Source organism: Cupressus sempervirens, chromosome 3 (genome assembly GCF_028749045.1).
Source record: "Cupressus sempervirens isolate cs-2001-9-10 chromosome 3, ASM2874904v1, whole genome shotgun sequence".
NCBI lineage: Eukaryota > Viridiplantae > Streptophyta > Pinopsida > Cupressales > Cupressaceae > Cupressus > Cupressus sempervirens.
The window spans coordinates 524,296,374-524,440,552 of NC_143120.1; the positions used below are offsets into that span (position 1 = coordinate 524,296,374).

At 35.4% G+C, this 144,179-nt stretch overlaps 1 protein-coding gene across 1 annotated transcript; it reads right to left on the reverse strand.

The window, feature by feature from the left end:
* Window positions 1-22,366: 22,366 nt before the first annotated feature.
* Window positions 22,367-82,573, reverse strand: LOC149567482 (uncharacterized). Its single transcript, XM_089820670.1, has 5 exons — window positions 80,992-82,573; window positions 69,859-69,923; window positions 66,132-66,263; window positions 23,144-23,285; window positions 22,367-22,831 (listed from the first exon to the last, which is right to left on the reverse strand). The coding sequence occupies exons 1-5, from the start codon at window positions 81,709-81,711 to the stop codon at window positions 22,685-22,687; spliced, it is 1,206 nt and encodes a 401-aa protein (XP_089676796.1). The 5' UTR covers window positions 81,712-82,573; the 3' UTR covers window positions 22,367-22,684.
* Between the last annotated feature and the right edge of the window lie 61,606 nt (window positions 82,574-144,179).

The following is a 144,179-nucleotide window of genomic DNA, read 5'->3' on the forward strand; positions in this document are numbered from 1 at the left end:
TGGGGCTTTTCTAACCTATCTAACCTAATCTTAGGACCAAGTTGATCCTCTTATTACTCTAGTGATGTGGCTAACATCACTACAAGCCACAAGCAACAAGAAGCCCTAGGTCTACCCTTAGCCTACCTAGGTGCTCTTGCACCAATTATGTTAGAATTTATTAAAGAAACTAGAATTTATGAAAATCTCAACATGTCTAAAAACTAGAATCAATGAAAATCTCAACATTTGTAAAAACTTGAATCAATGAAAATCTCAACATGTATAAAAAATAGAATTAATGAAAATCTCAACATGTATAAAAACTAGAATCAATAAAAATCTCAACATGTCTAGACTCTAAAAACTAGTTTCAATGAAAATCTCAACATGTAACATGTTTAAAAAAAATATTAAGCATCTATAATAGCACAGTTAAGGGTATAAATTTACTACTACAAACATAATTAATTAATAGATAGTGTTAAATTTTTATTTACAGTCAGATTGATATGATCATGAGATTCACTATTGATGGTAAATCATCATTGGATAGATATTATTCTTATATCTATACATATACTAGGTATATATTATATTATGTATATAATAATAATTTATATATTATACATATGGTTATTTATATTATTAATATACTAACCAGTGATGATTAACTACAAAGACATGTCTCCTCCTCTCATATTTATTTTTCCTCAAATCTACATTTGAAAAATATCTATAACAATGACAATATAATTACATTTACAAAAACAATCCATATTACTTAACATGGTATCAGAGAAAGGCTGCAAATATAAAGCAAGTGATGAAGAAGAAAGTAAATACATTTCATAAAGAGAAGCAACAAATATATTAGGAATTTATGCAGTGATAGTTGGATGTGTTATTTTAATATGGAATGATTGGCGAGCGATAATTTAAACCTATAATGACATCTGATTACATACCTATCATTGTGAGTGTTTAACATTTACTATTCTAAATATTTTAGATTGGATCACACAATATCATAAAGAAATGAGTGTGTTTATATCATAATAAATCTTGAACATTATATTATGATAGTAGAGGCACTTATGTATTTTATTGGTGTTTGCAAAATATTTATTGGGTTTTTGAGTATCATGTTAGTTTGGTATGAATAACATTAAGGAGACTTGGAGAGCTTGTTGAAACAAAAATTTCTCTTCAGCCTTTTTGTGTTCAAAGTCTCTTTTTTTAAACATGTAGTTTACTGAATATATACTCTGACTTCATCGATATTACACATAGCACCAAAACATATTCATACAATATTATTTTGGAAGTGTCAAATAAATTTAATATAGTTTGAATTTTGTGAATAATGGAATCTATGGATATGCGATTGTTATAGATTCTATCTTGCATCCTCAAGAAAAGACAAAAATTATCCCAATCATAGCCAAAGTCAAATTATTGCGTCAAAGATGGTAAGAAAACATTTAGAAAGAATCAAGCTACTGAATTGGCCAGAATTATCAAAATATTGCTGTGAATTGAGATCCAAATAATGTGTCGTGGTGTGATCACAAACTATGAGCTATTATTAATTCTAGTTACATATTAAATATTCCATGCCATGGAGATAAGGGGTTGAACATGGACAAATTAGCAATCAAATTGAAGAAATGATATCCAGTCAACAAACATAGCAGTTACACTATTCGTAATACCTTCAACAATTACTATAACAAGATTAAAGCTACACAAGAGTATGAAGCATATGTAGCACCATGATAAATTGCAAAAGAAAATAGTAGTTCAACATCAGAAAGGATATTGCGCATGGATGTACATAATATAGGGAATTATATATACTATCATTAATTGATTGAGAAGGAAGAATAAAGAACCTTACTGTACACAAAAAACCTATAAGGATAGAAAGATTAATCATGGGAAAGAATCGTATGAAGAAGAGATTACGTGACATTTGCATTCAATCTAAATAGGGTGAGTATAATCTATTTAGCATTTAAAAACCACATGTAGCAGGCCAAACCAATGAATAAGTGAGAGCTCAATAAATAAATTGTGTAAAGTGAGTTTAGGCAAGATCACCATCAATCATGAAACCTTCAAAGATATTAAAACAAGGGTTTACAGTGATATCGAGATAAGCTTTCACGTACCAATCCAATCAAGTTCAATATAAAGGATTGAGGAGATCAATATGATATCTTGTAAGAGGGTGGAAGATATATACATTAAAAGCAATGGTATATGTAATGGTGCAAATTGGTGACCCGATAATCAAAGGGTGTGCCAAGGTGACAAATAAGTCACCATACAAATTCTTACCTAACATGACATGTGGAAAGGTGACCCACTATGAACTAGGCTATAATGTGAAATAAAGAAAGGTAAAGATGATATGTAAGGATGGGTGGAACCATTGAAAAGTAAAGATGTCCCACGAAGTGCATGCATATGAGCATCGATGTAGGTAACAACTTATTCAATGCATCTTTAATTTAAATTCAAGAGGTATGTTCATAAATGTTTTTTCTTATTTAAATTGAACATAATTATGATATGTTAAATAAGGTAATTATATATATTTTAATTCCTTGCATTATTAACATATTATGGTAGATATTTGATAGTGTAAGAAAATGATGAAAATTTATAATTTTGATAATTGTAAAGAGATTCATTATGGGAGTATGAAAGGTAAAGATTGAGTATTATGTTTTCTTATTTCCTTTATTGGAAATATAAACTAAAGAGTTATGTTAAAATTATTTATGTTATTGTAAGAAATGAGAATGAGTTAAATTACTAACATTCTAATTAATGTTAACATTCTTATTTATATTTATATTATAAGACCTGTGTGCTTTGATCCTTTCCTCTGAGAATGTTATTGCACGATGAGGGAGATTTAGATTCAAAGGGAGCTTGACACTTCATTAGAGGCAACCTTGAAAGAGAGTGATAAAATAGAGGATATGATTCAATGAACCTTCGGTGATCTCGATCATATTGATTGAGAGGGAGTAAACCATGTTGAGATGGATTCTTCAGCAATCAATTAATTGTAGCAGTCAAGATGATTGTGATCCATGAATATACCTTGGGACTCTAATTTTAATGGGCCTTCCCTGGATATATGATGACGATCTTATGTGTTGCATAATATAGGCTTAATCAAAAGATCTAACAAATACCTTTGCATGAACAAAGGAAATTTAAGTCATTGTGAGACATTAATGAAGTTTTAAGAATTCATTTGAACCATCTACAAGTCTCTCCTTGATAAATGAAACTTGACGTATGAGTTGTAGAGTCATTCATGTGGCACAATTATATTCAATAAAGATATTGGCATATTGTGGACGAGTTTGAGAAAATGGAAGGACATGTTCGCTACTACTGTTAAGCTAAATGAATGTTTGGACCTTCAATGGATAAAAAGAGAAAAATGGAACTTAGAGACGAGTTGTCATATTTGATACAAAATTGTTCAAAAATATAATTAGTGAAAATTTATATTGTGGGGGGAATAATAGTCAATGTTCCATTCCCACTTGAACCATATTTAGAGGGGAGATGTTCCATTCTCAAATAATCTAAAAAGACAATTTTTGAATCTTCATGTGCAAAAGAGTATTTTTATCTTTTATATTAATTTGTAATTCTATACATATAATAAGGGCCATTTTCCTTGATCTTTTCTTTATGTTTGAGGATATTCTTACAGGAAAAAAGTTTGGTACTTACATATGCTACCTAATATTGTGTAGACTCAATCTAATGATAATAGCTCCAAAGATCCTGATGATCAAGATGGATAAAAAGAGGCTCTTGAAGCAAACATCTTTCATGATTGAGATTATGAGATTATTCTACATTAAGAGGGAGTATAGCACTTCTTCTAAAGCAATGCAGGAGCTTAGAAGATTGATACTCGGAGGGAGTCTATAAATACATGTGTGTGACTGCATGATTTTGATGGCCCTACTCCTATGTATATTATGAGGAAGTATTGACTTATCACCAGAAAATCAAAAGATTGATATTAGATTCAGAGTGAGTTCAACAGGCACCCTCAGGTGAAGAGAGTTTTGAGGAAGTAACTAGAGGACCTAACTTCCTAGGATCGATGTTCAGAGGGAGAATATTTGAGATGCAATCCTTTGTAGATCATATCTTCTCTATGAAGACAAGTTCTAAGAGAAATTATTTGTGATGCACTCTCCTCTATGAGAGATAAGTTTGAGGTGAAAATGCTTGTTCCACCCTCTAGTAGCAGCTATGGTGGGTCCACCCTTTGACTTGGTTCATGGTGGATATCATGTGAGTCATTACATGATGTTGTTGTGATTATGTCATGAAAGGTGACGATATTTCATTGATGTTTATATTTAGAGGGGAGCTATTGAAAAGTGGCGATCTTATCAATAGCTGGATCTGTTATTATAATAGACTACACTAAGTTGTTGTCGCGGAGTGTTGAAAGTTATGATAACGAACATAATGTAACTATCGAAAGGTGATGATCTTGTCAATAATAGACCTATCTCCTAACACAAAAATATGTTGGAGCAAGTGTTATCATGGTTCTTTTGGTTAGATTTTGTCGAACACCTTGATAACCAACTCATCATGGTTCTTCAGGTCAAATTTTGTCGGCCACCATGAAAATAAATTGTTATGGTTCTTTGGGCCAGATCTTGTTAGACACCATAACATAAATTTACCATAGACCACACTTAAGGTGGTATTTAAACTTATATTAAAGTTCTAGAATTTCCTTCAATTCCCTCTTTGCTAAAGAAGTGTTGAGAAATTTAGCCTCATTGTGAATCAAAGCCAATTCCATATGTAATATGTGTGTGTGTTTGTGTTGATAGATTTATGTTGATATCCTTAAATCTATCATTCTAGAAATATCATACTAAGATAATATGTCTTCATATACTCAAGAACATAATATGTTCTATATCAATTCTTCCTAACTAAGAGGGAGTGTTAAGTTTGTAGTTACAATCAGATTGATATGATCATAAGATTCATTAGTGATATTAAATCATCATTAGATAAATACTCTTATATATATATATATATATATATATATATATATATATATATATATATATATATATATATATATATATATATATATATATATATATATATATATATATATATATATGGTTATTTATATTATTAATAAACTAATTAAAGATCATTAACTATAGAGACATGTCTCCTCCTCTCATATTTATGAGTCCTCAAATCTCCATTTGGAAAATATCTATAACAATGGCAATATAATTACATTTGCAAAAATGATCCATGCTACTTAATAGATAGTCTTAGACATTGGTAAGACCGAAGCACATAAATTAATTTGAATTGAAATTGGTAAGACCAGAGCTACTAGCCTACTACTTGACTCAGAGAGAAGCTATTATAGTTTCCATTTGGGCTGGATTGGCTCAGCATCACTATCATCAGAATCCTTGTCATTTATTTCATTTAACATTTGATTGTTCATTGTGTTTTATTTATATTCACTATCAGTATGCATGCCAAAGTCAACTTCATTATCATTGCTTCCAATATCAGGACATGAACCACTGACACCACCACTACCAGTACCACTTGGGTTTGAAATGTTGGTCATCCCTCTTCTTTGACATTGGTTTCTCCAAATGTTGGGAGCCTTGTGATAAGGGAAACTATCTACCTCATACCTAGAATTACAGAGCCTCACACAATTATCCAAATTTATGTCTAATTTTTTTTCTAAACTTTGACTTCAAAAGCCCAAAGTATCGAAAACTCTCTCATCCTCCACTAAACCCAATATCATTGTCAAACATAAATTGGTAAGCTTGAAATATTCTAGTAATAACTCTCTCAACTGATTGCTCTGATCAAGTTTTTTTTCAAAGCTTTGTTACCACTCCCTCTTCATTTGGATTCTCTATAAGATCATATTGTTCCCTCATTATGTTTTTAAAACAATATGATTGATCTCTTAATTGAGATTCATCTAAAATTCTATTTATAGTTACTCCATTGATTACTTTAGTTTTGTAAAATGCTTAATCAAAGTTGTCATCCTTTTTCAAAAATCATTGGGATAGTTTAGAAATCAATATTGAAGAAAAATAATAGACATTCCCTCGAATAGTTCCTTTGGAGGGAATCTATATCTCATTTATGATGAAAGATTGTAGCAAACTTGCTTGATAGAGTCAAACACAGAGTCAATGATCTTGTTGAAGTCTTCAGTCTTAAAATGTGAAAGTACCTTCTCTTGTTCAGATTCTACTTCACTTCCTGATTTGTTGGGTTTGGACTTGGGTTGATGCGGGCATAGTACTGCATTAGTATGTGTTGCCCAAGTTTCAATTCATATCTTTTTACTCTAGGGTTTTGAGTCAAGTGTCAATATCTTCGAGTCTGTGTCGAGATTACCCTTAAGGAACTTATCCTCTCATCTATCCCTTTATGTGTACTTAGGTGGTCATTCAAAGAAATATAATGCATTTTTTCATATGAGGTGATTAGGAAAGGAAGGGTAAGTTTATGCATTTTTCAGATAAGATGGAAGTTGTTCAGAAACTCTACCTCTATGATCAAGTGTTTCATTGAAGGCATAATACAGGGAGAATAGAGAGATTAGGGGAATATTCAGAGAAAATGGTAACAAATATTATGAGAACCAAAGCTAAAAGAGGATATGTAGATCACATGAACATCATGGAAACTAGAAAAATTGGATCAAATGTAGGAGAAGCAGATAAATCCATAGAAATTGTGAAAGAACTTGGTCAAAGGTGGAATAACTTTCTTTGAAATTAAATCGATGGCTCATATTTGATCTGACTGTCTACATTGCAAAATTGACAAGTAAAATGGCTCAGATATTAAGTCCAGATCATCAGATAAAGACTAGATTGATAGATAGTATTTTAAGATGGAATTATAACTAACCATGGAGATGTATCTTCCTAACTGTCAGATGAAAAACAAATCTAAACTAGTCATTATGTTGCTTTCCAAAGTTACATGATGAATAGTCATGTCGAGATAGCGACAAGCTAACACCTCTCCGCGAGATGCAACTGAGGTGGGACCTTCTTTGAGTCAAACACAGTAATCAAAGAACATAATGAAGATCGTCGATCTTAGGAAAGATCTACAGTTGTTATGTCACCATGTAAAGTTGCTCGATCATTAATCATGATGACATAGAGACAGAGCAACACGTGTCCTGTTGGGCCCATCACATTTGACGAGACACAATGAGAACCTAGTCAAGAAGTGCCATGAAGCAAAAAAGGTCAATGCAGGATTCTCCAAGCAATGAAATTGTACCACCTACTTTTCACGACATGCATAGCTGGAAAGTGGACCCACAGTGTAGAGAAAAGCAAAGACTTAACATCTTTTATCACCAACATCAGATCAAAAAGGGATCTACGCTTGTCGTTATGTCACTATGGAAAGTTGCTTGAATGTTAATTACAGTGACATAACGATGATTCTATGCGTGTACAAAAGGGACCCACAAAAGAAAGTGCAAAGGAAGAAGTCAAAGGGGTTATAATGATTTAATCTAGACTGTTGATTTGAGATCAATGATGGAAATTCAAAATAATAGTGACCATTATAATATGAATTATACAAACTTGGCACCGAACAATTGAATATGAAGAATCAAATATTTTTAGAGGATTTTTTGAAGTTGCAAGAAGATAAATAGTCATCGTATGTTTTTAGAAGTACCATGGATCCAAAATATCAATAAAAAAGATGCCACATGGATAATTTCACATTTTATTTCCTTTTCTCTTTTGTGGTTGTTTCTTTACTAAACTGAGGAGTGACAAAAAACTATAAATTTAATCTCATTTGACGATATAGAGGTCAACAAACTTGATGGTGAATTGGTCTATAATTCCATTTACCCTATTTGCTTTTCATGTTTTATGGCCCATGCATTAACTAGTTTTCCATTAAGAGTTGAAAGACAATCATGTATGATTCTGTGAATAATCAGATGAATTCCATTTCACTTTGATGTTTGCAATATAATGATTCCATTTACTTTCTTCATATATGGTTTTGTTTCTTCTCTTATTAGTTTCATGACATGTTAGATAGTTTCTTTGGGAAATAAAGGCTAAATGTGTATGAATCTATTAGTTATTGGTTGGATTCCATTTCATTCAAGGATGATAGTGAAAGCAATTCCATTTTTCCTCATGTGCATATCTTCTTCATTCCTCTTCTGCATTTAGATGATTCATACGCATTTAGAATAGAAGTAAGGGTTAGAAATATCAATATAATCTACTACAATCATTCCATTGAGTGTAATAGGTTATTCAAATCCATATTGCCTGAATTGTTTGTGCCTACAAACAATTTGGTTATCCTTTACTACTCTCAAGATAAGAGCTTATAATGTCAAAACTTCTGATCTCATAAAAAAAGATTCATTGCAAATCTTAGGGAGTTGTACCTAATAATTCAGAGGGCAGTGATAGAATACATACATTGACCCATTTTTTGGTAAACATCCTCTTGTCTCTCCAAATAGTGGGCATCAAAGAGTTAGATTATAAAATCTAATAGGAGGACAAATTGTTAACCAACAATTTTTGGTGACTCTACTAGGAAGATTCAAATGAAAGCTCTGAATTTTCTTTCATATTAATTTTCAATCTAATTCCATATATTTGAGTTGCAAGAAAGGACTTGTGGTAGTGAGATGTTTTCCACAAGAACTTGATACTAGTTTTATAGCCTCAACTTGCTCAAGAAAAGAAGCAAATTCAAAGTTGAATATTGGTAAGGTAAATTTAAAACACCATTTTTTCTAAATATTTGATACACCCTGGAGTCCAAACATACCAAGTGTGCCAAGGAGAAAGGAAAGATAGATCCAATATATGAAGAGCTCAAGAAGGCCAATTTTCCTATCCTAGAAGACCTTTATAGAAGAGGAAGAGCACATGCAAGGGAATCTATGACCAAGCAACTCAAAGATACTCAATTGTCTGCAATTGTTCCTCCCAATAGAACATAGAGAAGTCAATCTTCTTCTCCTCGTGTTGTTAGGATCTCTATTCCTACTACTTTTGATGCTTTGTTGTTGATTGGTGCAACACTTCCACTATTTGTTACTTCTCAGGCTAGAATATTATACCAATAGCTGTGACACTTCCTTGGGGAAATGCTATTGGTCCACTTTCCCTTGGAGCTAATAATGATTTTCCAAGAGCATCAAGGAAGAATTTTCCAAAATTTAATGGTGATGGTACCATCTCTACAGAACAACACTTTAGTTCTTTCCATAAAGCCTATGGTGTAGTAAATCCTCAACATGAGGATGTGGCTATCAGAATGTTTGTAGATACACTTGTAGACAATGCTGCTAATTGGTTTCAAGACCTGCCTATAGGATGCATGACAAATTGGGATACCATGAAACAAAGGTTTGAAGAACATTACAAAAATATAGAAGAGGCACAAGTATTGTTGTTGCAATTGGCACAGATAAAGAAAGAACCATCAATTTCTATGAGAGATTTTAATGCAAGATTCAATAAACTTATCAAAATAATACATGCTACACATACAACCCACAAATGATAATAAGAAGATTCTCTACATTAGCTCTATGCCTCGTGATTTGGGATATCAACCTAGAAGAGCAAATGTAGCAAACTTATAAGCTGCTCAAACACTAGCTATGGAGATGGAGGATTGTATGATGGCATCTGGTAAGTGGAAAATATAATGAGTAATACAACTAGTACTTCAAACAATATAGAAGCCATGCTTCAAAAATTGTCTAATGAGATCATTTCTTTGAAGAAACAAACTAATAGGCCTACTCATTCTTTTCATCAACCTTATCAAGAAGGTTATAGAAACCCAAATGGAGGTAAAACATTGTAAATACCACCTATTCAATAGAGATCAGCAATTGATCCTACTCTAAAAAGACAAAATATTTGTACTTTTCATCTAAGAGCATATCATAATGAAGATACATGTGCTGATATGATCAGATATAGGCAAATGGTGGATAACAAAGAACAAACAATTGAATGTACTGAAAGTGAGGATGATCATGCTCCTTGTGGTGACTCTCACAATTATTTCTTGGAGTATGAATCAAATTCAGAAGCAGGAGGTGAATAGTTTTCAACTATAGAAGGACCTCAGTTAATAGTAATGACTAGAGGTCAGAAGAATAGAAATCTAACTAACAATTCAATTCCTATCAAGACTAATGCACCATCAAACAAAATTGATAAAGATAGTGTCATAGTAACTTCATCTTCACAAAAGGGGCACAATTATCTAATTCTTTTCACATCATACAATACTATGAAGAGGTAAGAAGCCAAATATCTCCATTGGATTACCTAAAGTCTAATACTGATCAATTGCAAAGATTAGTTGAGCATTGTAATAATAAGGATATGGGTCATGTTAATATTAATGCTAATGTTGATCATCACAATAAAGCTAGCACTAATAGAACTTCTTTGACTAATGAATATTTTTCACTCCCTAAGTTGTTTAAAGAAGAAGAACCTCTTGTCTGAGCCGCATACTCAAATGAAAAACTAGATCCCTTCTACATTTCCTTTTTTATCAATGGAAATAGATTGAGTAACTACATCATAGATTCAAGAGCCTTCGATAATGTAATCCCTGCTTTTGTAGCAAAAGCTTTAGGACTTTTGGTAGATGTTACTCAATGGATGCAAAACAAGTGCCTTTTCTTGGATAGATAAAAGATGCTCAAGTTTCCCTTGCTTCCTATCCTTTCAAAAGGCTAAAACTTACTATTCTAGTACTAGACATCCTTGCAAGCCATGACATACTCCTAAGTAGAAGTTTCTACAAAGACATAGGGGGAGAAATAGAACTAAATTGGTCATGTGCCACTATCCAAGTTGGAGATAAAAAGGTGAAGTTAGAGCTAGAAGAAAAGGCAAAATTCACTGTCTTGAAATCAGATGATCCTAGGTCTCAAATCTTGTATCATGAAATGCAATTTGGTAATTATATGTTGTTCTCTGACACCCCTGATATTTCAAAAGAATCAAAACAAAATAAAGGTGATCAATTGTGGACTTTGGAATTTGATGGTAGTTGTGCTAATGCTGGTTCAGGTGAAGTAGTAGTGTTGACATCACCTAGTGGGGAAATCACTTGCTTGGCTTCTAAGTTAGGTTTCAAAAATACTAACAATACAATAGAATATGAAGCTTTTCTCCTTGGCATAATTGCAACAAAACAAAAAGGAATCAAGATCATACTCAAAGCTCAAGGAGATGCAGAATTGGTGGCAAGACAAATCAAAAACTAATATGCAATAAAGAACTCAAGATTGAGGAACTATCTTAATAAGGTGTAGGATGAAATTGAGGGTTTAGATGCTTTTCCAATTATATCAGTACCAAGGGAATTCAATTCAAGAGTTGATTCTTTGGAAATCTTTGCATCATTTCTCTTACAACATCTTGATTTCAAAGATAATATCTATAAAGTGGAAATTCTATTCAAACCCAACATCCCTAATAATGAAGATTCATGGTAGGTGTTCGAAGATGATAAACACATATTAAAACTCATTGAAGGGTAAAATCCCTTTGAATGCTTGTATTTTGAAGGAAGCAGTAATAAAAATGGTGGTGATTCAGTGATCGGTGATAAAAAGAAAATAGAGCCTGATATGATTCAATTGAAAGGTAATAAGATTCCACCCCATCTAATCTCTTTAGAAAAACTTTTTGATAGTCATGATGCATATATAAAGAGGGAAATAGATAAGAAAGGAAAAACCTATGGTGAATATGATGAATCAATATAGGGACACAAATTAGTCCAAAGATGATAAACATAGGAAAGTGTTGCAGATTAGAGGAGAGAGTAGAGATCAAGAAATTACTTATTGAATTTCAAGATGTATTTTCTTGGAGTTATGAAGACCTAAATAACTTCATGGGTGGGAAGTTCAAGCATCAAATCCCTCTTAAACCAGAAGCAACACCATTCAAGTAGAAACAAATAAACTATAACCCTACAGTTGAAGGAGAAATCTTCAAGGAGATTGACAAAATGTTGTAGGCTAAGATTATATACCCTATTCATCATTCCACTTGGGTTGCTAATATTGTGCCAGTGAGGAAGAAGAATGGACAGATAAGGATTTGTGTAGATTTTAGAAATCTAAATCAAGCCTCCCTCAAGGATAATTTTTCTCTCCGTAAAATGGATCATATTTTACAAACTGTTGCAGGATAAAAAATGATGTCCATGTTAAATGGATTTTTAGGATATAATCAAATTTAGGTAAATGAAGCAGATCAGTTCAAAACTGCATTTACCAAACCATAGGGTACTTTTTCCTACAATAGAATGTCTTTTGGCCTAATTAATATAGGTGCAACCTTTTAGTTTGGCATGAATTTGGACTTTGGTGATTTGAAAGATAGAATAATTGTAATATATCTTGATGATCTAAGAGTCTTTTCTAAGAAGAAAAAAGATCATATCAAAGATCTAGAAAAAGTGTTACAAAGATGTAGAGATCGTGGCATCTCACTAAATCCAAAGAAGTCGGTGTTTTGTGTGAAAAAAGGCAAGTTGCTTGGCCATATTGTATCCCAAGAAGGAGTGAAGATTGATCCAGATAGAGTTAAAGCTATCTAGCAATTAAGTCTGCCATTGAGTAAAACTGGAGTGAAGTCTTTCTTTGGATAGGTAAATTTCTTGAGGAGATTTGTTGCTAACTTCTCTAAAATAGTTAAATGTATAGTTGATATGATGAAAGGAAATAAAACTTTCGAATGGAGTGATGTTGGGAAAAAGGCTTTTAAAGATATCAAGGGTGCCATTGACAAAGCCCATGTGCTTGTTCATCTTGACTACACTAAAGACTTCATCATTTAATGTTATGCCTCAAAACATATTATGTCAGCTATATTGATTGAAGAGAATAAATAAAGAATACAAGCTCCAATTGCTTTCATGAGTATACCATTTAGGAATCAAGAACTAAGATACTCATAGATGGAAAAATATGCATATGCAGTGGTGAAAGCCCTTAAAAATTTCAAGTTTTATGTGCTACATTCTCATTCAGTGATATATGTGTCAGATCCTCCAGTAAAAAGTATTCTGACACAACAAGAGGTTGGTTGTAATAATAGAGGAGTGTGGATAGAAAAAGTCCAATAATATGATATAGAAATAAAGCCAAGCAAACTTGGAAGAGGTGATGCACTCTGTAAAGCCTTGGTAGAGGATCAACAATGCAAAGGAGTTGATACTCCAAAAGTCCGTATGGTAAGTCTTTAGGATCCTTGGTTCTCAAACATTGCTTATTTTTCGACATATGATGAATGTCCTGATGGATTGACTACTAAGAAAACAAGAGATCTAAAAAAAAAGCGTTGAAGTATGTGATTCATGATGATGTCTTGTACAAGAGAGCAATTGATGGAACATTTTTTAGATGTGTGGATAAAGAACAAGAGGTAAAATTGTTGACATCTTTTCATAATGAAGCATGTGGAGGACACTTTTCTTCTACTGCCACTACATTTAAAATTTTGAGGCAATGCTATTATTGGCCTAGCACGTTCAAAGATGCATATAAGTGGGTTGCTAATTGTGAGAAATTCAAGATATTTACTGGTAAACCTCAGCTTGTTGCCCTACCTCTTAGGCCAGTGATAATTGAAGCCCCTTTTCTTCAATGAGCTTTAGATTTTATAGGCCCAATCAATCCTCCTTCCAAACAAGGATATTGATTGCCACATACTATTTCAGTAAATGGGTTGAAGCAAAGCTAATGAATAAGACTTCATCATAAGTAGTATGTGAATTTCTCAAAGAGCATATATTGATCAGGTTTGGAGTTCCTGTGAAATTGATAATGGATAATGCATCTTATTTTTCTTCCTCAAGAAATCATTTAGTTTTGCTATGATAATGGTATTCAAGTTGGGCATTCCTTTGACTATTTCCCTCAATGAAATGGATAGGGTGAGTCTAGTAATAAGAATCTGATTAATATTTTGAAAAAGTTGGTCTCAGATAATCAGAAAAGTTGGCATGAGAAGATTCATGATGCTTTATGGGCTGAAAAAACCACACCTAAAAGAGCTATAGGTATCTCACCTTTTGAATTAGTCTATGGAGTGGAAACTAATTTGCCCTTGCCTTTGGAGCTTGTTGCCTATAAACTAAAGACTATGATTGAAGAAGATGTTTTCAAAGATGGATTAGAGAAGAGGATCTTGTATCTTACCAAACTGTAAGAAGAAAGAGAAGAGATGGTTGATAAAATCACTAAACATCAAGGAAGGGTAAAGAAGTTGTTTGATAGAAGAGCAAGGCCTAGAAAATTCATGGAAGGTGATTTGGTGTTGCAATGGGATAAGAGACATGAGCCAAGAGGCATGCATTCCAAATTTCAATCTTTATTGAAACGACCATTTCAGATCATACAAGTGAATCTGAATAATTCTTTCAAGTTGACATATCCCACTGGAGAAACCCTACCATATTCTAATGGGTAGGATTTGAAGTTGTATCAAATGCAAAATTGAAAGCAGGTAACCCCTGCATAGTAGTACATAGGTAGGTTTTCCTTTCATGCAGTTTGTTTTAGCTTAGTTGCTTGCTTTCCTAGGTGGTTTGTTGTTATTTTCTTAGCTTAGTCTATTCTTTTTGTTTCCAAGTTGTCACCTTTTGTGCGGAACTAGAGATTGCTAGAGTTCTTTCAAGCATTATCATGCTTAAATTGTCAAACAGAGCCAGTTCTTGCCCAAGTTTCAGTTCATATCATTTTGCTCTAAGATTTTGAGTCAAGTCAAGTGTCAATGTCTTGAGTTTGTGTCTAGATTACCCTTAAGGAACTTCTCCTCTCATCTATCCCTTTGTGTGTACTTAGGTAGGAATTCAAAGAAATATAATGCATTTGTTCATATGAGGTGATTAGGAAAGGGAGGGTAAGTTTATGCATTTTCCAGATGAGAGCGAAGTTTTTCAAAAACCCTAATTCTATGATCAACTGTTTCATTGAAGGCATAATACAGGTAGAATGGAGAGATCAGAGGCATATTCAAAGCAATGGTAACAAAGAATACAAGAACCAAAGCTAAAAGATGATATGCAGATCATGGGATCATCATGGAAACTAGAGAAATTGGATTGAATACAAGAGAAGCAGATAAATCCATAGAAATGGTGAAAGAACCTAGTCAAAGGTGGTATGACTTTCTTTGAATTAAATTGATAGCTCATATTTGATCTAACTGTCTACATTGCAAAGTTGACAAGTCAAATGGCTTAGAGATTAAGTCCAAAGTGTCAGATGAAGACTAGATCGACAGATAGTATTTTAAGATGGAATTATCATTGACCTTAGAGATGTGTCTACCTAACAGTTAGATCAAAAGCAGATCTACACTTGTTGTTACGTCACTTTCCAAAGTTGCACGAGGAATAGTCATGGCAAGATAGTGACAAGTTGACACTTGTCCACGAGACCCAACTGAGGTGGGACCTTCTTTTAGTATACACAATAATCAAAGAACACAATGAAGATCGTCGATCTTAGGAAAGATCTACGGCTGTCGTTATGTCACCATGTAAAGTTTCTCAATCTTTAATCATGGCGGCATAGCGACAGAGCAACACGTGTCCTACTGGGCCCATCACATTCCACGAGACACAGTTAGAACCTAGTCACGAAGTGCCACAAAGAAAAGAAGGTCAATGTCGGATTCTCCAAGCAATGAAATTGTGCCACCTATTTGCCACGTTGTGCATAGTTGGAAAGTGGACCCATAGTGTAGAGAAAAATAGAGACTTAACATCTTTATCCCCACTATTAGATCAAAAGGGGATCTACGCTTGTCGTTATGTCGCTATGGAAAGTTTTCTGAATGTTAATTATAGCAACATAACAATGATTCGACGTGTGTACAAAAGGGACCCATGGAAGAAAGTGCAAAAGGATGAAGTAAAAGGGGTTATAATGATTTAATCTAAACCATTGATTTGAGATCAATGATAAAAATTCAAAAATATAGAGGCCATTATAATATGAATTATATGGGCGGGGGCCCTAGCTCAGTTGGCTAAATCTTCCTTGTTGCAGGGGGTTGGTCATGGGTTCTAGTCTCCCCTGTCCCCGTGGGCGTCTTGCGCCAGCGCTATCGATCACGTTAAAAAGTTTACCTGGTGCATTAAATGAGTGTATATATATATATATATATATATATATATGAATTATACAGACTTGGGGCCAAACAACAGAATATGAAGAATCAAATATTTTTACGAGATTTTTTGAAGTTGTAAGAAGATAAATAGTCATCATATGTTTTAGTACCATGGATCCAAAATCATCGATAGAAAAGATACCACGTGGATAATTTCACATTTTCTTTTCTTTTCTATTTTGTGATTGTTGCTCTGCTAAACTGAGGAATGACAGAAAACTATAAATTTAATCTTATTTGACAATATAAAGGTCAGCAAACTTGATGGTGAATTGGTCTATAATTCTATTTACCTTATTTGCTTGTCATGTTTTGTGGCCCATGCGTAGAGTAGTTTTGCATTAAGAGTTGAAAGACAATCATGTATGATTTTGTGAATAAGCAGATGAATTCCATTTCACTTTGATGTTTGCAGTATAGTGATTCTATTTACTTTTTTCGTATATGGTTTAGTTTCTTCTCTTATCAGTTTCATGACATGTTAGATAGTTTCGTTGGGAAATGAAGGCTAAATGTGTATGAATCTATTAGTTATTGGTTGGATTCCATTTCATTCAAGGTTGATAGTGAAAGCAATTCCATTTTCCCTCATGTGCATGTCTTCTTCATTCATCTTCTGCATTTCGATGATTAATCTACATTTAGAATAGAAGTAAGGGTTAATATATCAAGATAATCTACTACTATCATTCCATTGAGTGTGATAGGTTATTCAAATCCATATTGCCTGAATTTTTTGTGCCTACAAACAATTTGATTATCCTCTACTGCTCTTAGGTTAAGAGCTTATAATGTCGAGACAAATTCATTGCAAATCATAGGGAGTTGTACCTAATAATTCAGAGGGTAGTGATAGAATACATACACTAACCTATTTGTTAGTAAACATCCTTTTGTCTCTCCAAACATTGGGTATCAAAGAGTCAAGTTATAAAATCTAATAGGAGGACAAACTGTTAAACAACATAATGTTAACTCCACGTACCCTACCACATACCTAATTATTTGCACCAATATATTAAATGTTCCCAGGATTGTTCAAATCTATGATTTCTATCCACTTTGAAAAATTTGATTCATCTAATAGTTGTAATTGATACAAAGTATCGAGGCTATTACATGTCATTTTACGTAGCTTATTATATTCTGCAATGTACATAGCTCTTTGTTGGACCTTTTTCATAATATTTCTCATGTCATGTAACATGGGGAGAATAATGGCTAAAGTTAAGAGTAACTTAACATTAGTTAGACTTGAATAGAGCTGAGGGAATATGTCTCACATTGAGTGGATTGACCAAGCAATGACTAATATTTAGAGAATACTCAATGTGTTGGTCCATCCAAAGAGATCCATCTAGTATCATTGTCTTTAAGAAGCTTCCTCCCATCAATAAGTCCTTGAGAAAAGTGTTGAAATTTTTAGACTTATTTTGGACTTCGACAAAAATATTGGTAAATCTCTTTGATTAAGATTTCACTTTACAAATAGAACCAAAATTGATGCAAGGAGCTCCCATTAATACCATAAACTCATAACAGAAACATAGAAACAACAGAAAATGGAAGAACAAAATATGGACTTCTTATTTGCACCACAAATGTGGAATTACAAAATTCATAAGTACAATATGCTAACCCACATGGGTGCCTTCAATACAATAATTTGCAAGACAGGCTGTTAACTATCACCCAGAGCTGTCTTAGACAATGTTCAGGCCTTTCTTAAATAGGTAGTTTTATGCCACTCGGGAAGGTTCTAGCTGCTCAAACTTAATACCTAGCGCTGACAGATTCTAACAATACACATCGAGTCGGCCAAATACATCTTTGACAAATTATTTTAGAAATTTCGGTAGCCCAACTTCCAAAGGCCATAACTCACGAACCGTTGCTCCGATTGGCTATTATAGCCACTTTTCGAAAACACCAGCTCCTAATCTACACACTTAAAATTGCGCTAGCACCCTTCTATCGAGTTTTCAAACCTCATCCGGGCACTGTAAGGCCTCCAACGGTGAGCCTGAAGATTTTTCTGCAAATTTTTCCACTAAAAATCCATAATAACTTCTCTGATACTTAAGCTGGAGCAATGAGATTTTTATGGTAGGCTTATATCTCTAAGATGAACCTTCCTCTAAAAAATGAGAACATTTCGAGCTCATATGAAGAACTTACTAAAAATAGTAAGTTTTCATAAATAGTAACCACCATGTCTACTAGCCCTTATTAAAATAGAAAAGACTAAAAATAAAATATTTATGGGTGATGAAAGATTGCCCTTACACCCAGGATGCTTCTGCATCAAAAATCACTAACAATTCCAAAAGCTAGATTCATTCGATCGGTCATGCAGTGAATGGGAATACGGTAGGGTGACAAATCATTCTAGATCTTTTTGCAAAGACCTCCTTTATGAGCTTGCATAACTGAAGCTCCATCCACTCCAACACACACCAACTTTTTGGAGATATCCATGTTATCCATAACTCCACAATCAATTAGAGTAATCTTTAATAAATCATATAAATTTTCCACTGTCACACTACAATTCAATTTAGCAATAGATAGTAGAAAGGGTTGATGACAAAGATCGTTTACAATATAAACATGCATGCACACCCATGAAGTGTTATCAATTGTTGTAACTTCATCTAGAGACAATGCAATGAAATGTGACTATTTTATTTTTGCCTTCACATCTTCTTTTTCAACCTATGCAAGACAACTAGCCCATTCTCATCCGATGTTTACTAACTAGTGACTATTCGAATAGTTTCAAACTTTCAAAAAGTCCAATAAACCAGTAATTGAAGGGTAATTTGTCATAGGACGCCCTCTACTCAAAATATAAAAGGCGACGCTTAACTGAACAAATTTTCCCATATTTTCCACTTTCATTGCTTTCCCAAGGAAATCTTCAATAGAATCTTTTACTGTGGAATGCTTCTCTCGTAATTGCTCATGTAACTCATACAATTTGGCATTTATGATATGCAGACAATTGTCTTTCGTTTTCCAAGTTAGCACAATTTTTTCAACTCCATCTATAGTTTCCTTTTTGTAAACTTTACCGATGTGCTTTTCTATGGTATCAAGTTTAAGTTGCAACCTATTTTCCTTCTTTGATATCTCTATGAAAATCTTACGTTTGCATTTTACAGGAGGCTCACCATCAATTGGATTGGGCATTGGTTCAATGAACTATAAATTTTCGGCCCAATTAAAAATTTCTTTTGGACAGATGGACAGATCCTAGCGAGATCGATCTTTTTTTTATTCCAATTTTCTTTTCTCCTTCTATGCATGAACAACATTTATGGCATCACTTTTGGTTTTCTCGCCAAATTTTCTAATATCATTTTTGGCATCACTTTTTCTTTTCTCACCCAAGTCTATAATATCATTTTGTGACTCCCTACTTAGGGGAACTGCCTCAAAATCATCTTCAAGTTCGTCCTCAACTGAGATATTAGGTTCACCAACTTGAACTTCAAAATGGTCTCCAACTTTTGATGAATCTCCTTTTTCAATATGCATTGGAGATGTAGGTTGTGAATCTTGTAGGTTGCTTTCGGGGATCCTGTCGGAAGCCCTCTTGTTTGACATTGCAAACCAATAAAGGCTACAAAAAAAAATCAACTTGTTGAACAAAAGAGTGTGATAGTAGACCTACTTAGACTACATATAATAATAATAATATGATTCATTCACATAAAAGGGGTATACCTACTACAGTCTATAGTACTACCCAATAAAATCTACAAACCTATCTAAGCATGTGAGATGTCCAAAGGGTATCTACTACCCACTCCCAGTGGACAGTAAAAAATAATCACATAAAAAATAAATTGAAAATCACTTACCTTTCAAGAAAACCATGAGGCATGACTACTCAATGGGCAATGCACTCAACATTCTAGAACTTTAACAGCAACAAGAACTGCCAAACCAAAAAAGACTAACTTGTGTAGAATAATAGTATCTTATGAATGTATATATACAAAACTAGGTTGGCAAATTGAGTGGGATTAACAAGCGGGAATGTCAAAAGTAGGCGAAACACCGCTTCCTATGGAAGCCTAAAATATAAAATAGTTGGCTAAGTGGGGTTGGTAAGCGACATGCGTCGATAAAATGGTAGGCGACACCCAACCCAAGGGAAAATTAATTTGTTATACTAATGGTGAAATATCGTTGTCCAATAAGAAAACAATAGGTAAAGGATGGTGAAATTTTTAAAATAATTGTATCCTAAAGGAATATTACACTGGCGATTGGACCAAGATTTTTGACCAATTATGTGAAAACTAATGGGCGACTAGCACGAGCTTTAGACCCAAATTTTGTAAATTTTTGGTGATGTAATTGTCCAAATTTATATGCTTTATTCACCAAATGACGATTGACCAATGAGACAGAATTGCCAAATGGTGAAGATTCACCACTAAAAAAACCTTTGGTTCTCATAACCAATGAATAGTGCTTTGCTTGAACCCCAATCAGAGGTTTGGAATGTGCTAAAAAGTTTGATAGAAGAAGAGAACTTTAGCATTCTTGTATGAAGGAAAGAAATAAGATTTTTTTAGTGTTTTTGTTCAAACGACAACCTTCTTTGAACTCTATTGTGTTATCATTGATTGTCATGGCCTCTTTAATTTCTGAATATTTAAATTCTATTAAAAAATCTTTATGAGATATATCATTAAAATCTTTTATAATTTCAATACATTCCCACTTTAAATTTTGAATAGTGGAATTCTATAATCAGAAATAAATAATAGATTACCTCAAAATATTGGTCATCAAAAAAGACCACCAATTTGAGAAACCTTTACAATGTAATAATGAAGTGCAACAATGAATCCAAATATGATTCTTCTCCAATAAATGAATTTGAATTTCATGTAACCCACCAATAAATCTTAAGAATGCATGTTCTCAAACTTTAGAATTCGAAACCAAATCCTCTCATGGTCTTCAAAGAACTAATTCAAAACAAAGTATGTTCTAAAAGAACCTCTCAATGTTCTTTTATAGTCTTTTTAGTGACTATTGACTTTCACTTGCTTTGATCTTCATTTGAACTTGAGAGGAGATAATAATAAAGTGTCTTAATTTCGTTGAACGCAATATTAAAGTTATTTTATTACATTAATTAAGTAATATCATTCAAGGTTACATTAGAAGAGGACATTACAACTTGGCAGCTCCAATTCATTTCATCCGCATGTGCTCTCCTTCGCATATATTATTAGTATGCTTAGAATCTTTTAGAATGTCTTTATGTATTATAAAAAATAAAAATTCTCAATCAATATTTATCATTTTACTAATAAATTTTATTATATACATGTGTAAGATTTGTTTAATAGAAACAAAAATTATACACAATATATTTTAAAAACAATATAATAATAAGTTTTTATTTTACTAGTATATGAAGCATTCAAACTCATCTTATGGGGCAATGTACATTGAATCACAGGAATACTTATTTCGATGAATTGGAGACTATATCACAGAGAACATGATGAAGATTGCTACCACATTTTATCAAATGCTTTTGTAAAGATTCTCGACCTAAAGATGAGGGGTCAAAACGCATCTAAGGGGAAACCGGGGTTGCTAGAGTGGGCTGTTTAATCAAGAATCAAAAGGTCGCCTTTAAAGTGGTTGCCCTCATTTTTCATTCCTCAACACACTAATAATTAAGCTGAAATCGTAACCTTATTTGATGGACTGTAACTTGCTTATTCGCCGGTTTTCGTTCTCATTGTGGAAGTAAAAGCATCCAGATGAAATCATGAAAGCAATATCAAGTGAATGGTCGTGTAATTCAATAAAAGTAATTCTCTGGTTCGAATTCTACGAAAGCAAGTTTGCGTTAATTTGATCAGCTCATTGGAAATATTTATTAAAAAGGTTGTATTCATTAATAAACTTTCACTGCTTGGCTGTTTTTAGATTTAATGGACAACCAGCCTGGCTTATGTTTGTAGACAAGGAATCTGATAATTCATTTTACCAATAAAAGAATTAGTTATTCAAGATTGATTCCCTTGGGTTATTGACCATGATGATCAATGTAACTTTTTTATTCATTATAAGAAAAAGAATACAATGTAGAAACATCAAGTTTCCCTTTTTGACCTCGGTTCTTTCTATCTGATATTTCGAATAAGCATGGTACATAATAGGAAGCATATATTCTTTAACTGATGAATGCCAATTGAGATGGGCTTTCAGCTCAGATCCATTACTTTCAGATCGACCCATTGGACTGGTTAGTAGACAGTAGCACATATTGAGCCATTTTTCTTTGTAGGCCGACCAAGATAAGACTTGAGAATTGTTTGCTTTGATCCAAGTTAAACCCATCAGCTTCCTTCTGAAGTCCGTTTAAGTACTACAGTCGCATATGTTTTGTTGGGATTCTCACGCTCTAAGTCAGAAACAATATGCAAAGAGTTCAAGCGCTTCATTCTCTGAGGTTTTGGAGCTTCCAGTTGAATTTCTTCATGTTCCTGTCTCAGAAACATAAACTTTCTCAGCTCAGCCAGAAACATTAGTGAAGAATCAAATTATATATATAAGTAAAATTCTCTTAAAGATATATTTCCAAATTACAATTGAAATATAAACAGTGGAAGTCAAAAGCTTCATTTGAGCAGGAGCACGGGTATATAAGTGGAAGAATATTTGGAATCTTTCGGATAAAAAGTAAAAGTTTCCAGGGGAATGTCTGCCCAACTTCGAGTAGGCTCCTATCACGTTGGTTAAATGTAACATTTTTCCGACATTTATATCACAAAACATGCATGTTGGACGTTTCGTACCTTTACAGCCTTGTTCGAAAAGTCTATATAATTAAGAATATGGTGGTCTCGAGTCACTGTTGACGAAATAACGAGCCTTTCAAATCGACCCTCCACTGGTATTGCAGTTTTGATGCTGCATGGCCTTAGAAGACTACACCAACTGTACAAACATGGTCATCATACCAAAATATCAGGAGCTGGCAACGACAATTCCGTCCAATAAGTAAAGAGAAGAAATTTGAAACTAATCATGTTTGGGATAATGCTGCCTTAAATGACAAAGTGGGCCAACAAATCATTAACTACCAAAAAGCAGACATAAACCAAAGCTCCACGAGCATAAAGCATATGGAAAATTGACCTAGAACTTCTGCTTTCTAGATCAGCTATAGGTACCTCTACACTGATGTAATATAAAAGGATAAATTTGAGTAAGCGAAGCACCTATCCCTGACAATCTTGATGAATATGAGAAATTTGGATGAATTTATATGCATCAATTTTTACAAGGCACATCATGGAATATCGATTCCCAATCTTATCCCTAAATAACTTTACATGAATAGTCTAAGAAAAGTAGGGGCCCTGCTTTTAAGTTAAAAGAAATTTTAAGTTAATCAAATTGATCTCAGCGCTCGAATGATTTCAAGACATTTAGCACCTATACAAACAAACAAACTATATATATATAAAAGCATGTACCTTCAAATTTGTCAATGGAATTTATTTAAAAGAGAGAGCTCAGCTTTTCCACAACTAATTTTCCGGGTACACTTCAAGAGGAGTCGTCGATAATTATGAGCTACAATATAATATAATAATATAATATAAAAATCCTCGATGAAATTAATTCTCAAATAAAATATAATATATTCATCTGATGCTTTAAAATCAAACAAAAAATATATAGGCTAACAATTTTCAACTAATTAAATTAATAGCGATGGCTTATCATGAAAATTGATTTGTGCTTATCAACTATTTTCTGCAGTACAATGTTTAGATAATCACTCTTTTATGTTTTTGTCCCTCCATTAAGTCCTCTTCTATTGCACTGCTGATTCCTCTCTTGTATTGCACTGCTGATTCCTCTCTTGATCATTGCTACTAGGTGACCCTTTTCCCCATCTTTGGTTCTACAAAGGTTTTTAGCATTTTCTTTCACAAATTCATCCCAACCCTAAATATTTTTGTCCAACTTCTTAGAAATCGTGTTTTAGATATTTTTTTTCTCTCTACCTCAACTTTCTTCCAACTCCTGTATCAAGGGATTTCATGATGTGCTCAGCCTCCCAATCATGTGGTTTTTTTTCAAATGATAGGTTATTTTATGTTTGGGGTTCTTTCAATTTACCTAGAGAATTGTTTAATAATATCAGATTTCCACAATCCATTACTAATGATGATTATGCTTCTGGATTTGATTGTGTATGTTTTTTTATCATCAATGTTTCGGATCACACTCTATGAGCCATCATCAGGATGAGAGAAGGATGTAAGATGTATGAATCACAGAGTGTGATCCGAAACGTTGATGATAAAAAAGCATACACAATCAAATCCAGAAGCATAATCATCACTAGAGAATTGTTGTCATTGGACAATTGAAAGAGTCGTGTAGTATTTTCATACAACCCACACTAGTCTATTCTAGCATTAGTCATACACTTCCTTGCATATGTCTAAGTTTTATCCTAAAATAAATAAGTCCTTTTGCACATCTACCCCTCTTGACCCTAAAATCCACCTCTAATCCCATCATAGTACCCTCCTTTACTCCCAACACTATAATTTCCCCTAGTGCCTAACCTTTGTGTTTGTACCTATTGTTTTGGCAGGCTTGCAACAAGGAATATGCTCTACTGGCTATGGAGCTAGCATCTAAGATGCCGCAATGGCTCTCACTCTCATCTCCTTGAATTCCTACATGGGATCATAATGCAGGAGCATGCTTGGGTTCATGGCAATCTTGCATCACAAAAACATATTTCCTTTTTCAGTTTGTTCTTGTTTGTTAGTTTCTATGTTTCTTGTGGTGTTTCTTCAATTTGGCTTAGTTGCTGCTACGAATCATATGACATGTTTTGGACATCATTTTTACCTGTCTAGGTTCACACCTCAATCTGATACTTTGTGGTGGACATATTGTGGATTCTTGCTGAGGCTTGTGTGCTCTTCATGTTTAACAGCTAAGTTGGAGTTTTTTAATCATGCAAAGTATTACTATGATTTGCAAAGCATCTTGGCTCATCATTTGATGTTCCTATGCTTGTGGCCAGCTTACCTATGGGTTCATGCTTCATTCCATAGCGTGTGGGTTAAGTTCATCCAGATTTAGGTCCTCGCCTATATCTGGAATACATTTTCTTTACCTGGGAAAATGCGATTGATCTTGGCCAACATGTTTATCATGAAGGCTCTATATATTGAGGCATTTGATCTTTGTTAAGCAAGTCAGCTTGAAGGATAACCTCTGGAAGGTTAGCCTTTGGATTAGATCTAGATTTCTATTGTAAAACAAGCATGTATACCTAGAATGTAAGCCTGCATGTTGCTGGCCAATTGTATATGAAGATCCGATATCACATGTTTCCAGTTTCTTGTTATGCTTTTGGTTGTTGTTTCTACAGTGTGACTTGGGTTGCATGGTTTGGACATATCTCATTGAGTTCCCTCTATTTGTGATTACATCAAATGGTCACAGAACACGATCTAGTTCTTGAGCTTGTGACACACTAAAAATCCTTCTTGTGGGGTGGGGGAGTGTGGATCTTACCCACAACTGCAAAGGATCTGCATAAGATGAATATGAGAGTAGATCTTGATGATTGTGAACCTTGAATAAGTGTTGACACATCCAGTGGTTGAATAGAACATCAAGTCGAGATAGGCTGAAAGTGTGTTTAACAGATCACCAAGTGATAGGCAATTGAAACCTTGGAGTCAAATCGCTGACATGAGGCAATTGCACCAAAGGGAAGGAAGAGATGCTGGCAAGAAGGATAAACCCTAGGAGATTAGAGCAAATGATGGAGGATTTCCAAAATGAGATGAGAATGAAATTCATAATGCACTAGTTGGTTTGAAAAGGAAATCCAGAACCAGATGAAGAATATGAAGAGGTTGCAGAAGATCTAGAGACTGAGGTACCAACAGATGAAGAGATATTGTTGAGGGTAGTGGCACAAGTCAGTAAGAGTCATAGAATGGAGTTTCTAACTTTTCTAGCTCTTTACATCCAGAGGATTTGATAGATTGGATAGGAGAGTTGGAAGACTGTTTTTATCTTGAAGATATCAGAGATCCACAAGAGGGTAAGGTCAGCACAAACCAAGTTTGAAAGGGCATGATGCCTTGTGGTGGAAAGAATTTCAGAAGAATAGAGAGGAAAATGGTGAAATGAAAATCACTAGGTGGAGGCAAATGGTTGCAAAGATGAAGGCTAAGTTCAGTTCAGAAGACTATGAGTTGGAATTGTTCAAGAAGTTGCAGAACTTGAAGCAGGACATGAGTGTGAAGGATTACATTGAGGGGTTTTACAAGATGACAATCAGATCTAGACACCAAGAGATATCTAAGAGAAGGTGGCTTGATTATAAATGGTCTGAGATTTAACGTCCAAGATGAGATGAGTATGCTGAGAGTTTCTACAGTGGAGGATGCTTACCAATATGCTCTTAAGGTAGAAGAGAAGGTAAAAAGAAGACAACAGAGTAATCTAGAGGAAAGGAGAAGTTGATAAATAGCAGCAAGGAGAAGCAGACAAGTGAAGAGGAGTTTAAACCTAAGTGAAGAAAAAAATTAGATCAGAAGGCACCAAGAAGAGGAAGTAGTAGCGAGGAATTCTTGTGCAAATGTTTCAAGTGTGGCAAAATTGGACATAGATCCGATCTCAAGGGATCTAGTAAAGGTAATGGTAAAAAGAACTTCATGGCACATGAGGAGCAGGTGACTGAAGTACTAGAGGAGAATATGGTGGAACCTGAAATGGGAGAATCCCTTATGCTTAAGAGAGCTTTGGTGGAGCAAAGCAAAGTGAAGATTGGACCAAGGAAGAATCTTTTCAGAATCGTATGCAAATCAGGGGTGAAGTGTTGTAAGGTTATTGGAGATAGTGGAAGTACTGATAATTTGGTAATAAAAGAGATGGTAAATAAGCTTGGTAGATAACCTTAGACATTCTTATAGGATAAGCTGGTTGCAACATGATCATTTGGTAAAGGTGAAAGAGAAATGTCTTGTGAACTTTACTATTGGCTCTTTCAAAGATGATTCCTTGTTTGATGTCTTGTCTACGAGTGCTTATCATGTTACTTTGGGTAGACCTTGGCATTTTGATAGAGGAGATATCTATGATTGCAAAAGAAACTTGGTTACCATTGAAAAGGACGGGCAGAAGTTTACTTTGGCTTCCTTGAAGGAGGAAGAGAATGGAGCAAGAAACTTGATCTTGTGAAGAGTAGCTGTGTAGAGAAGCAAAAGGCAGAGGATGACATGGATTTGAAGAAAGATTTTGTGATTAGATCTGAGAACAAATTGACACCAAATGGTATGAGAGAAAGAGCTGTTTATTAAAATGCTTTGGCAGTGGATGGGATGAAGTCTTACAAAAGACATAAATCAGAGTTGCAGAAGAAAGAAAATGGTGGTGAAAGTCCCTTACTACCAAATGTAGATGCGAGGCAAAGAAGAGAAGATGAAAAGAAAGAAAAGTTGGGAGGAAGAGAAATAGTGGTACAAATAAGGACAATGTTTGGATCAAGAATGAGCATAGGATTTTGCATCCTAAATCCTGTAAGATGTTCATGAGTTCCTCTCATGGAACATCTTCTTCTCATTAGAGGTGTCTGATGTAGGAGCATCCTTGGGTTCATGACAGTCTTGCATCACCCAAAAATATGCACTTTTCAGTTTGTTCTTGTTTGTTAGTTTTTGTGTTTCCTGTGGCTTTTCTTTGATTTGACTCAATTGCTGTTGTGAATCATATGGCATGTTATAGACATCATGTTTTAATTATGTCTAGGTTTGTACCTTGATATAATACTTCACAGTGGAGATATTGTGGACTCTTTCTTGGGCCTACATGTTCTTAATGTTTAACAGCTAAGTTGGAGTTTTCTGATTATGCCAAGTATTTCCGTGATTTGCGAAGCTTTATGGCTCATCATTCGATGTTCCTATGCATGTGGCTGACTTGCCAATGGGTTCGCACTTCATTTCAAGGCATGTGGGTTATGTTCATCCAGAATTAGATCTTGCCTATATTTGGTATTATGTTTCCTTCACCTGGGAAAAATGTGATTGGACTTCGCCAACATGTTTCTCACTAACTCTTTAATCTAATTCATCAAACCCTATTTCTTGGGCTTGTTCCTCTATAGGCCAACAAGTCCCAAGTGGTGCTATTACAACATTCTCTTCTACTTTTGTGTTTTCGAAAGTACATTTTTTTTTGTTATTTATTTTCATTATTTTGTGCATTTTTCTCTACCGGACCCACTTCTCTAATTTATCTTTTTTTTCTCTTTCCATTCTTAATTATGTTTTGATCTTATTTCAATCTCCTAATCTCTCTCTCCACAACTAATCTTCTTTCCTCATAACACTGTAGCTCTTCCCATTTTCCTCTTACTTTTCTATCTACATGGCCTTTGTTTCATTGTTTTATCTTTGGATCCCTAATTATTGTATCTCTTTCCCATACATTCTATTTTCTCTTAGGATTCCCTCCCACTTCTCATGGTCATTGGTTCTTGTTCTCCTTAGATAAATTTCTCATTGTCTAGAGATGTTTCCTTTTCTAGAGACAAGATCTTTCTTTTGGATGCAACCTTCATGAAGAGCCTTTCTTTGATTCCCTCTAGAAAATCAACTTTCTTGGCATCAAAGTTCTTCTAACCATGGATTCCCAAGTTGTTATAACAGAATCTAGGTAATGTCCCCATTTTTCATGAGCATCATAGTTTGTGTGATTAGTCTATTATTTAAGCCTCAAAGGCTAATCAAATGGATAAAGGGTCTTTGTTGTCCCACTCTAGAGGTCAAGGATGTTCAGGTTTGCTCTTTGTTTGGGTTAGTTTGGTACACTTAGTATTTATAGTAAGTCATTTATTCGACATTCCTCCATTTGGCAGAGGCAGTGGATCCGCTTCAATTGCAGTAATGACCCTTAGCATCCTTGTTGATTAGGTATTTGAGGATTTACTAAGTACAGCTGGTCAGGGGTTGATTGAGATGGATGCTTACTAGTTTTACTAAGGCAGTTCGATGCACAATGGATACAATAGTTAACTCTAAAGTTCAGTCAGAATTGAAACACAATGATTGATGGAGTTATAACATTATAATCATTATTAAGGTATAAGTTTTACTTTCATAATAATTAATTATTAAGTGCATAGCATTGATAAATTAAGTGTGGCTTTATTTAAAAAGGTGTTTAAATATTTTAAAAGTACACTTTATAATAAGTGATAAAGAGTGGAATTTGAGCTACAGGAGTTTGTGGTGAATGATTTTGGCGAGTGCTCTGCAAGTGGTTGTATTGTGAGGGTGCCACATTGTCTCCTCGATACATGTGCCTACACTTGTTGGCACTTGCCCGGGGCTTCATTTATTTCTTGATTTTATTTTTTAATTGTGTTTCCTTTGCTCGTTTGGTGTTGGTTGTGCATCGTACTAATCTTGTCATTCCTTAAACTTATCTAGCTTCTCATATGTCTACAGTCTTGTCTTTGTATCTATGCCAACTAGGGCTCGACCTTTCCAGACTCAAGTTGGGTTTTAAATTCTTTATGGAATCAGTAAATGAGGGGATTAATCTGGAGAAGAATGAGGACGGTATTAAAAAGGAATTCTGGAGAAGAGTCGAACATTGGAGAAAAACCTTCCTACAAATCAGTTCTCATTGAGCACTCTTCTCCCGTCTGCCCTTCTTTTGCATTGTTCAATGGAAGAATCACCAGAAGTGAAAATTTGGAATCAAATGGGGATGTGGAGGGGGAGACAGTTGCAACATCCAAACTCCAAACACTATAGGGAAAGAAGAGGGTAAGATTCCTTATACTGTGTTGAAAACCTTGTCTCTTTCTCCCAACAAAGATATGTCTAGGGCCATTAGATCAGAACAATCAAGGTCAAAAAGTATTGCCATTTTTTTTGTTTCTATGGATAACAAGTTTTTACCTGCTAGAAATTTCCTGGACGATTGGCTAAGTAATGTCTGGGGAAAAAAACTTGGAATTCATATAAGTTTTAGCAGGATGATTCAAAAAGGAATCTGAAAAATCACAAGATGCAGGAGCATGCATTAAAGAAAGGCTTCCAAAATGTTGGCCAGGCATTGTTTAGGATTTTCCAATGGTCTCCTACGAGAGATTTAGACAAGGTCATTACCGGATCTTCTCCTAACTAGACGGAGATCAAGAACTTACAATCAAACTCTAGCCCTTCCTACCCTAGATCCTCAAACCCTTGCATTCGGTCCTTCAAGTGGAAGAATTCAGGATTATTTTTCCCCATCTTAATGCAAGAGTCTCGATAGCCCTAGAATCAAAAGTGGATATACCCAACCAAATTTCTGTTGAATTAGAGGGGGAATTCTTCTCATGGGCGTTGGCTCTCCTTGGTTATCTTGGACCTTGCTTTCACTGTAAATTAATGGACATACGAAGGATTGCCCCTCTTTGAAGAATATTAAAAAAAATCAATGTTAATTATGTAATTATTAATGGGAAAACTCCTCTATGGATAAAAATTAATGGCCATGTAAACATTGATAAATGTAAAAACATTGTAAATAATGGACGAGACAAAGATAATAATAAGATGCAAGTTGATGAGAGCAATAAATCTGGTTTCCTTACCCTAGCCAATCCTCTATATGAGGTTGACTATGAGGTAATCCCTACAGAGCATGTAGAGAACATTAACCCTAACTCCTTCAATCAGTTGTCAATCTGAATGCAGTCCTACCAAGTTGAACCCTCCAAATGAAATCCCCTCCCAAAAAGAATGGTCTACAGATAGCCCTAGAAACCATTAATTCGAGGGAAAATAAGATTAGGAGTGCCAAAATGACATATTTGGCCCAAAAGCCTTCCTCGTGCTTAGTCCCACTTTGGTAGATGCTGCTTCTCAAAGATTATCTACTAACCCAACAAGAGATGAGGTAATTCAAAATGGAGAACAAGTTAAGGAGGTTGTTACCAAAGGTATGGAAAAGAAAAAGAAGAGCTCAAACAAACCATCATTGTCTAACTCTGATGGAGGTGCCTCTAAACATGAGAATCCTAGTGTCTGAATGTTTTAACATGTTGTATAAGAATCAAACCAGTGGACTTCTATAAATAAAACTTGGAATGGACTGGTGTGGAACTTTTGGAACTTTATGAAGATACCTTTGACCGAGATTTTTTGGGGGAGAACATTAACAGGGGAGTGGTTAAACTTCTCCCTAAAGAAGGGAACAATACTCAAGTTAAAAAATGGATAACTAAATCATTATTGAATTTGTCATATAAAATTGTGGCTAAGTTGTTGGCCAGGAGATTAATCAATATTCTTAATAAGATTGCCTCAGTGACTCAGACTGGGTTTATTCGGGGGAGAAACATCTTAGAAACTTTGATCACCAGCTGGGAAGGCATGAATTAGGCAAAAGCTAATGGTCAGATGTTGGGTATGATTATGTTTGACTTTGAAAATGCGTATGATAGAGTAGAATGGCCTTTTGTTATTGGTAGTTGAAAGCTTTTGGCTTCCCTTAGTATTTTTGCAAATGGATTTCCATTCTCTTCAAAGATTCCTTTACAGTTATTGAGGTCAATGGTGAATTGTCTAAGCCCATTACGTTAAAAAGGTCTATTAGGCAAGGATGCCTATTGCTCCCACGTTATTTGTAATTGTTGTTGATGCTCTCAATTACATTCTGAGAGCCTCAGAGCTAGGTCCCCCAATTAAGGGTCTCAGGTTACCCAATAAGAACTTATCAATATGCAATTTGCAGATGATACAACACTCTTTGTGGAATTGTCTAAGGAGAATTTAGATAATGCTATCAACAGATTGCAATTCTTTTGTTTGGCATCAGAATCAAAAATCACTCATCACAAATCTACTATTATGGGGTGGTCTGAAAGTAGTCCTAAGCGGACTTCTGACAAATATGGCCAGGGGCTGGTCTAAACACAATAACAAGATACCTTGGCATACCCTTTGTGGTAGGGTCCTCTACTAGAGATATGTGGGAATGGCTCTTTTCTAAAATTGAAAAGAAGCATATTAAATGGCAAACACACTTGTTATCATTGTCTAGTAGAGTGCAAGTAGTTCAAAATGTGGTGCCTTCACATGCTATCTATTTTTCCTCTGCACCTTTTTTTCTCCAATAATCAAACAAATAAACTTGAAAAAATCCTAAGGGAATTCTTATGGTCTGATGGTATGGGCAGTAAAAAAAGACATTGTGTTAAGTGGGATTGGTGTTGAACACCAAGACAGGATGGTGGACTTGGCCTGAAGGATCTTAAGGTACATGGTTTTGCTCTGGCATCCAAGTGGCTATTCAATGCAATGCAAGGAAATGAACCCTTGAAAGTACTGGTGAAGAATAATATAAACAAAGCCTCTATTTGTAAAGCTAAAAGATGGAAAGACATCCCTATTTATAATATTGTTCTTGGAGAGTATAATGTTAAAGTCTTTGGTTTTAAATTGCTTGTTTCAATTTGGAAAGCCTGGTCTAAGGTGAGGAAACGAATTTGCTCCAAATATGCTATTGGGGGATCCCCATCTTATTCTGTCCTTGACCGCCTCACATGATGGGATGTCTATTTTAATAACCGTTAGCCTTAATCCCGTTCTGCAAAATGCTGGTTTGGTAAGGGGATCTCTTTTGTTAGGGACATTTGATTGACAACTGGTTGGGGTCTTGGAGGAGATTAACAATAAGTTTAATATTCCTCAGACTCAGAAAAAAACTTACACTATGATTATTAAAGCAGTCAGTAAAAGGTTCCCTGGCAAGATTTGTAATAGTGATAAATTTCTTCTGCAGGTGAAATAGATTGATGGTAATCTCTATAATGATACGTCTACTAAGCAGATTTATAATATGCTTAAAAGGGATTCTCTGACTCTTGATAGGATTAATCTCAACTGGAGTCTTGACTGGCCAAGTTCTAGGTGGCATTTTTACTTTGATTTTTTCTGGCATTCTCATGTGGAACCAAAGTTGTGTTCCAGATGGGCGCTCCTTAAAAAGCTTGCTAATGAAATTGTTTTATCTTCTATTGTTCTTGAACCTATGGATATCCTGAAACATATGAACATTTAGTTTTTGATTGCATCCCAACAAAAAGAGTCTGGTCTCTTTTTCTTGGTAGTCCTATTTTATGGAACAGCAAACCAGGAATGTCTAGGCATGAAATTCTTACTGGTTTTGTGGAGGCCTATAATATGAAGCTTAATAATTTTTGGTTTTCTTTATCTAATGAGGTTCTTTGCTATCTTTGGAAGTGGATGAATGAGGAAATATTTCAAGATAGCAGAAGGAATGTTACTGAGTTTAGCTTCAAATGCAACACATTTTTACATCATGACCCAGGTATGTATTGTGCTGGATATCTCCAAAGAGAGATTTATGACTCTAGTACATGAAGGAGCAATGATTGTATATAAAGAGGGCATCCAATCTGCTCATTATTTTGATGCATACAATGAGACGCTGAATCACAAGGAACTAGCTGCCCTGAAACAGTTCACCAAAGACAAAGGCATTGATATTGCTCAAGAAAACAAGAAAATCCAGCAGGAAAGAGAGAACACTCCCAGTTGGGCAGACAGGAGCAGTACCAAACATGCAGTTGAGCCCCTCATTGGAGCTTTTGATTGTGATAAAGCTGATGTCAGTAATAATATCATTGGAGCATGGGTTTAACGCAAGGTCACCGGGAGACGGGGAGACTTGGAGGTCTTCGGTACTGGTATTGGTACCGGTACGACAATATCTCAAAAATAGGAGACAGGGGTACTTGGAGACGGCAATTTTTTTTCTAAAGTTTAAAGAGTTTAATACTAAATACAAAATTTGAAAATAGTAATACTGTAAAACTAAAAGACTAAAGTAAATAATAATAGTAATGTCACGTTAATATAGAGTCAAATATTTCAAACCTCACATAACCACAATATTGTATCTCATTGGTCTTAATTTTTGCATTAAAAAAAAATTAAATGAGGGCTAAAATTATTTAATATTATATTTTACATTTATATTTTATCAGGAGACTTCACTTTTTGGATCAGGAGACTAGGAGACTTCAGGAGACTTCATCGTGAAGTCTCCAACCTTTTTTGAGGTCTTTGGAGATGCGAAAAGTCTAGGGGGAGATGGGTCTCCCCGTAACCATGGTCTAACGAGTTTGTGGCCAGTATCTAGTTGTTTTTCAGTTTACATTTTGTAACGATCTATCCAAAAGCATCCTATATGTATATATAAAGGCAGGTTGATGACGTTGTATAGATACCTATATGGTATGCCTCGGTAGGTTTTTTTACTAGTAATACTATCTCGACCAGAGATTTAATGGTTTTTTGATGTGTAATCCATTTTACTTACTATATTCATAGAAAAAAAAAGTGATAAAGTGTTATTTAAAAGGAAAATATTAGTGTTCAATACAGCTAAATTTATATTTTAATGTGTGCACCAAAAGGAGGGAAATATAATTAAATGTTATATTTCAAATGCAACAAAAGCACAAATAGTTATGAAAAGTGTATTCATGAAACCTAATGATTGATTTATAACGTAGGAATTATATAAGGCAAAAGGAAATAGATTCATTCTTGATGGTTTTCTTTATTGTGTTCTCGTGAAGGCTTTGGAGTTTCCAAGGGTTTTAGCATTCGCCTAGAGAGTTGTGAATTCTTCTGGTTATCAGCACTTTGAATTGGTGAGAGATCCAATGAATTGTGCAATTGAGTGATGGCTTCAACTTGGAGTAATCATTGAATTTGGTGGATAATAGTTTCAGCTTTTGTGAAGGTTATCAGCAGAAATAATTCAATTGATATCAGTGTTGGGGACATGGCTCAAAGGGCAGAAATTATACATCTTTAGTGGTGGTAGTACCTGAATAACACTAGCCATAGCCTTCCTTGGTCTACATGTGTGGTATTTAGAAGTTGTGTTAGGGTTTATTTAAAAGGGAAAAAATCACCATTTGGGGTCTTACCAATCATCCAGCTTGGGCATTGGAGATATATATGCAATTCGCAGAGGTTAATTGTTGAAAAGGGTTGAAAATGGACTGTTGTGTTGAATTATCAGGTAAACTTTCATTCTGTAATAATTTTTCAATACATTAGAATTGGCATTTGTATGCATTTTGAATACTTCAATTAAATAAAGTTTTGCATGCCAAATTGTTTGGTTTAATGCCTATTAGTCTATTCAACTATTTCAGACTTTATATCTGTTGCCAGTATGTTCCTATGACAGCATGATAAAGTAATGTTCTTAATTTTGAATGTCAAGTGTTTAACGGAATTGCTTTGCAAAGTCTTTAAGTTCTATAACAAAATTTGGCACAAGAATGATCAGAAAATTCAGTTCAAACTTTGCACACCAATTATTTGACGAAATGCATTTGATACAAAACTTAAAATATAAAAATTGAAACACAAGGGATATTACAGTGGTGAAGTTAGAACCTATTGGGGTTCTTACAATCCAAGATTCTTTCAACTCAATAATCTACATCTCTAGTCCAAGCTTTGTCTATATTCTTAATCACTTTCAAAAAAAATTCCATTCACTAGATTGATCTATCAATCTTACATCAGCAACTCCTCTGATTCTTCTCAACAGCCAAAGCTACAATACTTGAAAAAATATATAATAAAATTCAAAAAGGACAAAATTACTAGTTAGCATAGTTCTATAGTTTCTTTCTTCAATTTTTTTTAAGTTTCACTTCCTACCATTTCTATTTGCGCCAACATAAGCTTCCAAAATATAATTCTTAATCCCCTTAGGCATTAGTTAACCAGGTCTTGACAGTGAGCTAGCTTGCAACCTCTTATTACCCTTGTTAAAGCTAACACTAATCGAGAAGAATAAAACTACAATGATGACTTAAATAAGAACAAAGATAATACAACTTCTTAAAGAAGAGGTTGCATACATTCATTTACACTAAGTTCATTCATATTGCCCAATCCTAAATCCCTTTACTCGTATAATGATGATATAATCTTATTATTATAGTTGCAATGTTTGTTGTCTCACTAAGCCTTTCTTCTCTTTGCCTATTCCCTATCTCTTACAAGCTCTTGGTATAGTTACCAGCAAGATACAATACAATGTGATAGAAGTCGAAATTTAATTGTGATATTTTTTTCCATTTTCAACATTAGGTTTCATCACAAACTCTCTTGCAACGTTACACAGCTCTAGATCTCCTATTCCCCTTGTTTTCGCTCTTAGTGAATCACCAAGAAAGTGTTGTGGAAGCTTTAGGGCATTTATGGTGTCTGATATGTTGAATATGTACAATGAAGATGGCAATAGGAAGATAACTTGTTTTCTACCCTTCAAATCTTCATGTGCAGCACACCCTATGAGAGTACAAATTCGTGTCTATTGATGATGTGGGCAGCATAAACTAGAGAATCTCCTAGAACATAAGGTCCATCCTCTTGACATGTAACATAGTCATCTCCATGTTGGTGAGATTCTTTCTTTTGGCAGCTTTATTTTGATATGGAGTTGATGGACGATGTGCTACCATGTGATGTCATGATATATGAGACATTGTTTAATTTTTCTGCTAATATGTTCTTTAGGTCCCCTCTAATGAGAGACATTTGATCCTTCTCTTATGCCTTCTCTCCAAAAAGGCTCTAATGCTTCATCCTTGATTTGAATGCAGCAAATCCAAAAAAATGGAGTAGCCATCAATGGCATAAGAAAGTATTTGGCTCCTAAAGGAGATGTTCTAAGTGGCCCACAAATCTCATTATTAATATCCTCCAAGGGCCTTGGTGCTCTATAATTTCATTCTTTGGAGAGACTTCTTGACTACGCTTTCCTCATGTGCTTCCTTTGCAAACTCACATGGGGGATTATTTAAAGGCTATCCCCAGACAATGTTATCAGCTCTCATGCAATGTGGCTTCATAGTTGATGAGACCCAACTCGTGATGCCAAAACCCACTTTTTGGTGTTAACCTTTCTTACCAAAACCACAAACTATAATTATTTGGATGGTGGACCAAATTTATCAAGCCTAGACATCTTTTTTTCTCATTGCAATACCTTAATCCAAGGATCTTCAATATATAGCATTCATGTCCTCCAAAACCTACTTAGCAAGAAAATTTTGATTTTATTGACATGAACGATGTGTTTGACTTACAAAATTGGGGCTCATGTAGGTTTGAGTACATGTGGGTTTCTATATATACACAAAAAACATATTCAATAGTATAACTAAATCATTTGATAGGTATGGTACTTCATCATTGATCAATGCAAATGCCAAAGACAAATATTAAATGTGAATTGAATACACCTTAAAGACACAATAACATCATCAAATACTCATATTGTGCAAACTCAAAGTTGTACTGTACTTCCAAAATCAAATGGGAATTTGGGGGAAACACCCCAATGGGATCAAATTGCAATGCTCCTTGCACGAGGCTGGAAGCAGAACCATAATGTACATCATTCCATTGCCTCATAAAGGGCCTTTCTAGATTTTTCTCAAAGAAAACCCTAAGTTACCGGTTTGAGTTCGGGTACGAAGAACCAGTTCACCAGTACAGGAAAATTTTGAGAAGGGATTTGGGTTCGTTTGGGTTCATTGGTACAAAAACATGTAAAATTAATTTTATATATGTGTATGTGTATTTACGTATGTATGCAATCCAGAAGCATGAATTAAGATTAGAATGCCACTTAGTATCATAAAAACAACAAAAATACCATAAACCTGTAATCATAGCATCATAGCATCATATCAACATTAAAATACTAAAATAAAAATATTGAGTTCAAGTATCATTGTTTTGACTTTCAACAATTGGAACTTTATACTAAGCTTCAATCGCCTAGTGGATTATCTAATTCTTCTTCTTCTTTTTCTTCTTCATCAAAGGCATTAGTTGGTTCAGAAATAGTGCCAAACCAATGGGATCAGCTTCATCAATAACATTCTCGCTTCCAAGACCTCAAATGCTTATTATTTTTTAACTATACAAAGAGCCTTTTTGTTTGTAATTAACATCCTACTTGTTGCAACTCCCTTCACCTATTGAAGATATTGTTTAATGTTTAAAACATGATTTATCACTATAGAGATCTTTCAATGAATCGGATAGGGGTTACTATTAGCAATTGGATATAAAAATTTCATTGGAAGAAGTCTTGAGGGTTAGTTTAATTTGACGTAATAAATATTTGAACTTCAACAAATTTTTTTTTATAATGTTAAAGGTCTTATTCAAATTCTATAATAATTGTTTTCCACATTAAATTATAGAATATTTGTCAATGCAAGTGTACTTGGTTCACACTTCATCTACCTAGTTTTGCCCTAGTTCGACCCTGATTCAACCTTGGCTCAACCTGAACAGACCAGTCTGCTTGAGTTCGAACTTTGGGCAAACTGGACCAAAACCAAATAACCAACCCCAATCCGGCCCTAAAACAGGCGAACTAGGTAACTAAGAGAAAAAATAATAAAAATTGAGACTTGTGATTGGGCGTATCTAGATGTGCTTTGGATGTGTCAAGGATGAGCATTCTAGACACATCCAAATAGCATCTACACGACACATCTGAACTAGTATGCATCTAGACTAGGTGTACAGTCCCAAGGTGCACATTGAATAACTAAGTCTAGAGCAAAAGAAACAAGGAGATCCCCAGAAAGAGATGGTACATGCTTAGAATTTTGAGCAGACCACATTAGGGCAAAAATCATGCCCTAAACATGAAAAATCAGAAACATCGGATAGAAGGAAGAAACAAAGTAGGGACAAGCTTAAGAATAAAAATTCAAGCCACTTTGAGACAAAGGGGATGAAAATTTCAAAAAACCAATCAAAATCAAAAGACAAAAAATTCTACTTACCTAAAAGGAGGATGCATAAGCATGGAGGTAAGTGCAATTGGGAATGGAAGTAACATAAAATAAGGAAATGGTTTTGTTACCAAATGGTGCGAAGATTGTGTGGGGAGTGATAGATCTAGGTTTTATCCATCTTCATTGTGAACAATCCCTTTGCTAAATTCTAGCATTCTATAATATGCTCTGGCTTCTTTCAACATGTTTTGTAAGCCTTTTTCAGGGCATGTTTTCATTATATAAGGCAATAATACATTGCTTTTGCTTTTTTCAAGCATATGAATTTGTTGGTGAGTTTTCAAGGTGTTGGGACAAGGTGGTTGTTAACCCCCCTATGTGGAGTACATCAAATGCCCTTCCCTATATTTTCCCATGACACTTTCTTTATAAAGTTTGACCCCAACTTACTATAATATTACCCACGTGAATAGTTTATCAAGAAAATAAAGTAGGGCCTTTAATCCCCTAGAGGAAATCATTGGATGGAACTGTAAAGCTATTGATGGTGCTTCTAGGGGTAATCTAGGCCCCATTGTTGGTAGCATCCTTCTAAGGGATGATGTTGGTCAGTTTAGCCATGATGATTCATATTTATTGGAATTGTTGACACAAAACTCTGCACCAATACCCAACGTGTTATCCTCGAGCAACCTTATGTAACATGGAAACAAACTCCAAGTGTGAGACTTGTGCTTTGAGGTTGAATCTCTAGAGAAGGTCAGCTTTCTTACAATTAGGATGCACTTAAACTAAACTTTTGAGGAAAAAGAGAAGGAATGCATAAAAGTAAATGTTGGAAGGGAAATGGGGTGATGCACCAGATTGAAGATTGGATACTTTCTCTATCTAGAGTTGCACAAAACATGAATAAAGAACCTAAATACATAGATCTTGACTACAATCTATCTTCCAAGGAATTACATGTAGGCTAAAACTAATGAGATGTTGCAAGGAAACATGTTCACAATACAACATTCATTAGCAGGCTAAACACGACATATGAACTTGGAAAATAGAAAAGAAATAAACCATACAAGGCAAGAAAATGCACAATATATCAAACTAACAAGATAAGATAAAAACTAAGATTTATATTCATGAATGGAAAAAAGAAAAGTTACATTTGTAGAGCATAATGTACAATAAACTAAAGAAGAACCCAAAAATTATTTACAAACTTTGCCTTTATAGGCCAGACATAACTCAGATAAAACTTGAAATTCAAACTCCAACAATGGTGGAGTTAGATTATAGAGGAGAGCAATAAGAAATATCAGAACAAAATCTGATCTCTGTATGCAACTTGACTCTCAGAAGTGACAAGAAATAGCCAAATGAATATACCCAGCAAATGGAAAGAAAAATCTAACAGAAGAAAATCCTTGCAGAACATAAAGCAGCATGGGGATGCACTGACATCGTGATATAACCAAAACAGTCATTTCAAATTAATGAACCAACCCTAGAAACGTGTCATGGATACAAACAATCAAATCATGTCGCTGTCAAAAACTATCAGGATGGGATAATATAAAGTGTTAACCCGCCTGTACTGTTGACACATTGACCATCACCATTTTGCAAGGGCCCCTCAAAAGCACTTGCGAAAATGCGAAAGAAACCTGGGTCATTGATCATTGAAGAGATGCACGACATAAAACATGATAAAATATGGCACTAGGAAGGGCCCACAACCCCCGTTGGTAGAAAAAAAGCTTTAAATTAGACTATTGGCACAATTTTCCATAACAAATAGAAAAAGAAACGGAAGGGATAACATGAAATGTTAACACCCTGCCACGTGGCACAATCTCGTTATCCTACAATCCACAATGCAACTCCCTGAAGTTGATCATGGGATGGCGGAGAAAATCACAACCATTGATGAAGAATGAAGATGCACGTGCCTTAAAACTTAAGAAAATGCAGCACTAGCACCATTGAACAAAATGGAAACACATGGTAGAGCCTAATAATTTCGCCAAGAGGCAAAAAGGGAACTCTGCAAAAGAGCGAAACAGGCATGACGTGAAGGTTAGCTGCAGGCATGTCGTGTTAACCCATGTGATAGATTTCAGCTTATTGAAAATATTTTAGATCAGTTATCTATGATGGGCTGAATGGGGGCAAAATAGCCAACATTTATGGCAACTTAGGGGATACTTGTCTACTAAGCATGAGACTAGTGTTCATAAGCAATCCATTGGGAACAAAGAATGACGTGTTATCCACCTATAACTTTACAAAATCTGCAACCTACGCAAAAAAGAAAAATCTTCTATTTCCAAGAGGGAAATAGTTGTGTTTGTGCACTTCTTGGAAAGCCAAAAGACCTACTCCACTATGTACAAGTATTTACAAACAAAAGAACTCAAACAAAGCCATTAACTAGCTTGTTGAAATAGCTTCCCTTTCTTATCAATATTTTGCTCCTTTCATGCATGTGGGCAACTAGACAAGGCAGCAAGCATGACAAAAATACTACTACATTTTGGAGTACCTTCCTAATGGTGAGAACAAAGAAACTCTCCAGCACTAGGACATTGTCTTTTTGAGCAAGAAACACTTGCTCCTCTTTTTGATACTCATCTTCATACTCTGAAATAAGCATGACCAAGGGGAACATGTTGATTTGTTGCAGAACTAGATGCCTTATGGGGCATCCTCTTGATGGCTCCAGGTCTAAGGAATCAGCCTTGACTACGTTGTTGTGCTCTGCAACACTTGTATCCTACTAGCTCAAAAGTGGCTCGAAAGGTAAAGCTGGTAGTGTGTGTTCTTCCACTTGTTGCTTCTACAATACATGTTCTTCAGACGTAGGAGATGATGGCTTGTTAGATAAATATGAGGCTTCAAGTTCATAAAAATATATGCCCCCCATGCATTGTGATATCTCCATGTCACAATAGTCCATATGATCGATTAAAGAAGAAACAAACTCTTCTTCTTGGACCGTCTACGTTGTTTGATATTGTGAATTGGCTGAGGAGCGACCTAATGCACACCAACATATTCCTCCTCAAGGACAAGGATGTCCTTCCTACTTGACCTCCCGCCACAACACGTGCTTCTTCTTGCAGTTCTGGAACTATCTCTGATGTGGACAAATATATATCCTCCTCAAGAATGATCAAGAAGGGGCAGTAATCAAATAAAGGTTCACATACATCAAGATAAGGAGGTGCTTGAAGTGAAGGCTAAGGATTTGGGCAGCTTGAAATGGTAATTTGGGGAGGCTCACACTATCTGAAGGCTCTCTTGCTTCAACGACTTGCATTTGAGCAAGCTTAAGCCTTGTCTCTTCTTCTACAATAGCATTCTTTCTTGCAAGGTTTTCCGCAAATTGCCTCCATTTTATTTCAGGCTGCTTCTGCAACTTGAGATAGGCTTAATGAGCCTCATTAAAAATATTATATACCTTAGATACCATCTCACAGACCTGTGAATCACGTTTCCATTGCTCCTTCTATTCATCTAATTGCTTGAACCAACTAGTCATAAAGAGTTCAATAAAAGAATAATCGCCACCATCTATACCTAGATATGGATTATGAACATAATCAAAATGTTTACTAGGTTTGCAAACCCAAGGCCCAAATTGTCTACATAGTCAAAGAGATCTCTTACTCTAGGGTTGGCAAAATTATTTTGGGGTTGTTCAAAAGATTGAGTAGTGAAACATGGGGCAACACTAGGTTGCAACCTTGATTGAGATTGAAAAGATGAGGGTGAAGGGGGGGAAACCTCATGATACGGGGGAAAATGAGAGGCATCTCTATGAAGGGGATCCATGTTAAAACATTTAAACTTCATAAAAAGTCTAGGAAAACATAAAAGATTAGAGATGATCTTTACACATACCAACACTATTTCTACTTCAAACTAGTAGATTTTGTACTTAGAGTTGCCATGGTGTTTGATAAAATGCTTCCAAAGCTTGATGGCACTGAGAATAACAACTAAATTTTCAATGGATGGAACTTAATTGGCTAACTGGCAAACTTATATAGTTGAAATAATGTCCCATCGGGCATGCCAAAAATTGTTGACATAAAAGTTTGCACTCGTGCCCAACGTATTATCCTCGAGTGACCTTGTGTAACATTGAAACAACCTCCAAGTGTGGGACTTGCACTTTGAGGTCGAATCTTTAGAGAAGGCCAACTTCCTTACAATCAGAACGCACCTAAACTAAACTTTTGAGAAAAAAGGAGAAGGAATGCACAAAAGTAAATGCTTAAAGGGAAATGGGGTGACACACCAAATTGAAACATGGTTACTTTCTCTTCCTAGAGCTACATAAAACATGAATAGAGAACCTACATACATAGATCTTGACTCCAATCTATATTCCAAGGAATCAAATGCAAGCTAAAACTAATGAGATGTTGTAAGGAAACATGTTCACATACAACATTGATAAGTAGGTTAAACACAACATATGAACTTGGAAAATAGAAAAGAGATACTCCCTACAAGGTAAAAAAAATGCACAATTTATTAGACTAACAAGATAAGGTAAAAACTAAGATTTCTATTCATGAAAGGCAAAAAGGAAAGTTACATTTGCAGAGTGCAATGTTGCTCCAATAAACCAGAGAAGAACCCAAAAATCATTTACGAACTTTGACTTTATAGATCAGGCATAACTCAGATAAAACTTGAAGTTCAAACTCCAACCATGGTAGACTTAGATTACAAAGGAGAGCAATAAATAAATATCAGAAGAAAATCTGATCTTTGTATAAAACATGATTCTCAGAAGTGACAAGAAAGAGCCAAATAAGTACACCAAGCAAATGGAAAGATAAATCTGATAGAAGAAAACCCTTGTAGATCATGAAGAAGCATGGGGATGCACTGGCATCGTGATATCAAAACCAAAAAAGTCATTTTGCATTAAAGAACTAGCCCTAGTAACATGTCGTGGCCACAAACAAACAGATCATGCCGCTATCAAAACTGTCAGGATGGGATAACATGAAGTGTTAACCTACTTGTAATGTTGACCCGTAGACTATCCTCATTTTGCAAGGGTCCCTAAAAAGCAGTTGTGAAAACGTGAAAGAAACTTGGGTCGTTGATCATTGAAGAGACACTTAACATAAAACGTGGCACTTACAAGGGTCCACAACACCTGTTGGTAGAAAAAATCCTTTAAATCAGATGGTTGGTACAATTTCCCATAACAAATAGCAAAAGAAATGCGGAAAGAAATAACATGAAATGTCAACACCTTGCCACGTGTTGGTGTCAGTTTTTGTACCACTACATAACATATAGCAATTAAACAATTGATATGGAATATCAAGTCCTCAATTCCTCTCTTGAAAAGTTAATACTTATGAAGACATAAGCAAGAACTCCAATGTTCCTTACATCTATGGATACTAACTCAATATATCGATGTGATTTGTTGGTAATCACATAGGCAGGCTTACGTTATTCATTTGAAGATAACTTGGTGGTACTTCGCTTGCTTGACTTTTTTTTTTCTCTCCTTGATCACTTTCACTTTCAACTACTCCTACCACTAAATTCTTATTGCTCTACTACTACTCCTATGGATGGAGAAATTAGGAAATGGATGGTGATCTAACCAAATGAAAGCTTGTCAGCGGCGCTACCTCCATTGATGCAATGATTCTAAGGGATACTCTTAGGATTTTCACACTAACACCTTTCTTCCAACCCAACTTGAAGTACAAGTGGAAAGATGATATGCAAGTAGAACTTAGGAGCGATTGGACTAGATTACCACACAAGACTTCCTAACGAGCTACTAGGATGCTAGTGGCCTAGTATATAGGTCACTATCAAACATTCACTAACATCACCATACAATTAGCCATCTACTTCTACCCTAACAACATGAAATGAAATCCTACTTTAATTTGAGAGATAAGAAGAACCATGCAATACACCAAAATGATCATGTATATTCACCATGCAAGCCACAACAATGAATAAAGAACACTTTTGATAGTATTTTGGCAACAATTATCCAACATAACTCTCTCACAAATGAGAGCAAAATGGCCTTATATAGAGGCTCCAAATTACAATGAATGCCCGAGATTAAGAGGCAAAATCAAGGGCCAAGATTATATTTTACAAACCCTAATTAGGGTTAGCATTATTCAACCAATTACATGAGGGCACCAACTTTGTGGGCCAATGAGAAAATTACAATAATTTGTCAACCAGTGAGAACATAGGACACTTGGCATGATTTGATTGCATGCACATGAAAGTGCCACCTCATCAACCTTATCTTATAAATTTATTCAATCCTTGAGATAAGGTGAAGCCTTGGATGCTTGAGCTTGTCCTTAGAAACTTTCTCATCACCACTTGAACTTGCTCATACTTGATGTCTAGACCCTGAAAGGATGAGGTCTTCATGCACTTGGGGTAATCTTGCCTTAGCTTTGATGGCTTCCCTGGATGTGAACTTCTTTGCAACTTGAGAGCCTTGCTCTTGGCCACTACCTTGAAATCGAACTTTACCTCCCCCATTATCCTTGCCTTCCTTAACCTTCCTAGTCTTCCAACCTTCCCATTTGAATCCAACCAAGCTAGCTTGCATGAATAGCCAAGCCTTGCCTAGCCTCAAATATTTTCAAATCTCTTCTACTAATCCACTCTTTCTTGAAATTGTGGGGCTTCTTGAATCTCAATCTTCAATCAAATTCGCCCTTCACCTGATTTCATTCTTCACCAAAGCTCGCACTTCAACATTTGCCGGCTTGCAATCAAATAGAAGGGTTAGGACCCCATGTGGAATTGCTTCTAGTTTTGCACTGCCCTAAGTTGTAATTCTAGATTTTCACTTATAATTCTAGCCCAATCAAATTTTCCCTTTCCATTTGCAATTTCATCAATAAAGTAATACATCCAATTCTTGAATTGCATACCTTATGAGATGCCCATGACTCAGTTGAGTAGAATGAGGTTGTCATACTCTGATTTGAAGTCCGATCGAATGAACCTTGATGCCTTGGTGACTCCTTTCTTGCCTTCATGTACCCAATTCTGTTCTAGGAGAGTGAAGTAGGCATCTTGATTATCTTGGTGGAACTTGGCAGCCTGATCCATTGTTTGTCTCTCAACTGTATCATGTTTACTGTACCGATATTAGTATCGGTAATTCGCCTTATCTTTTAGAAGAATATGGTTTTGGGCATCATATCCTCTTTGTCTTTCTTAGTATTTGTTCCCTTAGGGTTCTTGCTTGCACTAACATCTACCATCCTAAACACTTATTTCTGCCCTTTTGTTCTAAGTGATATGGACTACCCTTATCAATCTCCAACCTTCTTTCTATCAATGGATTCTAACTAATTTTTGCCTTGCCAAGTCCTATCACTACACTTATCATTCTTCAATCTTCAACCTAGGGGTGGGACTACCACTTATTTTTGCCTCTTCGTTGCCTTAGGATGGACTACACTTATATCTCCCAACTTCATTCCTAGGGTGGTCTAGCTTATTTCTACCTCGCCAAATGTCCTATCATGGATTCTACACTTATCTCTCCAATCTTCAACCTATAGATGGGATGATGAAGTGGTGGATGATGAATGCAAGAAGAATCAAAAGAAACAAAACCAAACAAGAACAAGGAGTGAAATCCGCTTAAGGACCACCTTTCAACTCTAGAATGAATTGAATTCACCTTTACTAATACCCAAGTTTTCTTTGAAGTTCGGATTAGACCTAAGAATTTCAAGCCCTTTGCAAATAATGATGCCCTAGCTGAAGAAATCAGAATTCTATCCTCTTGAAATTGCTCATCCTGGTGCCAAAAATCAGGTCCTTGATCATGTACTTCTTCTTCAACAAAAATCTTCCAACCTAGGAAAATTAGACCTCCACAAATTTTGGCTCCACAAAGTTCGGCTCCACAAATTTCGGCTAGGGCAAAAATTGCAGCTCTCTATGGAAGAAAAAAATCTGATCTCAAACATGAAAATCTGCTCTTTGCAAAAATACTAAGTCTGGAAATGTTCTCCCTTTGCAAAGAAAAATCGCCAACAATGGAAATAGGCTGCCTCAAAATTGCCAAGGAAAGGAAGAGACCTGCTTGTAGAATGAGAAATGAAGGAGGAAGCCTTCTTATACCCAACTCTACACACTCCTAGTTGGCCGACTAGCCTTAGGAGAGAGAAAATTTAATTAGTGCACAATTTTGGCCCAGATTTAAATGCCAAGCTAGAAATTAATTTTGCCATAGTGAATTTTGCATTTTTAATTGCCGTTTAAGACCAAAATTGCAAAAAAAAAATTAATAGAGCCTCAGAGATGCTAAACATTTTCATTTAATGATGTTTTAGTAATTAAAATATCATTTAAAATCGGATTTGGCAAGCTAAAATTGATTTTTTTCAATTTTAATTTACCGATCACTTTAAATATTTTTAAAAAATCTTCAAGGCAAATTTAACCTATTTAACACCAATTTTTGCAATTTAATCCAAAATCAATTTTTCAATGCAATTTTAATTTTTGACAAAAATAAATCATTTCTCTAGAATCCAAAATCGATTTTCTTCAATTCAATTTCACTATCGCAAAATTTTCTTTTCACCAAAAAAATTTAAAATTTTCCAAAACAATTAACTCTAAAAAACTTATTTTGAAAATGCTAAAGATTATATATTTATATCCAATTTTCAAAATAAAACCGTCTAAGTCCAAAATTTGTAAATTTATCCTGCCAAGAATAGTCCAAATCATCGATAAATGTTGCCTTTGAAATTTGTTCGGCCTAAGGATAAAGTTACCAGTTCCAAAAAATGAAGTTAAAACTAGGTGAAAAACAAATCTAACCCATCCCTCCTGACCCGAAGGCATCCAAGGTGTAAAATTTTCTAAAATCGGAAATTTGTGGACAACTTCAAAAAATATTTGCTAAGGCAACCAAGAAAATTCAAAAAATCCGCGAAAATTGCCCAGGCTTGCTCGAAAAAGGGGGACCCCAAAAATTTTGGGGCGATGATGCTAAAACTTCACAACACCATGTCACACAATCCTGTTATCTCACGATCTACCATGCAACTCCCTGAAGTTGATCATCTAATGGCAAGGGAAAACCACAATTGTTGATGGAGAATGAGGATAAAACTTGGGAAAATGCAGCACTAGCACCATTGAAGAAAATGAAAACATGTGGTAGAGCCTAAAGGTTTCACCATTTCGTAGTTGGCAAAAAGGGAAGCCTGCTAAATAGCGAAACAAGCATAACATTTATTTTAGTCGCAGACATGACGTGTTAACCCATTGTGACAAATTTCAACCCATTGAAGATTTCTCAGATTGGTTATCTGTAATGGGCTGAATGGGGGCAATAATAGCCAACAAGAACTAAAACAAACAATGAGGAAGAATTGAAGGAATCTTTGGAAGGTGTGAAGCTATCTCAATTGTCAAGTTCTAATATCCTCTATGATTGATAGACAAGAAATATCTTACTTTGGGTAGAGTAATATCTCTAACTACGTTGTGTTCCTTTCTTTTATTGAACTTGTTATTCTAGCACAAAATATAGGGTGATCCTTAGAGAGGACATTACAAAACCCTTTAGCCTGTTGGAAGAACCAGTTTGAAGTTTGATAAAAGAAACTTTGACCCATAAAAACAGTTTCTACACCATGTTTGAGAAAAAGGAAGAACTACTAACTTGGTGTAAAAGCCTTGAATCGTATATGGACAGTCTCTGGGTCATTCATTTGGAAGATAAACTGAAAGTTTGAAGAGTTATTATGCCTGTATCCTTAGATTAGGAAGGTCTCATGTGCTCCAAAAAATGCCCCTTCATGGAGCCTAGAGTGAAAATGAATGGTTACAAAGAGCAAGAAGAAAAGGATGATCATGGCAGAGAAGGCAGTGGAATGTTTTTCTTGAGCATAAGGATGGGATTGAGCTTTCTTCTAGCAGTTGCAGTCAAGGAAAGAATTCAACTAATTGAACTAGGTCTCGTAGGGAACAAAACTGTTTTAAGTCTTAGCTCTCCTTGATCACAGGAAATTGTAGTTTATTTTTTATAGTTTTGTACTCAGTTGTATAACTGAGAAGGCCCAGAAATTGGACAACTGTAATGAAAAAAAATTAATGTTCAAGTGATGGCACCAATATAACCCTCAATTTAATGATCAATAAAAGTTATCAGACCATTTCGTAGAGAATATGACCAAGTACATATCTGTAGCAGCCTAACCAAAATCTATGACTATTCGAGCCCACTGAGGGGGTTTTTGCCAACTACTTACACCAAAAGACTCAAACTTCTAAGTCATGTCACTTGCTTATGGAGGAATGGTGTGGAAATGTTGAGACTGACAGATCAGCTATATGGATATGAAAGTTCATACTTCTGATTAGTTATAACCTATGTTCCATTGCATTTTGGGGATGGGGAAGGGAGGGGACGTGCTTCTAAGACATTTCCTAAAGGGCGAAAAATAGGGGATGACAATGTACAACTTTTAAAAAAATATATAAACACACACATACATACATACATACATATGTCTATACACGCGCACGCACACAGAACTATACACACACGCACATGCACACGCACACGTACATATATATATAGCAGTCGTATAACAACATAAATGATTAAAGCAGCAATATAAATCATGGGCAGTAGTATACTCAATGGTATAAAGCATCAAAATTGTGGTCTATCAAAATGTATATCCACATCAAAATGTCTCAAACATCAAAATATAACAGGTTACAGGCACAGTTATGAGACTAAGCCTCATTCACGAATTTGAATCTTGTGAAATAGATAGGAAGTAATATGCTTTCATTTTGAGCTTTTGTTTAAATCATTTTAGACTCATCTAGAGTTAACAAGACAAACGCATGCCCCTATGAGGCCCTCATGTTGTTGCCTTGGCAAAAACAAAATATAAAATAAGTGTTTTTTTTAAGCCCAAAATTGTCCCAAGGCGCACAGGGCAGCAATCCTTCCTAGGGATGGACAGTGGACGTTTTGGCGTCCCCTTAGTAATTCTAGGGATGGTCAACATCTAGGAACATTTGCTAGCAATTCTGGCAATTTTTTGCAATTGGGGACAGCTAGGGTGATGTTTCCTTTAAATACCCATGTCCCAGAAATGGGAAAGGGACAAAGACAAGGGGTGTGGAGACAAGGGACATGACCCCGTGAAATATAGGTTATAACATATAGAACAGGACTAACCAACATTATTTCAATGAATAATTTCAAGTATTCATTTGAACAACAATAATTTTGAGGGGATAACAAGAAACAGTCCTCTTGGGTTCTTCCTCAATCTGATGGTTAACTTCTTAACACTACAAATAATATTGATGTTTCTCTTACCCCTCACCATAAGAGGCAAGGAGCAAAATACAGAAAAGCGTGTAGCTCACAAACACGAATCATTCACAAGCTTGCAGCTTAAGTCTCTTATGATCAGGCATCAGTAAAGCCATTGATATATTTAGTTTTCTTTAGGCTAATGGGCCCTTCTCATGTTGCCACTGGTCATTGTTTGTGCTGATGCAGAAACAAACTTAGTAAGTTTTCATATTTGCATATGTCAGTCAATAAACTAATGCTTTATATGTAACATACAAATTTCCTAGAATGAAATTGAATACTAAAATCTGAAAATAAAGCAGTTAGGGAAGTAATACACATAACCATATTACCAAAGTAAACATTCTTAATACCTTACAATCCATTTCATGCGAAAATAACTGAAAAATTGAATAACTAACTAATTTCTATAACAATACAAGAAAGACTAAATCATTTCCATTCATTCCAATATATATATATATATATATATATATATATATATATATATATATATATATATATATATATATATATTATGAAAAAGAAGTTTCATCACAAAGAATGGAAAAGGAAACATACAAAATCTGGCTGAGGTGTCTGATGATGTTGTGCAAGCCTCAGCCATCTGGGAAGAGGAGAAGCATTAGCTTAGGCTTAACCTCCCAACCATGGGGGTTATCAATCCCCACACAATCTTTTAACAAAAAAGGTCCTCCCTACCCTGGGGTTAGGCTTGGGGCACTATTAGTGCAGCCATCTGAGATAATCTTCTTTGGAACTCCATGAAGTCTAAAAATCTCTCTCATGAATTTGTGAGCAATTTTTGGTGCGCCATCGATTAGGTTACTAGGTATGAAATGAGCCACATTGGTCAGTCTGTCTACCATTACTAGAATGGTGTTGTGTTTACTTCGAGTTATGGGTAGTCCTTGTAAGTAATCCATGGAAATTATCTACCACTTCCATTTTGGTACTTCATTTGGGTATAGGAGGCCAACTGGATAATAGTGTTCTGCCTTAATTTTTTGACACTCTAGACATCCTACCACATAATCCATTGTTTCTCTTTCCATCCCCTTCCAAAAATATAGTGGTTTTATATCTGCCATCATTTTGGTCACCCCAAGATGTCCAGAATAAGGAGCTGAGTGGAATTCTTCTAAAATCATTCTTCAAATTCCCAGTGCTTTGGGAATGTACATCCTATCACCATACCTTAATAATTCGTCTTCTTTCATTTTGAAGTCTTTGTACCTGGGGTCCTGTGGGTCCCTGAGAAGAGCATGATTGACCTTTGCATAGAACTCATTTTGCTTTAAATGTTGTAATACTTGATCCCTTGTTTAAATTTATGACAATCATAGCGAAAACATGCCTTCGTCGGCTCAAGGCATCTGCTACCTTGTTCTCTTTGCCTTTAATGTAGCTAATGTCAAAGTCGTAATCTACTAAAATTCCAACCATCTCCTCTACCTAGCGTTAAGGTTGGATTGAGTAAAGATGTACTTTAGGCCATGGTGATCTGATCAAAGCTTGAAAGGCTTCCCTATAAAGTAGTACCTCCACATTTGGAGGGCATGCACAATGGCAACGAGTTCCAAATCATAAGGAGTGTAGTTTTGCTCATAGTTCTTTAACTTCCTTTACTCTCATATGCAACAACTTGTTCTTCTTGCACTAGTACACCTCCTAATCTTTCCTCAGATGCATTAGTTATACCACAAATTCCTTCTGGGGGTCTGGTACTTTTAGTATAGGTGCAGTAGTTAATTTCTCCTTTAGGTACTCAAAGGTTGACTGACATTTTTCAGTCCATAAAAATTTCTTCCCCTTCTTCTGAAGTGAGGTGATCGGGTAAGCTATTTTAGAGAAATCTCTAACAAACTTCCTATAGAATCCTACTAATCCCATGAAGCTTTTGACTTCTGTCACATTCTTAGGTATGGGCCATTTCTCGATTGCTTTGATTTTTGCAGGATCTACAACTATCCCTTTAGCTGATATAATATGTCCTAGATACTGGATCTCTTTTTGATAAAAGGCACACTTAGACAACTTCCTGTAAGCTTATGTTCTCTCAACCTCTATAGAACTCTTTCTAGATGTTCTTGGTGTTCTTTTTCATTTCTCGAGAAGATCATAATATCATCCATAAAGACCAATACAAACTTATCCAAACAATCTTGAAAAATACTATTCATTAGGCTCATGAGGGCTGTCGGGGTGTTAGTTAACCCAAAGGGTAATACTGTAAACTCATAATGCCCATATCTAGTCCTAAACGCAGACTTGTGGATGTCTTCATCCTTGATGTGGAGCTGATGGTATCCTGATCTTAAGTCAATTTTTGAGAATATTGTAGCGCCTTTCATTTGATCAAATAGATCGTCGATTGTAGGAAGTGGGTACCGGTTCTTGATTGAGACCTTATTGAGCATCCTATAGTCTGTGCACAATCTCATAATTTCGTCCTTCTTCCTGATGAACAATACCGGGGCTCCCCAAGGTGAAACACTGGGTCGAATAAGTTTCTTATCCAACATATCTTGTAACTGCAATTGTAGTTCCATCGATTCAGTGGTGGTCATCCGATAAGGAGCTCGAACTATAGGTTCTACCCTAGGTACTAAATCTATTGTAAAATCAAAAGCTCTAGATAGAGGTAGTCCGGGAAGTTCCTATGGAAGCACATCTTGGAATTTCTCAAGGTATGTATACTTGTTTGCAAATGATCTTTTCGGTCCATCCCCTATTTCTCCATCTTCCATGTTATTTCTATCTCTCTCTACATCTCCAATTTTAACTGCAAAAATCTCACATCCTTTCCTTTTGCATCTCTTGAGTTGCATGGCGGATATTTGATGAGGTTTGATTTCATGCAGAACTCCCTTAATACTTACAAGATTGCCTTGATCATCCAAACATTCTACTGTTTTGGCAAGACAGACAACCTTGGCCTTGTGCTCACTAAGCCAGTTAATGCCTATGGTGATGTCATAGAACCCAAGAGGTGCTACATACAGGTCTAGTTCTATAGAGAATTTTGGAAAGTCAAATCATGCCTCAAACAGACACTGCTCTACCTTAGCCCTTGACTAGTTTGCATACTCAAATGTCCATGGATTTGTCATGTAACTAGACCTCCTTGGAAGTCTACTTAATAATTTAGGAGATATAAAACATTCTGAGGCTCCAGTATCAATTAATATAGAAACGGGGTTTCCGTAGATCTTACCCGAAGTTTTGATCGGGCCTATATATTGTTCGGTAGGTAGTGCTGCATGAATCCTATGCTGGTAAACATGTTGCTGTGGTGGTAGGGGTGGTCGAGGTGGTTGGTTGGGATTTTCTCTTACCAGGACATTTGTTAACATAGTGATCCCCTCCACAATTGTAGCATCCTGTTAGTGGCCCCTTCCTCTCATTTCCCTTGCCATGCTTATTAACATTAGGGTTACTTTTGAAATCCTTATTACCATTTCCTCTTGGTTCTAGTTTGTTGGGTTTGTAGTCTTTAAATTGTTTCTTGAGGGATCCGATATATGCACCTTTTGAATTCCAACTCATTTTCCTTTTGTTATCTCGAATAGAATCATCTCTTTTGATTTTATGTTCCTGACGAACATTCTTTTCTAGGGCTCCTTCCATGGTTCGAGGGGTGAGAACATCAACTACCCCACCGATCCTATTATTTAGTCCCATGATAAATTTTCTCACTTTTAGATTTCTATCTTGTTGATATGGAGGTACATACTTCAGTAGACAGGTGAATTTCTCCCAATACTTGTGTACAGACAAATCCCCTTGCCTAAGGTTTTGGAAGTCCAACAGCTTTGGTCATAGAAAGTTTGGGGTAACCAATGATTTTTAAAGATGGTCACGAACTTCTCCCAGGTAATTTCAGTTGTTTTAATATTCAATTCAACCTTGTTATTTCCCCAAGTAGTAGCTTCTCCTGAAAAATGGCATGTATATTCCCCAAACTACCTTTGAGGTTTCCAAAAAAATCCTAACCTCGAAATATTGTTCCATTTCCATTTACCAACCCTCTGCATCCTATCCGGATTCGGAACCATAGAACTCGAGTGGTTTGATTTTTGTTTGCAAATAAATCACTATTTCAAGTTTCTTTTGTTTCTCAATTTGGGTAAGTGAGGCTTGAGCATTTCTCTCACTGTGTTTAGAAATTTCAGGTTTTGTTCTGGTGGGGGGGGGGGGGGGAGGATTGCATTTCCTCTTCACTTTGCAAATTTGGGTTGCCAATTTGTTCATCCTCTTCTCTATATTGTCTAACTTCATTTGTGTGTCTTGCAAAACCTAAAGTAGCAGATCAGCGAGAGGGAGTGAATTTTTTCTCATGGACCATTCCGTGGTCTGCGACATTCACGTTGTTGTTCATGTTTCTTAATTATTGTGTCCTGAAAACAAGTGCAAGTTCTTTATGTCAAATTTTCTAATTTATACACATTTATGTAGAAACAAAAAAAAAATGAGAAGAGGAGGAAATGGCACAAGAATAGACAAAATTTCGACTGCTTTATCGAACACTAAGCTACATTTATAGCAGCCTTCATTTACAAAATTCCCTCTACTAAGGGTGTTACATTTAGACTATAGCTTCAATCACCTTGAGATTTTATTTTCGACTTCTTGTTCAATTTCAATTTCAGTTATACACATATCTTGCACCATCCAAGATCTATGGAAGTGCATAAGAGGGTTAGCCTGGCGGGCGTTCCAAAATTGAATAAGTTTGTTTCTATAAGTTGCCTTCTTGGTAGGAGTCCACCAGACCCTTTCCTTCCTCATTCGTTGCAAAGCTTGTTTTAAGGTTTCGTCATCCCAAGGCATGGAACAATAAGAATAATCATAGTTCGGCATGTTCTTAATCAAGTATGGAAAGATGGGACGTTGCGCCTTCTTTCGAGGTGTTTTTCGTGTATACATCCTATTACATTTAAATCTAAGAAAATCTCAAGTTTACTAATCTTGCTAGGTGATGCGCGCAAGGCTCAGTGTCGAACCCAGAGCTTTGATACCATATGTAACATACAAATTTCTTAGACTAAAATTGAATACTAAAATCTGAAAAATAAAGCAGTTAGGGAAGTAATACACATAACCATATTACCAAAGTAAACATTCTTAATACCTTACAATCCATTTCATGAGAAAATCACTAAAAAACTGAATAACTAACTAATTTCTATAACAATGCAAGAGAGACTAAATCATTTCCATTCATTCCACGATACAAGACAGAAATTTCATGACAAAAAATGGAAAAGGAAAAATACAAAATCTGGCTGAGGTGTCTGATGATGTTGTGCAAGCCTCGGCTTTCTAGTAAGAGGAGAAGCATTAACTTAGGCTTAACTCCCAACCATGGACCTTATCAATTCCCACACAATATTTTAACAAGAAAGGCCCTCCCTGCCCCGAGTTAGACTTGGGGTACTATCAGTCCAGCCATCCGAGCATACCGGTGTTTAGAATGTCCGCTCAGTAATAGGCAGGCGTGCCTGATTAACTGGCACCACCAACATCATGTGATCAAATGGAAGGCAAGCACGCCTTTAAATGACCTTGGCCAAGGATTTAGATGGGTTTATAATACTCGATCACCACCGCTCAACTTGACAACAAGGTATATAAATTAAACATGAGCTTACTTGGATATATGTAGAAATTTATTATAAAATTTATCATCTATAATAGTTCTGATTTTTGTTCTTCCTTTGCAAGGATTTTCTTTACCTCTTCACCCTCTTTCATTGGTCATTCCAACCAGGGTGAGTCATTGGTGTTTGTTCAACTTGTTAGTCATGGAATTCTATCTATTAGAGGGTACATCGCTGGTATACAACTGATGCAAAGATGTAATTTAAATTTGGCAACATGTCATTCTTATGATTCAAAACCACACTTGCTTAAAACAAAAGACAATTCACAAATGTGTCATAATAAGGAAAGATTTGTTCTTTATGAGAGTCTCTCATTTTGTATATCGGTCCTAATCTGGTATTGACAGTTTTGCATTTGATCTTGAAGGAAAATAAAAAGGAATCGACATAACATGAGTGGAATGCATATATATTGAACATACAATTGATGCATACTTTAAAGAGAGTCAAATGCATGATTTAGTCATAAAGAAAATACTTGCATCGGTTAAGAGTATGAAGAAAGAATGTAGAAAACACCACCATAACTTGAAATGAATGCTTGGTGGGATTCAGGAAGCCTTTGCCAAGCGGCTCAAGCCAACTTGACTGTGAAAGGAAATGCTATCATTGATATGGAGAAGCCCGTAATGAAAATAAAGGTATTAAGCTTGGTGCATAGGCAACAATTAGAGCTGAGAGAAAGGAAAAAGAATGTCGCTCCTCCAATGTGAAATGTTTTTTAATCTTGAATAGGCTCAAGTGAGCCGTGGCTCAACGTGGCAATTTCGATCAAGACCATCGGTTTTTAAGCTCAACAATTCAAAAGGAAAGAGTGGCGCCAAGTGTACATGTCGCCCCTCATAGAAAGTTATAAGTTTGAAATATTTGAGAGCTCCTTTGAAAATCTTTAATTAAATAAATATATATATATATTACTTCCAAATGATTCCATCATGTTATTATTATGTCCAAGGTTGTACCCATTAAAATACGTATATCTATATACGTGCATAATTCGGAGAATTATGATTTATTTTAACCTCATATCCTCTTGACATATATGCATGTATATATTTATACATATATTAATAGGGACAAAGTATAGATACTATTTTAATATCATGGTGGCATCATACATTTAGATACATATATGCGTATATATATATAGCTGGTGATGAAAGAAAAATGGAGACACCATCATAGAACAACAAAGGTAATGGTTCTGAACATGAATTTTGATTATATATATTTTTTATATGTTTTATATGTTGTCCAACTAGCTCATGCATGTAATAACCCTCCTCAAATCTGCCCTCAAAAATGCTGATGAAAGCTCAAAGAATTTTGTCAAACAATTCACATGCAAGGGACGTATGACTGATATAGTATTTCAGCTAGCTTCAAATGACCTTTTTACAATTTGCATCAATGAAAATTTTGTGCTAGAAGACTACAATGGACTACACAAATGACCTAACATGAGTGTGCTACTAATTTTGACAATATTCAGTGCATACATATGATCTAAGCATGAGAAATGAACACCTACAGCCAACTGACATTTTTACAAACAGTTGGTATGCAAACTAACTAGCTGATAAATAATGATATTAAATTGCTTAAATGACACCAGCAACTATTATCTTCTTAATTGCAATGAAAATTACAATGCTCATGAAATATGGCCAAGACTTTGGCATTTACATGGATTACAAAATGATAATGCTGGTATAATGCACACTTACAGCTGAAAGCTTATAACACCCTAAAAACAATACTAACAAAAGAACCTGGTTGTAGATAGCTGAAATAATTTCCTTCTATGCTGCCCCTTCTGCTTTGCTTTTTTCGGCCTGCTTTTTCGTACCCGCTTTTTCAGCCTGCTTTTTCGGTTCCGCTTTTTGAACTGCTTTTACGGATTGCTTTTTCCACCTACTTTTTCGGTTCTGCTTTTCTCGGGCTGCTTTTTCGTATTTTCTTTTTTCAGACTGCTACCATGTTGAATCTCAAGACCATATCTTTCAATGGCGTCAAGATTTCCAGCTTGAAGGGATTTCGTCCTTCAAACTATTGAGATATAATCTCCAGAAAATTCTCCAATTTTTTTTATATTTCCAAGCCTGAATAAATGAGAGCTATCCTCTTCCTTTTAATCCCTTCCTCGCTCCACGCTTCCGTCTTGCCAATGTGGGATAATACATGACTTTTAATATTACTTCTTTTTTTCTTTTTACAAAGTCCATGTATGTACTCAAAAGGGGGACTCTTGATTTTTATAAAGTGACTTTATGAAACATTATAATATTTAATTTAAATAGTCACTTTACCATTGTAACTTCAAACATTAAAATAATATACCAAATAAACTCGAAATCCCACATATAATAGCTCATTAGAAAGAGCCCAACAAAACGCATCTCATCCTTTCACTGAAAATTGAAGGCACTGCATCCCCCTATTGGCTTACTAAAAATAGTAAGTCTTCCTGACAACCCAACAAACGAACTCCGTTTGGCCTGTAATTAAATTTGACTAGGCCAAATAACCTCAGGATCCCTTTTGAAGTCCTGGTTAGCCCTCGGGACCATACAAGAATGGGCTAACGACAACATACCTCCAAACTGGCTAAGTGGGGGACATTACAGTCCGCCCCTCTTGAAATTGCTTGTCCCCAAGCAATCTCAACCCAAGATGCTGAATAATCTCCTCTGCCTCTCATGTCGCATCCTCAACTGGTAGGTTCCTCCACTTTACTAGGTACTCCCTGATAGTCCGCCTGCGAAGCACCCTCTCCCTGGAGTCAAGTATAGCCTCAGGAATCAAGATAAGTTTTCCCTCATCATCGAGAGGTGGCAATACTACTGAAGGCACCACATTATGCCCCAATGCCTTCTTAAGGCGTGACACATGGAACACGTTATGTACTTTACTGTCTGCAGGCAGCTCCAACTCATAAGCTACCTCACCCACTCTCCTGATTACTTTGAATGGTCCATAGTATCGTGGTTTCAATTTCTCTGCTCCACTCCTCTTGAGAGAGGATTGTCTATACGGCTGTAACATGAGGTACACCATGTCTCCTACCTCGAAAGATCTCTCAACCCTGTGCTGATCAGCATATTGCTTCTGCTGATTTTGTGCCCTTTGCAAATTTTCCTTCAAGGATCGCATAATGTCCTGACACTCTTGCAATATATCCTTGGCCTTAGGCACCCTACTATCCCCAAATAACAAATCCAGAAAATTAGGAGCATCATACCCATACAGTGCCATGAAAGGGGACATTTGAATAGACATATGGAAAGAGGTATTTCCCCTAGATGCAGCCACTTCACCCAAGCCTTCTGCTCTCCTGCAATGTAGTTTCGAAGGTACCCCTCAACCCATTTATTTACTATCTCTGTCTGCCCATCAGTTTGGGGGTGGTAACTGGTACTCGGAGTTAGCTTTGTTCCACACAACCTGAACAACTCCTGCCAAAAGTGGCTCATAAACCTACTATCCCTATCGCTGACTATGTTCCGTGGCATCCCATGTAATCTAAATACTTCTCGAAAGAATAGCTCTGTTGTCTGTACTGCTGAATATGTGGACGAAATCGCAAAGAAATGTGCAAATTTCGTCAATCTGTCTACCACAACAAAAATACAATCTCGACCCTGTACCTTGGGGAGGCCTGTAATGAAATCCATGAAAATGCTATCCCACTTCTTCTCTGGTATGGGTAGGGGCTGTAGTAAACCACCTAGAAAGGAATGTTCCTGTTTGTTCTGTTGACATACTGGGCACTCCCTAACAAACTGAAGCACCTCTGTTTTGAGTCCTTTCCAAGTGAAGCGCTCTCTCACCTGCCGATATGTCTTAAAGAATCCGGGATGTCCTGCCAATGGTGAATCATGAAATGCCCTCAGAATCTTCTGTTTCATAGCAGACCCGAGTACTAAATAAATCCTTTCCTTGTAGATGATCAAATCATTTACAATAGTGTATCGACTATCCTGAATAGTTCCTTCAATAACACTAGATGCCCAACTATCCCTGGCATACTCTGCCAAGATCAACTCTCTTCAATCGTCCATGACTATCCCAACAGCAAGCAAATGAGGCCTTTTGGATAAAGCATCTGCGACGATATTTTTCTTCCCTTTGACATAGACTATGTCAAAATCATAAGCCTGTAACTTACTCACCCATTTCTGTTGCCTGTCATTGAGATCCTTCTGTCCAAGGAAATGTTTCAAGCTGTTATGATCTGTTTTTACTGTGAATCGGCTCCCTGCTAAGTATTGCCTGAACTTAGCTAGCGCGTGCATGATTGCTAGCATTTCTTTGTCATAGATGCTGTAAGTTCTCTCAACACCTCGTAATTTCCTGCTCTCGTATGCGATGGGATGTTTGTCCTGCATGAGGACAGCTCCTACGCCCTCTCCTGAGGCATCACACTGCAGCTCAAAAGGCTTGGTGAGATCTGGAATGGCTAAAACAGGGCATATACTCATCAGCTCCTTGAACCTGTCAAAACAATCCTGAGCCTTCTCTGACCACTTGAAACTGTCTCTCCGTGTCAAATCTGTAAGTGGTGCTGCTATTTGTGAAAATCCCTTCAGAAATCTGCAGTAGAACCCGCAAAGCCCAAGAAATCCCTTGAGTTGCGAAATGTTCCTCGGCAGTGGCCAATCCAGAATGGCCCTGATCTTGTCTGGGTCAACCCGAACACTTCCTGCACTAATAATATGCCCTAGATAGAGCAACTCTGTCATCCCGAACTCGCATTTACTCATCTTGGCATATAATGACTCCCTCTCTAGAATGTTGAGCACTGCATCAATATGCTTCAAATGTTCCTCCCAAGTACGGCTGTATATCAGTATATCATCAAAAAAAATCAACACTAACTTCCTCAACTGATCTCTGAATACTCTATTTATACAGGACTGGAAAGTGGCGGGGGCATTAGTCAACCCAAAGGGCATGACTAAGAACTCAAAATGTCCATAGTGGCATCTAAAAGCTGTCTTCTCTACATCCACCTCTCTAACCCGTATTTGGTGGTAGCCGGATCTCAAATCAATCTTAGAGAAGTAGCAGGCACCGTGCAATTCATCAATAAGCTCATCAATGCGCGGAATAGGGTATCGGTTCTTGATTGTCTTCTTGTTTAGTTCCCTATAATCAATGCACATCCTCATTGTACCATCCTTCTTCTTCACCAATACTATTGAAGAAGCGAAAGGACTCTTGCTTGGTCGTATGTGCCCCATGTCAATCGACTCCTTGATTGCCTTTTCTATTTCATCTTTATATCTCTTTGGATGACGGTAGGGTGTGATGATGACTGGCTTAGCCCCTTCCTCTAACTCAATAACATGCTCAATTCCCCTATCCAAGGGTCTCCCTGGAGGTATCTCACCAAACACCTTAGTATGTTTGGTTATTTTTTGTACATCAGGGGGATACTCCTGTTTATGTTGCTCTGTCACTTCAGGCATTACTCTGAACTCTGCTGTCCACTGCACCTAGTCGTGTCTGAAGAAACTCTGCATCCGCTTGAGTGACACCACTCGTAGTCTCCCATCTGACAAACCTCTGAGTACTATCTTCATACCATTTGCCTCAAACCTCATTTCCATTTTCTGGAGGTTAAATGTAAACTCTTCCAGAGATTTCATCCAATTCATCCCAAGCACCATATCCTAATCACCAATGTTGACAACAAAGAAATCTCCCACCATGTCATAATCTCCCAAACGAAGCTGCAAGTTGGAGATTTTCTTGGTACAGTCGATTTTGAAGCCGTCGGCAACCATCACCTTAAATCCTCTATGCTCTTCTGTATGTAGCCCTCTGCGTGTCACAAACTTTTCATCAATGAAGTTATGTGTTGCCCCTGTATCAATGAGTGCCACAAATCTTTGTCCATCCAAAGTTCCCCTAACTCTGAAAGTGACGGCCTCCTGTATGCTAGACAACTGAGCTATCGTGCTATCACTGTGTGCTTCCTCATGTGAAGAATTATCATCTCCATCTGATTCTGATGACTGCTTTGAATCTCCATCCACTGACTCTTCGGCTGAAAAGTACTCCATCTATTTGGCTTTTGCTTTCAATGGACACTTATGTGACAAATCCCAAGGCTCCCTGCAATGAAAACAAAGCTTCTTCTTCCTAAGATCATTAAGTGTCTCATTGTCCAACCTCTTACTTTCCTCCTTATGTGGCTGACCCTCTCTATGAAAAGGTTTACTAACCTTATCTTTCCTCGAAGGGAAACTCTTTGCCTGGAATTTATTTTTAGAAGCTGAAGAGGAATCCATGTCACGAGCTTTCTTAATGGCTTCCTGCAAAGTGGGAGGGTTGAGAGCTTTAATCCACCCTCTCAACGGATCAGCTAACCCATCCATAAATAGAACTAGTATCCTCCGTTCAGATACATCTGTTACTAACACTGCAAGTTTCTGAAATTCTGAAATGTATGTTTCCAATGATCCCCATTGTTTAAGCTGAGCTAACTCCTTGAAATGGAGTTCTGGATCCTTCCTATCAAAACGTTCAATCAGTCTCTCCGTAAACTCCACATATGAGGTAATGTGTGCATGACCCATAGTGACCATACCATGATGCCACCACTCGTGTGCTAACCCATCCAGATGAATTGCTGCATAGTTAATAGTTTCTTCCTCAGGCATAGGTCAATTGAAAGTATGTATCAAGCTTTTGAACCCAAGCTCTTGCTGTAGACTTCCTCGAGCCATCATAATATGGTAACTGAAGTTTCCCTACTTTCTTTTGTAGCTCATAGCTCTGGTTCCTGTCATGTCCACATGGCATATGTTTCATCCGCACATCCATATACTCCCTAAAGGTAATTGCAGCAGTAAAATCTAGACCTCCGGCTTCCCAATCTCTCCTCAACTGGTCCTGTATATCAGTGATCTGGGGCTCTGGTACGGGCTTCTCTGGAGCTCTAGGAGGAAATGTGGGAATCATGGGCCTTGAACTCACTATCCTAGCTTGCTGGGGTGCATGACCGAAATTGCTCCCGACTTGTTCACCTCCATTATGTGTCCCATCCTGATTATTCCCATTCTGATTGTTACCATTCTGATTATTACCATTCTGATTATTTCCTCCACCTATGTTAGCGTTCAACCCCATTTCACGAGCCATCATCTGCATCATAAGCTCCATTCTCTGATTTTGTTCCTGTGCCCTCTGTTCTACTAATCGCTGTCCCTGTGCCAAGGTCTCTAATAACTGTAAGAATCTTTCCTCTCCAGGATCTCGAGCATTCCTGTCATCTCGGTCACCCATATTGATGTCTTGATGAAATAATACCTCCTCTGTGTCTGTATGACTGGATTCTATGTCCACCTGCACGGATGAACTAGACTGTTTGCTCTGCAGGTCTGAAATCCTATTTTGTCTTGCTCTGGTATTGTGGAAATTATAAGGCCCCTGTCGCATGCTCAAACAAAAAATGCCCTAATTTTAGTGTTTTGACATTTCGTCAAACACTTTCCCCTCTATCTGGCTATTCCAAATTCCCTATAAGACCTCTACAGGATGGCAGGATTTATAACTCTGATACCACTGTAATAACCCTCCTCAAATCTGCCCTCAAAAATGCTGATGAAAGCTCAAAGAATTTTGTCAAACAATTCACATGCAAGGGACATATGACTGATATAGTATTTCAGCTAGCTTCAAATGACCTTTTTACAATTTGCATCAATGAAAATCTTGTGCTAGAAGACTACAATGGACTACACAAATGACCTAACATGAGTGTGCTACTAATTTTGACAATATTCAGTGCATATATATGATCTAAGCATGAGAAATGAACACCTATAGCCAACTGGCATTTTTACAAACAGTTGGTATGCAAACTAACTAGTTGATAAATAATGATATTAAATTGGTTAAATGACACCAGCAACTATTATCTTCTTAATTGCAATGAAAATTACAATGCTCATGAAATATGGCCAAGACTTTGGCATTTACATGGATTACAAAATGATAATGCTGGTATAATGCACACTTACAGCTGAAAGCTTATAACACCCTAAAAACAATACTAACAAAAGAACCTGGTTGTAAATGGCTGAAATAATTTTCTTCTATGCTGCCCCTTCTGCTTTTTTTTTTCGGCCTGCTTTTTCGTACTCGCTTTTTCAGCCCGCTTTTTCAGTTCCGCTTTTTGAACTGCTTTTACGGATTGCTTTTTCCGCCTGCTTTTTTGGTTCCGCTTTTTTCGGGCTGCTTTTTCGTATCTGCTTTTTTCAGACTGCTACAATGTTGAATCTCAAGACCATATCTTTCAATGGCGTCAAGATTTCCAGCTTGAAGAGATTTCGTCCTTCAAACTATTGAGATATAATCTCCAGAAAATTCTCCAATTTTTTTGATATTTCCAAGCCTGAATAAATGAGAGCTATCCTCTTCCTTTTAATCCCTTCCTCACTTGCTCCACGCTTCCGTCTTGCCAATGTGGGATAATACATGACTTTTAATATTACTTCTGTTTTTCTTTTTACAAAGTCCATGTATGTACTCAAAAGGGGGACTCTTGATTTTTATAAAGTGACTTTATGAAACATTATAATATTTAATTTAAATAGTCACTTTACCATTGTAACTTCAAACATTAAAATAATATGCCAAATAAACTCGAAATCCCACATATAATAGCTCATTAGAAAGAGCCCAACAAAACGCATCTCATCCTGTCACTGAAAATTGAAGGCATTGCATCCCCCTATTGGCTTACTAAAAATAGTAAGTCTTCCTGACAACCCAACAAACGAACTCCGTTTGGCCTGTAATTAAATTTGACTAGGCCAAATAACCTCAGGATCCCTTTTGAAGTCCTGGTTAGCCCTCGGGACCATACAAGAATGGGCTAACGACAACATACCTCCAAACTGGCTAAGTGGGGGACATTACAATGCATGTCCAATGTGTGTACCCTATTACGAAGTCACTAGATCCTTACCAAGGTAGTTAGAGGCCATACCTAACGATCGGACCAATGGACTGGAGTAGTGCCCCATTCCTTAAATCCCGTTTAGCAATGTTTTCTCCCCTTCGTCTGCTCTTGCAACCACCCATGCAACATTTCCACAATAATAACAAGTTTTTACATTTTAAATCAATACTAGAAGTCTAGAATATAACACAGATAACTGTAAGAATGGCTAACTAACTTCATCAAGTATATATGACAAGCAACAGCTAACCACCATCATCAAGTAAATTTACATAATAACTGTTAACAACCAAGTTCACATGAAACACACGGTTAACTATAATTTCCCTTTTCACGTGATCAAAGGAAATGATGGTTTTAACTAATCATCTCAACGGCTATAAATTATTTTAATTAGGTCAAAATTTTGGGATGTAATATTATACTTACCTTAGTTAAATCGGTTTAGAATCTACATAATTGTCTTATCTTATAACTCTAATATAATTTTAAGCTAAACTTAATATGGCATCCTTGTAACCTACTTTCTACTAATTATTCATGTTGTATACTGAAATTGCTTTGATGTAGTTTTGAAAAACCAAGCAAATCTATTTAATGGGGAAAAAAGCAGCTTAATATTTTCAGGATATGGTTAATTACACCAATAAGATATCAAACAATGATTTTATCAATTTGAGAACCAAACATATATGAAACCATATACACTACCAGATTTACTGTGCTTAAAGGACATTCGAGACTTCAAAATCATATTTCTTTCCCAGAATAACATTTAAAATTACAACCGTTATGTAACACCAAGCAATAATAATATATAAATGATCTATTTATGTGGTTTAGGACATGGGAAGAGAAGACAAACCAGCAACACGGTTCTTTGTAAGTTATGTGGTACAAACGTCCTGGAGGGTAAAGCCTTTTATCATCATTGAGCATAGTCTTCTCTGAAATACATGTGTCCACAACACATCTCCACCAAATGACAGCAACAGTGCTGGAGAAAAGAGCAACTATGTTATGATTTATTCAATATATCTAAATTGCATTACAGGACTATTTTTGCACGGGCCAACCATGGATTATGTTACTGATATATGCTGTTCTAATTATTAAAAGTTAAAGATATACAAGTGCTGACATGGCGAACACTTAAGGATCATTAAGATTCTTCAAGGTAAAAAATGAAAGGACAGAACAGGTGAGAATAAGATAATAATAGGGAACAAATTAGAAACCTGCATCAAATAACTGTTACATGGAGAGAATAACTAAGTCAATATTTCAACTCAAATTCCTCAGTTGTTGATAGCTAACCACTTTTTCAACAGAAAATACCAACTAAAAATTAAACTAACTTTCTAGCTCAGTTATCTATTGTATGCTTTGAAACCTTAGTGGTTACTCCAGATTTTTCTAGACAACATAAGCATTCAACAAGAGAAAAAAAATTACCCATATCTTTAAAAATTGCATAGCAAAATGGAGAAATGCACTACAAGCATCCCAATAATTGATTGGTGGGATAAATATGGTCACAAATGTTCAATATTCACCAAACAAGAGCGATTCTCCAGAGATGAAGTGTTTTGATCTGCTGCAACTTGATTATATGCCCTGCCTGAATTATCAGAGTATCCATAGGACAATTAGGAGTCTAAACAACTAACACAGAACAAATATTATCCGACAATGGATGGTGTGGTGGTGACAAGTTTGTCTTGATTATCAAAAAGGCTTACATCATCTTTACTCTTCACATTAGTATTACAAATGTACAAGTACAACAATAAGCAGTGTAACACTGACACTTGGGTATGTCGGGTCACCAGGATGAGCGGATGAAGGGCCTCAATTTCGGGATTGGAGGGGGGGGGGCAGGGGGGTGGTGTTGTTGTTGTTGTATACTATACATATAGAACTTGAAATGCTTCTCTGGTATACCTGAAATTCTTGACGAGAAGATACAATCATAAATATTAATGAAATTATGCCTATTAAGCAGAAACTTTTGTGGAAACAAGCCACCAACTAGGGCCTTGCGCTGGCACAGATCATACTGTCGAACCACAGATACAAAAATATTGTCAATGATAAATCTGCTCTTTACAACATTTCTGGTAATCAACTCCAGGTCATTATAGGATTGAAATAAATCCATTGCATTTGAAAGAAATATTGACAATACATGAGATGAGTAGATCAATCTACGCACTTTAAAAAAAAAATCTTCTTCAAGTAGGCATTTAACATTTCTTTGACATTGGGAGGATTGGACATGAAAGATAAGTCTCAGGTTGTCGTTGTCTAGTCACCTTGTGAAGGGTTCCCAGTCTGCAATAGGTATGAAGACCCTGAAATTCTAAGGCAAATATTCCATATGCATATTGGAGCAGATCTCACAGAGGTCACACGTTCAGAATTCATCTCCTTTTGATGACTTGGAACTATAATTAATATTAGCTTGTCACAGCACCTTTAAATTGGAAGCAGACAGCTCAAAAGAAGGGGTGATGAAAATAATGTATGAGGGCCCAATTTAACATAGAGGTGACACACTTGAGCTGCCAAGTTTGTGCGGAAGCTGATTTGAGATGATGTGTGATAAATACAAAATCAGAAATTGCTAGAAACTTCAGAAATGATGACCGAAATTCCCCCACCCAAATTAATATGACATGTGCAGACCAATACGGAAAGTAGTCATGTTTGGTGAGCATCATCGTGGTGCAATCCTACAAGCTCGCACATGTAAACCCTGGGATGTGGAAAAACCATAAGTTGTAAAGGAAAACCACCTTAAGATGGTTGTGCACCAAAATGTAAATCGCACATTTATAGCCAGTACAACCACAATGTTAGTCATGAACCACAATGTTAGTCATGAATTAATGTGACAGCAAAACATTATGCCTCATGCCAAAATCATAACAGAAGGGAGAGGTGGCCAGGATAGAGGAGTGGAAACTTACCTAAATAAAGGACATGCCAACTTAGTAAGTGAGTTTGCTAAATGAATCCCAAGTCGAGTACAATAAGTGGTGGGTAAGATCACTCATATTAAAGCTAAGACAAAGGGGGATGATAATGCACTTCTTTAACTAGATGAGTGCCTAAGCTCAAGTTGGGGGAAAACATTGTTCCTCATAAATAAGCGCTTGTAAAGAGGGGAACAAAGAGAGACAAATGAGCAGAGAAAATAGGGCAATTTCAATCTTATCAAAACCCATATTAGCCAAACGATCCGCAACCCGGTTCCCTTCCTTGTATGAGTGAGATAGACACAAGCTCTCACAGCTGTACAGAATTATCCACGCCTGTTTCAATATGTATTTTGTCTTCCAATTGAAGCATGTTCTTTCTTTACAAGTGTTAAAAAGGATTAGGAAGTCACCCTCCACATGCACTTCAGATATCTCAAGATTCTTAGCTATGGTTAGACCATGACGTAATGCTTAAGCTTCGGCAATATTATTTGTGATCGGGAGCAAGGCCACGGATCTGATTGCAACAAATTCACCAAGGTAATTTCAGATGGAAATGCCTACACCTGCAATACCTAGATTACCTCTAGATGCTCCATCTAGAAATTGAGCTTGAAGTAATCTTGGTTATGTGGATGCCATTTAATTTGGACCTATCCACCTTTGGCTTGAATGAAAGTAGAAGACTACCTTTGAATGGTAATATGATGTCATCCTGAAGTTTCATGGCCCTGTCGTCCCAGGATGTGAATGAAGAGGAGCATTTTTTGAACTTTTGGCCAATTTTGACTTGGACCTGATCTATAGAAGGGGATTGTCTAAAAATGCACTTGTTTCTCTCCCATCATACGAACTAGATTATGATAACTGGGATGATTCCCTAAATGTGAGCACAAAAGGTGAGTTGTAGATAACATGCCAAGATTGGAATGCATCCCAAAGTTGTTTGGCAGAGTTGTAATAGTAGTTGAGTTTCTTTAGCAGAAGCGGAAAAAGGCATTGGATGAACAAGTGATCCATCCCCTGTGTCTCTTGTTCACAGAGAACACATCTGAATTGTGAGCAATGTGAAGCTTTTCAAGTCAACATCACAGACAGATATTCTGTCCTCCCGTCGAGTCTGTCAAACTGCATAAGAAATTCTTCAGAAATTTCATGGCGGTGGTCTATATAATAGTCTCATTTCGATAGTACTGATTTTTTTAGCTGAGGAAACAAATTAACTGTGCCACTTTACAAATCCCAACATAGCAAAACTAATTCTGACAAAACAACAAGGTATATTTAGTTTCTGTTCAGTATAGTACAAGTACCTGAAAAATATCTAATTTGATTGAATGCAATCAAGTACTGCAACTGGAAAATCATTATTTTTATGAATCACACTAAGTATAATAAAGCAGAATTATTACCATGGTCCATGGATGATATTTTATTCATCCAGTAAGGTGCTTGTATTCATAGAATTTGTGTGGTCAAGTTTTTATTACATAAATGTTCATAATGATCACGTTTCAGAACCACAAATATTGGTTTACAATTGTTCTTCCCAGTAATAATATTGCACTAGAGATCCTAAATTGATGTTCTTTCAAAATAACTACTTACAAGACTAGAGATGTGAGAAGAAAAATCTTCACTATGGGAGTTGAAGTCCTTGCCAAAAAATCATCCTGATTCAAGGAAACAAAATATATGCAAAATGTTAAAATCTATTACGTGATGTTAATTATTAATGAATCTGATGCACATCTTTATGACAAAGAAAAATGCAAGAAATTAATAATGTTGGATTCCTTGCTAATAAATTGGCTTTTGATAAATAAAAATATATATAATGGGCAGCCAATAATTTGCTTTTGACTATTAAAACTTCAGCAAACTATACAGTATTTACAATTGCCAGTGTGTATAACTCCGTTCAATGAATGAAAATATGATTTTCAACCAACCATTTGTGGACAATAACATACTTTGCCAATCTAACTTCTCAGTTCCGTCACATTAAAAATAGAAGAAATGTTTCATAATTTACATGGACAGAATGTCCATTGATATGGAGTTTCAAAAAAAATTATAAGAAAATTAAAGAAATCTAAAAATAGATATAGAAAATTTGACTCAAACCAACCCAAAAATAGTGTAACAGGAAGCTAAATCCAAAACAAGCTAGTAATCTCTTTGAAACAACTCCCATTTCTGGTTCTGTTGAAAGATAATGAGGAATAGATCAGTGATTGGAGTGCCCTTCCAGAATTAGGCAAGCAAGGATGGCATGCTCTAAATTTTGATGATGCTCCAAAGAAAATCTAAGAAATGCTAGTGGGAAAGATCACTGAAGACTAACAAAGTAAGCCATAATATTAGTCACTTAAGCTTTATGATTGGACTGTACCACAAATAATGTTGCAGAGGTTCAGGCCTTTATACATGAACTGGAGATTAGATGCTTTAGCACTAATCTCCCTAGAAAAGTCTTTAGTACTACCACTTGCTTGATCACATGCTTCATCGAGACATAGGGAAACAAAGCCGTTGAGACCAAGGATGTCAATTTCCCCCTGACAAAACATCTACAAACTTAACACCACCATGCCCTTTGCTGACAAGGCCTTCTCCACCCTCCAAATCCACATCAGCAGATGATCAGCTACACCTTCTCTCGCACCAACGAAATTCAAAATTGAATTTCCCACTCTTTCCAGATTCAAAACTGCCACTCCACCTAAAGGAACATTGTTGTACTATATATGTGTGCAATATGTTATCATTGATGTGAACCTATCATTATATTAATGACTATTAATGATATTTATGTATTTTATGTTTTAATCGCATCATAACTATAGATACTAATATTATGCAATTCTGATATATTCAACTTCTCACTTTGCGAGTTTCCAATAGGTATCCATTTAATTAACTTTTCATTTGGTCTATTTTGATCAACTTGACCCTCTAACCCTAAAATAGATCACTAAAAAGACAAAAAGGGCAAAATTCATATCATTTGTGCATTTGTGAATGAAAAACAAAAACTTCTTGCCTCCATTGGTGTACTTTCTTGTTTTCTTTCCATTGCTTAGGGAGTGTTGAAGGGTGATTGTTGCATGCTCTAAGTTGGTTTATGAGCTATTCCTATGTGGTGCAAGTGTTCAAAACTTGTCAAAGGCATTGAAGAGGAACATCTCAATATAAGAGGTAGGGTTTTGTTTGTCTTTTTGTTTTTCTTTACATTTTTTTAACAAAATGAAATGAACTCTATAGTTTTAGTTTAATTTTTCATTTTGTTTTGTGGCTTTATATGTTATTTATAGATTCATAGAATGAAAAGTGTTTCTAGCTCTGGGAACTCCAAGTTAAAAACAAACAAAAGCTCCCCATTATGGAAATAAGTGGAAATGATTCAACCACTACCAAGTGGAGGAGGCTAGGTTTGGATTTGTAGGCATTGCAAAGAGCAAAAAAAGAGCTCTTATAGTCAAGTGAGAGAACATTTTCTATCTCTCAAAAAGGCATCAAGTTTTTTTAATAGCAAGCCAATCAGTTCGTGGGGAGACTCAAAATTAAAACCTTCTTACAAACTCTATTGTAATGAATATATTGAAGAGAAAGGACAAGCAAATAAAGTAGTTGGAAATGCAAATTGTCATCCTTTGGACAATTCTAAAAGTAAAAAGGATTGAGGGCCTTTATGGCATCAATTTCCAATCAAGCACCTATAAAGGATCATCCATTCTTGCATGTTCCCCAAGAACTGGTGTTAAATAAGAGAGTAAAGGGACTTTATTTGAAAATGAGATTTCACAATGAGGGTAGAGACATTGTTGAGCAAGACATAGATAGATGCATCTATGCAAATGAATTGCATTTAATGTTGTTTACTCACCGTATTGGCAAAAATTTGTAAGATCAATTAAAAAGGCTCTAAAGGAGATCAACAGTAGGGGTTGTGAGAAGTTACACGCTACTTTATTGGAAAAGGAGGTGAAACGGGTAGACAATGCCTTGAATCGCATGAGGGATTCATGAATTGAAACAAGTGTATGTATAATATCTGATGAATGGGGTGCAAGAAATCACCCTTTGATTAATGTTATTGCAATACCTGTGAGAGGTACAATGTTGTTGAGAGAAGTGGATTATGAAGGGAAAGTGAGGGACTATCCATGTTGATGCAGAAGCATCTTGCATGGGAAAATTTAAAAAAATAAAAATAAAAATTAAAAAAATGGAGGAGAGAGAAAGTGACGAAAATAGAAAGAAAATTTAAAAAATAAAAAATAGAAAAAAGAGAAAAAAAAGAATTTCTATTTTCGAGGTGCATAGGTGGCATAAATAGAAAAATAAAATTAAAATGGTTGTCATTCCATTTATCGAGGTGTGTAGGTGGAATTCTAGAAGGTTGTGGATATTGTGTAGGTGGAATCCTAGAAGGTTGTGGATATTGTGTAGGTGGAATTCTAGAAGGTTGTGGACAAATCATACATTGGGTGGTAAGTGTCTATTTAAGCAAGGCATATGAGCATTTCTAATTAAGCTTTGGAAGGTCAAGCTTCAAAGGTGTGAAAGCTCTTAAGGTGTAGCTCTTCAAGTAGAAGTTCTCGGGTGGAAGCTTTGGAGGTGAAGGCTGGAGGTGAAGGCTCTTAGTTGGGAAGTTCTTCTTGGTGAAGCTCTTGGTGTGAAGACTCTTCTTGTGAAAATTCTTATTTGGGAGTTCTCTTATGTTGAAGAATTTGTAAACTTCTTTTTGAAGAAGTCATATCTATGATATCATCTTGTGCATGTTGTAAGGATTTTCAAGTATAATAAAATTGCTTGGGAAGCATTTTGTCTCTCTGTCTCCATATTGTTGCATTTTTGGTTATGAGTTGGTAGGTTGGTGTGGCCCTTCATCACATGTATTGCAAACATTCTTTTCGAAGCCTTGAGCAAGTTGGTGCATGAAATGTTGCTCAAGTGATAACAGACAATGCCACAAATTGTAGGGCTGTTGTGTTATTGGTTGAGGAGCATTACAATCAAATTTTTTGGATACCTTGTGCTGTCAACTCACTCAACCTAATGCTGAAAAAATTTGGCAAAAGAGTTGAGTGGATCAAACAAATATATCTGGATGCCCAAGAGATCCATATGTTCATCACAAACCACCATATGTTATAAGACATATTTAGACAATTCTTGAGGTTGGAGCTCTTGAAGGTAAGTTTAATTATTTAAAATTTATGTTTTAATTTAGTTAACAAGTTTTTAATTTTAATTATAAATTTATTTTATTCTTATTTTGCTTTTGAAATAGGTTGCTAAGACTTGTTTTGCCTCCAACATAATTGTTTTGAGACACCTTGTGAAGGTTCGTGAGGCATTGTCTAGAATAATAATCAATAATTGGAGCATATGGAGGCAATGTAGTATTACAAGGGCAAATGTTATTATGGCACTTATTCTAGACAACTCTTGGTGGGATTGTGTTGAGTACAAAATTCCATGACTCTCCACGAGATGTATGGGTAGTTTGGGTTGCCAAGTTTTTATGACTTGGCCCAGTTATCGAAAATTTTATATATATATATTTCAAGGGTTTTTTCATTTTGCCAAGTCATTACTGAGTTGTTGTCGAGTTGTAGCCAAGTTACGAATCAAGTCAGCCTTGCCAAACTCAAGCAAAGTCTAAGTTTGGAAACTCTAGCTAAGTACCTCCTAAGATATACTAAGCTTATATTGAATGTGATCCGATCCACTGACATTGATCGACCTCACTTGGGTGAGGTATATGATGGCATTGACTCTATGATTGAGACTATGAAAAAAATTATCGATGGGAGAGCAAGATCTTGAAGAAAGACTCTCAAGGAACTACAAAAAATCATGGTGGATGGGTAGAACAAATGACATACAGCCTATGCTGAAATCTAAACTCATGAGTTTTGCAAGCATGGCTATTTTGGTGTTGATATTGTTGCAGACAAGCAAAATGGGGATGCTCCTAAATGGTGGTACTTCCATGGAGAAATATGCCAACACCTACAACCCATTGCCATCAAAATTTTATCACATGTAAGTTCTTAACTCTTAAGATTCTAATTTCTGAATTCTTATTGATGAATATTGAATTTATATTTGAAATTGTATTTGTAAGTCTAGCTCTCTAATTTCAAATTTGAAAATCTTGATGGATTGCGAGTTTATCATCATGTTACATCCCAAATTTTTGCCAATTTAAATAATCATATAGCCATTATGTAATTCATGTGAATGTCAGTTGGCTAGTAAATCAGTTGAATATTATGACCATGTGAAATGGAAATGTAGTTGTTCGTTTTAGTTCATGTAGAGATGACATGTTAGTTGTTCGTTACAATTTTAACAGAAAATGAATATTTATTATTTTTGGAAAAGTTAGTAGCTTATGTGAAATGGTGGTTAGCCATTATGATGATTATAAAAATGATTTTTTATTATAGTTATCTTGATTTAAATTGAGGAATATGTTATTATCGTGAAAATTCTTCTTGATTCCAAAACATGACGAAGGGGAGTATTATTGCTAAATGGGAGCTAGGGATTGGGGCACCAAAAGTCCACTAACAAGCCATCAGGTATGTATTCTAACCATCTTGGCTAAGGATTTAATGACTAGGCAAACAAGAGTATACCTTAGACAACCATGAGCTAACTAGTCAATTCATAACACTTATCAAGAAAAACATTAAACATTTAAATAATAATATAAATTGTTACCTTTTCTATCAGAGATCATTGTGTAGTCTCCTGATTATATCTCCATATATTGACACCATGTTATCTTGACATCTATACTTGCACTTATATATATGTGTGTGTGTGTGTGTGTTTGTGTGTGTGTGTGTGTGTGCGCGCGCGCGCGCATTAACCAATGGAATGATACAAAAGAAATATATGATTAAATTTATGCGCATATATGTATATATGTACAAACAAATAGAGGTGGCACAGATACCATGTTGCGAATATATTTTAGAATCATTTGAAGGGAGAACCTTTATAATTATCTTTAATATTTGCTCCTTTTTGTTTTGAGCGATTGCCCATCTTTCCATCGGGCTTTTATTTTTCAAATATTTCAATAGATGAAGTTACTCATTTGGATCGATTGGAAATATAATTTCTTTATGGAACCAATATTTGGCCTTACATCAGCCACCTTGACCTTTCTTGTAACCAAGCATGCCTTTGTGGACTTGTTTATTTATGTTCTCACCAAGGCTATGCAAGCATTCTTATACCAGGCTTTTCTTTTATGCTCTACGATTTCATTCTCCCTCACGACAATAAGCCAAGGACTGTGATAACAACAAAATTCATTGGGAGCAAGCTCTGTATTCCTTCAAAAGCCTAGCATATAACCTCAAACTTGTCAAGACTTCCTTCCATTCATTTTTTTATCTCTAACCACACAAGGTAGCGCATCTCTTCTAGCAAGTTATGCATTCATTATTCCTTGTTATGTTGCAAGCATAAGGATTATATGCTGATAATATTGTTGTGAAAATCATAAGTTGTCATCATATCACAGCAAGCAATTCGTATTTATATTCCACTTTCAGATTTTGTATATGATACGTTTTATGCAAGCACCGAAATACTTAATGTGCATATTATTATCCATGTTGGCTTATATAGAGGTGTTGGCAATATGCCTCTGAGATAAGAATAGCATGTCGTGCCATGAAAAGATTATGTACAATGACAGTGAATATAGAATACACAAATTGATACCAAAATTGAATATAATCACAAGATCTCCTAGGAAGTACCCATAAGGACCAGAATGGTCAAGCCAAAAGGGTGGGAGGAGAGAACATCCCCGCAAGAACAAGATGAGATTAGAAATGAAAGTATCTAACTATAAAACTGCATAAAGAAAACTGAGTCAGCTCATGGTTGTCCTATATATAACTCTTGTTGTCAAGTCGAATGGTGGGTGCTCAGGCATAATTAGTAGCCCACTAAAATCCTTGGCAAAGGTAGATAAGTAGCATGCTTGTCACAACAATAACTACAGGTCAAAGTGCTAGCTGACAGAGGGGAGGTTGATGGAGAATATCCACAGCCTTGTCTGCTGCCTAGTTGACACTCTAACACTGGGACACTCTGGTGGCAAGATCATGGTGCCCCAAGCCTGATCCCAGGGTAGGGAGGGCCTTTCTAGAAAGAGATTGTGTGGGGATAAGTAAAGGTTCGTGGTTTGGAGGTTAAGCCCATGGCAATGCTTCTCCTCTCCACCAGATGTTGAAACTTGCTCATCACAGTAATTGTCATCTACTTCATGAATGGTACTTGATTCTTTTGTACATCTCATTTATCATTATCATAATTATATATCATGTTATTTAAACTAATATTTCATTATGTTACCTCTGAAAGCTTGTAATAGAAATGGAAAGTAAATAGGTATGGAAGTTATAACTGTATTTCATGTGCACTAGATTAGTTTGTTACTAGTTTCCTTAATGATGAATTGTAACATCTGAATAATTTTGTTAAATTTCTCTTCATATAAAGTAACGGTTATAACTGTCACTTTGTCATATCCTGTTATGAATATAGATTTACTTTAAAATATAGTTCTTAAAATGGCTACGGGAAAATAGATGTTACACATCATCCAAGAGGAATTGGAGCACATACTCCTTTATCCACTCAATAAAACACAATAGACTATAGTCCAAGTAGGTAGAAGACTTGGCTTATGTGCATTCAAACTTGAGGCTCCTAACACACAAAAAAAAATACCTACAAAAAAAGGTAAAGGAAGGCAGTGGGATGTTGAGCCAAAGACTGTGGAGTTGGATGATTCAATTGCCCTCCTTGATGCACTTGGTGTTAATGATGACCATGAACTACCTAGTGATCATGAAACTGATCCTAAGGCTCAAATTGCTAGTACCAATGCCATTGGCAATATTTGTGTGCTTCTATTTTCCACAGGAGGACAACTTTTGAAGATATTTGATCAGGGATAGGCTGACAGCTGATTGTTAAAGTTGACATTATTATTTTTGAACTGCAACATTGGATATGGTGGTGTATTTTGGCATGTTGCTATGTTATTTGGACTAAAACATTACTATATATTGTGGTGTATTTTGCTATGTTACTTTATTATTAGCATAGAGGTATATTTTGAACTTATTTGCTGCTGCATATATGTATATATTTTTTTACTATGTTTTTATATGCTTCTGTATGGACAAACCCAAAGAGAATCTAAACCCACTCGAAAAATATTTCGTTGAACCCGCAAATCCAGAACCAAGTTTGAACCAGGACCAGCAACTTAGTTTTAGCTCTACTTCTATATATTATTCAATTCATGCTAAAAATTAAATAATATTATGTTTGCATCTACACATTTCATTTTCATATCCATATTGATATATCAATATATGATTATTTATTTTTTATTTTCTTTTTGATTAAACCATTTAGTCCCTTTTTTTTTGGTTTTTTCCTCCTCCTTCTCTGTCCTTCAGTTGTCCGTCCTCTTTGTACTCTCCCTTTCTTTGTCTGCAAGCCCTTTCATTACTTTCCTCTTCTTGATAATGGATCACTAAATGTGATATGAAATATCAATGCAATATAAACATTTGAACCCAAAAATACTATACACATTTTACTTAAATTACACATTTTACTTAAATGAGATATTTTTGTACACTTTTGAGTTCAGATAAGATAAGATAAAGTATTAATGTCCAACAAGAGACCACAAGCGGACCTAAGGGACTGAAAGTACAAACAAAGGCCGGAAGGCAGCGGGACCGCCAAATGCTGTCCGAGAAAAAGGAGACAAATAGAGCAAGAAGCAAACAAAGAGAAACAACATTGTACAAGAGAGACTTTGAAACTGCAAAGCAACTAGCGGTTCGTAGTCATCGAAAAGTAGCTCAAAACCAAAGGATAACTATCTGTGTGCAGAGAAGTCCGAACCCGTCACTGGAGAGAGGAGGGCTGCTGTCACTGATGGTGCATGCATGTGTGATCTTTGTGTGGTCTCACCAATCTAATGTGAGTGGCAGTGGATGGGCTCCCACACCACTTGGTTCCCTAGGAGAGGTAACCGGAGTGAAGAAGGAAGTGATAAGCGGATGAAAGGACATATATCCAGAGGGGGTATACTTCCGAAGAGTGAAATCCCAAAGACGGAAGGCCTCCTAAAAATGGAGAGCAAGATGTCACTGATCATCATACCTGAAGGAGGACAGGGACCTGCACTCTCTGAATAAGCAATGGAACCTCCCTTGAATCTCATAGTAAACCAGACAGTAGAATAGGAAATGGATCTCAGTCTCAGCCACACTCATGTCACAACACTAGTAAATCATCTCTATTGGTCTGGTGATCTGTCTGGAACTGGAGCCAGTGAGACTCAACTCTAAAGGAGCCTAACTGGATACATAAGGCATGAGGCCACCGCCGGGAAGAGTACTAAGGTCGAACAATAATACCATCCTGGATTTCAATATAGTGCTCCACATAGAAGGCTATATGCAGGCAGAGGCCCCTAGGCGGATCAACCCAAGTCACCTGAATATACCTCCTGTAGAATAAAAATTTAAACTCCCTCATGCTAATATAATTTAAAGTTGTATGGCTATTACTGTTTCACAAGGGATTCTTAAAATTGAGCAATACAGAACAGTACTGATAAACAAATAGGCACAAGATGTTTGAAAAGCCGATGCTATTTCAAATGGACACAAGAACAATGACATGACAGATGTAAACATCTCAAGTTTTTGAAAGACACATGTCGTTGGGAAAGAAAATGAGGCAGGAAGCCTAGAACTTTCTATCAGAAATTGGTGATACTATCAGAAATGTGCCTTGTATAATTTCTTATAAGCTGTGGAGCATGTTGAGAACCTATAATGAGCTAGAGAATGTTATGAGATAAGGTGTTGATAAGGCATCTACAGGAGTTGTCAGAAGACTGGAAGAGAAATTGAACCCAGTGAAAGGATCACTGGACTATTTAAAGCCAACTGCCAAGGAGCAGTGCAAACTTTACCCGACTTTCATTTTTATATTGTATAGAAATCCACTATGAAGTTTTATCATGAGCTTCCTTTTATCAGTTAGCCAATATTAAGCTTGAATCAATCATAGATCTTGGCATGGTCAGGTTTAGGTTTATGCATGCTGTAAGTATAATGCATTGCATGTGCTCAAACCACGTACACTCTAATTAGTTATTCTCGTGCTTGAGCAGATCAAACAGCCAATTTTCAGAATTAATATGAAAAGTGCTTTTCTCATTTCAAAGAATGCGTAAAAGGAATTAAAAGGAATTACTCAAGATAGTCTAAGACTCTATCCCACTAGAACCAACCTATAAAATTCTGGCAGTTTAATATGATTGCAATGGCCTTGTGGCGCTGATCTACTGACCAAATGGTAAAGGATATCTCCGAACTGAATAGATGTAAAATACTTTCTTTGTTTGACACTATAGATTTACGTGCTTCTCCAATTTAACTGCCAAGTGTAACTAAATCAAAGTAAGCTGAAGAAGGATGTCTAAGAAGGCAATGTGCCATTATTTTGTTATTTCTTTATAATCATTGCTGTTAGACCCTTCCAGTCAGGTGGCAGATCTAGTTGCTGCTTATTACTTTTTTTAAGGTCAACATTAATATTGTATCTTCTATTTTGCCAGTTAAAAGAAGAGATTGAAAGCTTAATCTAGTAATTATCAAATGTTGTGTTTCCAAGAAACTTGCAAATACAAATACATTCCTAATATTTAGTCTATGAGTGAATGACAGATCCAGGATCAATCGTCACATGCACATAACTGGCATTCTGATAACATCACAGGACCAGACGGGTTCTAGATATGAACAGCCACTAATCCTACACATGCCCAGTTGTGAACCTTTGAATTTGAGTCCCTATCTTTATGAATGCAACATCAACTTTATACTAGGACCCCTTGGACAGAAAGATTTTATTAAACATGTGCACGTTATGGACATGTTTCCAAGTGCATGCAAAATAAGTATGAGTGAAAGTTGAAACATAGAAAGATATTGATAACCCTATTAGTGCAATGTCTGCATTTGCATCGATAGACTTGAAAGAACAACCAAGTGAATGCAATTGGCAATGGTTATTCATAGGACTAAACTTCACTAAATGTGCCGAAATTATCCGTATATATCTCCAGAGTTATGAATCTAAGGCATAGATGCTTCCGCCCTCCTCGATTCCATCCATCCACATTCGCCCACACATTAAAGCAGAACTTTCCCCTGGACCAAAAAAGTCAATATTCGAAGAAAATAAACCATGGGGAAGGCCTTGAGACACCATTAAATATTAAAAACCTCTCTTACTGGCGTTATTCCCTCTTAATAGGTCAACCCACCTTTTAAAACCCATTAAGACCCATATTAACCTTTCCTACTGGATTAGTCCGTTTATGTCGGATTAGATCTCTATTTAGTTAAGAAACATTTCCCTTGGTTGTTGAATCCTTTTAGCCCTTCTGATTACCTGTAACTGACTGCACTTTTCAGGCTCGTTGTCCTGCTTTAGTTATTTGTAGAAATAAAATTAATTAATTTATTATAATTCTTGTTCCCTCCCCACAAGCAGTACAATTCATGTAGCAAATATTGCCATGGAAAACCATACAGGACAAAGTACATACAAACAAAACAATGACAAAAGAAAGAATCTTAGATGAAAGCTTGCCTGAAGAACAACGCCATTGATGACATCGGAATATCTGATAGCCAGATTGAGAGACATAGAACGTGCAGGCGCAATGCAATAGCACTGAATTTGTTCTCTGCTGATATTTCCCACCAAGTTCCTGTGATTTACAAGCAGCACAGTCAACAGCGAAGCAACCCCTGCGCCGAGAGAGTGCCCAACTATGGTTAGCCTGTAGTCTGGATTTTTCTCAAATTCTTCCTTGAGAGTATCACTCTGGCTGTCCCTCAACCATTCTGCAGCATTTAGAAGCCCCCTGTGAACATACCCTCCATCAAAAGGTTGGCTCCCCTTCCTTGTGTCTGCTAATACCAAGTAATTCACGGGCTCTGCCAGATTAAGCCCTCGAATGCAAACAACAATTTCTTTTCTAACAGGGTCTCTCATGATATAATGAGGTGGGCAGTGCCTTGAAGTTGTCGAGACTAACTTGACTATCCAATCTTCTTGTCCATAGCCCGTCGATCTCACCAAGTCTAAAGGAGTCTTTTCATAGACGCCCTGGATAAGTTTGCAGTAGTGAAAGATGTCTCTGGCATTATCTGCAGTGGCCAATGGCCAGGTCTCACTGTCTAGAGAGCCATGGCGCTTCAGTCTGTTATATAGCCACCTTCCGCATGACCCCGCCCATACACTGTATGCCACCACATCCATGTTGCTCCAGCAAAAGTAAGGCAGTATTAGCCATGCTGGTGCCATTCTTCCACAGCCTTATATGGATTAGGTTTTGACTTTCTACATAATACACATAGGAATGATGTAAAGTCATTAGACAAATTGGACACGATTTCTCGAGTTTATTTGACCAAGCCAAATTCCATAATCCTGGTATTATATTTTATGGAGAAAAATCAATACATTCGAGAGAAGACTCGATCTCTGCAAAATATTTGTGAACCAAGCAGCTTCATCCTTAGACTGAAGGCTAGTTGAAGATGCAAAGTGTTTGATACTGCCAATTAAGCAAGAAAGTTGATCTTCTCCACAACAAATTTGCAATTCCCGCTTAGTTTATTAGGCATTTGATTGGCACGAGGTTGTCTTGAAAATATTGGAACGGTGATACCCACGGAGGCCTCTTTTGAAGCCGCCATTCAAACAACAATGCCCAGCTAAATGTGAGATTCAAAATCAATACAGGATGGAACCAAAAAATCTGGTAAGACCGATTCCTCGGCTTCCGAAAAAGAACCTCTAATTGATCAGATAGACTTACCACCCATATATTTTCGGAACAACATTCAAAAAGACAATAGGCATTTCAACTGCGTCATCTTGAAACGTAAATGAATTATAGAAAGATCGGCTATTCACGATTCACAACATTTGATGGCTTTACAGACTTCAAATACTTCCCTGCAATCCACTTCTCCGACTTCAATCAATCCAATCACGTCGCTTGATTAAACCTCTGTGTTTTCCCAAATTTGATCTTTCCAAAGCTTTCTGGTTGCGTCTCATGGGAATTAAAGAATATTCTTTATTTAATTTGGATGACAGAGTCGCAGCCATAATGAAATTTTCGAGGCGAATCGTACTTTCGAGTTTTTTAATTTGCCACAGTGCGTTGCAGAGCAACTTTCAAGCGTGTAAAGATGAAAAGTGTTATTGACTTCAAAAAAGAATTAAAAAAATTCTTTTCAATTAGTTTTTAAACTGGTTAATGTAAAGCAAGAAACTTCTTGTATTGGTTATTGTTAGATTCCATTGCTAATTAATTGAACGATAATTTTATTATTATTAATTAATTAATTATATGTATGCTTTTAATTGGATGTGTTTTTTCTTTAATATTACTTTACTATTTATTTAGTGTTAGATTTATTTATTTTTAATGAAACAGCATATCAATTTAAATTAATTTAAAATATCAAACTTAGAACATAATTAAATGAAAGTTAAAGAAAAAAACATATTTTTGAAAGCTATTGGGGCAAGTCCTAGAGTCGTATGGGTGGAGTCCAAAAACTTAACAAAAATCAATAGGCAAAGTCACATGGGCCTAGTCCAGAAACAACAAATAACAATAAAAAGGGTTGAGCTCGAAAAAGAGAAATTCTCCGATGGTCAAGGAAGTGGCTAATGAGGCGGAGGCTCTAGCATAGTCTAATTGTCATCATTCTCTTCTTCATTCTCTGTGTCTTCTCGTGGTAGGGAGATCACCAACGCCAACCTAGGGAAACCTTTGGAAGAGGAAGGCCAACCCAAATCAATTGCCTAAGAAGGCTAACCTACAGAAGTGAATGAAGCCCAAGGATCACCAACGAAGAGTGACGACAAAGTGGTTGTGATTGAGATTATGCTCATTTATGGGAAGAAATTCGTCCACGTTGTATGCCATGGGAAATGGAACAACTGTCAAAAGTGGAGACCTTTAGGGAAATTGTAGCCATTATGCACGGAGTGTTTCCCAAATGTTAGAGAAGTTCCTACAATGTGCCAACTCAAGGGCAATCTTATATTATTGGACTTGGATCTAACACACCACGTTATTACAAATAAAAGCCTTAGAAAAATGGAGACATTATTATAAAAAATGGTGTTTGAAAACCAGTGCATTTCTATCTTTCCAAATAGCAAAGGGAATCTTTGTTCTAAGAGTATCAAAAAGGGAAAGGTAGGGAAGGATTGTCACCAAGAAGAACCATTTTCTAAGAGAACATGGTAGGATGAAATGGGAAGAAAAAATCATGTATCTAGACCCAATAATTTTGAGCTCATCAGCAAAACCAAAAGATATGAAGAAAGGACTCGAGTTGATGAGAAAAGGGACAATGAGGATCTAGGATACCCAAATGGTGAAGATGAGAACCCAAAGGTAAGCCTTGAAACATAATACACCAAGAAAAATGTAATTTTTTAGGTTCTCTGATGCTAGACCAAATAGTAATAAATTGCAATTTCCATGTAGAATGAGAAGATCACAAATGTCAATGTTGGTTCAAAATCTCCATCATAGGAAGGTGGCAAGAGAGTCGTCGATGTCTTGAGGAGGCCTATATTGTTGAAAGGAAATATATGGGTACCATCTCCAACCTTTCCACCATGGTGTAAGACTTGTTATCCCAATCTTACATGCAAAGGTTCTCTTGGTAAGAGGGAAACAAGCAACTCAAAAGTGTCTCTAGCCTGACAAGTTAGACAAAATTGAACTTTTGCATCCTCCCATTTATGGAGAGACGTGGTAGACCTAAAAAAGAGGTTCCTTGGGGTTCAAATGTTGTCTATGAAAGCATGGAGAATGAACACCTACAATCTGAGCAAGAGGAAACTCATGCATTTGGATCAAAGGTGTCCGCCAAAGCTTGTGTCAAATGAAAGACAATCCATCTCTAAAACCACAACAATGTCACTGAAGCCATGAATGTATAGCTTACAGGCATGCCAAATACTTCTAGCAACAAGGAAAACCTAGATTTGAACTAGTTCCATCATGTATAAGAGAGTTTGGAAACCAATATCTCTTTAGATTGGGTGATGTAAAGGATGTCCAAAAGAATTAATGCAATGTCACGGAAGAATCTTTTAGACTTCAACTTTAGAAACACAGCAATCACCCACTTGACACAAAGAGCATGCCCTTGTCTATGTGTAGAAAGAAATCCAAGTCCACCAGAATGTTGAGGCAAACAACAATACCCTTAGGTAACATGGTGAAAACCATGACTTTTAGTATTAAAAGCCCGCAAGAAATCTCAAAAAAGTAGCTCAATCTTTCCATAAGCTTCTTTGGAAGGAGACCAACAATAGTAGTAGTAGTAGTAAACATGTGTGGTCATGGGGGATAGATTCGAGCAAATTTAGAACTTTCCAAGTAGGGATAACTTTAGTGGTGAATGTCTTATCTCGGTGATCTGGGCTTTGACGAATAAAATATGTATATCAGGTTGGTCGTGTCACCAGAACTTTATAAATATTGGGTCGTCGAATGTTCAAGACCATCTCCCATTAACTTATATAATGTTCTCCTTTTCTTTCATAATATTGCCAATTGATCTAATTTTTGGACATGGTAAATTGAAATATTTTGTCTACAATTCTCAAGGCTTGTCTTAATTGACGACCTATATTTGTCGATGGTATTAAAAGTATATATTTAGAGGAGGCCCCATATTTTCCTATCATTTTGCAAATGATGTCTCAAACCAATGTCACTTTCAACGACTCTATTAATCATAATAAATGATTGGATGACCCATAATTATCATAGAAACTACATAAGGTGTTTTATAATTACGTGGGATTCGCCAAATATTTGTATACCACATAAACTTCTTACCGAATTTGCCAAAAAGGATTGGTATAAATACAATCATAGATCGGTGTTATTTTACACAATTTGGTTCGGTTGGTTCTGATATCTCAATTCTTATCAATAATAAAGTTTCAGTTCTTGAGTGCATTGGCCACTACAATTGAGGCAAAGGTAAGTGATTAATTTTTGAAGTGTATTGTGTTATAATATTATTTTGAAATTCGCCTAAGGTTTCACATCTATTGGTTTGTAATTTTGAGTTCATTCTTATTTAGTAGGGACTAGTTAGCGGCTAGTTGTCACCTAGGAGACTTGGAACATGATGACATCTAAATTTTATATTGTAGAGCATAGAACTAATTAATCATGTTTACATATATTAGAGTTTATTCTCTCTTCATCAAAAAGTTAATATTTTTTTGGTGGCATGTATTTCGTTGGAGATGTCATACATGATAAGGGTAATACTCTTACATGTGGTAAAAGCCAAGAGAGGACTTAAAAAAATAGAGCCTTATCATCATATTTCGGTGGTGGAAAAGTTTTTGGCCAAGATTAGGAAGTTGCATCATCATAAGTAGATTTACAAGATTTATAACATGTCCGACATACTAAAGAAGGAGACAAATCTAATATCGTATATCACAATGAAATTGAAGAAGATTTTCATATGAATATGGGCAAAGAAGCTAGAATGAAATAATTGACTTGGGTGAGACTAAGAATGCAAGATATGATGATGGTGTATGGAAGGAGAAAAGAAAATATAATTTTAAAAAGGATATAGAATCAAAAAAAGATTTGAAGTGGGGTCTGTTAAGGAATTTTCAAACAGAATAGACGTTAAAGTATCCACTCATTGAACCAATGGACAATCCAATTGAAGGTGAGTATCCTGACACTAGGATAAATAAGAAGGAAAAGAGGTTGGTACTAAAAATTGACACCATGGAGAAGCTTATGGGTAAAGTTTATGAAAAAAAGCAATAGACAAAGTTGAACAATCAGTGATAAGATAGAAACCAAAGGATGAACCTCAACATGTTAGGGACACATACTTATTTGAGTTTCAAGAGAAAATACAAATAAAGCCTACTGAAGTTAAAGACTGTATTGAAGCTTTGGAAAAGTTGTTCAGTTAAGCATTGTCTTTTATATTTTGAGAAAAGACTTTGTCGTGATAGACTACTGTGATGTCCCCATCGATAAGATCCATATAATAAATAATAATAATATAATATTAATAATGGTATAGCATATTAATATGGCAATTAAATATCATATTAAGTGATAAAATATAATATTCAAATTAATAATGTAAATACATAAAGTAGATACATTATGTATTATATGTATTAGCATTAATATTGCTATAAGAAATATAATTTATATTAATAATATAATATATAATTACTATAATTATATTATTAATATAATATAATTAATATTCATTATGAGAGGACATGACCCTAAATGTGTGTGTGTGTGTGTGTGTGTGTGTGTGTGTGTGTGTGTGTGTGTGTGTGTGTGTATAGAATATTAAACATTGAGAAAGGGCATCATCAAAAAATTATGAAGAAATGTAGAAGGAAAAAGGAGATATTTGGTCGGTAAAATGAATCGTCAACAAATATATATTAAATGGTTTAATGTCGCGGTAGGGAACATTACAACTACCTATCATTGAGTGCTCTATTACACTTTATGAAAGTTCATAACTATCATAATCGTCAATGGTTAGTAAATAGTAGATGACAATGGACAAGTTGTCTTTTCGAGGTTGAAAAATATATTAAGGCAAAAATTAAAGAGTCAAAATTTATTTCATTGTCTTTAGACTAAGTAACAATAGTACATAATACTTCTTGGGTATATATGCATGTTTATACTATACATAACTATGTCCACCAACCTCATCTATTAACTATTGCTAAAATGAAGGATAATGCAATAGCAAAAAAATAATTTAAACTAGTAAAGGGTTATCTAATTGGAGGTATAGATGACATGGCAATTGCTAAAAAGTTGGTGTATATTGGAGTTGACGGAGCTTCAGTAATGCAAGGCCACATGAATGGTCTTTGACAAAAGATAGAAAGTTATTGTGAACCCTATGTTATTGGAATTCATTGCATGGCCCACATAATGAATCTAGCTTTTGGAGTTGTTAGAAAGCATGCTCTAGTACAAGAAATTGAAGTTTTAAACAAAGAGATATATCAACACTTTTGTCAAAGTTTGAAATGATTATGAGAATTTCAAAACTTTGATGAAGGACTAACTGATGGGAACAAACTTCTCAAGGATAATCATACCAAATGGATTTCTTTGGATGGACTAGCACATTAGGTTTTTACAGATTCCATCATTGTTTGGTTTAATGAACTTCATTAATGATGAAGCAGGCCTGCTGATATTTCTTGAGCTACTTTGGAGGTTAAGTAATGTAGAGACACTCTTAATGTGAATAAGTTTTCTCCCCATGCTAGTGAAAATGAGGAATATAATGAACAAGACCCAACAAAGATCTATGTATATTGCAAAATATGTTGCACAACATAAATTGATATGTGCAACCCTCTATAATCTCTATCGATCCGACCAACAATATACGATGATGTAGAATTTGCCAACTAGTTGAGAATAGTATATTTGGACAATCCTAGAAACAATTTAAAGATTGATGCAAATAGGGAGTTATGTCTCAAAGTACACAAAGTTAAGATCCAATGCACTACTTTGCTAGGTTCAAGCCCGAGGAAATAGGAAAATACTCTAGGAAGTGACTAGCAAGTGTTGTAAAGGAAGAGTTTACAAAGATCATTGAGTTTGTAATTACCTTTGTGAAGCACATTTCATATGGTATTTCCTTGTAGATTAGAGAAAGATTCCCTCCAATAAGACTACTTAGATCTATGTCTATTGTGCTTCCTCTAGATTGGAGTTTCTATGATTTGAAATGTTTTGAAGCTAAGTTATTGACTCTGATAAATCATTTTTACAAACAAATAATTGAATGATGTAACTATAGATGGAATTGAGAAATATAAGACAACTCCATACACCAAGAGTTGTAGAGATACTCAACATAATGTTGATAGAGAGGGTTAAGAGTATGCTAAGTGAGGTTGGACTTGAACAAAAGCTCTAGGTTAAAGTTGTAGACGCTACATATTTTTAAGTAGTTTAATCTCCTACTTTAACACTTGTCGAGAAAATACCCATAGAGGCATATTTTTCTTAGAAGCCTTTTTTGAGTCATCTCAGAGTCATTGGTTGTGATGCATATACACATGTTCCAAGTGAGAAAAGATCAAAATCAAAGAACAAGGAAGTTAAGTATATCTTCATTGGCTATAATGTCAATGTGAAAGGTTGTAATACTTGGGATCTAGTTGTAGAGAAGGTGCTCTATAATACAAGTGAGATCTTTTATGTTCTAAAACCTTCTATGTTTTATTCGTATCCAAACAAGGAAGATAAATATAAAAAAGGAGGTTGTTTAGATATCATCTACTTTAGTTAGAAATGAACTACACACTCTTGTTGGACCTAATAAAAAAACTTAAGCAACTCTAAAAGTTGTAAAAAAGAAGAACAAGAACCTCAACCCCAATAATTGGGAGGTATACTCATGATAGTAAGTGACTTGATATATATGGCTATTCAACAAGAAGGTTTGGGTATTGTTTGTTGGATTCTAGTTGCATAAACTTCCATTGATCGTTAACATTAATGATCATAGGATTGTTCGAGAGGCAATGGGCATGCATAATGTTGATTCTTGGATGAAAGTCATGAATGAAGAGAATAGATACTTAAAATTGTACAATCATCCATGTATGATATTTTCTCTAACTTTCATATTAATTGGTTAAATACTATTTCATTTTTTATTTAAATTGCTCTATTCTTCCAATTTGAATTTTAAAATCCCCATTTATCTCTAAATCCTTATAATTAAATAACTTTAATTATTTAACTAGCTAAGTATTCTTCTAAAAAAAATGTTTGATTGATTCTCTTTTATCAATTTTATTAGATTATTATAATTATTTTTTAGTTAAATTTATTCTTCTTGATATTTTGTTATAGTTAAATAATTTTTTAGTTCACTAATTATATCTTCTATAATTGAATAAGTTGTTTAATTTACTTAGTTATTTCATCTCTCCAAATCCAAAAATTTACTTAATTATTTCATCTCTCCAAATCTAAGTGTTTTGAAAATAAATAAAATATTTATTTTATTTATTTTGTCTCATGCATAATTAAATATTTTTTAACAATTTAATGCTAATACATTCATCTATATCTACATCCATAATTAACACTGACTCTTAGTTTGGATAATTAATCAATCTAGTCATCTCTTCCATAAATTTACTTAACAAATCAATCTATTTGGTCTTCTAATGAATCAATGATGAAGGATGCTCCCCTTAATACCACAAACACATAACAAAAATAGAGAAATAACAACAATTTGCAAGAACATAAAATGGGCTTCTTATTATCTCCAAAAATATGAAATAAAATGTTTTAGAAATACAACATGTAAAGCCACATGAGCATTTTTCTTACAATATTCTATAAGCCAAACCCACCAATAACCACTCAAAACTGCCTTAAACAACCCTACAAGTCTTCCTTATATAGGCAAATTTCCACCACCTGGGAAGGTTTAAGAATTTAGCCTTAAATCTTGAGGCTGACCAACCATTTTATTTTTGACATTTATTACATTAGAGTCAGCTCAAAATAATTTCAAGTAGCCTAACTTCCATAAGGCACACATTTTTAGTCGTAGTTGTAACTGGCTATTATAATCACTTTTTAAAAAAACAACAACTCTTGATATACAACTCCTTAATCATGAAAGCTCTGTCATTTAGGACTCGGCCTTGTTTTAGGGCCTCTTAGGCCTTCAAAATTGAACTCAAAGATTTTGTACCAACAATCCTCAATAACTTCTACACTACAAGCGATATGGCAATGCAACTCAAATGGTAGGCTGGTATAACTAAGATGAACCTCCATCGATGAAATTTGAACATTCTAAGCTTTTATGACCAACTTACCAAAAATAGTTAGTTTCTACAAATAGAAACTATGCACTAAAACAACCTTTGTCAAAAAAGATAGAAACAAAATTATTTTAGCATGATGCAAGATTTCCCTTACACCCAAGATGCTCTTGCATCAATCAATCGATTCATATTTCTATCAACCAATTAGCGGTCAATCTTAGTAGCCAATTATTAGTCCTTAATAACTTCTTGAATAAAAATGTTGTGGAAATGGAACTCATTTGGTAGGTTGATATAACTAAGATGAACCTTCACTGATGAAATCAAAACATTATGAGCTCGTATGACTAACAAAAAATAGTAAGTTTCTGCAAATAGAAACTCTTCACTGAAACAACCCTTATTGAAAAGATGGAAATGATTTTTTGCGGTGATGCAAGGTTGCCCTTACACCAAGGTTCTTGCCCCAATCAATTGAGCAATATGTCTATCAACCAAGTTAACAATCAATTTTGTCACACAACAAACCAATTGTTAATCAATTTGAGATGTGTATCTAATAGGTTATGTCCTAATAAATCTCACACATTCATTAGAAATTTGTGCCCCTTAATTGGAACCATCCATTGAAATATAGAATTCTATGACATGAAGGTGATTCTTCACAATTTCACAAAAGTCTCAAATTTTTATGTCACCACATCAAGAGAAAATTTTAGAGCTAACATTTCATAAAAAAATGAGAGAAGAAAAGAGTATGTATGGTAAAACTATGTACATTTTATTTATGTTGATGATATTATGTATGTTTAATGGGCCAAATAACTACTCAAAGGGTGAATTAGTTAATCAAAAAAACTTTATTAAAATTTCACTAATTTAGTAGAGAATTAATATGAACATAATGAATGTTATAATTTACATGGAAACCCAAACTAAGAAAAACTATAAAGAATCTTATTCTTGTGAAAGGAACACTACTTAATCTTCACAGAGTCTCATTATTAGCTTTCACATTGCTATTTGGCTCACTAACAATTAGGCTAACTACCATGAAATATAAAAGAGGCTAACTACTAGTACAAATAGGCTCACTTCTAGTACAAATAGGTTCACTACCAAAACATAAGAAATGAGAATTAAATCTACCACTAAAGTCATTGTTATCGATACTCTACAACACAAAAATGATATAAAGATATGTTGCCAATTTCACCAACTCATAATATCTTAAGCATTCACATCTTTCTTATCAAATTTGTATTCACTTTGAATATTACTCACATACAAGCATCATGCACACATGACAACAACTAAGATCATCACTCTTCTTATATTGCTTGATGTTATCAATCAAGTTGGCCTAAAATGATTTGAAAATAGTTCATACTAAAGCATTCATGAAGTGGTAAGCAATGAAATGTAGACCACCTATATCAATACCACATGCCTCATTCATGCCAACACACTACACCATCTCCTCAGTTGTTGATACCAATGGATATGAACTTATGTTGTAACTACATAAAGACCACATTCCAAATAGGATTGAATCCAAAGAAAACTCTACCATATGTTGCACACTAAATAGACCCATTACCGACACAAATAAGGATAAATATTTAAATGACATCCTTCAGTGAACACTTCTATCGATATGTCAATGATATTAATACACACATCAACCAATATAGAAATATAGTTAAATCATAAATAAACCATATCTATACACCAAACATGTTGACATCAATGATAAATATTGACAAAAAAGTTTTCACTGATGCCTAATGTGTTATCCCTAAGAAACCCTGTGTGACATGAAAACAACCTCCAAGTGTGGAACTTGTTCTTTTAAGTTGAACCTCCAGAGATGATTGACTTATTTACAATTAGGATTCACCTTAACTAAAATTTGAGGGAAAAGGGAGAAAGAATGGATAAAAATTAAATGTTGAAAGGAAAAGTGGGTGATGCACCAGATTGAAATTGTGGTTACTACCTCTATCCATAGTTGCACTAAAAATCAATGAAACACCCAATGTACAATAGTCTCAAGTCTAATCTACCTTCAAAGAACTTGTATGTAGGTTAGAACTGATCAGATGATAAAAGAAAATAGAGTTTCGCTATACGACAACTAACAATAGGTTAAACTGTTAGAAAGTAAAGTACACCACAATAACTGGGAAGGGGTAACTCAGTTATGCAATTAAAACAACTCTAAATATCCTTATTAATTCCAAAACATATAAACAATAGATGCAACAACCACAAAAAGATAACCATACACAATAACACCATATCTATTAACTAGAGAAACCCTTGATAAGAGGGAATACCATGATGGGGATGGTACCCACAAGATGATTTACTAATATAAATGTTCCTTGTGAAAGGATGAACCCTGTTAGGAGTCAATTAAATACATTCTATACATATCAGTCCCTATTAGGAGACTTCAAATCCATGTTAGAAGATTCCAACCTTGTTAGGAGTTATGCCAACCATTTTAGGAGTTGATAGGAAGACAAATGAACCCATTGTCCAAACAACTTTAGTATTATCCTCAATGAATAATATAGGTGTACATCAATACTATCCAACAATAACTTCTTTTCCAAACACAGTTCCTTGTAAGCTCACCATGCCTCAACTACACCAAAGACTTCTCTGATCTAAAAGATATTCACATGTAAGTTTGCACAATACAATATATCACTCATTACACAATATTTGCACTAGATTATTACAACCAAGGAAATCATCCTTCATTTATACCAAGTCCAAAAATAAGTAATTAAGTCAGCCTTAAGGCTTTTCCAATTCACAATAATAATATGTGACCAACTTAGGATATTACATTTGCATGTTATATTGTAATATTACATCATTTCATAATTACAACCAATCTATCGACTCATAATCTTCATAGATCTTCACTCGCTACTCATCTAAATATATTTGATTAACCACAACTTCTTCATCATGTCTTCTACCTCTGTCCAAGTCCACTTAACCAAATTCTATATATGTTAGGAGATAAAATCCAAACAATAGTATCTTCTCTCTATAAAACTCTATTTGAATGTTGTCTTCACCAAATCCATCATAACTCTGTCCAGTATTCATATTTTCATACGTATTGTTAATTTTAGTATCTAGACATACTCTACAATATGATTCCAAACAAAAATAAGCTAATCTTTAATCACTGAATTGCATAAATCTAAACTATGTCTGCTACTCTACTAGTCTTCACTAAATAACCTGTATATTGATATTAATGACAAACACTATCATGCATGCAACACACAAACTCTAAATAATATCTCTAGCATTGCTAGGATACCCCTCCCATAGGAATACCATCAACATCCATGCTAACAATCTCCCCATTTGACATTGATGACAACATACATGAAAAATATCTAAGTTCCATGAATACCAAATGTCTTTGTTGTAACTGCTCCCCAATTCATGTTGATCATGAATGTCAACTGCACTATAACCATCATGTGCAAGGAAGGTGTAATCTCCCACATACAATAACATCTTTTCAAATCCTCTTCATTAATCAAATCTCTCCTTCAAGAATATTTCTCCCCATTGACATCAATTAATACATAGCTCTTCCTCATTTTTCATAAGATATTAGGTATATTGTACTCATCTTTCCCACAAAGGATAATCTTTCATAGGATGTTTTTCATGTACTACTCTCACCCATTGACATCAATGAAAAAGATATCATTAAGTCAATTCTCTACATAAGATCTGCAATAATCTCAAGTATCTAAAGACATTGTTAAATACTAGTTATCAAGAGTCCTTAATGACTCAACTCAAACGTAGATACTCCCCCATAGAGGAAGCATCAAGCATCCAATCCAAATTAAAGAAATAGTGCTCTACTACCACTAGAGTGATGCAATCTTTGCATCAACTACTCAAAATTAGCTCGAGGCATAACCTCGAGCATACCTCTCAACTACTCAAATGCTTTTTTCACCAAAGGTTTTGTAAATATGTCTTCTATATACTCCTTTGTGCCAACATAATCCAATTTGATCACTTTCTTTGCAACTTTCTCTCTCAAAAAAATTACTTAATAGATAATTATTTGTCTTTGAATGTAAAACTGGATTCTTTGACATATTCATTGTACTTGTGTTATCACAATGTATGATAGTAGGCTTTGTAAACTCAATCCCAATGTCTTTTAGTATTTGTTGCTGCTACATACTCTGCTTTTGTTGTACTCCGTAAAATACACTCTTATTTCTTGCTTAGCCAAGAAACAAATTTTCCTCCCAAGAAAAATGCTCCACCACTAGTACTTTTTCTATCATTTATGCTTCCTTCCCAATCTACATCAGTCTATGCACAAAAAGTAAAATAATTTGATCTATCATATCATAATCCAAAATCAAGTGTATCCTTCAAATATCTAAAACTTCTCTTTATTGTTGCATAATGTGACTCTTTAGGATCTTCTTAAAATATAGCCACAATTCCAACTGCATTAGATATATCAGGTCTAGTGTGTGACAAATATTACAATCCACCGATCATAGATCTGTAATTTTTCTGCTCAACAATATGGGTTTGATCTTTTCTTGATAACTTATGTCGAGTTACCATAGGTTTTTGAACAGGCTTACAACTTTCCAAACCAAATATGTTCAACAAGTCTTTTAGATACTTAGCTTGTGATATGAAAATGTCATCTTTATTGTGAACAATCTATAATCCCAAGAAATACTTCATCTCACCAATCATACTCATCTCAAATTCCTTCATCATCTCCTCTATAAATGCTTCACTTGCTTCATCATCTCCTCCAAAGATTATGTCATCCACAAATACCTCAACAATCAATAAGCCATCGTCAATATTTTTCAAATATTAGTTACTATCAATATTACCTTTTACAAATCCCAAACTTATCAGATACTTATCCAATATTATATACCAAGCTCTAGGTACTTGTTTCAATCCATACAACAATTTCTCTAATCTAGAAACCATATCCTCTTTGTCTATCAAAGGAAAACCATCAAGTTGCTTAATGTAAACTTTTTCTTCTAGTTCACCATTTAGAAAAGGTGATTTGACATCCATTTGACACACTTTGAAATTCTTGTTAGCTTCATATGCCAAAATATTCTTAGCACTTCTATTCTAGCAATAGGTGCAAATATTTCCTTAAAATCAATTCCTTCCTATTGTGAATAACCTTTACATACCAGTCTTGATTTGTTTCTTACAAATTCATTTTGTTCATTTATGTTGTTTCTAAATACCCATTTAGTTACAATAATATTCTTATCCTTAGGTCTAGGAACCAACTTGCATGTATTGTTTTTATCAGTTTGATCTAGTTCTTCTTTCATAACTTTAATCCAATAGTCATCTTACTAGCTTCATCAACATTTTTAGGTTCCACTTGAGAAATTAAAAACATACTTCTTATTGAACCTTTTTTCTTTTCATAACCCCTCTATCTTTATTTCCAATTATTTGTTCAACAAGATGATTTGTTATCAAGTTTATGTTAGGTGTCACTGCTTCAATTCTAACTTTAGTTCTAGGTTCAAATCTAAGTTCTTCTATTTGTTCTTCTCTCTATATTTCATTTTGCCAATCAATGTCAGTCTCATAAAATAATTCTCAATCAACATTCTCTCTATTAGTCTTTGGATTAATCTCTTCATCAGAATTGTAATAAGGTATTCTTTCCTGAATTCTAGACTTTTCATCCACTCTCAAATTTGTACTCTCAACAATAGTCTTAGTTCTCTAATTAAAACATCTATAAGTCTTACTTTTCAATGAATATCCAAGAAACATACCTTCATCACTTCTTGAATCAAACTTTCCAATATCATCATCTTTCTTAATGTAACACTTACTTCAAAAGGTTATAGAATACTTAATTAAGGGTGTATGTCCAAACTAAATTTTGTAAGGTGTCTTACTGATGCCTTATCTGATTTGTACTATGTTCATAGTATACACTCTTGTATTCACCACTTCTCTCCAAAAGATCTTAGAGACATTATTCTCAAACATCATTTATCTTGTTTCCTCTATCACTGTTATATTTCTTCTTTTTGCTATACCATTTTAGTTAGGTGTTTTAGGGGCTGAAATTAGTCCCTTTATACCATTATCTTCACAAAAATTGTTAAACTCATTTGAAGTAAACTCTGCTTCTCAAAAAATATCAAGCTTCTAATCTTCAAACCATATGCATTCTAAACTCTACTCTTAAATATCTTAAATTTCTCAAAATCTTCATATTTTTCTCTAAGAAATGCTACCCACATCATTCTAGTGAAATAGTCAACAAGAATCATAAAATACCTTTCACTATAAAATGCTTGTCTTTGTAGGACCACTCAAATCCATGTGCACAATCTCCAACTTCACTGATGTAGTAAATTTCTTGCTTGGAAATAAAATTTTATTCTATTTTTCCATTACACATTCCTTACACATCACATTAGTAGATTTCACAATCTTAGACAAATCTCTTGCTGCAAATGTAGTACTAGCCTTCATAATATTTTCAAAGTTGATATGACAAGGGTATGTCGCAACTAACTATAATCAACCTTAGGAAAAAAACATGTCATCACAGTAGGATTCAACTGAAACACATTGCCTCTTTTCCTTGTACTAGTACTAATCAATGAACCATCTTAATCTTTGATAATGCAAGTCTTCTTTGTAAACTGTAACTGATATCCCTTCTCCACTAGTTGTCCAACACTCAAAATATTATGTTTCAAACCATCCGCAAAGTAAACATCATCAGTGTTAGTCTTTCCATCAAGTGTAATAGATCATTTTCCTTTTATATAAGAAGTTACATTATTGCCAACTCTAACAATTCCTCCTTCATAACTATTGAACTCAAAAAACTTATTCATATCTGAAGTCATGTGATGGGAACAACCATTATTGATAGAGGGCCACACCACCCTTACCCACTCACAATCAAGAAAGCAACAATATCGAGACCAAAAAAAATGCTTCACAAGAAATTTTATTAAACTTGAAGATCCTTACAACACCCACAAGATGATATCAAGCTTCTCCTTGAGCTTCCACTCCTCGAGCTTCTCCTTGAGCTTCTACTCCTCAAGCTTCCCCCTTGAGCTTCTACTCCTCAAGCTCCTCCTTCTCGAGCTTGATTACAAATGATAATAAGCCTTGCTTAAATAGGCACTTCTAACCCAAGACATTACAAACACGACCAATGTGGGATAAAAGGTAAATACAACTATCTTTAAATAAATATTAAATTCCCACCCAAATACAACTAAGCACCCAACAAATATTAAATACATGATTTATCCAAAACCTTCTAGAATTTCCACCTACACACCTCGATTAATGGAATGACAACTATTTTTCTTATTTTTCTATTTTATGCCACCTATGCACCTCGAAAATAAAAATCCTCTTTTTTATTTTTTATTATTTCTCCTCTAATTTTCGTCACTTTTCTCTCTCCTCCAGATTTTTTTTTTTTTTTTCCAATAATTTTCCAATGCAAGATGCTCCTGCATCAATTATCTATAATCCAATTAGATTTCTTCTTTTCAACTTGTCAAACTAATGCTTTTTCTTCTCTAACTTCTTCTTTTTTAGGGCTTTCTTCCTTAATAGAAAAAAATCCTTTCTCATCATTCTCAACATCACTTTCACTCAATAATTCTTCTAATCTAGCATTGAAATTCCTCATAATTTGCAAAAAGGAAATCCTTAGGCATTCTTTATTTATAGGGATTTTTGTACTTCTGTAATCTCTTAGGACATTTAGAAGAGTAATGACCAAGTTCATTACAAGTCCAACACTGAAAGATTTTGTTACCTTTAGGCTCTCTCTTCATAAGAAGGGAAAGCCCTTACTCTATCTTCTTGTCTTCTTCAAATTTTGTTCAGTTGCTACTAGAATAATCTCCACTTGTACTTGCACTCCTTGTCAACATAGTATGAACACTCAATGCGCCAAAGGTAGTTTAAACTCTAAGTAGTTCTCCACTCCATCTCATCCATATTTCTACTAATTATAATCTCCCAAGAAGAGTCTCTCTTGTAAAATTAGGTGATAAGGAAATGACTTTTTCTATAATTTGTGTCATATGTCCATAAGAAGGTGTCAAAGTTTTTAATATCTTCCATATAACTTCATCTTCATATTTTTATTCTCCACAAGTCTTTATTTGTACAATAATTTCTGATATTCTACCAAAATAACTTCCTATAGATTCGTCTTCCATCATTTTAGCATCTTGATACAAGCATATCCAAAATATGACCTTTTGAGCATGATTATCACCTTCAAATGTACCTTTTAAAGCTTCCTAAATTTCATGAACTAATCTTAAAGATTTTACCTAAGAAAATTTAGTTTTAGGAAGAGCTGATAATAGTGCTTCTCCAGCAAGCATATTGAACATGAATACATCTTTATGAGCTTCACTACAACCTTCAAGCTTGTCTTCTTCAATCAAATCCTTCCAAATTTTAGTAATCAACCAATAACCCAGACCCATGCATAGCAAATGTGTCTTCATCTTTTATTTCCAACTGTCATAGTTAACTCCATCAAACTTGAGACTTTCTTTCCTCAAATGTGCCATAGATCTCCTTAAGTTGTTAGGCTTTTCCTTCAAGGACTTGATGCTTTGATGCCAAGTGTTAGAAAGTAAAGTCCACCAAGATAATTGTGAAAGGGGGGGTTGTGTGTTGAATAAGTTATGCAATTAAAACAACTCTCGATATCCATAGTAATTCCAAAACATGTAAACAATAGATGCAAAAACTATAGAAAGATACCAATATGTAATAACACAAGATCTTTTAACTAGGGAAACTGTTGATTAGAGGGAAAACCCCAGTGGAGATGGTACCCACAAGAAGATATACTAATACAAATATTATTTGTAAAATGATGGACCCAGTTAGGAGTTAATGAATGCATTCAATACATATCAATCCATGTTAGGAGACTTTGAATCCCTATTAGGAGATCCCAACCTTGTTAGGAGTTGATAGGAAGATAGATGGACCCACTGTCCAAATAGTTTCAGTACTATCATTACTAAATAATATAGGTGTACATCATCACTATCCAATACCAAATTCTTTTCCAAATATAGTTCCTTATAAGCTCACTATGCCTCAACTACACCAAACACTTCTCTAATCCAAAAGATATTCACATGTATGTTCATACAATACAATATCTCACTAATTACACAATACTCACATTGGATGATTACAACCAAGGAAATATTCCTTCCTTGATACCAAGTCCAAAAAATAAAATTATTGAGTCATCCTTGAGGATTTATTGATTCACAATAATAATATAGGAGAAAATTAAGATATTGCATTTACATATTATATTACAATGTTAGATCATTTCACAATTACAACCAATCTATCAGCTCAGAGTCTTCATAAATCTTCACTCACTTCTCATCTAAATGTGTGTAATTAACCAAAAAATATTCATCATTTCTTCTACCTCTATCCATGTCTGCTTAACTAGATTCCATTTGTGTTAGGGGATACAATTTAGACAACAATATATGCTTTCAAGAAAACTCTGTTTGAATGTTGTCTTTACCAAATCCATCATAACTCTGTACAATCTTCTTATTTGTGTACGCACTCTTAATCGTAACATATAAACATACTCTAGAACATTATTCCATGTGTGCATAAGCTGATCTTCAATCCTTGAATCACGCAAAGCCAAACTTTGTCTATCATTCTGCTAGTCTTCACAAAATAACTAGTATTTTGACATTGATGACAAACTATGTCATGAATGTAACACCAAACCTTTGAATCATGTCTCCAACAATGCTAGGATACTCCCCTGTAGGAATACAATTAGCATTCATTCTAACATAAACATGACACAAACTGAGAAAATAGAAAGGAACATTCATCACAAGGAAAATAAAATACACATGAAAGTAGACCAACAAGAATAGGTAAAAACAAGATATTTCATCAATGCAAAGATAAAAGGAATACAGTTGCAGAGCACTGTAAAATGAATATAGAGAAGAAACCATAAATCATTTACAAACTTTTCCTTTATAAATTAGGCTAAACTTAGATCTAAACTTGAAGTTTAAACCACAACAAGATTGAAGTTAGATTATACAAGAGAGAATTAATGAAATATCAGAATAAAATATGATCTTATTTGCAACTTGATTCTAGAAGTGATATAAAAGAGACAAATGAGTGCACCCAGAAAATAGAAGGAAATTTTTGATAGAATAAGATCTATGGACATAATAAACAAACATGGAGTGCACTGGCATTGTAATAACAAGGCCCAAAAAGTCACCCAACATTAAAGAATTGCCACTAGAAATGTGTCATGGCCACAAAGAAATCAAATCATGTTGTTGTAAAAAAACTATGAGGATGGGATAATACAAAGTGTTAACCCACCTATGTACACTTGTTGAATTGATCCATTTAGCATTGCCATTTCACAAGCACCTCCAACAAGTTGTTACAAAAATGTGAAAGAAATATGGGTCATTGATCATTGGAAAGATTAACACCATAAAACATGATCAAACGAGGCACTAACATGGGCCCACAAGACCCATTAGCAAAGAAAAGGCTTTAAAATATGATAGTTGGCACATTTACCCATAAAACATGGTAGAATAAAATATGGAAAGGGATAATATGAAAAGTTAGCACCCTACCACGTGGTAATTTTGAGGCCTTAAATTAAAAAAAATGTTGCATTACCACTACTTGAACGAAATGGACACATGTGGCAGAGCATAAGGTTTTTTTCCATTTCACAAGGAGCCAAAAAGGGGACCCTATGAAATAGAAAAAATGGGCACAACATGAAGGTTAGCCATGAATTTGACATGTTAACACACTATGAAAAATTCTATGGCATTGAAGATTTGTTAGATTGGTTATCTATGATGGGTTGAATGAGGGGAAAAAAGCCAAAATTTTTGGCAACTCAAAGGGGATGCTTGCTTGCTAAGCATAAGATCAGTAACCTTGAGCAATCCATTGTTAGCCCCAACTAATAATATAGTTGGTAATGCTATGAATGTATGTAACAGAGTCATATAAGTTGTTATATTGTCATTGATGTCAAAGTCTTAGTTGGCTAGACACTATGCTAACTTAGTAAAGTGTTATATCATTATGATTGATGGAGAGGACATGAAGAAAGTGTGTTGAAGAGAGAGTTAATAAGTATGGTATTCAATGAGCACCCGAAGGAGTTTGAAAATGATGATTTAATCATTTTATAATAATGTAATATTGTAATGTATTGAGCTATGCAAGCTTAACCAAAGTGACAAGGTTAAAAAAGGAAGTCAATATTCAGTGAGTTACTATAGTGTTCACCAAGAAAATGGAAAAGTAAGAGGAAATTTAGTATTGTCTGAGCGAGTCTAGTATTGATCGAGTACTATTTACTCGAATGAAACAACATGTTCACTAACCAGTTGCAAGAAAAAAAATCTAAGGATGACTTTTGATGGAATATGGAATGTTTGAGATGGTCAAAGACACGAGTCAAAGTTTGTTGCAAGATCAACAATTGGGAAAATTCATTAAGGATCTAATGATGGGATTAAAGAAAGATAAGGAAGAGCATGAAGTTTTATGATAAGTTATATTTCCTATGTGGTCAAGTACATTGAATTTGAGATTGATGTTTGTGATTAAGAGATAGTAGATGGAAGGATCTGGAAGCCTTGAAATGACTATTTAAGGAGGAGATAAAGAATTTTTTTAGGCTAGTGGTTTGTTATGCTATTGATGTTGTTGAGTGTATTGTTAATTTGGAGATGTTGATCAAATGCTAAAGATGAGATCAAAGTGTGAGCTATTGAAGAAGGTGAAAGAAGATAGTTGAACTAGGTGAACTGAGAAAAGTTTTTGAAGAAAGAAAGAAAAGATGTGAATCATCCAATCACGAGAATAGAGAAAGATTAGAAGACATTGATCAGTCAAAGATAAGGACAAAAAGGAGACCTAAATAAGAAAGGTAGTGCTATACCTAAACATATAATTTGTACATTGTTACTCTCTAATCATTGTAGAAAAAACTCTTATAGATTGAGTGGACCTAACAAGTTTGTGAAATCCTATATGTTAACATTGATTAGTAGTGTTTGTAAGTCCTTTATAGAAGACCACTTTTTAGAAAAGATCAAGGAGTGATAAATTCTAGATGATCTATTCATGAAATCCTCTAATAAGGTCAAATTAATGCTGTGTTTTAACCTTTAACAAAGTTGCCTCAATACATATCTCACTTTAGAAGAGTGAAATGTTTTGTGTTGTTAGTCCAAGGTGGTTTTTCCCTTAATAGGGTTTCCATGTTAAAATATTGGTGTTGAATTTTTTGAATGTTTTAGATTAAGGTAAAAATAGGTTTTGAGGGGAGCCGAAACCCCTTTACATCATAGACCCAAACTATATTCAAAGAAAGCCCAAACATCCCAAAGGAATCCACACCAGAAGCATGCTACAATAGAAAAACATTATATGTCTGGCAACACCAAAAAAAAAAACCAGAAAAGAAACCAACAGGAAATTCTTAACCAGTCAAGGGGAATAAGAATTCCATTTCACTCCCTTTTTGTGAGAGCATAAATTCATATCAAATTGAGGAAGGGCCTTTTTAGATCCTTTCCTAGTCACAGGTGTCCACCCCTCCTCAACCATCATAGCCCTAGACTGCCAATTCTGAGAATCCAAAATAGAGGGAAACTTGTCCAACTTTTGACAAGTACCATCTATCATCACTTCTTCCATTAGACTAGAACTAATAACAATAGTCTGATTACCAATTCCAGCAGCAGCAATAAAGAGAAACTCATCCTTTTGAAAAGGACTATCTATCATCACTTCTTCCATCAGATTGGAACTAATACCAGTAGTTTGATTACCAATTCCAATAATAGCAAGAGAAAAACCAAAAGAAATATTACCAAAGCTAGTAGAGATACAATAATCATCTCCAATAGTCATAGCACAATACACCTTACCTTGCCCAAAATTAGCAATCTCAACACTAAAACCACTAGAATTATCTTGACCAGAGTCTACACCAAGAACACCAGATTTAACACCTTGACCATAAATGGTCTCAACCTCCTTTTGAAAGGTTCTAAGACTACTAGTAGACAAAGGACCAACCCCATAAGAAACTTGGGCATCCATCTTGGAATCAGAAGCATTCACCATCTTAGAAGGAAAAATTTCCAATATAGAGGATGGAGCCCCTTGCTCAATAGATCCAGAAACCTCATCCACCGAAATAGATGATTTGACTACTAAATAATGCCACTCCAATACACCCTTCCACCAGGAGGAGGGTCATTTATTTCTAGTTTTTCTAGTCCCACACTTAGTAGCCATATGTCCAGTATTGAAACATTTTTTACACCTAAAAGGGAGGCCCTCCTAATCAAGCAATTGAGTCCAAGAGCCCTTTGAATAAATTAAAATAATCTCAGTTGGGAGACCCTTTGAAACATCAATATCCACTAGAATCCTAGCATAAGTAGAATGGAAATGCTCAAAAGATTGGGAATCAACCATAGGAAAATCTCCTAAAGCCTTGTCAATTTCCATAAAAATAGAATTCACCCAAAAATGAAGAGGAAGATTAGGAAGCCTTACCCAAGTTGGGATTTTGAAAGACTTTGTTTGAGGGTTAAAATCTAGATGCCATGGTTTAACCATTAAAGGAAAGCGGTTCTCCCAATAAAATACCTGATCACAGAGAATAACTTTCCCATCCTTAGAATTGACAAAAGTAACAATAAAGAAACCTTTGACCAAAGGGAAAATCTTAATAGTAGCCATAATATATGGATCCCAATGCTTCAAAATCCAAGCATGGAGCTCCAAGAGAGTGGGCCAAAAACCTTTAAATAGACAAATAATGGAATCCTTAGACAGATCTCTAGAATGTTCTTCAATTTCTAAAAGTGACTCATCCCCTAGATTAAGCAAAATTGGCTTATAGGTGGGGATCAAAGGAGATACAAAAGGTTTAGTAGTTTGGTACTTATGAAATTATTTAAAGGGACCGTGGATAACTGATTCACCCCAGCCCCCCTCCCTCAATTATCTAACATCCATTAGGCATGGAGTCATGAGAAGAGAACAAAGTATTTTCCTACTTATAACTTCACAAAAATATGAAATCTCTGAAGCTAGCAAAATCTACAAAAATTTCTATCTCCAAGAAGGATATAGTTGTGCCCATACACTTCTTGGAAAGCTAGAAAATCTACTCTACTATGTACAAGTATTCATAAACAATAAAAAAGAAAAAAGTCATTGACTAGATTATTAAAGCGATTGCCCTTTCTTGCTAATTTATTATTCCTTTCATGCATGAAGTCAATTTGATTAAGAAGAAATCATGACAAGTATACTACTATAATTTGAAATACCTTCCCAATGTTGAGAACAAAGAAACTCTCCAACATTGGGGGATTAAGTTTTTGAGCAAGACATACTTGCTCCTCCTTGTGATACTCACACTCATGCTTTGAAACAAGCATGAACGGGGGTAACATGTTGATTTATTGCAAATATAGATGTCTTATGGAATCCTCTTGATGGCTTTAGGTCTAAGAAATCAACCTTACCCTCATTTTTGTGTTCTACGGTGATGGTATCATGCTAGTTTGAAAGCAACTCCTCCTTATCTTATGAAGATGTAATTTCAACCTCCTATTTTGAAACATGAGTCACCTACTTGGGAGCTATTGGTATAGTGTCAAGACTTGAGTAGAAATCCAATATGATTCTAGAAAAATGATCTTCCAACTCATAATTTACATCTATCTTCTCTTCTTTCTTCTTTCTTCTTTCTTATGCTTTTCTTCCTACTACACCTAATGCTTTTGATCTTCTTTTTCTTGCTTCCCCATTTGAATCTTGGTCAGCTATCTTTGGTTCATCTAAGGTAGGAACCATCTCATCCTCCTTCTCTTTTCTCTCTACTAATGGCTTCTCAACATCAAGTTGAGGAAGTGTAAGCTCAAGATCCTTGTAGCTTGGAATCAAAATATGGGGAGGGTTACTCCTTTTGAAGCTAGAAAACTTGCATTTGGGTGGATCCTCTTTAGATAATAAATTTTTAAATATGGCTTGAGAGTGGGCCTCTAACTCTTTAAGACATTTTGCAAAATAGGAGGATTTCTATCTCTGAAGCTAGCAAATTTACACTTGGGAGGCTCTTGTGCTTTAGTTGCTTGCATTTAAGAAAGATTGTGCCTTGCCTCTTCTTTTGAAATAAATAATATTCTTGCAATGTCCTCCTCAAATTGGAGCTTTCTCAACTCCTACTCTAGGAAGTCTATGCGAGCCTAATAATTTGGCTCTTGTTGTTAAGGAGAAGCATGACAAGAATATTCTTGTTCATATAATCCCTATTGAACTTCTATTTTTTGTTGGATATCAAACTCATATTGTCTTTGTAGAGTGTCCATGTCATCCATCATAGACTGGAATAATGAATTTCATTGGCCAATGTTTTACTTAGTACTTTGCATCCCTAAGCTCTAGTCTTGAAACTTGTAATGTCCCCTTTTGAGGCATTAGTAATTCCAAAGTTAAATTCATAAAATATTATATTTGGCTTATGAGAGTTTGAAGAGAAATTATTAAATGGGTCAATTTAATATTATAGAGGGAGTTAAAAGGTTTCAAATAAGGAAAAGGATGAAAGGAGAGGAAGGAAGATCAAGATCCACATGTTGGGTCATTAAAAGAGGGACAAGGAGCTCATTTGGTTATGCTTAGATTTGAGATTGATTCTTTGGTTTCTCTTTGGAGATCTTTGAGAAGCATCTAGCTTCCTTTTATTGAAATATGAGGATGGAAACCTTCAATATTTTCTAGGTGGATTGGACATACCCCAATTCATCATCTATGGTGGGTTCACATCATAATTCATATTTAAGACTACAAGTGCATTTTATTATTTCTTTCCAATTTGACTATATTGTAACTATATTAAGATTGGATTTTGATACCTAGTTATAGTATTGTTGATATATAACACAATAACATATTTGAGCCATGTCTCTTAATGAGCATTTAATAATACATTGTTGGTCTATTTTGCTAGGTTTATTTGCAAAAGATAGCTATCGTTTCTAAAATTTATTTGAGTGTAAATTTGGGGAAAATATACAACTGGGATATTATAGTGGTATCAAAGTAAGTGTATGTTGCCATCTTGAAGGGTAAAATTTGCAAAAAAAAGAAAAAAAAAGTGTATATCAAAGTTTGATTCATAAATAGAGCTTTATCATAATAGATTTTTTAGAAAAAACATCATCAAAATATATTCTCTTATTTTGTTAGTGAGCTTTCTAAGTAATATAACTTGGGAGTGCTTTTTGAAGTTTATAGCCCCAAAGTTTGTTGTGGATTGTTGTGGATATTTTTTATTCATCAGACTGCTAAATGGGAAAAAAACTTGACAAGGAATAAATATTAGCAATCCAATAAAGTTCATTTTGGAGAGTGAAGAAATTAAAGAAGGCAAGTGTTTCAAAAATAATAAAACATTGGGTTGATGTTTTGGGTGTTTAGTGCAAAACACAAGTTTTGGAAACTAGTGTTAATAAATGAGCATATATTTTTTTGTAGATGACCTAGTTTTAAAGCAAACTAGTGATTTTTTCATTGTTGATGAATGAAGATCAACCCTTTGAAATGTCAGTTGTGGAAAAAAATATTCTAGATCTATTGTGTGATCCAATAGATAATAATTTTAGACCCTAGTTTTGAAAATCTTTTACGAACACTGGAATAAATTTCATTTCAGGACCAATATAATATTATTCTTTCTTCAACCTAGGACCTAGTTATTTTCCTATGATACTAAAAGTGTTATGCATAGTTTTATGGGTCACAACGTTTGCTCAATTTACCACTATTTAGCAATACTAAGAGAGGAATATTGTAGGCTTAATGACACTAATTGTGCTCAAAATGGAGATAATAATCCTATGATAATGGGATACTAGAGCTTTAATGAATGATTATCATTTCTAAAGTTTTTGGTGTTGGTTAAATTAAAAGAAGATTTTCTAACAATTACAATTTTAATAGATACGAGTGGTCTCTCAAATATTTAATTATTCTCATGCATATCACATAAGAAAGAGGTTCCAAATAATATTATGAGTCATAGAAATTATAAATGTGGGACTTGACTCTCTATCGGGTGAAAGGATTGATGGTTGGACATTAATACATTTGGAAGAGGAATACTTGTTGGGAGATATAAGCATGGCCCAAGTGTCAATTTATATATTAATCAATAGTTATAGTTATGGAGAAATGTTTAATAAGATTGCCTAGGACATAATAGACGTGTAATAATTTGGCATAATAATCTTAGGAATAAGATTAATCCTTTTCTAGGTGTTACACTTGGCATCTACGTATCACTAAATTGTCAACATAGTTGGGAATCTTCTGCCATTAGCAAAGCAAACTGGATTGGAATAATTTGATTAGAACCAACACATGATTTCTTTAATTTCATCATTTATAAAGGAGGAATAATGATATCAAATAAGTAATAAATATATGAAACTAAATACCAACTAAGTGACATCTACCAATAGAATAAAGCCAATATAATTATGGACAGTTTCTCTAAACAAAAATAAGAATATGTCAATTTGGTAGGAGTCAAACAGTCTTAGGATAATTTCCAAGCACCCAAAGCTAGGAATATGCACCACTTCAAACAAAAAAAGTTGATCCCTTTCGGCATGCTTGTTGTTTCTTTCCACAATTGACACAATTTTATTTTTCTGGAGCTGACTATTGTATACAACAATTCAAGTTTGTTCGTATTCATGATTTGATAAAGGTGAAAAATTGGGGCAACATAATAATATATTTATGTATGTGTGTAAAAAAAACATTGATAGTCATGGATGGAGATTACACAACCATACTACTTCAACTCTTTTAGAAAAGATAAATTTGGTATTGCAGTCCTACTAATTCCATATTTCTTTCAGGTCTTCTTGTTGTTGTTTGATAGCTTTAGTCAGATAAATCTATTATATATAAGATATAATATATGTGTGTGCATGTGCTCTTTATATTTGAGATATAAGGCTATTGTTATATGAGAAGAATATATATATATATATATATATATATATATATATATGATTTAAGTAGTTATTATGTTAATTATCTTATTAATGAATAGACATGTCCTATGAAGGGACATGTCCATTCATGGCATATTCTAAAGGATTTGAGCAATACAAATCCACATAACATGAAGAAAACCTACATGCAAGAACCTATCACAAAGAAGAAAAAGCAAAGAAGAGGCATGAGTTTTGCTCTAAGAATATGCAAATTATATTATCAAACTGAAAGAATGAGAGATATTTACACAAGATCACTCCTTATAAAAGGAGATAGAATAACCTAAAAGGGAAACCCTAATAGGTAAATGATATTTAATAATTACTAATTAATTATTAAATGGAAATGGAAGCGCATAAAGTAAAATCTTAAAAAGGGAGTAATAAAAATTTAATAAATTAAATTAAATTAATGCTTTACTCTAACAACCCCCCCCCCCCCCCCAGATGAGCAACAATGAAGCTACAAAAATTCATGAAAAAGCAAGGAAACTACAATGTTGAAAGAAAACTTGGGTCTTGGCAATAAGGCTTGATGAGGTACCCAATCACAACCAAATCTCTATAAAACAAAGAAATAGGGAAAACCAGGTGGGAAAAAATCTACTCCAAAAAGAGACAGCAAATAAAAAAGTACAAATGATATGTCTCAAGAGACTCTCTCAAAACAATAAGTACAATGAAACCCCCCATGAGAGGCTTGAGACTCCATAACCCCCCTCAGAATGGAAAAACTCATGTGTTGATGAACAAACCAATGTGGCTCCAATTTTAAGGAAACAAAGATAGTGGAGAACAAGGATGAAACCCTTGAATGTAAGGTGAAGCTAGAAGTCCTAGCTGATGCTCAAAGGAGAATGCACGAGAATCCTAAAATGGAATCTCCAATGGAGGTGGGATAACAGGTGTGATGAATCTATCATTTGAGAGGAGATGTGTGTCCTTTAATATATCCTCAACAATTGTAGTAGGTGGCTCGATGACTAGAGATATAATGGTAGGCAATGTTGAAGAGTAGTCCTATTCAATAGATGGAATTTGAATAGGAGGTGGAGGTGTAAAAGTCACAACACTAGTCTTAGGAACAACACATAATTTCAAGTGATTTGACTTCACCTTAGTAGTCTCTTGTGAAGAAGGAGAGTGAGTCTCCGATAGTAGAGATGGTGGACCAAAATGAGAGAAAGAGTATAAGTAGGAAGAATGATCAACAATCTCTGTAGCAAAAATATTGCATGTCTCACTATTTCTGATGTGTACTGAATCTTGTGCAAACTCAACTATCTTCCCTATCCCACTCTGTGTAATCTAATAAATAGAGAGAAGGTTAGAGGAAAAAGATGGAACACATAGTACATCATGAAATGTACTATCGTCAGTGTCAATAGAACCTTTCCCAAATACAATAATAATAGTATTGTTTCTCATCAAAATATGTGGAGGAGGAGAAGCCTCAAAAGAAGAGAAGAAATCCTAAGAAGATTTCATATGATGTGAAGCACCTAAATCCAGTAATAATCTAAAAGAATGTGGAGTAGTAGTTGCACATTGTACATGAACCTTTCCTATATCTTTACCATCTAGCTGAAATGATGATGATGATGAAGATCTGTGACAAGTAGAAGGAATATCAATGTTGCTCTTTTGAAGGAGAGCTGTCAAATCTGAAACTTGTTTGGCATAGTCATCTAACTTCTTCTCATAGCAACATGACTCATCATGATTGGGCTTATTAAAATAGAGCACTTTGGTATTTATGACTTTAGTTTATCTCCCTTGGGAGTAGGTGGGCCTAATGTGATGTGAGGCTAGAATCAATTTGAGACTCTGTAGGATGTGACTTCTATTTCTTATCCTTTGTCCCAAAAGATGGTCAAGCTACCAATGCATAAGTCTGTGAGCCTGTGAGCCTGTGAGATAATCCAACTAAGAGCTGAGCTTTCATTTGAGTCAAACCATCCAAAAAAAAACTCAAAGATGGGTGTAAGAATTTTCCTTAGGGAAAAATTCACCCAAGAACTAAGAACTCAAACACAAGCACAACTGTGGATGAGAAAGGAGTATGATCAAAATAACAATGTATTCAATTCAATATGCATGAAAGTACACTAGGAGTGCCTATATAAAGGTGTCTAAGATGCATCTATAATGCCTAAGAATTAGCTACATGATAAGTCATACAACCAGGCACATGTCCACCAGATATGGGTTATCCTCCATTATGCATAGGAGTAAGTGCGATGATGAGAGGATAAGCCTACAAGGGTGTAACACACAAATCACTATTGTAGACAACATGTGCTAAAAAGGGAGTGCAAATAACTATGTTGTCTACATGCCAACTCAGTGAATGATGCAAATTCTAGTGTTGTGGACACCATGTGCTGAAATAAAGTTGTGTATTTCTATGTTGTCAACATGACAATTCAAAAAGGTGTGCAAACTCCTAAGTGTCTCACAAAATAAAATAATAAAATAATGTATTAACCTAAGTAAACTTAAGTAAGTGTAATAGTAAATACATATTTATACCAATAGTGGGCATGATAAATCTGGGACCCAAAGCATCTATAGTGGAATGAAGCTAGAAGAGAAAATATGAAAGTTTCCTCGAAGCTTTGATAAAATCAGATAGATGCAGTCCTTATATGTCTTCTCTTTCCTGCATCCTTATAACAAAGTTTGTTGTTGTTTGAATCTCATGAGAAAATCCTTAATAGATGGAAAAGCATCTGGTACAAGAGAAGTAAGCTCTACCTCAATCTGAAGTGGTCTAAACTCATTGATGGTACCAAACAAGTCCTTGAACTTATCGCACATTTCTTGAAGAGTGGAAGACTCATCAAGATAATTTACTATAAGCTATCTGAAACACTCAAAAAAACTAGACCCATGGCTTCATCCATTTTATTCATGTGCTACAAAGTCTAATATTGACTCTAAAATACTAGTTGCACTATATATAATCAAGACCACAAACCCTTTAAATGGAGAAGTCATTGCATATATGGTTTCCAGGTGGGATAGTTGTGTGGGTTTATAAGTATATACAAGAAGAGGTATTGGCCATTGTTTTAAGAAAGTGTTTTGAAGTTTTCTGATATACTGATATTGTAATAGAAAATAATGAAAACATACCCCCCACAATGCAAAAAAATGAACGTTAGCTTGCAGAAGGAATGCGTATACAAGAATAGAGAAAAATTCAGTTGAGTATTACAAATACCTGATATAAAATACTGGTGAAATGATAGAGAATCTAGAAAGTTCTTGAAAAGAGCTTTCTAATGCTTCTTTTAGATAAAAAATGGAGCTATAATGAGCAAGTTACAGCCCCCCAAAAATAGAAGGCATCATCTAACTTTGAGAAAAAAATAGGTACTAAATTAGAAAAAAATCTAAAAAATACCTTCACCATTGTCTCTGTCTCTAAATCAACTTTCTGGTGCTTCTTTCAGATCAACAAAATGCCTTCATATCAAGTTAGAACAAAAAGTCTACCAGGGCCTCCAAAAGGCTAGAATTTTTTTATTTAATTTTTTGATTTAATTTTTTTGAACCACAGCTAGTGGTGCACTGGTTGAGCATGGGTGATAGAGTGATGTGGTAGGGTTGTGGTAGTGTACTAACCGTTAGGAGTTCTGCTACTATTAGTAGACCATAGTGGTGTCCCATACGGTTAGTGTAACCATAACTACAAAAAACTCTTTTTATTTTTTTTGAAATTTTAACTAATTTCTCCACCTTGGAGTGCATGCCAGAGGTTGCACGTCCCTAATATGTAAATGTTTTTTTGCCTCCTCAGTCAATGTTGTCCAAAGTTGACAAATTTCATATGAAAATGGGGTTTTGATGCCTTCTAAATCCAACTATGAGGTCTGTTTGGTTTCAAAGTGCTTTGAAAAATCAAAGAGCCCCCTATTTTCATAGAAAATAGTTGAAAAAACCAAATCTGTTATGTCAAACCCTCATTCTTCTTTTTCTCCAAATAAGAACAAGCTACAAAAAATTAGGCTCTGATACCATGAAGGATTTGAGCAAGATGAATCCACAAAACCCAAAGAACACCTACATGCAAGAATTTATCATAGAGAAGAAAAAAAGAAGAGGCAAAGGTTTTGCTCTAAAAATATGCAAATTATATTATCAAACTAAAAGAATGAGAGATATTTACAAAAGATTAGGCCTTATAGAAGGAGAACGAAAAATTTAAAAGGGAAACCCTAAGAGATAAATGACATTTAATAATTACTAATTAATTGTTAAATGGAAATGCAAGTACATAAAGTGAAATGTTGAGAAGGGAGTAAAGGTAATTTAATAAATAAAATAAAATTAACACTTTACTCTAACATATTATTTATATATAAATCTAAGAGGATGTTGCATTTGGAATACACCTACCTATATAGACAGTGTAATTACATCTATAAGTGATCCTCCAAATATTAACACTTCTTGCAACCTAAATATCATTTGAAGCACATATAAAGCATGGGTACAAATTTAATGTGTTGATCCAGCATAAGTTATGTTAGGAAAGACTATTATCAATAGCATCTAGTCAATGATTTCATGTGTCTCCATTCTGTTTTCATCATTTCAATGGTTTTATGGTAGTTGATAGCCAACGAATGTAGTGGAAGTTGTCATTAGTCATTGTGTCTACCTCTAGTCACAAGTTCCAGATGAGTTGTATGTAAAGCACTCTAGGTGAAGTTTACAAAAGGAGTCGAGCAGGGAATCATTTGTTCATCATCTTCCTTGTATTTTTGAAGGACAATATAATTATTGTGTCCATTTCTTATGGTGGATTTGGCTCATGACCTAAGCCAACATTTTTTTGGTTGTCTCAAGTTTGGAACATAAATATTGGTTGCGATTAACATGACTCTACAAATATATGAGTTCTTATGGAAAAGAAGAAATTGGGAGTTGAAGAAAAGTTTTTTTTTCCGGTCTCATGAATTTCGTGGGCTTCCTTAATAGCTTCATGTTAGAATAATTCTTCAAGTAATGTTTCATTGTTGTAGACACATTTTAGATTAAATGTATCATTTATAGGTAGAGGTTCCTTATACCTGTTTGGTGCAAACATTGGAAATAATTATCCTTTCATCTATAGCTAGACACTTTTGGCAATCACTAAGTTTGAAGGAGTTGCTATTACTCTCTTGTATTACGAGTTATTCTATTTCTATGTTTATTTGAGGTATTTTGGAGTTGCTAAGACCATTGTAGATATTTTATAGCTTAATTCTAAAATAAATCATTGACTGATTGATTTTCTATCACTAACGTGGATTCAAAATTGGCTTCGTCTTGGGGTCTAGAGTCAATAAGAGAAATACTCAAACAAAACTTAATGGGTGTGATTCTGTTGTATAAACAAAAGCTTGAATTATGTATAAAAGACCATTGATTGGAAGTGTCATAACATATTGACCTTTAGGAGAAGCTAACATTGCTCAAATTGCATTTGGAGTTGGCTTTTGATTTAAAATTATCTCTAGTGATCATTCTTATATGTCCACATTAATGTTTGAATGTTGTTGTCATTCTTGTTTGTAGAAAGATAATGATATTTTTATAACTATACAAGCTTAAGATTGACATTGTATTACATTTATTTTTCTTATTTGAATTTGAGGAGGTAAGTGCAATTGGAATACAAATATGCTTTGTCATAATTGCATTAATGTTTGTTACCTGTTTATATATATTTGAACAGTAGAAAAATGTCTTTATCTTCAAGACTCTATTATTGAGCAAATTGTTTGATAAAAGGTTTGTAGCTAAACTACTAAGGAAGATTAATTTTGACTGCAAAATCATTTAAAAAAAAAATTAAAAACATGTTTATACAACTACCTAAATTTATTTCCAAGGATGATGAACAAATCCTAGAAGACAAATTCTATACTTTATAGCATAGAGCATAAACTTGCATGTTTACCTCAATCAAAGTATGAAGTACTTCACCATTTATGAGCATTAGATAATTTTTTTATCTACAATAGAAAAAATGGGTTATTAGTGTACACACAAAAGAGTGCACTTTTCTAAGTCCTTCTATCCAAGGGATCTCATGGATTGAGAAGCTTGAATGTCGACATAGAGCTCCCTAGTCATGACGTGCAAAGGGTGCAAGAAAAGTGTTGTGGCTCTGAAATGAGCATAGGTATAAAACCCCTTGCAAGGTGCACCATGAAATGAGAAATTCAAGAACAAGAGCAAGAGTGCAAATGTACAAGAACCAAAGATGCTATGAAATTCAAAATAAAACTAAACTAAGAAAATGAGAAATGTGAGATTAACCAACAAGTATGAAGTTTTATAATCCTCCTATTTAAGCTAGAGATACTATTATAATGCATGAGAAGAGAAACTATGCTAATTCTACTATGCTACTATAATATGCAAGAAATTAAGTGATTCTACTATTCTACTATGACATTCAGAGCATAAGCTCAGAGGGGGAGGGGAATATTTCTTCTGGTAAGAATATTAAAGGTCAAGTTAAGAAGTCGCCCTCTGTTATAACTCCAAGAAGAAAGAGTACAAGGGACCACAACCAAATCTCTAGAAAAGATGAAATGGATTATAATGAGGATGAGGAGGACATGGCTTCTAATGATGAGGGAAAGGAGAAGGAAGAGGAGAATATGGAAGAACATGTAGGGAATAAACGAAAGAGGGATGGTGCAGATGATGAGAGGGTTTCGAATCAGGGGCCGAATGTTATGATTCTCCCTCTCTCCCCTGTACATCCTCAATCTCATCTTGAGGAGAAGGAAAAGGGCTAATATTGGTGGTAAATTGGGGGAAGTGCTTGGGAAAAATAGGAGAAAAGCTTGGAGGAATTTCAATGTTAGGACTACGATGATGGGAATTTATAGAGAAGCTATGAATCCTCAAATTCTGGTAGATAACCAGGAACAACCCTGGTTTGAAGAGCTCATTAACCCTACTATTTTGGCTATTACTGAATGCTAGGGAGACAAGAATGAATATTTTGAACAATGCTCGTAACAACATGATTGATAATTTTAGATCAATCAAGTCACTATACCATGAGCTGGAAGAGGTCAGTGAGAAGGTTGGTCAATTGGAGGGCAACAAAAAGAATACAAATAATGAGAACCAGGAGGAGCAAGAGGAAAGAGTCAGTCTGGCTGAGAGAAGAATTAAGAATCTAGAAAATTACAATCATAACTTGGCTAAATAGATGATTTCTCTACTCAATTTGATCAATGAAAACATTCTTTCCTTAACCGGTGTGCTCAAAGACAGAGACCTACTAGTAGGTGAGGACGGAAAGGACAGAGGTAGAGCCAGGTCTGATGATGATATGGTCACTGATACCACCTTTACCAGTTTGGACCAAGTTATACAGAAAGCCCATGAGAAGATGATTGAGGAGAACCAGAAGATTTATGAGGCAACCGAGGCCATGCAGGATCTTGAGAGGAAGAATGAAGAGTAGCCCTCTTGTTTTGTCTTTTTATTTGTTGCTGTATCTTTTTTGGCTTTTGGTTTTGGCTTTTGCTAAGTTTTGTTAAAGACAATTTGTTTTTCTAGCCTTTTTGTTGGCCTCTGTTGTTCGCTGGGCCTTGTGCTTATTATTAGCCATTAGACTTGTTTTATTCTGGCTGGACTTCTATTGCTTATTTTCAACCATGTTTATGTAGCTACTTTTAGGTTTCAGGGTCCCTATAAAACCTGTTTATCTGATAAAAAAAAAGTCTTCACAAGTTCCCAAGAGTACCTAGAATTCTTGTACCATAATGTTAGTACAAAATGAATGAATGTAAGATGAGGAGAGAGATCTCCCTTTTAAATAATAATAGATAGTGGAAAACATGAGGCAAGAAGGATCTAATCAAGGGTGGAGGATTAAAGTGGAGTGATCCCTATGTATAATCATTTCCCCCAATCGTAATCAAGAGTTTATTTTTGTGCCCCATGTAAGAGAAAAAAGGCTTTTCCTTTATTTTTAAAGTGGGAATAATACTTTATGTGTGCACAACTTAGGATAAGTGGGGAATGTGGTCTTTTATTTAATAAAAAAGGGATATGTTCCTTTTCATTAAATAATGACTTAGGATATAGTGGTCAAACTATAGGATAAAATCAAATAAATTATTTTTTGAAGATTTGATCAAGATAAGTGATTTAATAAAGTATGCAAAATGATAGAAAGGGATAATAGTATAGGTGATCATTTTTGGGTGATTAAAATTTCCCCTCTTTGACTAATGTGTAATTGATCTGGGAACACATTATGTCAATGGAAGATTAGAGGCAAAACAATGCTATTTTTCCCTACAATGGGCACCAAAAATGTACACACAAAAGAGTGCACTTCTACAATATACACATAAAAGAGTGTATTTTTGGGTGATTACAATAAGAGTAAACAAGTGAAAACTATAATTCCCTTGGTAAAACTAATGTTGTTGAGATATTCTAATAGAGAGAAAAGACTTTTAGTCACTTAGTGGGTAAGTGCAAGAAGTTGGGTCTCACTTTTGGGCAAAAAGTGGAAGTGTTTTTCCTATTTTTGAAATTTCTTGTCAATTGATGTCAAAATTTGAGGCATTTAGAGATTGAATATGAAAAACTTAAGAAATAATTTTTGCGTGTGTTTAGAATCTAGTTTTTGAATATGTAATTTATTTGTATACCCATATGATAAATTTTATTTTTGATATGGGTCTTTAAAAACCTATTTTTCAAAATGCCTGCTTCAGGACTATACCACACTCATGTATAAACACCATAATTTGACACAAATAAATGAATTTTCATAAATCCTTTTAAAGGGAGTTACCTAATACACCTAAGATTGATGAAAATAATTTTTCTTTAACTTTTTATTCAATAATTTTTTAATTATTAATTATTAATTATTAATTGGCTATAAAGGTAAATTTTAAAACCTCTCGTGTATGGACACCATAATTTGATCAAAATTTCACTTGTAGTTTGGTTACCACTATCATCAAACAATGTGAAAAACTAAAACCATTCTTAATAAGGGACCAAATTAAGGACAAAAGAAGTATTTTATCTTATACAGGGGGGTGAAAAGAAAGATAAAACTCAATCATATGGTCACCTTAATAGGGATGAAGTTTGTGGTATTATGAGGGACCAAAAGAATGACAAAGACACAATTATGGATTAGCCACCTAGAAATTTGATGGAGTCTACATGCATTATGACTTAATGTCCATTAGATAATGACTATAGTATTGATGAATTATCTTTTAGATCACCTTCTTGTGTAGCAATGATGGAGGGTAGGCATGAGGATATTTATTCTTATGATGATAATACTTTCAACCAATATAATATTAATTGGATAAAGCATAGTAATTCACTTTTTTAGATGGGTGTTGATTGGGTTGTGGAGAATCCACTATTAGATTTTGATGGAACACCTTTTTATCAAGAGTCATAGATTGATACTAATTACAACTAGGGGGTGACAGATTTATTACATTTGATAGAGGGGAATAATGTCATTTACAAATCATCCTTAGATAGGAACTTGGCTAACAATACAATAGAGGAGCCCATAGGGAGAAAGGGGACTATTGTTGGATATTTATTTATTGATTATTCTCCTCATTTATCTAGTCCCTATAGTTACTCTACCACCACAGATACTAAGCATGATAACACATGGTTTGTTACACTTCACCACATGAAGGAGGAAGCCATGTATAGCTTGCTTCTTTGAGTGTAATTATAGTTTCAAAGAACAATGTTGTGGTAGTTGGGTATCTTGGACATTCTACCTTTTTTTAATACAAAGCAATATGATATTCTAGACTATTGAGAAGGTGGATTTGTTGGAAACAATTCTTCAACTTGTATGTTGCCATTGATGTTGCACACATGTCAGTATTGACCAAGCAATCAGGCAATGGAGGACATTTAGTATTCAGTATCAACTAAGCAATTGAGCAATGAAGGGTATTCAATATTAACCAAGTAGTTAGGTAATGAAGGACATCCAGTAGTCAGTATTAATCGAGTGGTCAGGCATCAAAGGAATCACAATGTTAATCATGTGATTAATCCCAGTATTGATCGAGTATTAGCATATTACACTTGTCAATTGATTAACTAATTGAGGTCGACTAGTTAGTTTTTTAATGGTTATTTGAAAAGCTATTCAAGCCGACTTGACAAATCTTATGATATATAAGAAAGTTCCAAAAGTGTAATGGGAAGTGTGTGTGCAATATATGATATAAGATGGATATGTGATCAAAGGAAAAGGAAGAGCATGTAAGTGGAAGATAAGAAAAAAAGTATATTCTGATAAGTAAGGATCCAAAGGTCAAGCCAAAACATAGATCTAAATTTGTAAAAGAAGTTGCTTCATAAATCAGGTCAAACTACTATTACCTTCTAATCATTGTAGTAGTAAAGAAATCTCCTAACATAGTTGATTTAACAATTTAGATTGCAAATCCTTTAACAAGGTGACATTTCAAGATTGAAGTGTTTGAAGACCTCTAACTAGGATACTCCTAATAGGGTGATCTAAATCCTTTAACAAGGTCATACTTAATAGTATGTATTGTAACCTTTAATAGGGTTGGCTCCTAATAGGGCTCACTTTAGAATAGTGAAAATATTGTAACTAGTTGCATGGTGGTTTTCTGAAATAGGGTTTCCACATTAAATCTTGGTGTCATATGTGTTCATGTTATTTTCTTTATAATTTATATTTCTACAACTAAGTTACTAAAGGTTAAAACAAATTAAATATCATTAATACTATTTTATTAACCGAGTTACAATGAGAATTTGGTTTTAACTGAGTTGGACAAAGTATTTCTTTACCAGTGAAAATTTTGATTTGACATCTAGGGACAAGGAATTATTTTTGTGGTAACTAATTCAACCCTCCCCTCTTAGTTACTCTCTTCATTTCCAACAATTGGTATTCGAGAATTCAGTGCTTGCAAGAAAGGTTTCAAAGACCTAAGTTAAAGATCAAGATTTCATGCAAAAGGGAGATTCCCAAGCTTAATAGAGAAAACTTTTTAGCATAATAAGAATTGATGAAGCTACACCTATCAAGCATTGAAGATACTGGTCTATTCTACTCGAAAAATAAATATGTGCTACTACCTAAACCTATGACTATGGAACAAATGAAAGAGGTAAAAGATCACAATATAATGATGATTGATATAGCTTCATCTCTCAACTATTCTAAATTTGATGAACTTAAAGATTGTCAAACTGCGTTTGAAATGTGGGAAAAAATCCAGAAAGTCTATGGAGGTGATAAAAATGTACAAAGAGCCAAGGCATAAATTTTAAGAGGAAAGTTTGATCAAATGAAAATGAAAGAAGGTGAAAACATTGTCCAATACGGGGAAATAATCAAAGAAAGTGTAAGTGCAGTCAAAGTTGCAGGAGGAAAAATAACTGATGAAATAGTAGTCATCAAGTATTAAGAAATCTTCTCCTTATTTGTGTAGTTAAAGTTTCAAAAATTCAAGAGATGAGATGCAATCCAAAAAATGATATAACCTTGGATGTGTAGACACCTAAAAATCCTTTAGAAAATAAAGTATTTTTATTTTTTGAAAAATTCCTGATGACATCATCATTAATTAATTAATTAATTAATTAATTAATTAATTAATTAATTAATTAATTTTTATGCCATTAAATCCTTTTATCTTAATTAAAAATATTTAATTAAGGAATCCCTCCCAAAAATGTTTAAATCTTATTTAAACATTATTTCCTTATTTATTAATTATTTAATTAATAAATTGACCAAAAATCCTAAAATAAATAAAAAATTTATTTTTTTCCCAAAAGTTGGCCAATTTCCTTATGACCAATAACCTCTTCCAAAATCTTCTAATCCTTCTTTAATTTTGATTAAAGGCTAATCCCATCATTTCCTACCCCTAATCCCAACTCAAAATATTTAATTAAAATTAAATATTAATCCTCATGTTTATTAAAAAAGTTTTAATAAATATCTCCTCAACCCAAACCCTTGAAATAAATAAAACTTTATTTATTTCCTAAAAATCTAATTTATCCTCATCCTAAGAAGTTCTAGACTCTTCTAGAAAGTCTTCATCCTCATCCTAGGAAATTCTAGACTATTCTAGAAAGTCTTTATCCTCCTCCAAAATCTAGACTCTTCTAGAAGATGTCTTTAAACCTAATCCTAATCCCCTCCTAACCTTGTCACATTCCCTAAACATGGGTTAAGACTTACTAACCCAAGCCAAAGTTAACAAATATCTCCTCCTTCACCCACCCTCATTAAATGCCATCCACTTGCCTATCCCTAAGCTAATCCTAAACCATCCTAATCCATCCTCTAATCATTTGCACAAGCCTAAGCAAGCTTAAAACCTTCCTAATCAAGTCCAAGTCGAATTTGCTCTCATCACCCTCAAAATATCTCAACCATAAAACTTTATGAAGTCCACTAGGTCATAAATGACTCTTACAAGCCCTTTTATTGCTCTTACAAGTCATTATGAGGGTCTTTATGAAGATTTTATCTCTTGAGCCTCCTTTGTTGACTCATCCTTTCCCTTTCCTCCATCCTCTCACCATGTGACATGTGTCACTCCTTGATTGGCTATAAGAAAGCACAATCCATGTGCTCTCCTCTCATGCAATCTGAGCCTTCCATAAGCTTTTTCCCATCCTTGCATCTTAGCCCTCAATCCCTCAAGCCTCTTGCCTATAAATTGGATCCTTCCCCTTTGCAAAAACACACAATCCATGAAGTAAAGTTATAATGCTATTTTGAGAGCCAAATCCATACTAAAGCCATCTATCCACACCAAAAATCCACAAATCCTCCATTTGAAGCCCTTTTTGAAGCATAAGCTTGAGCATACATCCTATCTATTTAGACAAAGCCACTCAATAAGAGAGCTTCTTATTGAGAGAGTCCATTAATGACTCATATTCTCAATTGAGAGCTCATCTTAGTCTATCTTGAAGTTTATGAATTTTGTTTAGTTTGTAGAAGCTTTATTTAAATTTGGTTTCTATTAGCATACTAACATTGCTCATATACATTTTGGCACGCCCGGTGGGACCCCGCATGGGTCATCTTCATTATCTTTTTTAGTCAAGTTTTGTATGTCATTTGCTGATTTTGGCTAATTTTTCTTGTTTTTGTGATTGGTAGGATTGTATAAATTGGTTTTGTAGGTCCACATGAGCATGAAGAAGACAAAGGAACTCATAATCTATCTCATAGTGTTTGCAGATTTTTCAAGCTTATAGGTGGACAAAGAACTTGAAATTCTTCTTCTTCTTCTTGTCTATATTCTTCTTATTCCATCTACTTCTTCTTCTTCTTCTTGTGGGAGATCTTGGACATTTTTTTTTAAGAAAGCAAAATCATACACACTTCTTTTTAGTGCTTAAAATGAACCCCCAAATCATACTTAAATCCATTGAAAAATTAAAAATTTGCAAAAAAGAAAAAATCTTTTAACAAGTGAAACTAAACCAATCTAATCATTTGCATCCTTGCAACATCAAGGTTTTAGATACATTCATGCAAAATTAGGAACACTTCATTTTTGGGAATTTAAAAAGAACTTCAAGTTTCCATTTCAAAAGGTTCAAAATCAACACTAAGTGCACACTAAAGTTCTTTTAAAAAATCTCATAAAAACTAAGAGTCCTAAATGGTTGCCAAAAATTGTCCTAAAAGCTTTGCTATTTGTTCCAAACAAATGTCTTATTGCAAAATCTTGAATGTTTCTTAGGATTTTCATGCATCAAAACAATCTAGGAATATCATTTTTGGGCTTAAAATATGCAAACTAGAACACAAAATCTTGAATGAAAACCAAAGTCCAAAGAGTCATTTTCACTTTTGAGTCCAAAACAATCTTGAATGATCTAAGGTTAAAACAAAGCACTTCAAAGTTCTTAAAACAACACACAAAATCTCAATCTTGAATGCTCAAAAGAAAACACTTGAATGTTTAACCACTTTTCTTTGAATGCATGTTGCTAAAATCACTCTTGAATGCCATGGATTAAAATCAAATTTTCCTTGAATGCATGGTTAAAACAACAAATCCAATCTTGAATTCTAAGGATCAATTAACTATTGCAATATCAAACACTTCATTTGGAGCTTCTAAAAATTGAACAAAACAAATCTCTTTTCCACATGCAATCTAGGTAAAGTTTGATTTTTGGACATTTAAGAAACCTTGTTAAGTTAAAATACAAATTTGCAAAAATCAATTTGAGTAGTTCCTTGGACTCACCTCTTTTCTAATCACCCATCAAATATTAACCATTGGTTGCAATCTCAGCGCCATTTATGGGGATGGGTCTACTTGAAAAAGGTGTTAAATGTTCCACAATCTAACTCACTCACTTGGTCTTTGAATTTTTGCTTTAACTTTATCAAAATTCTTAAATGATCAAAACTCTAGATTAAATCGATCACACTTCAAGTTTGGGCACTAAAATTGAACAACAACTGACGTGGAGAGCCTCCGGGCGCGCGCTTGAAATCGAATCTCACACACTTTTGTTTTGGGCTTAAAACAAACTCACACTCAATCTTGAATGCCTTAAAGAAAATTAATCGATACTTGACGTGGAGGGCCTCTGGGAGCGCGAGTTTGCTTTTGTTGACCCTAACTCTTCTTATTGTTTTCATTCTTCGATCGATTTACTTTTGTTGGCGCTTCAAGTTGGAATAAACATTGTATCTTAAACATGAGTACTTGCAAAGTCTAGATCAGAAAACTTAAGCGTCAGTTGGTAAAAGAACAAATGTGTTTTTTAGCCCAAGGTCATCCAAGTCTTCTCTCCCCTTGTCGTCTTTCGAGGCCATCTTGGGTGCATAAGATTAGGATCCAAAACCTTGTTTCTTTTTAGGAGGCCTGCTTGGGGATTTCATCACCCCTTGGACGACCTCAACTCCAGCGTTCTGGCGGAGTATAAGAATTGGAAGGTGAATCGAAAGACACCTCTCTTGGGATCAAGATTTTGTCACTCGGGCTAAGCCTCAAGGAACTTTATACCCTTGAGAAGTGAAAGAGGAGAAGTGGGTTACCGCTCCTCTCGGCTGTGTGACATCTTTTTGGTCTCATCTACGGATTTGGGCCTCACGTACCTTGGGTATATCGAGGACTCCTTAGCTAAACCAACTATCAGCCTTGTAGACAACCATCTAGGATGTTAATGTGTTTGAAGTGACTGATCGAAACATTTGTAGAACATACACACTCCTTGGCGCAAGTATCACTTTCTGAGAATCAAAAACTTCTATCTGGTTGTTTCTATCTATTGCTTGATCTTTTATTTGTTGAATGAATGTTTGCCAAACTTGGTCAATCCTAGCTTAGGGCATACTTAGCGTAGTCACTGCCTATTCCAGAAGTTGAATGAGTTGAAGCAAAACAACCAAGATCTCTCAAAGCCAAGCAAATTCAGAAATTGATGTTAGAGCAACCCAAACCCAAACAGAAGTTCCACAAAGTTAAACTCAAACCATCTCTAGCATACCAAGAACTTTCAGCCAAGAGAAAAGAAATAACACCAAGCCCACGAATTGCCAAACTCCACAAAGTAGAGGCAAAAGCTACCGACGAAGCACTTCAAGAGGCCTGGTTAGAGCGCACCATCAAATTTAGCCAACATCCAGGAGTTAATCCTGCTTATGCCTTACCAACTAGGCATGATTTCTATGATTAGACACCCTTGTTTCTCCACATCTTCTTGGATAAGCTTCACTTTAGAGTCATTTTTGTAGAAAAGCCAGCCATCTTAGGTTATCCCCTTAAGCATTATTAGCTCATCCATCTCATTTAGAATCAAACCATCTAGCCAGCAATCAAAACCTCACATCCAAGCCTTCACAATTGTTGTCACTTTTGCCAAAAGTTTGCCACTCCTAAAATCTTCCAAATCCATCAATCTCACCAAGGTTATCCCTTTGACAGAGCTTTGTCTAGGGTGATCCAGCTTTGTCACTTGTTATCCCTCATCACCTTGATCTAAAGGTTGGGATCCACAAGTGGTCAATCTCATGTTCTTCCTAAAGGATCATCAGTCTATCCTTAAGTTGACACAATCACCACCAAGCTTACACATAGGAAAGCAGACCTTTCGTGCTTTGGCAACATATCTTTGAAGTTAGAATCTCCAACCTAATCCTCCTTAGGTTTTGTCGTATAGCTTTGCCTTAACCTAGGAAATCATTTGCATAGAGAAGCCTTCCCCCTTTTGCATCCATTAGCATTATTGCATCTCATCCCTAAGAGCATTTTTCATGCCACCCATCACTCGCTTAGCCAAGAAGAAAGAAACAATGGAGCCCTATCATTTGGATCGAACAGCCTCACCCCCCTTGAGCACTCAGCCATCCTTCAGTGCAGAGAAAGCTATGCCATCACGTACTGACATTGAAGCTTTCATGAACCAACCAGGAAATGCAGTATTGGTAAATGCCATTATAGACAAGAACAAAGAGACAATCATGGCTAATTTTCGAAGGGAAAATGTAGGAACCTTTGACTTTGGAAGACCCCCTCCATTATCAGATCCATCTCACCCATTGTTTGGGCAGCTACCACCACCCATAGGCTCTTATGATCCAAATTATCCTCAATATATGCCAAAAGAAGAGCCTCCAGCCAATCCATATGATCCAACAGACCCAAACATACCATCATCCACCCAAGTTGAAATCTCCATGCCGCAAGCCAACCCAGCCACCACCACTCCATCCTTGGTTCATACCTCTCCGCTCCAAACCCCCTTTACCCAAAACAGCTCACCGTTCACCCCCTTCACTATTGCTGCTGCTGCTCCCCAACCCAGCCTTCCAAATCCACCCATCTCCCAAATCAGTGCTAGCATCTTTGGCCAACCTCAGCAATATACAATAGGGATGCCACCCATGGGGCCAAGTAATCAACCTTTCATCACCCCCAGCTTGTTCACTGCAGCCCAACACACAATCCCATCATTTCCATTAGGTCTTGGGAGCTCAATACCATTAGCCACAAATCTACAAGCTACTACCCTCACTCCACAAAGCTATCAAATCCCACAAGCTACTACCAATTTTCTACCAAGCTCCCAAGTGACCCCAGCCCCTGCCACCACTCTACCAAGCTTCCAAATCCAACCACAAAGCTATCAAACCCCATCAGTTCCATTCCCAAGCTTTCAATTCCCACCACCTCCACCACCAACTAATCCATTACCTCCAATTACCAACTACTTTTCAATGCCACTTCTAGGAGGTAATCCACCACCCCAGCCAACCACCAATTATTTGCAGATACCATCCCAAATGGGGGCACAACCCACATATATTGGTCAAACCCCACAAGCCCCCCGATCCTTTCCCCAAGCCTCTCAACCATCTTATACCTTACCTCCACAAAGCAATCCATTTATCCCACAGCTAGCTTATGTTCCTCAATCCCAACCTCAAATCCCATATCAACAACAAGCCTCGCAGCACATGTAGCAATATGCGCCACCTCTCCCTCAGCAACCTGTCATCCACCATGCAGCTGCCCAAACAATGTACAATCCCTATCAGTAAATCCCTCATAGCCATCCATATTCAGTGGCCCCATCTAGTACATACCTACCTCAAGGCACTCCTACATTGGGGGCACCCCAGCCATCACCTATCAATTCAGAATGGGAGCAAATGAAGATAGCTCTGAAAGCCATCCAAGAAGGGAATGATCCGAAGACATTCAAGTTTGAGAATGTGTGTCCTTACCCATTTGACAGAGCCATTACCATGACACCATTTCCCAAACACTTTGAGGTACCCAAATTTGACAAATTCACTGGAAAAGGAGACCCTGTCACACACATCAAAGAATTTTACATGCACTGCCAGGATGTAGCATACAATGATGTCTTCCTCTTGCGCCTTTTTCCCAAAAGCTTAGCTGGACCAGCTCTTGAATGGTTTTATAGAATCCCCTATGGTACAATTAAAAACTTTGCTGAATTATCTGAGGCATTTGTAGCCCAATATGCCCATCTTGTTGAAACAGAGCTATCAATAGTTGATCTTGTCCACACCAAGCAAAAAGGTGGAGAAAGCCTTGCCGAATACCTGCAAAGATGGCAAACCCTTACCACCCGCATATCCTGCACCTTGCCAGAACGCCATGTTGTGAAAATGTTTATTGATAATGCCCATCCTAGCTTGGCTCACCACATGACCATGAACTGTTTGCAAACCTACAAAGATATCAAAGAGAAAGGAATGATCCTTGAGCAAGGACTCATTAAAGATGGTGTGGTCAAGCTTTACAAGGAAGCCAAGCAAAATCAATCACATTCCAATGACAAGTCTAGGTATTGGAAAAAAAACAAGCACGTTGCAACAGATGGCGTCACTGACACCAGACATGTGAATATTGTTGGTCCTTCTCACAACCAGTCCAACCCACCATATCAACCAAAAAATCAACAAGCTATCAACTACCAACAACAGAATAACCAAAGCTATCAAAACCACACTCCAAGACCCAACTTTCAAGGGTCTAGCAATCAAGCTAATGCCATCAATGTAGCTGCAGGACAAAAGCCTAGATTCCAACCTACACCTAGAAACTATACACCCCTTGGTGAGCCATTGGATGTCATTTTTGAGAAATTAGTCAAAGAAAACCTCATCAAATTTCCTCCTACTCAGCAAATTGACCCAAGCCAATCCAAAGCTGCATGGTACAAAGATAATGAGTACTGCAAATTTCATAGGGTAAAAGGTCACACTACCCTCAGATGCATGAAACTGAAAGACTATGTGCAGGACCTCATTGATCGGAAGGAAATCACTGTTGGTGCCCAAACCTCTCCCAATGCAGGCTTACAGATCTATCAAAATGCTTTTCCTCCACACCACAACCAAAATCTTGGAAAAGCACCTATCCAAACCAACAACAACAACACCAACAACCGTCAGCCAAACCAACAGCATGGGAAGAACAATGACCACACTTCATCCTATATAGACTATGGTAGCCTTATAGGTTGTATATCCGAGAAAGAGCCTTCCGTCAATGTTATCAATATCCAAGGACCAAACAATGAGTGTGCAGTCACCACTCGAAGAGCGCGATTTAACATCGCAGGCCCACCTGTTACACCAACACCATCAGCTCCATCAAAAAGCCAGTACAATATCTTGGAACACCTTGGGAACATGCCAGCCCAAATCTCCATTTTAGACCTTCTTCGCACTAGTCCTGTGTACAAGAACATCCTTGACAGTGCTCTCATAGAATCTCGTGTCCCTTCTGATATCAATGCTACTGATTTTCGTAATCTTGTTGGACACCTCTCATCCTCATGTGCCCTATCGTTCAAATCAACCGACATACCCGTGGTCGACCCAGATCACACCCTTCCACTTTGCATAGCCATCATGGTATCCAACTTTGCTGTAAAAAGAGTAATGATAGATAATGGATCAGCCTTGAATATTTGCACCCTAAAATTCATAAAACAAGCTAGGTATACTGAGCCAGATATCATCAGTAAGGTTATCACCATCAAAGCTTATGACAACTTGGAAAGAACGACAGAAGGAACTATTTTGCTGCCAATCAAGGTTGGGCCAGTCATCCAAGAGACACTCTGCCATGTTATTGATCTAAACCTACCATTTAACATCCTCCTCGGTCGCCCATGGATTCATGCCATGAAAGCCGTTCCATCCACTTACCATCAGTGCATCAAATTTCTGCATCAAGGCACTGAGGTAACCATCCATGCCGATCCAGAACCCTTTGCTTACTGCAATGCGGTTGAAGCTTCATATACAAACCATTGCCCTGGAATTGATATCGGCACATCCATCGCCAGCTCATCCCACACTTATAATGACCCAGAAACCATCCTTGCCTCTACCCTGTCTACCATGAAGATCAATAACAAAGGTTGTGGAGAGTATAGTCTGTCAGATGCATTTGTTGTCGGGGCACTCCCACTTGATCCACATGCCCATGGACGACCGACATATCACAAAGCTAAGGAAATTCCACCTCCTCGATACAAACAGTTTGGCCCAACAACGTTTGTATCCTCGAAAATCCCTCTTCATGAGGAGCTCACTCCAGATATCAACAAATGGTTACATAAGGATGCACCTCAAAGAAATCAAGCACGCCTTGATCACTTCAGCCAAAAGTATCCCCAAGAACATAAGCTCATCACTAAAAAATGGAACTATCAAGGTGGTGGTCTAGGACCAGAAGAAAGAGGCATGCAGTGCCCCATCGACGCACACAAGTGGGAATCGAAGTCAGGTCTTGGCTTTGGCATACCCACAACTGGGGGCACCAATGAGAACGGTCACGCTTTTTCAAACATTCACCGCGACCTTGTTGAAATTGAAGACATTCCTGAGGAAGTTGAAAAGAGAGCCTACGACGATATCCTAGACCAAATCTCCCTCGGAGACTCTGTTCTCCAAGACCTATCCATCCACCTCATTGACCTACCACTCGCCCATCCACAACTCATAGATTGGGACCAACCAAGTGTCATACACATCGATGAGTTCACATCAGAGGAGGCACTTCTAAGATTCATGGGAGCTGAAACTCCTCACAAGAAAACAAAGCCAAATTCTGCCTATATCTACAAGCTAGATCCCAAGGGGTATTTTGGAGAAAATCCCCAACCTAGTTCCGATACACCCAAAACTGGAACTAAGGTGAATCTGAGACTAGCTAAGGCAACGAAGAGAACCCCTCAGCAAGAAAATCTAGAGCCACAAGAAGAACATGAGGATTTAGCATTGCCTCCTCAAGATAATCGACCAGAGGTGTCTTCTATTCTAATTGAGGATACTCGAGAAGTCAACATTGGTTCTTCAGAGATCCCCAGACTTGTTCACATTGCTGCATCCCTATCACAAGACCAAGCTGACCTCCTCTTTGAGGTCTTAAGAGAGAATATTGGCCGATTTGCATGGTCATATCAGGACATGCCAGGACTTGATCCAAAGCTTGTAGTTCATCATCTTGCAGTTGATCCAAAGATCAAGCCCGTCAGACAAAAGCTTAGAAAAATGCACCCCAAGGTGGCATTATTGGTCAAAGCTGAATTAGAAAGAATGTTAGCTGCTAAGGTTATCCGACCTATCGACTACTCAGAGTGGATCTCCAACATGGTCCCTGTCACTAAACCTTCCGGTGACATCAGAATCTGCACTGATTTTAGAGATCTTAACAAAGCTTGTCCAAAAGATGATTTTCCCTTGCCCAACATAGATATGATTGTAGATCTTACAGCTGGACATGAAATTTTGTCCCTCATGGATGGATTTTCTGGGTATAATCAAATCAAGATTGCAGAAGAGGATCAGCATAAGACAGCATTCACTACCCCTTGGGGAACCTTTTGCTACAACATGATGCCTTTTGGCCTAAAGAATGCTGGGGCTACCTATCAAAGAGCTATGACAGCCATTTTTCATGATCTCATCCATAGCATTTTGGAGGATTATGTGGATGATATCTTGGTCAAGTCTCATACCTTCATGGATCATCTTGCTGACTTGGAGAAAGTCTTTGATAGGTTAGCCAAATATCATCTCATGCTGAATCCCAAGAAATGTGTCTTTGGGGTCACATCTGGCAAGCTTCTAGGCTTCATAGTTTCTAAACAAGGTATAGAGATCGACCCCAAGAAGGTCAAGGCTATCTTAGACATGCCTCCTCCCCAGACACTATGACAACTTCGCTCTCTTCAAGGAAAGCTCCAATCTATTCGGCGCTTCATCTCCCAGCTTGCAGATAAGTGTACACCATTTTCACATTTACTAAAGAAGGATGAGAACTTCAATTGGGATCCTTTATGTCAGCGCAGCTTCAACCATCTCAAGCAGTATCTCATCAATCCCCCTATCTTGGTTCCACCAATTCCTGGTCGTCCCCTAATTTTGTACATATCAGCAACACCTACTGCTCTAGGGGCACTTCTAGCACAGCTTGATGACTACAAAAGAGAAAGAGCCATCTACTACATCAGTAGAACCCTAGTTGGTTATGAACTCAATTACACTCCTATGGAAAAAGCTTGTTTGGCAGTTGTCTTCTCAACTCAAAAGCTTCGCCATTACATGCTAAGTCATACCATCCAACTAGTCTCCAAGATTGACCCTCTCAAGTATATGCTCTCTAGAACAGCACTTACAGGCCGTTTGGCCAAATGGGTTATGCTCCTTAGTGAATTTGACATCCAGTATGTGGATAGAAAGGCAATCAAAGGGCAAGCTATAGCAGATCACCTAGCTGATGCACCTCTAATAGATGCTTATTCGTTGATCACAGAATTTCCAGATGAGCATATCTGTCTAATTGAAGAACAACCCCCATGGAAACTTTATTTTGATGGCTCATACACATCTCATGGATCAGGGGCAGGAATATTGTTGGTCACACCTCAAGGAGATTACATTCCGAAAGCCTTCAAGCTACAATTCCCTAGCACCAACAATATAGCTGAATATGAGGCCCTCATAGCAGGATTAAAGATAGCTGTAGAATGGAACATTGTTGAGCTACAAATCTTTGGCGATTCTCAGCTCATCATCAAGCAAGCCCTAAATGAATATCAAACCAAAGATGAAAAGCTATTACCCTACAAAGAGCTAGTTGATCAGCTAACCCAACATTTTACAAAGCTTCAGTTTACACAAGTGCCTCAAATACAGAACAAAGCAGCAGATGCTATGGCTACTATAGGCTCGCTCTTGGAAATTCCCCAAGCAGCTACACAGTATGAGTTTTTAGTGGAGCAGCTCCTCACACCCGCCTATGCGAATGAGGATTCAAACCGTGTTTGTATCTTGGTTGGTTCCCAATCCCCTTGGTACCATGAGATTCACGCTTACCTTAATGATGGTATCATATCCCCTCACCTCACATGTACCCAACACCAGAACCTCATCCAAAAATCATCCCGCTATGTTATCATAGCCAATACCCTATATCGTCGGGGTTATCACGATACTCTCTCTCGATGTTTAGACCAAAATGAGGCCGCGATGGTGTTAAAAGAAGTACACTCTGGACTTTGCGGTGCCCACACGAGTGGTATTGTCCTAGCGCGACAAATCCTTAGAGCAGGCTACTATTGGCCTACCATTGAAGAAGACTCCTGTGACTTTGTCAGAAAGTGTCTCCCATGTCAGCAACATGCAAATCTTGTGCACGCTCCAGCACAGGATCTACAACCTATTGCACCACCTTGGCCTTTCGCTTGTTGGGGCCTTGATCTAGTTGGAACTATCACACCCCTCTCATCTGATGGACATAAATGGATAATAACAGCTACAGACTATTTCACTAAATGGGTGGAAGCAGTCCCCCTAGTCTCAGCTACAGGAGTTCAGGTCTCCAAGTTCATCTTGTACCACATTGTTTGCCGCTTCGGCATCCCATCCACCATCTTCACTGACCACGGAGGTAACTTTGAAAATCTCAACATGGAAGAATTATGCACTTCCCTCCGCATCCATCACCGCTTTTCTAGCCCATATTTCCCACAAGGTAACGGCCAGGCAGAGGCAACTAACAAAACCCTCCTCAAAATTCTAAAGAAAGTTGTCAATGATTCCGGCCGTGATTGGCACCTACAAATAAATCCAGCCCTATGGGCCTATCGAACTTCCTTCCGTACATCCACAGGCACAACTCCATACTCCCTAGTCTATGGTGCCGAAGCAGTACTACCTATAGAGGTTGAACTTCCCTCCTTGCGCATATCTTTGCAAGGGCAAATATCAGATGAAGAATATAGAGTAGCTCGGCTCACCCAGCTAGATCTCTTAGATGAGAAGCGACAACAAGCCTATGATCATCTCACAGTCTATCAAACTCATCTCAAAAGGAATTTCAACAAGAAGGTGCTTCCACGACACTTTCAGCCAGGTGACATGGTCCTTAAAGAAAACATGAAAGTCCAAGCAGATCGAGAAAAGAAAGGCAAGTTTGAACCTACATGGCTTGGTCCTTATGTTGTCACTGCTTCCTTTGGCTCTGGAGCTTATCAGCTATCTACACTAGAAGGAGAACTCTTGAATGATCCTACTAACATCATTCATCTCAAGAAGTTCTATGCTTGAAGATCCTTGGTATACCAGGCTTTTGAAAAATACAAAAGAAAAAAAATAGTAAAGAGAAACAAGCGTCCAATGGTGAAAACTTGGCAATTCAAGCACCTTGGATAGGTACCTTGGTGAAAACCTGGTAATTCAGGCGCCTTGTGTACTAAAGACTAATCCATTATCTATCACTATCCTATCCCTCATCCATTTACCCACCATCCCATAAGACACACTTGCTTGTTCCCTTGGTGTTCCAACCAAATATCCAAAATCTGATGAAGCTTGTAAATACCTCCTGTACAGCTTGTAAATCTTGTACCAAAGCTTGTATTATACCTTGTAAGTCTTGTACCATACCTTGTATATCCAAATCTTGTCCAAGGTTTGTACCATATTCCAGCCTATAAATAATCTTGTATCCTAGCTTGTATACTATCACGTGCACACACAAAACCCCATTTTCACTTAATCTTTTCGCAAACCATCTACCTATCCACCTATCACCTATTATAGACATCCCATCCTTCACAAACATTTCCATCTCACAAAAACCAAAACATGAAAAAACTTGTACATTTGTAACATATCTTGGTCCATCATCTTGTACATCCTCTTTAGCTTAGTACCATTGTATCTATCCAACGTTCGTGTCAGTTCATCCTTGATCAGCATCTTGCACCCATCACACATCTTGGTTAGCTATTCCAACGCATCCTTTAGCTAGATTTCCTGTCACCAAAGTGTTATCTTTCTTAGTTCAGCTTGCCAGATGCATCACTCATCCAAATCCACCAGCTTCGATGCTCTCCAATAGGTCCTTGCAGGATATAGCTTTCCTCATGTTTGATCTTGGTCCGTTAGTGCCTTGTCCTACCCATCTCGTTGGCAAACGGCTCTCTTTTGGATTTTCACTTTTTTTTGATTTGGGATCTTCCCTTTTGGGTCTTGAAGTATCTTTTCCAAGCAATCTCTTTGTTCCCTCCTCAAGGTTGCCACGATCTTCCATATCATGGTATGCTTCGAATGGGGCAATTAGAGCATAAGGTCTTGATCAGGTCTTTCGTTTGTTTTTCTTTTCTGCTTGTGGGTTCTCTAGTGTCGTTTCCACGCTGCTTCCTCTAGGATTCATGTGTGATGTTGGGGCAATCCTTGTGTGTTTGTTTTGAGTTAGTTTGTCAGTCCTTTGGACGGTTGGTGAAAAGGCCTTGATGTTCTTGGTAACCTTGGCAATTAACCAATAGTCCTATAGCAAATCTAGTGCTCAACTACATGGTGGTACTTCTCTTTGAAGTATCCCCCCGCTCAAAAAGCTTCAATGGTTTTCCTTCATCTCCATTATCCCCCATCCATATCCAGCATCCGTCTCTCCTACCCTAGCTGATGCATCAGTATCTCTTTGAATCACTCATCACTCTTAGCTTTATTGATCCACAATCCTAGTCTTAGGGATCCACCAATCCAAATCAACCCACCAAGCCTCATCTTTCGAGATCCACAATCCTAGTCCTAGGGATCTCCGAAACCCATCTTTCGCCAATCTAACTCTTTGAAATCCTGTTGCATCAGCTTTATAATCCCCTCATCCATCTCCCTATCCTGGATTCTTTTTTATAGCGCTCCGCTCCTTCATCCTCTACAATCCCTAAGATCTTAAGCTTGCTTCCTCTTGTGCCTCTGATTCTCCCTTTATCATTCTCTCATAGTAAGAGTTTGAGCTAACTAAAATCCAATTTGAGTCTCCTTGCTCATCCTAGATTCTTGTATTTTTCAAGAAGCCACCAAGCCTCGCTTTCTCTCCCCGCTGCCTTCTTGAGGGGGCATCTCATAGTCCATTCTCTCCTCTTCTGCTCTAGCCTTGGGCATCTTATTTTCTTATCTTTGATGTCATGCCACTTGCGGCATCACATCAAAGAGGGGCAAAATGTAGACACCTAAAAATCCTTTAGAAAATAAAGTATTTTTATTTTTTGAAAAATTCCCGATGACATCATCATTTATTAATTAATTAATTAATTTTTATGCCATTAAATCCTTTTATCTTAATTAAAAATATTTAATTAAGGAATCCCTCCCAAAAATGTTTAAATCTTATTTAAACATTATTTTCTTATTTATTAATTATTTAATTAATAAATTGACCAAAAATCCTAAAATAAATAAAAAATTTATTTTTTTCCCAAAAGTTGGCCAATTTCTTTATGACCAATAACCTCTTCCAAAATCTTCTAATCCTTCTTTAATTTTGATTAAAGGCTAATCCCATCATTTCCTACCCCTAATCCCAACTCAAAATATTTAATTAAAATTAAATATTAATCCTCATGTTTATTAAAAAAGTTTTAATAAATATCTCCTCAACCCAAACCCTTGAAATAAATAAAACTTTATTTATTTCCTAAAAATCTAATTTATCCTCATCCTAAGAAGTTCTAGACTCTTCTAGAAAGTCTTCATCCTCATCCTAGGAAATTCTAGACTATTCTAGAAAGTCTTTATCCTCCTCCAAAATCTAGACTCTTCTAGAAGATGTCTTTAAACCTAATCCTAATCCCCTCCTAACCTTGTCACATTCCCTAAACATGGGTTAAGACTTACTAACCCAAGCCAAAGTTAACAAATATCTCCTCCTTCACCCACCCTCATTAAATGCCATCCACTTGCCTATCCCTAAGCTAATCCTAAACCATCCTAATCCATCCTCTAATCATTTGCACAAGCCTAAGCAAGCTTAAAACCTTCCTAATCAAGTCCAAGTCGAATTTGCTCTCATCACCCTCAAAATATCTCAACCATAAAACTTTATGAAGTCCACTAGGTCATAAATGACTCTTACAAGCCCTTTTATTGCTCTTACAAGTCATTATGAGGGTCTTTATGAAGATTTTATCTCTTGATCCTCCTTTGTTGACTCATCCTTGCCCTTTCCTCCATCCTCTCACCATGTGACATGTGTCACTCCTTGATTGGCTATAAGGAAGCACAATCCATGTGCTCTCCTCTCATGCAATCTGAGCCTTCCATAAGCTTTTTCCCATCCTTGCATCTTAGCCCTCAATCCCTCAAGCCTCTTGCCTATAAATTGGATCCTTCCCCTTTGCAAAAACACACAATCCATGAAGTAAAGTTATAATGCTATTTTGAGAGCCAAATCCATACTAAAGCCATCTATCCACACCAAAAATCCACAAATCCTCCATTTGAAGCCCTTTTTGAAGCATAAGCTTGAGCATACATCCTATCTATTTAGACAAAGCCACTCAACAAGAGAGCTTCTTATTGAGAGAGTCCATTAATGACTCATATTCTCAATTGAGAGCTCATCTTAGTCTATCTTGAAGTTTATGAATTTTGTTTAGTTTGTAGAAGCTTTATTTAAATTTGGTTTCTATTAGCATACTAACATTGCTCATATACAGGATGCACTTGTGGCAAGGTGACTGCTTTTGAATTGGACAACTTTGATAACTATCCTCCTAATCCTAGAAATTTTAAATCTTAATTCAAATCCAAACTAACTCTTGGTAGAAAAGGAGGAAACTCAAAAGGAAAATTGGTTGATAGTGAAGAAAAAGATGATACTGATGATGATCTTGAAGTCCTTGAAGCCCTGCTTGCAAAAAGATAACCAAAAGGGAAAGGTAAATTTAAATGCAAAGTTCCATTGATTTGTTTCTCATGTGAAGAGGTTGCTCATATTTTTTCAAGATGTCCAAACAAAGAAGATAAAGATGGGAGAGGAAACAACAGGTTCAAAGACAAGAAAGAGTTCAAGAACTACAAGGACTACAAAGACAAAGGTAAGAAATCTTGTTACATTGTTAAAGATTCTGATAGTGATGACAATGAAGAAGTAGTCTATATTGCTATTAAGGACAAATCTAGTAATGAGGAAGATGAAAATATGACACTTATTTCTAATGTTAGAAAAAATGACACATGGATCATAAATAGTGGTTGTTCTCATCACATAACTAGTGACATAACTAAGTTTGAACATTTAGAAAACTATGATGGTGGAAGTGTTAGGTTTGGAAATAGTGAACCATGTTATGTAAAAGGAAAAGGATTCAAATAATTAATTGAAGGAATCAAATGTGACAATTCCTATTGGGTTGAAGGACCAAGACACAATATGCTTAGTGTGGCATTGTTGAACAATATAGGATATAAAGTAGAATTCATGAATGAAAAAGCTAAGCTATTGGATGGTAAAGAAAACCTGGTTGGGATTGGAAATCAAACAAAATGTACCTTATTTTACATAGATCTTACTAAAAATACATATTTATTGACACAAATAAAGGAAAGTTGGCTATGGCATAAAAGGATGTGGCATGTTAACTTTGATAACCTGGTTACCATAAGAAAGAACAAAAGAGTAAGAGGCATACCGAATCTGAAGAAACTTGAGATGACCATGTGTAAACAATGTCAAATTGGAAAGATGAGTTAAAGAAGTTTTAGAAGTAAGACTTTCAATTCTAAAGAAGTTTTGGAACTAGTTCATACAAATCTTTGTGGACCAATAGGTATAGAAAGCTATAATGAAGACATATACTTCATTCTATTTGTTGATGACTATTCTAGGATGATGATTGTAATGTTCTTATAAGATAAATTTGATTCTTTTCAAAAGTTCAAATGGTATTTTGTTAGATTTGAGAAGGAAATAGGAAATAATCTAAAATTCTTGAGATCAGATAGAGGAGGTAAATTCATCTCAAATAAATTCAATGAATTCTACAATGAAAGAGGAATCCAAAGATAGGTATCAACACCTAGAACACCAAAGGAAAATGGTATAGAAGAAAGAAGGAATATATCCATCACGGAGTGTTCAAGAACACTAATTATTGAGAAAAATGTTGCACCAAAATATTGGAGAGAAGCAATTAGCACAACAGTTCGTACAGTAAACTAAGTTCAACTGAAGAAAGGTATAGAAAAAACACCTTATGAATTATTCTATGGGTATAAACCTAATGTTTGTTATCTCAAAGCATTTGGACGAAAATGCTATATCTTGAAATATATAAGGAAAACTTGATGCAAAAAGTGATGAAGGTATATTCCTAGGTTACTCCAATAAAAGCAAGGTATACAAATGTTTGAATCTTGCTACTTACAAAGTTATAGAAAGTGCACATGTGAAGATTGATGAGTTTTTAGAAAGAAGTAAATAACATAGTAGTAAGGAGCTTGAAGACTACATAAAGTTTGTTTACTATGAGGAGGATCCTGAGACTTTACCCAACTCACAAATAATTAAATAAAAGAAAAGTGAACACACCAAGTCATAGATAGTGAAAACCAAGTCACAGATAGTATAACCTGAGTTATAGTAAGTTTAGACAGTGCAACCTGAGTCATAGGCAATACTACCTAAGTTATAGTCAGCTTAGCTAGAGGAACCCAAGTCATAGAAAGAAAATTCTAAGCAAAAGAAAAAAGATAACAAGCATGGAGAACCAAGTGAACTTATTTCAAAAAGAAAAAAAGAGAGCCTAAACTTGCAAATATGTCAGAAGACATGACACACCTAAAAAATAATTGGCGGAGATACATATGACATATTGACAAGGACCAAATTAAAAGGTACATGCTTGCTTAGTGAATTTTAACCTAGATTTGTAAAAGATGCTTTAGAAAATGAAGGTTGGATAGAGGCAATGAATGAAGAAATTGATCAAATAGAAAAGAATAATTCTTGGTCTCTTGTACCTAGACCTAAAGAATGTGATTGGTACAAAATGGATATTTAGAAATAAGTTAAATGAGAAAGGATAAGTAACAAGGAACAAGGAAATGCTAGTATGCAAAGGTTATGTACAAGAAGAAGGTATTGACTATGGAGAAACATTTACCCTTGTTACAAGACTTGAAGGAGTCAAAATACTACTAGCTTATCTTGCACATAAAGGATTCAAAGTATGTCAGATGGATGTAAAATCAACTATCTTAAATGGAATCTTGAAAGAAGAAGTCTACATTGAACAACATGAAGGTTTCATTGATCCAAACAAAAGAGACATGGTATAAAAACTACACAAAGATATATATGGACTAAAGTAAGCTCCTAAAGCATGGTATGAAAGAATGCATGGATATTTGGTAAGAATTGGTTTTGAAAAGAAAAATGATAATATTAATTTATATATAAAGGAACGACCGTGAGACAAGATATTGCTAGGAGAGATATTTGTGGATGATATAATATTTAGAGGACATGAGATGTTATGCAAATAATTTACTAAATAAATGAGGAAAGAATTTGAAATGTCTATGTTTGGAGAGATAAAATTCTTTGTTTGCCTAAAAGTTCATCAAATGGAGGATGACATATACATCACTCAGTCAAAGTACATCAAGGAAACATTGAACGCATTTGGAATGGAAGATTCCAAACAAGTTGGAACACCTATGTCTACCAGACATAAGTTTCAAAGAATGATGATTTAAAGGAGGAAAATTAGATTATCTATAGATCAATGATTGGGGAACTTTAGTATGTGGTACACACTAGACCTAATATTGCATTGGTAGTCAACATAGTTGCAAGGTTTTTTGCAAATCCTAAAGAAAATCACAAGATGACAGTAAAAAGGATTTTGAAGTACCTAAAAGGAATTGAAGATAATGGTCTATGATATAAGAAAGGAGGAAACCTTGAGTTAAGAACCTTCATAGATGTATACCAGGCAGGAAGCATTGATGAAAAAAACACCAGTGGAGGAGCATTCTTTATTGGAAAGAGATTAGTATCTTGGAAAAGCAAGAAGAAAAATTGTATTTATTAATCAAAAACATAGGAAGATCATTTTGTTGCGGTAATTAATTGTTCTAACATAATATGGATCAAGAAATTATTATCAGGAATGAAGGAGAAATCAAGGAACTAGTGGTTATCTATTGTGATAACACGAGTGCAATAAATATATCCAAAAACCATGTGATACACATAAAGACAAAACACATATAAATTATCATTACCTAAGGAAATTGGTTCAAAACAAAGAGGTGAGAATGGAATATGTGAACACCAAGGAGAAAATAGAACACATATTCACTAAGGCATTATCTAAGGATGCATTTATTATCTAAGAGGTAAAGTAGGGGTTATTCCCCTATCTGATGCTCACTAAAGAACAAGATAGCGATGCATCAACCATGTTTGATTGAAGATCTATCAAGTTGATGTAGATTGTCATACTTTATTTGTGAAATGCAGAATGTATTGCATATGAATCAATACAAAAGGTACATAGTAAATTCAAAGTATGTATCCTTTGGCATTTGATGTCAAAGAGGGAGAGATTAGTATCATAAGAGGTAAATTATATAGATGATTAGAATACAAAAAAGAGGGAGAATAATGACAAAAGTACAAAGCAAAGTGATGATAGATGTAAGAGGGAGAATTCACATGGAAGCTATTGAGACATATCCAGGCAAAATTATAGAGGGAGTTGGTATGGATGATAATCAGAATCAAACTAAGGATATTATTTAATTGCTCATACTTTTATCATTGTATGATTGACTTATTGTATTTCCATCAATTCCAAAGAGGGAGACTATTAGAAACAATTCTTCAAATTGTATGTTGTTATTGATGTTACACAATATAAGTATTAATCGAGCAGTCAAGCAATGAAAGGCATTTAGTATTCAGTATCAACCCAACAATTGAGAAATGAAGGGTATTTAGTATTAACTAAGTAGTCAAGCAATGAAGGACATCTAGTAGTTAGTATTAACTAAGTGGTTAGGCATCAAAGGAATCACAATGTTAACCAAGTGATTAATCCTAGTATTCATCGAGTATTAGCAAATGACACTTGTCAATTAATCAACTAATTGAGGCCAACTAATTAGTTGTTTAATGGTTATTTAAAAAGGTATTCAATATGACTTAACAAATCTTATGATATATAAGAAATGTCAAGAAGTGTAATGAAAAGGGTGTGTACAATACATGATATAAGATGGATATGCAATCAAAGGAAAAGAAAGAGTAGGCAAGTGGAAGATAAGAAACAAAGAATATTCTAATTAGTAAGGATCCAAAGGTCAAGCCAACATAAAGATCTAAATCTACAAAAGAAGTTGCTTCATAAATCAGGTCAAACTACTATTACCTCCTGATCATTGTATCAATAAAGAAATCTCCTAACAGAGTCGACTTAATAATCAAATTGTAAATTCTTTAATAAAGTGACATTTCAAGATTGAATTGTTTGAAGACCTCTAACTAGGCCACTCCTAACAGGGTGATCTAAATCCTCTAACAAGGTCATACTTAACAATATGTATTGCAACCTTTAATAGGGTTGGGTCCTAACATGGCTCACTTTAGAAGAGTGAAAATATTGTAACTAGTTGCGTGGTAGTTCTCCCAAATTGGGTTTCCACTTTAAATCTTGGTGTCATTCGTGTTCATGTTATTTTCTTTTTGCTTTATATTTCTGCAACTAAGTTACTAAAGGTTAAAACAAATTAATTATCATTAAGGCTACTTTGTTAACTGAGTTACAACAAGAATTTGATTTTAACCGAGATGGATAAAGTATTTCTATATCAGTGAAAAGTTTGATTTGACATTTAGGGACAAAGAATTATTTTTGTGGTAACTGATTCAACCCTCCCCTCTTCATTACTCTCTTCATATCTAATGGGATCAACTATTTTTTTGTGGTACCCAAGAGGATCATTCACATGGTCAATATTATTTCAAGGAGTTGGTTGGCATGGTGTTGAATTTCCATCTCTCTTTGAATCTAGCAGACTTGCTATCTTAGATAGAGTGATGTTCTTAGTTGGATTGAGGATTTTTTCACATATGATCACAATACTAGGCATGTTGATTTGATAGATTATGCACGTGGAAATATCAAGGATCATGATATTAGTATGACTGGTGCATTGTATGGAAAATTGATGAGAAACTTCACAATTTATGACACATTAGTTTTATTAGAGTGGTGCAATGACTTGGTGGATAAGCTTCCTTAAGATTGATATGAGACCCCAATATTAGTTTGTGGACGCATGATTTATTGAGGGTAATAAATCTCAAGGTAGAAGGACTTGTAATGTCCCCTTTTGGGGCATTAGCAATTTCAAAGTTAAATTCATAAAATATTAAATTTGGCTTATGAGAATTTTAAGGAAAATTTATAAAATGGGTCAATTTAATATTATAGAGGGAGTTAAAGGGTGTCAAAGAAGGAAAAGGATGAAAGGCGAGGAAGAAAGTTCAAGAGTCACATGTTGGATCTTTAAAAATGGGACAAAGAACTCATTTGGTTATGCTTGGATTTTAGATTGATTTTCTGGTTTCTCTTTGGAAAACTTTGGGAAGCTCCTAGTTTTCTCTTATTGAAGCATGCGGATGGAAACCTTTAGGATTATCTAGGTGTATTGGATACAACCTTGATTCATCATCTATGGTGGATTCACATTAGAATTCACATCTGAGACTACAAGTGCATTTTATTATTTCTTTCCAATCTAACTGTGTAACTATATTTAAGATTGGATTTTGATATTTGGTTATTGTATTATTGATGTCTAATGCAATAACCTATTTTTAGGTCCTTTAATGAACATTTACTGGTTTATCTTGTTGGATTTATTTGTAAAAGATATATGTTATTTTCTTAAAATTATTTGAGAGTGAATTTGGGGAAAATATTCATCTAGGATATTAAAAAAATTCACATCCATCCTCTTTTGGAAATACATCATTTCTTTAAGCTCATATATATGGGGACGTTGGAACTGGTGGGGTAGGGATAGGAGGAGAATAAGAATTTTGAGCATACACAACATTTTGTGTAGTGATAGAAAATGATCCATAACTACATTGAGGCTGAGGTTGATAGTATGAGGGATGAGGAAAATAATTTTCATGATTGGAGGTGGGGGGAGGGGGATAGCATTCATTTCTATAAAATGGATTCATGATTGGAAGTTCATGAAAGCTACAAATTCATAGAAAATCTTGGAAACCATAAAAGATAAAAAATGATCTTTACACATACCATTACTTGATCTATTTGAAACCCATACATTTACACTTATAGTTATCATAGTGTTTGATGAAATTCATCCAAAGGATAATGAAACTAATAATAACACCTGAATTCTCAATAAATAAAGATTGAACCAACTGCCAACAAACTTATGTAGATGATGTTGTATCCCATCAGGCATGCCAAGAAATAGTTGACACAAAATTTTACATCCATGCTCAACATGTTATCCCTCAGTGACCTTGTGTAACATGGAAATAACCTCCAAGTATAGGACTTGTGCTCTAAATTTGAATCTTTAGAGAAAGTTGACTACTTTACAATTAGGATGCACCTAAACTAAAACTTTGAGGGAAAAGGGAGAAGGATTGCATAAAAATTAAATGCTGATAGGGAAATGGGGTGATGCACTAGATTGAAACTATGGTTACTACCTCTTCCTAAAGCTACACTAAACATCAATGAAACACCCAACATACACTAGTCTTAGCTCTAATCTACCTTCCAGGAACCTTCATGTAGGTTATAACTGGTCATATGTTGAAAGGAAATAGAGTTCAATTATATAAGAACTACCAACAAGTTTAACACAATGCACAAACTAAGAAAATAGAAAAGAAACATTGACTACAAGGAAAATAAAATGCACAATACAATATAATAGCAAGAAGAGATAAAAACAAGACATTTAACTAATGCAAAGGAAAAAGGAAATACAGTTGCAGAGCATAAAGCTACTGCAAAATTCAAACATAGAATAACCCATAAATTATTTACAAACCTTTCCTTTGTAGATCAAGCTAAATTTATATCTAAACTTGAAGTTAAAAAAAAAACAAGGCTAGAGTTAGATTATAGAGGAGAGAATTTAAATAAATATTAGAAGAAAATATAATATTTGTATGCAACTTGATTTTGGAAGTGATAGAAAAGGGCCAAATGGGTGCACCTAGCAAATGGAAAGATACATAAGACAAAATAAGATCTATGCGTGTACACAAATTGTGTCACACTTCTATAAAGCTTTATACTTGAGAATACCCATGAAAGAGATCATATTAAGAGGTAGCTTATAAATCTCTATCTATGATGTGCAAACTATATGAGATGGTGGATCTCAAATGAACCAAGCTATGGAACCCTTGCAAAGTGCACCATAGAATGAGAGATTCAAAGATGAGAGTAAGAGTGCTAAAAAATTAATAATCATAATGAATGCAATGAAAATGAAAGATCTAATCTGAATGAAATGCAAGAGCTAACAAAAAGAACTGAGATAAAGCATAAATGAAACTAAAGTATACCATAATGCAAGTAGTATGAGAGTTAAGCTAAAATGCCAAAATGCAAGAATCCTCCAAGTCTCCAAAAGATCCAAAGGCACCTAGAAATCTTGCAACATAATGTTAGCATGAGAGACCTAAGATTTTAGAATGAGGAGAGAGCCCTCCC

What these genes read in the sequence shown, in the direction of transcription:
- LOC149567482 (XM_089820670.1), bottom strand. Translation starts at nt 81,711, where the DNA reads ATGGCACCAGCATGGCTAATACTGCCTTACTTTTGCTGGAGCAACATG. An exon ending in TCAATGGCGTTGTTCTTCAG is followed by an intron (nt 69,924 to 80,991) that starts GCAAGCTTTCAT and finishes TCCTTGAATCAG; the next exon opens with GATGATTTTTTGGCAAGGAC. An exon ending in TTTCGAACAAGGCTGTAAAG is followed by an intron (nt 22,832 to 23,143) that starts GTACGAAACGTC and finishes TTTCTGAGACAG; the next exon opens with GAACATGAAGAAATTCAACT.